We start from the raw sequence: 144179 nt of genomic DNA, 5'->3' as shown, positions 1-144179 counted from the left end.
GAATTTAAATATGTCTAGTTGTGAAAACCATTGGAGATATTTGAGGTAATGTAAGAGCTCAACTAAAAATATTCATAATAAAGGAGTTATTTTCAAATAAATGCAGATGTTTCAGGGTAAAACTTCTGCAGATTTTTAACTCCACTGAAGCTTTCCTCGTGGTGTGTTTTGCAGGCCAAATAAATAATTTAATTGTGAAGTAAGTGGCAGAGTTGCAGGTTTTATATCATTTGGAAACCAAAGTAGTCAAAAGTCATAGCAGGCATCTACATGAATTATAACCTGATGATCCAACATCCTGGGCGGTGTGTGTGTAGACAGTGATAGCTAACGCTAAGACTAAACATTAGCTAACCTTAGTATGGACAGTACTTTTTGATGAGTCATACTACAACATAACACTGTTTCAGTCTCTGGAATGAGAAACTTAAGCGAACTTCAGCTTTTGTTATTGTTTCGATTATCTTTCCCCCCTGGTGCCAGAACTTTTGCCTCTAATTTTGCTCATTTCCTGCAGGTGGACCGTCAGTCCCAGTACGTGCAGGGTTACCGTCTTTTCTACAGACCCAGCGGGGGTAACTGGCTCCTCCAGGACATCAACTCCCCCTCTGAACGCAGCTCCGTCCTCACCAACCTCCTGAAAGGGACCGAATACGAGATAAAGATCCGTCCCTATTTCGATGAATTCCAGGGAAAAGACAGCCGCACCTTAGTGGTTCGAACCCCAGAAGAAGGTATAAAGAAATCATCTTTGATTTTGATTTTGTCTTGGAAGAGTTCTCATCATTCCTGGGTTGATTTTACATCCTCTTTGACTTAGTACTCGTTTATATTGAGCCCTAGTTTTCATTAAATCCAGCCTCCACACACAGAGATCCCTGCACACCTCCCTGCCTGAGGTTCTCTGCAGGTTTATATCCCTTGGTCCAAACTCTAGATTAAAAACAAAGAGGTGTAGTTTTTTATTTTTGGCCATCAGCTCTTATAGACTCTGAATCGACCTGCCCGAGCAGCTAAGCCTGGCAAAAAGGTTATTAACTTTTTAAAGTGCTCAATAAATCCTCATTTCTCCGCCTGCTACAGCTCACTTTCATGCTCCTTCACTTGTGTTTCTCTGTAATAACTCAGAGACATTTTTATTTCTGCAGTTTCAGTTTTTTAAATGTTGATTAAATGACATGCTCTCTGCCTGTCACCCACAGTCCCGAGCGCCCCACCCAGAGGTGTCACGGTGGCAACAGCCAAGCTCAGCAACAGCTCCAGCATCACGGTCTCCTGGGAGCCTCCGCCGAGCGAGAAGCAGAACGGTGTCATCCAGGAGTACCGGGTAAACATACCTCATCATGTTTTACTCATGAGCAGAGGTCAGGGTGTTTGTTTTTTATACCTGAAGGTGAAATGCAGAAAACTAATGCCACTAAGCAGCTGCACCCAATGAGAGAAGATAATGCAGCACAAATGTCTACACTCACTTCATTAAAGTCTTGACAGCTGGTGGATTTTAAAGGCAGACAATTAATATGATCAAGCCTCATAGTATATAATACATAGACATATTTTCTTTTTGGGAGGGATTTTTATTCTGGTTGCTATTTTAGAAGAAAAATGGTGCAGCAGTTTTGTGGGAAACAACAATATAATACAGATGTCAGACAATTTATGTTCCAATTCTTCTCTTTATTTCACTTTTCTTTATAATTTTTTTCTTTTTCTTAAATTTACTTCATATTTGAACTAATTTAAATTGCTTATAGTGGTTCTTCCTATTAAATCGTAAAGTCCCGCCTACTTTGCTTACCATTACTAGCTAAAACAAAGATGAAGTCACTGGGCTCCTTCCCATTGGACACAATAGAAATACCCCATAATCTGACAAAACTTTAACAATATTTGATTTGATTCTGCTTGAAAGAAACCTTATAAAATTGTTTGAAATGTTACTTTTATATGATGATAATGATATAGGCTAAAGTTAGCTGTCCATCAACAAGGTGTTTGGTTTGCAAAAATAGATAAATGAGGTGTTATACACACTGATCTGCACCACTAGACCAGCACTCACATTAAGACAGAATTAGATGTTTGCAGAATAGTAACATCACATCACATTATTCTTGCGTTGCTAGCAAAATAAACGGCCTCACTGACCAGCTGTTCTCAAAGGTGCAGTGAAGTAAATTGTATTGGGGAATAATAGATAAACATCCAACAGTCAGATGGTGGATTTCAATTCTCATTTCTGATGGTAACTGTGGCATCCAGTGAAATATAGAAAATATAGGTCTGTTATTTAGTCCAGCTGAGGTTCATTTGGAAATAACTCACATTTTCCTTGCTACATCTCCTTTCACTCCTGTGTGCCTTCTGTGTCTGCACACTGCCCTGCAGTCCCATGCCCTTATATGGGCATTAAAGGGCTGTTTTTCTATGCTAAAAGGGGGACCATAGTTCCAGCTTTCAAGCACCTAGCATTCTTCAGCTTAAAGGCTGCATATTTTACCCCCTAAAGGCAAGTTTATTTTGGTCTCGGAGATCCCTGAAACATGCGTGTGAAGTTTGTTGCTGAAAAAACACTCCAGTATTGGACAAAAACTCCGTTGTTTGAGCCCTGCTCATAATGAGCTGTTTCTGTGTCTGTGGCTTTAAATGTTACTGAGCTGTCTGACTCCACCCCTGACTCCGCCCCTCTCAGATAATGTGCTTTAATAAATGTGGTGCTCCCGATCCCCCTCTAAACCTACCAGCTGAGGGGTGGATTGGGAGAGGAAGGCGGAGCTTTCATCCAACTGGGAGGGCCAACGAAACCTGGGGGCGGGGCTAACTCCCTACCCGAAATAATAAGGGGAAACATTGAGAATGGCTTGTTTCACCACATTTTTTCTGAAAGGTGGAGAAAGAGAGGGTTGGGATGGACTTTTCTAATTCATAGGGGGATCGTGGACAGGCCAGGGGCAAATATTTTTATTAGAAGAGCCTGAAAAAGTGTATTTTGCATAATATGTGGCCTTTAAGAACACTGGAGAGAACAGTTAAGCAGTTTAAGAGTGTGTCATGAATCCCTCATAGGTTTCTCTGAGAAACTTTAAGAACAAGTCAGTCCGTCTATATTGAAAATGTTTTCTCTGTCTTTTATCCACAGAGTCAAATCCAATGAAAGCATTTTCATAATTAACCTTTGGTTTAGGAAAGAGGATGATAAAATAATCCTAAGTTATGTCATGGATATCTTTAGTTGCTCTTGCAGACAGACTAAGCACATTTTCACCACATTAAAGTAATCGAGTTAAGGTCAGAAGTTCACTGTGAGGCACTGAAAAGACTTGATCCTTGAGAAAGAGTGTGTAACAGGAAGAAGCCCTGCAGTCCAATCAGAGAGCCAACAAAAGGTCACTTATAATTCACTTTTAAACATGTGATAGTTTCCAGAGACGATGTGTTCTCTGGCTGGTGACTTCTTCTGCCTAGAACAACAGAAAACTTCTCTAAATCAGCAGTTAGGTGTTGCAAAACAACAAATACATTAAGCTGCCACTCTGAGTCTCCTGTATTAGTGGAATAATGCATGTTCTAACAGAAGATGTGCCGGTTCTGGGAATACTTCTTTTCTGTGTCTTCCTACATCATGTAATGTCAGCCTTGAAGTTTATTTCATATCATTGACTGTAATGAAGATCCTGTTCATGTACTGACAGCTACATGGCTGTAAATTATGGAAAGAGAACAACATAGTAAAACCTAGTGGCTCTCCAGAGCAACGGATAGAGATAAATGAATATTTGTGGGGTGAAATTAACTGAAAATAGGTCAGTTATACTCCTCCTCCCCTGCTTTTCAAACAGAACTTGCATTCAGTGCCTAGAATGATAAGAATAATTTGATTTCTGTAATAAAATTTACACTTTTAACAAAAATATGCAGATAAGAGGAAGGCCAGGTTACTGAAGGACAGCTGGAAAAAAGGCTGCAGTGAAACTGCAGGAACATGACACTCATATTTTGTTCATTCACTCCTCATGCAAAAATAAATCCTCGACTGAAAAATAAATCTTCAGGCTGTGTTTCCAAGACTTCAAACGTGAAATTCAGCACTTTGGTTAGCAGCCAAGTTCAATGATGGCTGTACATTCAGCACAGGGAGTATCGGACTGAGCTTTGATGTCGTTTGAACCGATCTGATATTTCAGCCTATAGTTGAGAATTTCATCAGTGAATAAAAATGCAAATTCTCCCTCAGACAAGGAGTATGGACTGACAGTGTCTAAATGATCCCACCAGGGACCGAGTGAACTGAATTATAAAATCCTCTCTGTGTCTCTGACCAGGTTTGGTGTGTGGGCAGCGCCGGTGGAGACAACCAGACTCGATACTACATCAACAAGACGGTGGACGGGGTCACGCTGTCCACGGTGCTGAAAGGCCTGATGCCTGGCGTGCTCTATCAGGTGGAGGTGGCAGCGGTGACCAGCGCTGGAGTCGGCACACGCAGTCAGCCGGTGTCTGTCCTCTTCAGTGAGTCAGAACATTCAGAAAAAAGTTTGATAAAATAAATGAGCAAAGGTGGAAGATACTTTTATTAAAAGTTCCTAAGAGGGACTGAAAGATTCCTTTAGTTTAGTCAGGATCACCTGTTGAATGGCTCTTCCTTTGATTTGATTTTACTCGTGGACTCTGACATAAACCCCCAATCAAACATTTCAACAACCTTTCATCACTTATTAGCCTTAGCTCCATGTGTTTCAAAGTGATGGCTTAGTTAGGAAATTCAAGTTTTAAACTTGATGTTCAACAAAGAAACGATTCTGTTTGTAATACTTCCCTCCTCCCTGCGTTCTCCCCTTCCCCCAGAGTTACCAGCTGAGCAGCCCTCCGTCTCCGGCAGTGGAGACAGCGGCAGCGCCAGTGACAGCGGCGAGGAGAGCAGCGTGAGCCTGGCCGAACAGATCACCGACGTTGTCAAGCAGCCGGCGTTCATTGCGGGCATCGGCGGAGCCTGCTGGGTCATCCTGATGGGCTTCAGTGTCTGGATCTACTGCCGCAGGAAGAAGAGGAAGGAGCTGAGCCACTACACGGCCTCCTTCGCCTACACGCCAGCAGGTGAGGACGAGTGACGGAGATGTGAAGTGACGTGTTGTTACTGACCTCAGGCTCCGGGTGTCTGCTGTCTCGTGGTGTTTTACAGCTTAGTCATGAAAGCAAGCATTAGGATTGTAGCCAGAATCATCCCACCTTTAGATAAAACGTTTACTGATATGATTAACCTTAACATGCCCCATATCTGCTCTTACTTTGATTTGACCTGGAGAGCTCTGTGTTTTCATGTGAGACTCCAAAATTTAGATATGATTCCACTGTCATTTACATTGATATTTTTGCTGCAACTGTGCTTGTTTATATGGGCATGTTTCATGACTTAAGGACTCTTTGTTAAATAAATGAAGACACAGATTTGTTATTAATACTTCTTTGCTATATCTGATATTATCAGTACACTGAGGATACTATTATTCCAGTAAAAGGAACTGAAAACACATCTGAGGAATGAGCTGTATTAATTTAATGTAAGCATTGCCAGCAGATATGGAGCATTAAAATGTAACACCCCTGAGTCATGTGACTCATCACACTTTGTCTCTGTTTTTTCCTGCAGTTGGTTTCCCTCATGGAGAGGCATCAGGACTCAATGGAAGGTCAGTAAATGTCTCTCAGTATCATACTTCCACCTTATTTCTCTTATGTATTTGCATCATTAATTCAAAGTTGTGCAGCCAAGTTGACTTGTCTGTTGGATGGAATTTTTGACAGGAAAGGAAATGGTTTTTGAGGATTCAAACAGTCATGCATTTATTATAAAATCTAAGACTTCATGCAGCTTTTATCTCGGTAGCATCTGGACTTGAGTGTTTTTGAACTACTACTATCGAAGGCCCTATTTTGTAATCAAAGATCGAGGTGGTACTTGAGGGTTTTATAGCCAGGCCAGGGTAACATTTTTTTGTTAAAAAAGCCTGACAAAGGTAGTCAAAAGTCAAAAGTAATCTGTACCTTGTGATATTAAATATAAGCTTTTTTATTGTCACTTATTACCTTTACAATCCATAGCAAGTTCCTTTTCTGAGGTCAAATTCATGTCATCATCTTCAATCTAGCAGTTCTGTAGCCAAACAGAAACTAAGTCGCCTTTAATTCAAGACAACAGAAAAATCTATTATGATACAAAAACAGTTCTGAATGCAAAATAGTGGAATTTTAAAATGCAGGGAAAAGGATGTGATTTACCACAATTAACTAGAGAAATTCTGACATTAGTTAGGATTAGAAATGTTTTGACAACCCTTATTTGGATGTTATCTGAGCTAGTGCCAATGACTTTTGAATACTAGTTTTACTTTAAATAGACATCTAACATTATTTAATCCCCATGAAATCCCTGCATGGGCTCATTATTGGGATGCAATTAGTTGCAAATAACTACAGAAATACTGAGATTAATTGCAACAAGTAATTTTAATCTTGACAAACACTGACTTTTTAGAGGATTTTCAGCTCTACTGAAGAAATGTAACAGCAGCATAAATATTCAGATTTCTTCAAATTACTTGCAGCGATTTCAAAGAGTTATTGTCTTTGAAATGCACATTCCTAGAACTGGATTATTTTGGAAAGGTCTTTGCTTCAGACAAAAACAAACCTGAATGTCAAACACTGGAAAAACACAAAATGAAGTTGTGTTTCAGGGGGCTTTGAGCTGAGCTGCTGCTAGCTTATATCAGATTGTTTTCATATTAATATTCCTGCACTGTGGATAAAGTGATATTTTCCACTCCAAAAAGGAATGTACCAAGTGATTACAACCTGTAAACGTTCTATATTGTCTCTTTAGGCCTGGCGTGCTAGGAGGAAACATGGGTAACTACCCATGGCTGGCGGACTCTTGGCCCACCACCAACCTGGTCCACAGCGGCAAAGAGGCCGTCAACTGTTGCAGCACCAACCACAGCACAGCTGAGCGATACTACAATGGTAGGATGGAGTTTAACAAAAATATGGTGATGTTTAAGGGGATTCTGCTGCATGTTCAGACACTGCTAAATCACCAACTAACCAAGTGGTAACTATTCCTTTATCCCATGTAGAAGCTGGCATCTCCAACTACCTGAATCAGACGGAGAAGTACAGCATCAGCGGCTCCACCGAAGGTCCGATCTACAGCACCATCGACGCCACCAGTGAAGACTTGCACAGCTTCACCTACGCCCAGCACAACTCCACCACGCCCTACGCTTCCACCTCCATCATGCCTTACAACAGCCAAACACAGACATCAGCTCACAGCGCGGAGCAGCAGGACGATGGGCACTGGATCACCCAGCCGGGACCTTCAGGGGCCCAGTACGCCCAGCCGGACCGCTGCAATGGTTAGGGAGGGACTGGGGACTCTGCTGTGGTTGTTCAGTTGAAACAGAGCCAGATCTGCATGTTTTTAGCTATTGTTAATGCATTTTTAGTGTCCCTGGCCCTTTTTCTACCTCCAGATGCTACAGCTTCTCTTTATTATCGTGCTGTGAAGATACTTTAAACCTCTCCATGAATCAGCATATTTGGAGGTGTGAATCTGAGCTCTAACTTGCTCAGTATGTCATAGTGTTTTCTTCATGTGAATCATCTTTGGTTTGTTTTGCAGGTAAGCCAAAGCAGAAGCCGATGGGTAAGGCTGTGAAGACCCCGTCTCTGACCTGGATGGACTCGCTGCCCCCTCCTCCTCCCCTCGGAGAGCTGGAGCAGTGTGAACAGGACGAGCTGCCTCATGAGCACGAGGACATGGACATGGGGTGAGTCAGACATCTCTCTAAATTAATATAACCCCGCTGCAGGAACACCAAGTATTGAACCTGGGGCGCCTCCGGCTTTAGAAAATGAATTACCTCGACTGTGGTCAATTGCTTTAGTGATTTAGTTGTTTTTTCAAACCGTTGAACACAATTATCTATGTTCCTACTCAACAGTCATTCTCTGAAACCTTAAAGCAGACGATCAGTCAGGATTACAGCAGCGCTCCCACCCAAGTGGAAGCTTAGCCTCCTGCAGTTTTGCCAACGGCAAGGCCCTCTAACTCGAGCGCAGCCTGAAAGAGCAGCATTAATCTTTCAGTGGCCTCATAGTGAGCTGGAATTAAAGGCAGCAGAGAGACAACAGGCTGCTCCTCTTTAAAAACACACAAAGATACAGCTCCGTCTCTTACACTGTATCATCTAAGTCAGCTCTTTTACATACACAGTTAAGATGAGCTACAGTCAAAGCTGGATTCAGATATTAAGCTGGATATGGTCCCGGTTTATAAGCAACCAAAGACTTAAGTTACTGCAGGAAGTATGGCCAGCTGCACAGGACAAGGTGGTTATACCGTCCCAACCAGTTATTTACTATGGACTTTCTTATATGACATGCAGTCAGTTATCAGCTAACTAACTGCAAGTCAAATGGTAAAACATGAACAATTTTACAGCTCTATGCATTTCTTTAGTTCTCGATACTTTTTGCTACTGGAACAAATAAGATGCACGTTATCCCCCAAGATAATGATGACATCCAAGGCCATATAAAGCTGTAACGGATAGCATTTATCCTGTTTTACTTCTGGGTCAAAGCCCAAAAGGAAAACTGTGGAATGTATGCAGGATGCTTAGTCCAGTTCAGTCAGGACCACTTTATGAAGAAGCACACAATTTGCAGATATGAGTATTTTTCTTTTTTTAGTAGTTATTTAATTTGCACTTATTGCCATTATTTGTATTTTGTGGTGCAGCTGTTCTGGAGTCCCCCTACCCTTTTGCAAGACTATGTGGAAATTATCAAGCATGGACAGCAAATTTTCCTACCTCTCTTGTGCTTACAAGGAAAGCCTGAGGCAGGGGAAGAAGCAGCACAACCTGGCATCAGTGACAGCAGAATGACACTGATTCAGTCAGAAGCAGAATGAAGGAGAAGCTGGGGTGGAGGAGGGTTGCAAAAAGTAGCTTGCAGAGGGCATAGCCTGGCAGGAGTAGCTTAAATATGACAGAATGAGTGTGATCAGCCAATGGCATGCTTCGAATCAGCTGATGAGGACTTGCATGAGATCAGCTGATCCCAATTACATGGCAGCGCTATATGCTTGGTCAGATTGAGGTCTACACATTCAAGAGTAAATTAACCTCCAACATGGTGTTTTATTGCAACTTCAAGAACATTTACTCAGCTCAAGTTTAGTACCAGGTTGGACTTACACATTTGCATGAGTATAAAAAGTCCAGTTTTAGTTTGTTTAGCACAATAATGCCACTTTTCTCTAAATGCATCTAAATATACTGATTTTGATGACCATTTTAGAGCAGCATCAGTAGGGAATTGTTTCTGTCACAGTGGCTGCCATGACAAGATGAGTCCAGTTGCAGCTATAAAAAGTAAAAATGTATCTGTTTTTTAATATTGTTGGAAATATCTGAAGTAGAATTAACAGTCAGATAACTAAATATAGTATAGTATAATACAGTACATGCTAAATGTACTGACTGTAACATTTCTCTCTGTTGGTGCAGCTCCGAGGAGGAGTGGTGCCCCCCGCTGCCTGAGAGGACCTACCTGATGGAGGGCTGTGAGGACGGACCCCCTCCTCCTCAGAGGAACAACGCCTCCTCTCCAGCCACCTCCTACAGTCACCAGTCCACTGCCACACTCACCCCGTCGCCCCACGAGGAGACCCGTGCCCCCCATGACATCCCACGCCTCAACCAACTCGACAGCCAGCAGCTGTCACGGTATGTGAACAAACTCAAACATGCAAACAAACGTGCTGTGTGTGATGACTTCCAGCCAATAGGAATGAATGGGAATGGAAGAAAGTTAGTACTTCACAGCTCTAAATGGATGTGTACGCTGCAGTTTACCTGGCATGGAGGTGATCAATGTCATAAATTGCTCAATCCTGCAGACCTCCTGGTGTAATCTACCCAGATGAAGGGAGACAAGAGTCTAGAAGATTCTAGTACTAAACTAGGATCCTAGCTAAGCCCCTTTAACATATAAAGATTGCCTGTCATTCTAGATATTTCTTACAATCCTATGGTGATATTGTCAACCCCATTGTTAATACCTTGGCTCAATGATAAACATTTATTAACATATAAAGTAATTACTGTCAAAACCAGAGTAAAAATCACAAAGGACAAACCATAAGGGACCAAACAAGGAGAAACAAAACCCTTTTCTTAAATACTTTGCTTAACAATCTCCCTCCAAACCTTTTTAGGCTCTGATTCCTCTGGTTTGTCCTCTCCCAGTAACATGTTGTCCTCACTTCCCACAGCAGAAGGTTACCCTGCGGTCCCGTGCCAGTTCCCCAGGCGCCGAGCCCGCCGCTCACCCAGTCCAACCCCAACCTCTCAGGCCAACAGCATCACGGCTCATCAGAGGCTGGCACGCTGCAGTGCCAAAGTCCCGCTCACCGCTGCCTCAACGGCCCGGGGCCAGCTCTGAACGAAGATGGCGTCAGCAACAACACACCGGGTATGGAGAGAGCTGCAGTGTCAGTGTACACACACAAGCCTGCTCCAAACATGGTCACAATACATAAAAACACTTGGCTAACACAAGCTAACAAGAGCAGGAGAGCAGGAAAGCTGAACGGTCATGGCTTTAGTCACCCTGCAGCTTTGTAGACTCATCATTTGTGATTCAAAATATTTGTAAGCACTAAAGACATCAAATGATTTTAAGTTATGGAGTCAGTCTAAAACTAGACAGAAATAGAAGAGAAAGACTGATAAACAAAAGTTAATGTTACTAGCAGTTTAACAATTACAAATTTAAATCAATAATCTTTAAAAAAGAATAGATTATTTTTTGTTCTTTTTTTTTCTTCAATGGCGCAACAGATGAACTGATTTGCTTTCATACAAATTAGTTTTCAAGGGATGAGAGTCTCATTCTGATGTTTTTGTGTTTGTCTCTCCCCCTCACAGTCCACAGCCGCTCCCCGGCAGATTCCTGCACGCCTCCAAACCAGAAATCACGGGTGAAGAAAAAGGTGTCAAAGACTTCGGCTTACAGAAGAGATTTACAAGGAGGTGAGTGCAACTCAGTTTAATCATGTTTTTCTTTTTAAATTTGGTTTTATTTACGGTTCTTTAAAATGCAGGCATCACTTTGATAATGAAGCTGGCTTCACAGTAGATTATTTTCAAATCTTAATATTTTTTTAAATCAAGGGAGACCACAGACATCAGGTTCAGTTTGAGCTGGCTTTTAGCATTATAATCCTCCAGACCATGAGATCTGATTTTTCTCCGAACAATTAAGGCTTAGATTTATTAGACATGAGATCTCACAGAAACTTGCATCATCAAATGTGACTTTAAAAGACAAACAAGCATAGAGGATGATGGCATCAGCTGGTGGTCTCTTTGCGATGAAGTCTCTAAAGGGATAGTTGCAGAAAAATGTAGTTCCTGTTGTGCACACAAAACTTTATTGTGCTCATGAGATAGTTTCTTGTACCCATGAGCAAGTTTTGCATACATACGACTACGTTTCTCATGCACACAAGATAGTTTTCGTGTGCATCGGATAGTTTTTGCATGCACACAACATAGTTTTACATGTGCACCATTACGTATCTGGTGTACTCAAATAGTTTTGCATGCAGAGAATGGTGTTGCATGCGCACAGGGTAGTTTCACAAGAGTAAGACTAAGTGCTTGCGCACAAGATAGTTCTGCATGTTCACTGGTTAGTTTTGCATGTTCATGACTACATTTCTGGTGCCTACCAGATAGTTTCTTGCATACAAACAAGATAGTTTTGCACGTGCACTACATATTCGGTGTACACCAGATAGTTTTGCTTGCACATGACTACATATCTGGCATGCACCACTTAGTTTTGCATGCTTACAAGGTAGTTTCACATGCATAAGACTAAATTTCTGGTGCACACAAGATAGTTTTGCGTGAGCTTAATTTAGTTCTGCATACAGTTGAGATAGATTTGCATGTTAATGACTATGTTTCTGGTATGCACAAGATAGTTTTTTCCCCCAAAAAAACTTTCCCATGCCCACGAGAAATGATCTCTTGAACAGGGGAAAGTTCTGTGTGGGCTCTGTAAACTTATATTCTAATGTTTTTCAGCCTAGGTCCTTAAAGCTGTTCTTTACTTTGCTGATTTGCAGCACAAGAAAAGAAAACAGAGAAGAAGAATATGGATGAAATTCTGACTGAAAATCCTTGAGCTCAGTCTTGGTTTGAATATATCAAGGAAGTTTGATATGAAACAAAAGCTAGACATATTGGATATGAATGATTTTAAGTCAGGGAGGCTCAGACATGAACAGGAGCAGTAAAATGATCATGTTTTTGCACAGTAACTTGGACAATAACTGGTCACAGCAATCCTCTCATGGAGAATACCACCCTGGTTGATGGGGGCAAAGTGGGCCTGAAAACAGGCTTTAAATCCTTTATTATGGCCAGCATAAAGATGCAATTTTGTCCGTCTTTGACATGTCTGTAAGATGTCAGATGCACTTTGAGGCTTAAATTGCAGCCAGTGTGCAAAAGAGAAAATCATCTGCATAGTTATTTCATTATGTAACTGTGTATATGTTGTTAATCAGGAATGAAATACACTCTATAGTAATCATGTACCCACACATATTCTGCAACACATATTTGTGACTAAATATCTACTGCGGTGGTAAAAATGCAGCATATGAGCTTTATTCAAACCGTCATTTTAGCAGCTGAAATCAGAGTTAATTATATTCAGCATGTTTACTAAATCTGTAAGCAGCAACAGCGATTATGCATAAAAAAAGAAAGACAAACAAAAACAAAATGATCCCTTTTTTTAGAGCAATAAGAAGCCGTTATGTAACAGAACCCCAGCTCTAAAATGAGCTGAAAAGGCAGCAAAAATTGACCTAATTCTTCATGCATGCTTTCCTCTACCTCTATCTGTGCAGACCTGCCCCCACCTCCAGAGCCCCCCCCAGAGGAGGACAGGTTGCGGGGTCCTCCAGGGAGTGTGGAGGGCGGTAATGTGGTGAACGGAGCTGTGTCGTCTCTGGAGAGGAGCGAGTACAGCAGCAGCAGCCACCAGCAGAAAGGATCAGGACAGAGACACGCAGACAGTAAGAGCTGAACACAGCGCAGGTTTTCAGTCATAATTCAGTTTACAAAGACACCGGGCTCTTGCAGTAAAAGACAACACTTACGTTTTATACTGATGAAAAAATGAACTTTCCATGCTGTTTTTACTGTGATGTAATGTTTTATCACACTGTGCTGCTGCACTGCGGTGTTTTCAACCCTCAGTGTTACACATGATGATAAAGTCTGAGCAGAAAACAATCATCGTAATCAATTCATTCTTAAAACAGAACCATCCAGATGTTTTAATCTCAAATAAAATCATCAGACTTGATAAGATTTGCCCTTGTGTGGGATGTGTTGAAGGATAATGGGGAAAATTTTAAAGGCAGGCTGTCCTAAAACTTTCTCCAACTTGTCATGAGAGGGCATTTGAAAGAAGCTTTTGTGGCCCTTTTCCAGATCATTCCTCATGAATGGCCCTGATACAGATGCAGCTGTGGCAGAGAAAGCACATATGTTAGAATCTGGTGCCAAGGTGTTGTCTGAATATGCCCCAATTCCTGGGACTAGATGTGCTGCTGTGGCAAGAAGACACTGACTATGACTTTACCAAACACCAGAGGGAAATATGGACAAATATGTTTACCCAAAACACAAATTAGCTCAGAGAAGGCCAGGAAAAGCACCTTAAAAGGGTCATTTATCCAGCAGATGAATCATCGTCATACAGCATGTGCTTATAAAATATAAAAACAATGTATAATACCACCTTGTATAGGCTGTCCGCAATCACATGATCCTGAATGTCTATTGGGGGTCAGGAAGTCAAGGACAGCCATTAGGGATGGAAGAGAATTGAGGAAAGTTAGTACTTTACAGCTCTAAATGGATCTCTAAACTGCAATTATCATCACAAAATTTCTACTTACGTTGAATACAATCCCTGCACTTTTCAGAAAAGTGATTTTTATCACACTTTAACAGATCTGCCCAGCATGGAGGTGATCAATATCACTAATTACTCAGTTAACAAGAGGTTAACTGAGCCCCTTTAATAAAAATAAATCCTCACACTTTTAATTGAAACAGCGGTATCATAAACTAAATAAACCTTGTGGGTTAAGAGACCAGGTAAAGATATGCCATTCATGAATTAACCTGTTCTACAAAATGACTCATTAATGTTAGCCATAGTAGCTAGCTCCCATTTGAGTTCCTGTGTCCTTTCCTCCTTCCAGTTTAGTTAAATGAATATGTTGCAGTTTGGATAAAAACTGCTCAATTGTCAGAGCTCAACTGATCAAGACAGCAAAGATGAACAATAGACATCAGTTAGAAAATAGACATTGTTTATCTTTGCTGTCTTGATCAATTGAGCTCTGATGACATGATGAGAAGGTGGCTGCAGGTGAGAGGCCACCTCCTATTTAACATGTCCTGGCCTTTTGAACAAACTGTTTGCCTGATGAAGGTCTAGTACCGAAACGTTGCAAATAAATAAATCCTTTTTTTGCAAGTTGGACAGTGTGCGGGTGTTCACCTTTAAACTGTTTGTTGGATACCCTGCCCACCGACGCACCTGTGTTGAGAAATAGATGTGCGAAGTAACCTTTCCACAGTAAAGCAGGGTAAAATAAAAGGTATCAATACACGTCCAATAAGGACTTCAGGACTTTTGCCACCTTGTCGCGGCCCACTGAAAACTGCTCCACGACCCACTTTTGGGTCCCGACCCACCAGTTGAGAACCACTGATTTAATCCACTTGGTACTAGATGAAGAGTCATTTGGGAGCCAGACAATCAGCTCTACAGAGTTGAGCCAAATGATCTAGACCTCTAGAAAAGGCAGATTTCCCATCACAGTGAGTGAGACTGGACAGACATCAGCTGTGGAGACACAGACAAGATCAGGGCTTAATGTGCTAAATGGTGACAAAACTGTACTGAACCAAACCGGACCACTTTGTGGAAACGGACCGTACACAAAAAGTGTATGACTCCGCTCGTCCAGGCTCGAGACAGGTTGAAGGTTTTTCTTGCCTGAAAAATTTACTATTATCAGGGCACAAAAGTAGCCTAAGAATGTTTTTATTGCTTGTAAACAGCTCTAAACATGTCCTTTTGGTAGCATTTCTGTGTGCAGAAATCACTTGTTGCCCCCCAGCTCCAATGCTGCATGACGTCATCTGCATAGAACCTATAGTAAATAACTGACGTAGTCTGATTGAGTCGCTGATGTGTCTCATGCTGATAGGATAAATCAAAGCATCAAGGTTTTCTTTTATAAAAGTGTTTTTTTTAACTTGTTTCCTTTCATGCAAAGACCCCTGAAAATGTATCTCATGACCTTTCATGGACACTGAGCATGACCCCACCCTTTAAAAAGGCCAGATCTGTCTCATCTCATCACTAAACACAGGATCCACCTCTTAAAAGCTTTCCTCCTTCACATGCAGACAACAGCAGAGACGTTTTAAAGTGCTGAATTTAGCCAAACAACAGCAGCTGACACAGACAACAAGGTCAGCAGGGCCTGTAATTGGTTATTCATGATGAATTAATCCCCACAAGTCGAAGTGTTTGTTTTCTTCCAGAAAAAGGTCAAGGTAGGGGTGTGATGAAACAGGAGAGGGCATTTAGCAATGATATGACCCAGTCAGCGAGCTAATTGCTTTGAAAATGCCTTTATTTCTGTGCACACAGAGTTACCCCAGAGTTTTAAAAATAAAAAGGGTCAGCAGCGTTTCATTTCGCTTCTTTTTTAGTGACTTTAAAGAGTCGCAGTAGGATAAACTCCAGTGATAAATTTTAATTAAAGTTTGGCCATGGATTAACCTTATTTTCCACTTAGACACAGCTCTTCCCTTTAAACATCACACTTCTCTAAAACTCTGGCCTGTTTCTTTCCTCTTCAGATGAGGAGACGATGGCGTACGGCAGCAGTAAGGCGGGATACCTCTCCAGGAATCAGATGTCCAGTAACTGCTCCACCACAGGAAGCTCCTCCTCCCGAGGCTCGACGGGCTCACGAGGACTCAACTCAGCCAGAAAACACAATGAGGTACGGCACAGCAACACTAATGATTTCATAACTTCAGCAGAAATGTTCTCTTTTCACCTCAAACGCTTTGAATAATTGATGCTTTTAGATATTTATGAGGCATGGGAACAAAGAGAGCCACGGAGACGTTCATGTGCTTTAGTTTTATCTACATATCATTACTCTCGCTCCATAAAACACACACAATGTGATCCGTGTGGGTGCATGAAAAAGAGGCTCCACATTCCCCCGTCACACCGACATACAGATCTACCATTACCATCTACTCGGAGCAGGTTTTTACAGTAAAAACAATGTTAAGTGTGCACGCCCACCGTTCTCCCCTCTCTCTGCATGCACTTCAGAGTCGGCTCTTCACTGTGGGAGTCCTCCTTTAAACGCACCCCCCCGCAGGCTGCCTCACAACGAGCCGCTGTCTTTTACGGCAGAGCGAGACGAGCCGGTGAGCGGGACGCTCTGTGGGGGGAGTAGAGCGAGGCAGTACTTCTGAACGTCGTCCCTCAACGACAGAGCAGGTAGATGGAGGAGACAGCGGAGAGAGAGTTGTTCAAAGACAGTTTATGCAACCACAGCCCTCCGTGCAGAGCTTCTTTACCGCATACTTCAAATATACAACTCTGAGACGCTGCTGCAAAAATCTGGCTGCCAAAAACAAATCAAAGTTACTCAAGAATAAAAAATATTGCTGAAACTGATCGTTTGATCTGCTATGGGGCAAATATTTTTATTATCAGCTTCAGTAGACAATAGATGATGTGTAGATGCACTGTGGAGCTTCACCCACCTGGTTATTCTGGTCTCAGCGTGGCTTAGAAATGTCTACAGTGGTGCTACTCTCTTATAGGGGTCAACAGGGTTGGGGTGGCGTTAAACATTACAGGGGGAGCTGAGGCAACAAAGTGCACAGTGGAAGACAGAGAATAATCATGGTCCATCACAAGTACACAGCAAAAAAGGTGGGTTTAATAGAAGATAAAAACACTAAATCTGAGAAGAAAGGTACTCAAAACTAGTGAAATTATCTGTTCATGCAGCAAGATGGTGTGACTTAATAAGATAGCTTGAAATAAGATTGTTGAATCTAGAAATAAGTAAGTTGTTACAAGCTACACATTAAAAATAAGAAATTAACTTTTAAAGCAAGATAAATTATCCAACACTTCTTAATCTAAGTTTTTAAATCTTGGTGAGCACCTAATAATTTGCAGTGTAAGCAGCAAAAAACATGATTGAGGTACAGCAACAGAACAGCAGATTCCAGTAGCTAATGCTTCCTTATGCAGCAGCCTTTATGTAACATCCACAGTAGTGATAAACATGTTGTGACCTGTCAGGGTGTCTAACATGGCAGCCTTCATTATAAATGTATGAAAGGATTTCTCAGGTTTTGAAGATGATGGAATGTTTGATGTAATGTGAGACATTTTGGCACAAAAATTCTACAAACTGTACCTTTCAAGACACTCAACCAGTAAATAATTAATCAATCAAGCATTAGATATATGTTATTAGTGGAGGAGGTGGGGGAGAGGAGGACGACGGCCAAGCTGTCCTCCATGATGGACAATCATGGAGACAATCATGGACAATCATCCCTCCAACACACACTCACGGCACTAAGGAGCTCCATTAGTGACAGGATGCTCCACCCAAAGTGTGAGAAGGAGAGGCAGTGCTGGTCTTTCCTTTCTGCAGCTGTTAGTCTACACAACAGAAACTGCACCAAGTAATCTGTGCAGTAAACCCTATTCAAATGTATAATCTGTTCACATGTCTATATATATAATTATGTATGTTTATGTATGTACATTGGTGTACATAAAAGTGTCTCCCTATTTCCAATCCGTAATATATTCAACATGTACCGCTGTAAATAGTATTTATAGTTGTTTTGATTTGTAAGTCACATTTCTATATTTCCTATTTTGTTTATTCATTTATTCACTTATTCATGTTTACTCCACTCCAGCTGCTGTAAATTTGGAATTTCTCCTGGTGAGACTAATAAAGGAATATCTTATCTTATTTATACATTTTTAACCAGATCAGACCAAAACACTTGACTAGTTTAGCTTTTTGCCATGTGGAGTTCACATTTGCTGCGTCCCTTTGACTTTGCGTGGCATTTCTATCATCAGCGACCTTGCTTTAAACATTTGACCCCAGTATGTTTTACCATGCCTGCATAAAAACACAAAAAAAACTAATCTTTTTTATATAATTACTGATTGCAATTTCAAGGTAAAACAAGCAACCTCATTGCAGAAATACTCTACTGCAGGGGTCATATCAAGTACATTTGCACAAGGGGCCAGATTTAGCCTCAACAGAAACTCTGGGGGCCAGACTTTCAAATACACAAAAATTAAATAAATATTTAGGTCCAGTTGAAATATTATTGTAGTAGTAATTGTATTTTCTTTCATAACACAGGACAATTTTAGTCATTACCGGTGAGATCTATCCCCACTATCTATAATGCAGCAGGCCACAAGGAGACAGGCCTGACAACAGAATTGGCCAGATCCCTGAAAATCCAAGAGTATGGGCTATCCCCAATTTTCATTGGGGATAGATATTAACTGATTTTTGACACTTTTAACCCCTTTTTGCCCCTTTTTACCTCTTAACCCAATTTTGCAAGATTTTAACCCTTCTGAACTGCTTTTCCTGCATGTTTTATGCCCTTTGTGCCACTCAAATATCCATTTTTGCCTCTTTTCTTCCATTTTTGCCACTTTTTAACCCCTTTTCATTGTATTTTTTCAACATTTTTTGCTACTTCTAACCCATTTTTGATACTTTCTTCCCTTTTAACCCATTTTTGCCATACTTAACTCATTTAAACCACTTTTCCTGCATGTTTTATCCTCTCTGTGCAACTCCTATCAATGTTTGCCTCTTTCCTTCTATTTTTGCCACTTTTTTTAACCCCTTTTCATTCATTTTTGCACTATTTTTTGTAATTTGTAACCAATTTTTGATACCTTTTGTCCCTTTCTTCCATTTTTACCATTTTTGCCACATTTTAACTTCTTTTCACAACTTTTCCTGCCAATTTTGTCGCTTTGTGCCACTCCACCACCCATTTTGCCACTTATCACCCAGTTTTGCTACTCTCTAACCCTTTTCACCACTTGTCTGGTTGTTTTTGCAACACTTCAACCAACCTAAAAACAGATCAAATGTTAAGTCATTCTAAAACTATTTCAGTGTTAATAGTTTGTGGGAAGGACTTAACAGCTGCAGACATTAATGGCAAAGGATACTCTTAAAATCACAACATCTTCTTTTCCTCCTCTTCTGAATTTAATCATTTTTCTGGGGCCAGACAGGAAGCTTTGGGGGGCCTGATGTGGCCCCCGGGCCGCCAGTTGATGATCAGTGCTCTACTGCATATCAGAGCTTTTCACTGAAAATATTTTAATGAAAGATTTCAAGTTAAGGTAAAGAAAATATTTTAAGTGGAAAAGCTAAACAGACTTAAAAGATTAAGACTGAAAAAACAAAGAGTGAAGTTCTTTAAAATTTAAGTAGAACTATCGCTATTCTGCTCTCAAGTACATTAAGTTTCTGATGCTTTAAGTTGTCTTTGAAACAAAAGTTTCCGAGTTAAAAAGTCTGCAGAGAAGCAATCAGACAGACTGAAAGCATGCAATCAGACTTCACTTTGTGGAGTCGACATTGGCCTGAGTCATCGTCATGAGCCTGTTTTTATGAGAAACAGACAGTGTAGCAGCTTTGACGCTCCTTTTATCGCTGTAGCTGTTAAGTTTTATCGCTGTAACCTGAAGCGTCATCATAAAGCCTCCTCTGAGCAGATGGAGAGAGAGGATGTCTCTGTCACGGGTCGCTCCATACTGACCTCAACAAGCGTCCGACATGAGAATGTAGCAAAGAAACCAGTAAAAGTGACACTCGCATGCACAGTCACTCCTTTCTCTCTTTTCGTTTTATCTGATATCCCCTCAGGTCACCCCCCCGCTGAGCAGCCAGACTATCTGACCCCTCTTTAATGACCCAGAGTGACCCGTACCGGTCTTTTCACGCCTTCCCGAGAACATGAAAGCTTGACCTCCTGAGCTGTAAAGTTTGAGGTGTTTCCACAGGAAGTCCAGATCAGGTTTCTCTGACTTCCTGTGGTGTTACTGACTCATATCTCTCCATGTGACCCCGGGGGGCTGATGGGGGTGTTACGGGAGTTTCTGCTTCACCGCTGCCCTGACCAATCTGTTTGTTTGTGTTGTTTCGGATCTGAGCTTCCTCTTTCGTTTATGTAAGTCACACAGTATCAAAAATAAACTAATCAATCAGAGCAGCGGTGAATCACCAACTCCTGATAGCATTTCAAGAGCAATTAGGTTTCTTAATTGCTCTTTGGCTGATAAGCTCTGCTTTTTTTGAGCATTCAACCAGTGAACTGTGAAGTTTAAATCCTTAAATGCAGCCTTATTGGACTAAAGTAGATGACTAAGATTCTACATTTTTGTTCATATTTTTGCAGCTACATAGAGCTACATATTTTGCTCTATTAGGGTGTTTAACTTTGTCCCAGTGGACGAGAACCACAGAGAATAGATCTATTGATAGCAGTATGTCCAACTTCTCCATGCTAGGTGTCAGTTTACATTTTTTTCTGCCATAGTGCTGGACTATTTTCTGTTTGATCTTGCCAACAAGATAGCCAGTATCTTCTGGCTGAAGATGTGCTTTTGGGCATGTTTTTTTTTTTTAATATCTGCTGATTCATCTCCAAACCAGTGTCACATAATCTCACTACAATGCAGTTTAAGAGCTGTTGCTCTTCATCCAATGGTTGCTTGATTGTTTGAGCTCTTAATGAGGCAGTCGCTCCTTTCTTGTAGTTCTCAGCGTCGTTTATATGTATATCTACATTTACAACTCTTTCTTGTACATCAGGGCTGTCAAACTCAATCCCAGTGGGGGCCAGAATCTGGATTGAGATCTAACCTGAGGGCCAACCAGGGTCAACATTTAAACAAAAACTGTCAACCACATTTTCACCAGTGATGAATTATGGGGAGTGAAAAAAACAACTTAGCTCTGATGATAAAGGATTTTTGGATTTAAAAAGTCACAAATGACAAGTTTAAAGGCTCAAAATCTGAAGTAAAAAGGCAAACTTATTAGTTCAAAAGGTCAAAACACAAAATTATCAGAAAAATGGAATGGAATTAATAATATACAAGGCAGAAATATGATAAATCTAAAATAACAAAATATGAGACAAAATTCACAACTGTGAATTTAAAATGCGAAAAATTAGAATATGAAATAAAAAGTTGTGCGTTTCAAAGGTCAAAATATGAGGAAAATTCAAAATCATGAGTTTTAAAGAACAAATATGAGATAAAGTTAAAAAAATCATGAGCTTTTTAAGGGCAGAATGTGAGGTAAAATTTAAAATCATGACTTTAAGGGCTAAATATGAGATAAAATTGAAAATCACAAGTTTAAAAGGTCAAACTATATGAAAACACAAATTCATTTTATGTAATTGTTTTTACTCTTGACTCTAAATTTGATGGCTTAAGGATATTTTAATCATCAACGTTTAGTTTTATACTGGAGTACCGGGGGGCCAGTTATAGCTAAAATGTGGTATGATGTTGCAGGTTGGGTATAATTTTACCACGGGCCGGATCTGGCCCCCGGACCTTGAGTTTGACAGCCCTGTTGTACAGAGTATTCCCAGAAACACACCTTCAGCCTATACATATACTTGACTGGCCTCTGTTAAAAAGCACTGTGGAGGAATAGATTTACTGATAGAGGTATGTCCATCTCTGCTATGTTGGGTAATCAAATGCCCCCTTTCAGCTATTTGGAACTGGACTGTCTTCTTGTTGGTCTTGTTCTCAAGTTAGCAAGCAGTAAACTGGTTGTTTGTTGAACTGTGAAAACCTGAACAGATGCGTCAAGGCAGATGAAATCTGTGCTTAGCATTTATGCTGTTTGACCTCCAGGTCAAGGCATGACACAGAAACTATGGTTCAGTCAGGATCAGCATTTTATTGCAAATGGATCTACAGTTTTACCTGGCGGAGAAGGCTCTGCTCAAAAGATGCTCCCTGGATTAGTCCAGCAGCATCCTTTGACTTTCCAGGGTGTGCATGGCTAGAAACCATATGGATAGACCAGTCCTACTGAATATAGTAAAATTAGTTGAAGAGCAATTAATCCATAGTAGCATGAATCTGAATATGAGGGTGCAACAAGCTCTATGCTATAAAGGAGGAGGCTGGGGTGGAGGAGGTGAAGCTTTTCCAGCTCCAGCAGTGTGGTACATTAGCATTAATGCAAGACGAGATTAGTGAGAAGTGTTTCATATTTAAATACACCGCTGTGTTGAGAGGAAGAGCTGTGATTGGCTGTGGGAGCTGAGGGCAGAATTAGGATCAGCTGGCTGTCAGCTGATCATGGCTTGGCGCATGACTACTGTGTCCTGCATGAACTGCTAGGCTTCATAGCATGCCCACTATGCTCAGTCCAGTTTAGATCAGATTGAGTAAATCAACACTCATTACCACATTATTGTCACTGAATATTACCATCTTTATAGTTTACATCTCACAAATACTAAAGTTGCATACAGTCTGAGGAGGTAATTTGCAAGCATGTATTCACAAACACAAGGTGAAACAGCAGGTTTATCTCGAGCCTAAGTTTGGATTATATCTCCTGCATCTGTTGTCAGTGTGCATTTGCTTATTCACATCTGTAAATGAAGTAGTTTCCAGAGTTGGCAGCTGACGTTAAATGTTTGTTTCTCCACAGGAGCTGAGATAAGAACAGCGGTGACTCTGTGAGTGTACCCCGGCTGCCTCCACCACCCTCCACCCTCCCACTGTGGACACAATAAGCTCGACATGAGGAAGAGTTTGGACTCAATGCTGTGAAAGAAAGAACGGCAGACTTGACACCCTGTTTTTGGTATTACTCTGATTATTTATGAGCTCTCCTTGATTTGTAAATACCTGTGTCTGTACTGTTCTTTTGTGGATACAGGGAAAGAGACGTATATTGTATTTATGAGGATAAAAAGAAAAACCATGTTAAAAAAAAAACAAAAAAAAAAAACAAGGCTGTTGTTATAAAAACGCTCATGTCTTCTTGAATGTGCCAACCTCTTTTTTTGTCAAATGTATACTTTTTGGAAAAGCATTAACTACTGTTGCACTCTCTTGTTGTGATGGAAAAACAACAGAAAATATGAAGCACAAAGTGTGTTTGCTGGTCGGAAAAGCCAAAACGAGTGGGGTCTCCCCGCGCCCATGTAGTCCGCTAAGAATGTCAAACTTTTCTATGTTCCTCTGGATTTTCTGCAGCAAAAGGTTCCCGTATGCCAGCAGACTGACAGGCTTTATAAAAGTTTGATTGTAACCCCTCCCTTTCCGCTCTCCTTGTTTGTCTGAGGAACTTTTTGCTGCAGTTGTGAGATAAGATTTGCATATATTGTCCTTCAAAACAAACAAACAAAATGTCTGTGGACTGACCTTTTTGTACTCTTGTTGTTTTGTAAATGTAAAATAAAAGACATTTGCTGATCCAAACCTTTGCTTGTCTCTTTGTAGCAGCTTAAGACAGCGACATGCTGAACTTCTCAACATCCATTCAACCTTTTTTCAGTCCCAAATGAATGCAGCAGCTTTGTGACCAAATGCTTCAAATATGAAGCCCTAGAGGTTAGATGCTCTGTCAGAGACAGACGGGCCAAATACAGGGAAGTCAAAGACATCCTGTCAGAGATATCAGCATGACTATATTTTTATCCGTTTATTTTTAAAGTATACTTTAAGAATTATTTCTATATAATCTATCATCCAAGTGATACATTTGCTTAATATCCTGTCACTGTTTTATTTATCCCTTAGGCATCCCTTTAAACGACTCCACACATAAATCCCTAGGGGACATTTTCTGCTCCTACTTTAAATGCTTGTATTGATCATTTGTATTTATATTTTCAAATGTTTGTTTTTATGTTATCAAATCCACTTCTGATCATGACATAGCAAATCTTTGGGGGTTTTATGTGTTTTCAACCCTTTAAATACCAGTATATTTAATTTTCAATTCACCAAGATGAGATATTTTCCACATTAAAAATGCTAGGTGGATTTTTTTTTTTAAATTATTATCAAAGATGGTCAGAAGTCATCAGTTACCACCAACATCAAGTTTGTTGCATTTTTATTTTTTGTGCAGTGTCCAGAAATTAGTGAAAATTATGCAGAAGATGGACACCTAGAAGACATTGACCCTACTTTATATGGTTATATTTAAAATTAGTTTTTGTTTTTTAATTGATTGATTGATTTTTTTGTAATCACCTCCAGTTCTAATCAGGACATTGTTTTGAAATACCTGATACTCTAAACTTTTGACTTCCTGTTTGTAGATTTCTGATCAATGAGTTTGGCAGCGCCAGCACTGAACATAGACCTGCGGAGTATCCCCAATGACGAACATTAGAGTGGCACTTCAGAGATGCAATTTGTCATATCTAACATGCAAAACCCAAATTTACACCTACAGCCATTTTTTATTTTATTTCCTCATGCCTTTATTCCACAGAGCTATTAAAAATCCCACTGTAAGTGTGTCTTTTAAGTGCCCTATGGACACACGTTTGTCCCAAAAAGGGTAATGGCGCTAATGGTTAGTAGTAAAAATTGCAAGTCTAAGGTTCTCATTCAAAATTGCATCACAGATAATGGTGGTAACAGTCATACATGGTATTGCAAAGTTGCAATCAAAATAAGAAATTATAATGGCTTTGAATGGGCAGGTTTTGTCCCCAAAGGATATATACGTGAGTATTTAACATACATTTAACCTAAGGGTTAAATGTATGTCTCAGACATGAGGGAGAAAAGCTGCTAAAAAGCGTCCCCGCCGGCCTGCTCTACTCTGCAGCCTCACAATGAAACAGAGCAGTGGGAGACAGGTGAAGGAAAGAGAGTGCAGCGTGTAATGAGCTGGAGGGAAAACAAGCAAAAACTTCAACTGATTTTCAGCTCTAATGCACCTCAGTGTACCATTAAAAAGGGTGAAGAGCTGTGCAGACTGTAGTCTCTGTTAAAAGACTGATGTCTATAAAGCACCATGTGTTCAGTACAAAATAACATCTGTGCGTCTGCTCCTCATCCCCACTGATCCCCCACAGCCAACCTTTAAAAGTGTTTAAATCAGGACTGGACCCATAAATACAGTTTATGGGACAGAAAAGAACAGGCTCTTCGAAATTGTACATGTTCTTGGGTTGGGCCAGGCTGGACTTTTTTGGCCTGATCTAAGCTCTAATAGGATGATAGAGATCAAGAAAACCTGACCTCTACTTCCCAGAGCAGACTTACTCTCCTCTTTAAAAAAAGCTGAAACCAGAAAGCTAGTGCCTAAATTTGTTGTATTTTTACACAACAAACAGTAAAAGATACTGAGACAAAATGCATTTAGAGACACAAGATAACATTTCAGTGGCTAATATTCACCAAAATCGACCACATATGTAGTTAATCCAAACATCTGCAGCCAGAAGTCTGCCTCCAGCTCATTTAGCTGTCTCTTAAAAGCATCCATGAGAGCAGATCTTAAGTTTGAGTCTTTTTGTGGGTCATTCCAGGCAGAGGGAGCTTTGGGACAGGACTGCAAGAAAAGATCCTGAGAATGAAGACTACAGTATAAGCCGTCTGACTGATGAAGGTTAGAAGAAATAAAGGAAGAGGACCAAGAATGTGCCAGTAGATGAGAGTATGCCAGAGTTTTAGTCTATGTAAAGATCTATGTAGAGATCTTCTAACATGATCATCCGAAAAACAGAGATGATTGAGGGATTTAATGTTGGTGATGAACCTCAGAGCTCCATGATACACAGGGTGCAGAGCATTTAAGCTCACAGATGGAGCATGCATGAATAAAACATCACCATAGTCCAGAACTGGCGTAAAAGTGGCAGCAACCGCTCTCTTTTTAGATTCCAAAGAAAGGTGTCAGAGTATTTGCAGAAGAGACTGCTCCATTTACACCTGAGGGCATCCTTGGAGGAGGAGATGGGGGAAAAAATCTCAGAAGAATTTTGGGCTTAATCTCTTAAAAGCATTCACTCATGCTCAAGTAGATGAGAGATCAGATAATCCAGTATAAAGTGACACACAGACTCACACACTAAACTACACTTGTTTTATTAATCTGTATCATCAGGTGTAAGTTATCTGATGGAACACTTTTCCGTGTATTCTGGTTCTGCCCCAAACTCAGTTAGTTCTGGTCTGAGGTCGTTTTCTGCACTCTGAACATTTATGGACACGTATTTCTCCCAGATCCAGCCTTTCTGGGCTGGTAACATCAGCTAATGCAAAAAAGGAAACCTGTAGGGGAACAACAAAAAACATGCCAAAAGACATATTTAGTGTAATGAATGAAATACAAAATAAATCTTTAATAAATATGTTTTCTGTACTATTCCTGATGATTGGTTGAAAGTGAATCTGGCAGTATTAGCAGAGCTGCTCATGGGAGAAGAAAGGGTTGCACAGAAGGAAAGCTAGAACAACAAATAAGAGTGGAGCAGTCATCTTATTTAAGCTTACACTGATCTTAATGAAGAGTACATTATAATTTTTTTTTTTTTTTTTTCGTAAAACATGCCTGAAAATTTCTCCACCCAAGAAGTCTGAACCTTTGGTTCAAGTCCAATGCAAAATATAAATGTGTCGTAAAATATCTAAATGTACAGTCAAATATTGTTCTTTTAATATTGAAGACATAGTTTTGTGCTTAAAGCATCATTTACAGGCACTTAAATATGCTCTGATGCTCTTTAAAGACCTTCCAGGTTTTGTAGGCATGAAATCGACCAGATTATTTTAACAGGCGTGTCCTGAAAGGTCATCCACATCTCTGTGTCACATGAAAGTCACCGAGGTCTCCAGAGCCATCAAGGTCACGTGTCAGTCATATGAATCAGAGGTAAAGACTAACATGCATAATGCATCAAGAACAAACACCAAGCTTTCCTAGGGTGACCATGTTTTCAGACCTCCAAACAAGGGTACTGTAAATGTATGAAAGAATCCCACCACCAGGGGGCTCCCATCAAAACAATAACAGAAGATGAAGAGCAGAGATGCGATACTCTGCTCCACCCGACTCCAAAGAGTGAATCACACATGAAGCTGGCATCCAACTGAATATGTTTTTACTACGGCCTCGTCCACAGGCCTGCATTCATATGCCTCAGTGATTGCTTTCTCCAGTTAGACACTTCATTGTTTATTTGACTTTCTGTTTTCCCCAGTTACACTGAGGCATCAGGGAGGGATAAAGGGGAGAAAGCTTTCTGGGGTCCAATGGGGGGCCCAGTGATGCCAGCAAAATACATAACAAACAACTGATTTGTTAATACTGTAATATATAGCCTTCTTCAAAATGTAAACCCCGTTTCTGTGTAAAACAGAATAAAAATGGGGTTAAGTAGTAAAAATGAGCTTAAGATGTGCAGAAATGTGATTTTAAGCGCGGCAGGTATAGATTAAAAGAGGCAAAAATTGGTTAAAGTTACAAAAACAGGCAAAAAAAGTTGTGAAATGGGTCAGAGTGACAAAATTACCTTTAAAGTGACAAAAAATGGCTGTGGTTAAAATTGACAAAAAAAATGGCCATAAAAGTTATTTCAAATGGGCCAATAGTAGCAAAAATGAGACAAAAACAGGTGGAAAGTGGCCAAATTGGGTTAAAAGTGTTAATAACATGCAGAAAAATGAGACAGAATGGGTTAAAAATTGAATAGATGGGTTAACAAAGGCAAAAAACATGGTGGAAAGTTACAAAAATGCTTTCAAATTGTAAAAACGTGCAAAAAGGTGGTGTAAAGTCATAACAGGTGGCAAAAATGGGTTTTTTGGACGCAAATATGGACATATCAAAGAATGAAATGCAGTCAAAATTGACAAGAATTGGCATAAAAAAAGTCGTGAAAAGGTCTTAATAGTGACAAAAAATTTTAACTATGGCAAAAATTGGTTAAAATTTGCAAAAGCAGGCAAAAAAGATAGTGAAAGTGTGACACAAGAGGCAAAATTAGCTGTAAGGGGACAAAAATAGCATATTAAACAGTGAAATGTGGTTAAAATTGACAAAATGGCCATAAAATGTAGTTCAAAGGGATTAATAGCAGCAAAAATGGGTCAACAGAGGAAACAATGGGCGGAAAGTGACAACATTGGGTTAAAAGTGTCAAAAACATCCAGAAAAAAGACTGAAAAGGTTTCAAAGTGGAAGTAATGGGAGGAAAGGAGTATTGGCTTAAATGAGGCAGAATGGGTAAAAAGTGGCATAAATGGGTAAAGAAAGGCAAAAAAACTGGGTGGAAACTCACAAAAATGTCTTAAAATTGTAAAAACATGTAGAAAAAGTGGTGTAAAGTCGTTACAGGTGGCAAAATAGGTTTTTAAAGGCAACAATAGGAAAATCAGAGCGTGAAACAGTGAAAATTGGCAAGAAAAGGCATTATAAAGTGGTGATAAGGGATTAATAGTGACAAAAATAGGTGCAAAAATGGGCCAAAAGTTGCACAAATGAGTTTGAACGGCAAAATGGGCAGAACAGGTGGTGATATAGGATCAAAAGTGGCAAAATCAGACATAAAACTAATGAAAATGGGTTATAAAATGGCCAAACATGGGTTAGGAGAGCAAAAATAGGTCGACAAGATAATGAAATGGGATTCTTAAGAAGCAAGCATATGTTAAAGTGGTGTAAATACGTCTAAAATGTCTAAAATGGTTGGGAAAAGGTGATAAAATGGGTTAAAAATAGGCGGAAAATAGTAAAAAAGAGGCAAAGTGGGTTTAAAGTGCATAAAATTGATGAGAACTGACAATAAAAGTTGGAAGAAAATGTCAGAAAAGTGGTTAAAATAGGTTGATAGGTGGCAGGAATTAATAATTTCAACATTAGACCTAATATTAGCCCGACACACTTTTAGCTTCAAAATGAGGTAACTAATAGCCAGGATGCTAGCACCAATGCTAGTGAGCCAACACACAATCATCGATATCATCAGTAAACCCCATGTGTGGAGGCCCAGTCTCTGGGTCTATCATAGGACCAGACCAATCTGTGGACTCCACTAAGGTTTCTCTGCCTCATCACCCATACAGCCCTGGGATACCAGCGTCTTTGGTCAGACCTACAGTATATAAATAAATAAAAGTGCCTTGTTGCTGAAGTTGTGTTTGTTTCTTAATCCCCTCTCCTTCATTCTTCCCCAAACTTCACAGAGCATTTCAGCGGGCTGAGTGCTGCTGTGTGCACAGAGGAGCATGAAATTGCTGCTCTCTCTCCTCTGACAGGAACACTCTCTCTCTCTCCTCTCCGTCCACCTGAGACGAGGCGTTCATTACCCTCCGGTGCTCTGCAGATGCTCTCCGTGTCCCTGCATACACAGCCTGACTAACTCCCAGGCTCACACACAGATGCACGTATACATGAAGAGCCCGGGGTGTATTTCTTCTGTCAGTGCTCTGTGATCAGCAGGGAGCATGATGAGATGCTGCTGCACAGCTTTGTGTTGGTCCACAGACGCAGGCGATGGAGGTGGCAGCAGAGTGAAAACATCAAAACCAAATCTACAAAAGAGCATGGAGGATGGAAGGAGAAGTGATGAATATACAGAGAGGAGACCGACAGGCTTTTCAGGCTCTCACACTAAAGTTTCTGTGTGGCCACATCAGTACTGAGCAGGGCCTCAGATAGTTTTTAAAGAGTTTGTTCATTTGTTTTCAGGGACTCTTTATGTTTTCATTATCTATATTATACCTAAAGGGATAGTTTGTGATCCAAGGGCATTTTGTATTAGCTAAAGAATTGATCTTAATCAGTTTGTGTATGACAAAAGCTGCCAAATATTTACAGTGCATTCAGACAAAGAAGGGGACAAAGAACCCGATGGTCAATCTGACCATAGATCTGGGATTTATGGTCTCAGACTGTGAAAAACAAGACTCTGTCTGATTAAACCAAGATTGAACTGTTTGGCCTCAGTCACCTGCACAATACCATCCCAACAGTGTAGCATGGTGGTGGCAGCATCATGCTGTGGGGGCGTTTTTCAGCAGCAGGGACTGAGAGACTGGTCATGAGGGAAAGCTGAACGGAGCAAACTTCAGAGATGTCCTCGATGAAACCTTGTTCCACAGCGCTCAGGATCTCAGACTGGGCCAAAAGTTCACCGTCCATCATGACAATGACCCTAAGCACACAGCCAAGACAACACAGGAGGGGCTCAGGGACGACTCTGTGGAACGACCCAGCCAGAGCCCTGACTAGAACCCTATCCAACATCTCTGGAGAGACCTGAAAATATCCGTCCACTGACGTCCCTATCCAACCACAGCTTGAGAGGATTTGCAAAGAAGAATGGCAGAAAATCCCCACGTCCACTGGAAGGGATAATTCATCTAAAATGTTCCCCTGAAGGCACTAAGGCACTTTTGTCCCTTTTTGTCCACTGGAAGGGAACTTAAGATGGCATTTTGTCAAATGCTGATCACTAAAGAACATGATATAGAGCACATTGTCAGATGTTGTCCACTAAGAAGAAACTTAAAGCACTTTGTGAAGTATGTCTTTTTGAGGGCACTAAAAAGGGCTGTTTGTTTATTTTTGTCCACACAGAATGCACTAAAATGTGTACTTTGTCAGAGTGTATCCTTGTTGAGGTCACTTTAAAGGGCACTCTGTCAAACATCACCCACTTAAAGGGCTCTAAAGAAGACGCTCTGTAAACAATTGCCTGCAGGAAGGGCAGCATAGAGGTCAGTAAGGAGAGCAACAGACAAATTTCATCCACTGGACGGGAACTATGGAGGGTACTTAGTCAGTTTATAAAAAATGACCCACTGGCTGTTCTTCTCATGTACTCTGCCTGATTTTTTCATAAGCATTGCTGAGCCCAGTATTATGTGTGAGCAGCTTCTTTCAGAGTTGCGTTCTGATTGGTCAGAGAGCCCAGTGTGCTGCGTTAGCACACATGAGCTACAGCACTTTTCAGCATTCACTGCACATTAGCTTCAGTAAAAATGAAAATGAAGAAACAGACTTTGCGTTTGGATAAAAAATTGTTCACAATATACAAACTTTACTATTGCAGAATCAAACAACACCTTTGAGTCATCTCTCTCTCTCTCTCTCTCTCTAAATATATATATATATATATATATATATATATATATATATATATATATATATATATCTTACATGAACTCATTATTAAAACGTGATAAAAACATTTGATATGCGTCACGTTGCAGGAGATATAATAGATTTACTGTATAGTGTTAATGATCAAAAACGTCATAAAAACTCTGAGATCCTACCAGCTGACCACCAGAGCTGTGAGAATCAGAGTCAGTGAAAGACTTCAGCTGAAGAGAGTGAAGCTGTAAACTTCTCTGTTCTATTATCACATTAAAGAAACAGCTGTTCTGACCATCAGACCAGAAAAGAGGTGGGTCATCCTGTACTGGACTAAAAACCGGAACATTTAAACCCTGACACCTCTAACAGTAACGTCTTCTTCATGTGCTGTTTAATTTGTGCAGGTAGAAGTCCTTTAAGAAACCTGACTGTGACCAGGTTGATTAAAAAAGCATGAGAACAAAACTTTTTTTTCTCCCTAGATTTTTAGAATTTGTACATGACACTGCACAATTTGTCAGGCTGTGTTTTCTCCTGGTGGATGTGGACGAATGTTTGAATGTTGGAATTAAAGTTTTCTTCTCCACTTTATAGGACCATAGATCTAGTTCAGGTCAGTTTTACCATGCTATACATATATTAGGGCTGTCAAAATTGACGTTTTAATTCGGATTAATCCATCATCATGATTAATCTGATTAAAAATTTTAACACAATTAACCCATCTACAGTGCAGAATGACTCAAAATCCCTGAAACGTCTCTGGCAACGCATTTCGGGCATGTCGCCACGCATGCACAAATGGGCCGTTGATCCAGTAGTGACCGACCAACTCGATGTGGAAGATGCTAAACAGCACGTTGGCCCTCTCGATGGGAAATTTAAGTACAAAAAAAAAAAAAAACAAGACAGAACAGTCGACCGACATAAAGTATTATGCACATTCTGCATGAAGGAGTTTTCTTTTCACTGAAGTACTTCCACTTTAAAATACCACATTAACACGTAGCATACTTTCGTCTGGGATTCTGTTAGCACAAATACAGCTCTGTTGTTGTGTTTTTATGGACTTTTTGATGTGCTTTTGGCACATTGTCATATTTAAAAGGGAGACTATGAATAAAAGTGAATATTTTTCATCAAATTGATCTGTATTGTTTTGAAATTTGACATTACCAGCTGATTACTGGGTGCCAAACATGTCTGGCCCGGCCACATTTCTTCATTTAAAAATTTGGCCCAATTGAATTTGTAAATTGAATAGCCCTGGCATATATATTCCTTTCTTTCTTGAGTCTGTTTGCTTATGCAAAATGAAACACGATTAATATAGATTAAAAATGAATGATATTTAATCATGATTAATCGAAATTAATCCACAGCAACCCTGTGATTAATCTGATTAAAAATTTTAATCGTTTGACAGCACAAAAATATAGAGTCAACCTTATTTTACAGAATTTGTTTCCTGGACACAAAACCTGTGACTGGTTAAAACTGAGAATTCTTTGTAACTTTCAAAAACTACTGATCACTGAGGAATCAGCGGATTGATTTTTGATCTTAACTGTTACATTTGTCTTCCCAGTCAGGGTCTCCCTGTGCAGAGTTTGCATGCTCTCCCTGTGCATGCATGGGTTCTCTCCGGGTACTCTAGCTTCCACCCACCACTAAAGACATGCACGTGAGGTGAACTGGTGACTCTAAATTGGCCGTAGGTGTGAACGTGAGCGTACATGATTGTCAGTCTCTGTATGCCAGCCATGTGATTGACTGGTGACCAGTCCAGGGTGTACCCTGCCTCTCGCCCAATGTCAGCTGGGATAGGCTCTAGCCCACCCACGACCCCCTAAGGTATAAGCAGAGTAGAAATCCGAACATCTGAGATCTTCATGCAGAATTGGCACTAAGAGCCTGTGTAGAACCCCCAGGCTTCCAGGCCTCTGGTAGAGGACCCCAGCTTGAAATTTGTTGTCCCTAATCTGATGCAGCACGTTAAAATTCAAAACGTTATTTCTGTTCAAAGAATGGAGTAGATAAAGTTTGAACCAAGAGGAAATTAAGTTTAGAAGGTAGCAAAGCAGTAGAGAGTGCCAACAGTCTCTGTGCAGCTTTGGTTCAGAGTGGAGGATTTCCTCATCCTGGTCTGTTTTGATAGTCTTATATAGGCCAGATTTTTAATCTTTGCTCACACACATGCCCCTCCTTGGCACCCTGCAACCACAAAGCATCCTCTACACAATAAATCCAAATGTAACCCCTGAGAAGTACAAGTCAGAGTCCTGTAGTAATAATCCTGCTTAAGTTAAAGTACATACATTTTCAGATAACATCTCCTGAAGGATTAAGAATAAAAATGGCTGCAGAAAAAAAGTCTGCTCTGAGTGAAATCCAATTTATGATATATATAGTACAGTAAAAATGTATTTGTTTTCCTGATTTCTCATGTTTTTGCACATTTTTCACACTTAAAATTTTCAGATCATCAAACAAATTTTGATATTAGATAAGATTACTTGAGTAGATTCAACATACAGTTTTTAAATAAGGATTAATCAACCATAATCAATTGACACTGCCACCTACATGTGTGCTTGGTAGGGAGCAATGTCTCTCATGTGAAATCAGATTGGCGTCATGCTTCTTATGCTGATCTTAGCACCTACTGGTTGGGCTGTTTATGGCCAAAAACAAACTTTAGTGCAGAGTCCAGAAGGATTAAATGGTCTAATAGATCAGTTTTGATTCTTTCTGTCTGTAAATGTCACTCTTAGGCTGTCAGGGTTTAGTAAATGCTTGTTTTGCTGCTGTCCTCACCAGCTGTCACAAACTCTAACATGTTTTATAACACGGAAAGTTATGAGGCTGTTAAAAAAGCAAAGAAAGAAAAGAAAAGACAATGAGAAGATTAACGTTAGTGACCTTCTACAGTGTGACCTGACACCCCTTACCCTTTCTACACCCCCCTCCCCTCCATCCCTCCATCCCTCCTTTCTCTACCCTCTCCGTCCTCTATAAATCATCCCCCTCATTCATTAGGCCGGTGTCACGGCTCAAACGCCCACCGGCGCTGAGGGAAGAGGGCCGGCGGCCTGAGAGGAGAGGAAAAGAGACAGAGACAGAAAAGGAAAGATCAGAGGGAGGGGACGGTGTCGTTTAAAGCCCCCGTTCACTCGCTCCAAAATGTAACACACCAATTTCCATGTTAATTTGTCCTGTGACAGCCGAGATGGATGTTTGTGACTTTTTGGCTCATGTGATGCATACAGAGAGGAGCTCAGATGAAGCCATTATGTGGGCAGAGGGGTCACTGATGAGGAGGGGGGAAGATTTAGAGGTTTGTAGGGGGCATGTCACTGTCAGTGTTGTTGTCTTATTTTTGTGTTTTTTTAAAGGGATATTTTGGTATTTTTTTAAGTTAGGTTATACAACATGCAATGTAATGTCCCTTTGAGGATCTTATTGTTCCAATGGTAATGCACCAAATTCAATTTAGCCCAGGTAATGTACCTGAAAATTCACTTTTGTGGTCTGTGCTGTTTCACAAGCAAGGACCAAACCATCAACAGAATGTGATTTGACAATTATTTATCGATGATACTGGAAAGATTCTCTTGAGCAGAGATGTGGCATTGTGGCTGGCGATGGTTTGGAGCAGCTTAAGAGACACCTCTGGCACAACAAACCCCCTTTATGGCCCCACAGAAAAAGGGTGGAAGGGAGGGCTGCAGAATACAAGAACAAAAGGGGAGGAGAGGGTCAGGTTTGACTTTGTAGAAACACAAAGTGTGGTCCCGCTCCTTAAACTTTGCTGTGTAGCATCCTGATAATGTTGCTGCTGCTGTACAACACAAGATTCCTCATGATGTGACCCCTTTGGGTTGATCAGCAATTGAAAAGACAGTGGTTCATGAAACTTCAGCTCATTTTGCTGGATTTCTAGTTAAAATCACACATTTGGTAGCCCGATAGCATGTGCTGGACAATGGCCAACATAAGTTTTCAATCATTTCCTTGTTTACATCAGCCAATTAGTTTACATCACCTGGGATCAGCCCGCCCGTTGAACCCAACTGAGCTCAATAGGCAAAGACCTCAGCCACCAGATGCTCACCACCCAGTTACTCTCCCCAGGGTCTGGCTCTAGGGCGGTGCACGGGTGTCCCACTTATGGAGGAGGCTTCCTGTCTGCTGCACTCATGGGGGACTTTGAGTGCGGGGCAGTTAGGATAAGGGTTGCATCTCAGACTCCAAGGCCATGGTTCTCTGCCAAGATCTGGTGGGTTGCTCCTCCTGGGTGGGGAGTGAGTCTTTGCCTCGTGACAGAGATATGCCACCTCGAGGTCTTGTTGATCTGTGAGGACACGATGGAGTATGAAACTGTCACAAGAGTTGGGGCAGAGTCTGTAGTATTTCAAGTGCTGTGCTGGACTGATGTGTTGAAGTGGGAGTTGACAAGACCTTTTGTCAAAGACAGTTTTTGATTTACCAGTCAATCTACATCCCAATCCTCGACTGGTATCATGAACTTTGGGTAGTGATCTGAGGAAGGCACAACTTTATCAACTTCCAAGGTGCATGGTGGATGAATCAGGTCTTGAAAGAAACAGAAATCTCCAGCAACACTTACAGTTTAGAGATCAACTTTTTTAGACAAATGTGTTTTGATTAGGGGTGGGACAAAAAATCGATACACTGAAACATCGCAATACTTCCTGGCGTGATATTGTATCGATATTTTAAAATGCAGTATCGATATTTAATTAATTAGCTAATTATTCACTTTGTTGGTGTGGTAGTTTGTGGTGTAATTTCACCCCCTGTCCGCTAGTTGGAGGCAGGCATCGCTAGCTGGCAGTTGACTCTTGCCTCTTCTCTCTTGAGACAACCAGATCACGCGAGACTTCCGGTCTGCGTAAGCCGGTTGCTTGTACCTACCAAGCAGAGCGACTTCTGCTGCATTCATAGTGGATGTGTAGACTTATTTTAGCTTCCAAAACATTAAAGACAGCACAAACTTAGACAGGAGTTAGACAGTCGTTTGCAAGATATGCCACGCCAGAGTAAAACACTCAGACAACACGACGAATCTACGAGTTAGGCATCATCGCGTCAGCGCTACAGCAACGTCAACAAACAAGCCCTTTGAAGCTACCACTGGTCTCTACTCATGCAACCATAATCACAGTCGTATTATTTGTAAGGACCTGTCCCGTGAAGTGTCGTTAAGAATGATGACTTCGGTAACACAAGAAAGAAACACTGGCCTGTCACGTCATGCCCTCCGCAAAACACAGTCCATCAGTCTTAAAGCTGGACGTGACGATCAGCTCGTCTCCCATAATCTCCCTCCACAAACACATTATGTGATGACATTAAAAAAATGATAAAATATGAAATATAAAAAATTGGAGTACATTCACTCTAAAATAATTCATCCCCCCTTTCTTAAAAAAAAAAAAAAAAAATCACAGTAGCATTTTAATTCAGTGCAACAAATGGGGAAAATCCTCATCTTCAGATTGAACAAAGATAGGTAAAATGCGAGATGATGCAGGACTATATATTTTTTAAATAGCTTAATCCTACATTGTTAAATTCAATATTAACTTAAAATTACATAATAAGTTATACATATATATACTTCACACATATCTATAGACTTTATGCACTTCATATTCAGTATTAAGCTCAGTCTGTGTCAAATTCTGTGAAATTGATACTAAATTGTTGTGAATAAATGGAGAAATCCTGCACTTGACCATTTTATAACTATTTTGTATTCTCTAGTTAGACATATTTTGTGATGTATCGTTATACAATTTTCTTGCAATATATCGATTATCGCAGTATCGCTGTATCTTGATAATATCGGTATCGTGGACCATGTATCGCGTATCGTATCGTAAGGTACCCTGTGATTCCCACCCCTAGTTTTGATATGTGGCCTTGGAGACGTGGTGAGGAGCTCAGACATCAGGAGGAAGTTTGGAGAGGAGCTGCTGCTCCTTCATAACAAAGCGAGTCAGCTGAAGTTGATATCTAGGTATCTGATAAGGATGATTGTCTACTTCCTGTGGAGGTGTCTGACTGATAAGAGACCCCCGGGTTTACCCAGAGCATGGTGGAGGGATATTCCTTCTGGTCTGGGAACACCTTGCGACCCCACAAGAGGAGAGAGAAAGTGTTGCTGAAGGAAGGGACATCTGGACCATCTTAAATCAGCCAAACACAACCAGATAACTGAGCTGATGTTTGGCCTGATTCCTAACCTGACACGCCAGATAGGCGGTTTCATACCTCCATAGCATGGATACACTGTATTAAACATTCATCTGGGAAACCTTTCATAGAGAGTGTTTGGGAAGGGCAGGACTTCTAAAAAAACTCTGTCAATTTGTCAATTTCAGAACCATGTACGGTGTGGATTGAAGCATTTCAAGATGGACTTGCCAGACTAGCAAATCTATCTGTTCTTCAAGATTCCCCGATCTCCCGGCTCAGACCAAAGTCAGCAAAGGCCCGACAATCTGATGGTTGTTTTACCAGATCATCCTGTGGTTTGTGCAGTGTTAAGAATGACTTTTTTCCTCTTGGACCTGATCAGAGCACAACTGGAGGCACACTGACTGGAGTTCATAAATGTTAAACATGATTAACATTTACAATCAGAAGTCCTGTTGTTTAGTGGGAAGAGTTTTAAACGTTTACCTGATCTAAAGTAGCACAACTAGGTCAGACCAAAAAACCTTTGCTTAAGCTGGTAATATGCTCAGCATCCTCCAGACTTTACGCTTTTTAGTTGCTGGTTCACAGTAAAGTGTATTAAAATAGTTTGTTATGTTTATTTGATTCAAAACTGATAAATAATGAGCTTTCCAACTCATTTTGTTTGCAAGTCAAAGTTGACCTCATGATCTTTTGCTCTCAGTCCCCAGTTTCCCTCGGCATAATTTTCATTCTGAACATTTGTTCCTTTATTTATTTTTTGATATTCCAGAATTAATAAATGACATAAAAGATGTTTTTTTTTTTTTTTTTTTGCTTGAACAACTTTTGAGCACATGATATTCAGTAGCTAAGATAAAATGTGGCACAGTCAGTAACACAGGAACCATCTTTATGCCCACACCAAGAGGACATGTTGACCATCCGTCCCTCCTCTCATTAGAAGTGTATCACGCAGGATACTTGTGTGTTTAGTGTATGCATGTGTGTGTACATGTGCGTGTTGCTGCAGTGAACTGGTCCCTGGTGACTGACAGGGCGTTATTGAAACAGATCGCAGCTATGGCTGCCATTGATTTCCAGTTAATTGAATGATCACCGCTTTCACATGCAACACCACGGCTAACCATGGCTGTCAATCAGTGAGAGCCTCACCGCCACCTGAACTGCTGCCTGTGTGACTGAGCAACTATAATGCTGCTTCTGTGCACAATAATGAGTTTAAACCAAAGACACTGATCCTGTAAAATGAAAATAAACATATCTAAACCAGGAGAGACTTCAAACTAGACTATGATTTAATCTCAAAGTTTATTAGATCAGTGGTTTTCAACCTTTTACTGCTTAAGGTTTAATCAAAACCCCACCATAGTCATATCGAAAATAGACTAAAAATGTTACAGTCAAGGCCTTTTCACTGGTAATGTTAACAGTGTTGATGGAATCACCTAACCAAATGATTATAAAAGTAATATCACCTTTATAGCTAGGCCATAATGTTCACAAAATAAAGCAGAAGAAACTGAGACAACCTTAATTGAGAAGAACTGAATAATTGTGAAAAAAGACAATAAATGGCAAAATAGGGAAAAAAGTAAAAATTAGTTCAAAATATGTTTTTTTGACATGTGGCAAATTGGGGGAAAAATGACCAACTGATGGCAAAAATGGGTTAAAGTGAATTTTAAAAAATTTGTATCCCATGACTGGGCAAAAAGTGGCCGAACAACAGCAAAAGTAGTTTGAAAAGTTTAAACCTAAAAAGTGGCAAAAATGGGTAGGAAAAAAAAAACTGACAAAAGTGGGTAAAAAGTGTCAAAAATTGGGTAAAAGTGGAAAAAAGATGTCAAAATGGGTTAAAAAGTTGACAAATGTGGTCAAAAGTAGGTTTAAAGTGAAGTCACTACTTGCTGACGTCACGACTCCACCTCTTGCTCCTGATTGGTCCTGTCACTTTCTTACAGGTCCCAGGCTGTTCAGATGGGAGCTTTGCAAAATGGATTTGCCAGTGAGAAACACAGAAATGGCCGAATCCATCTGCGTTGCAAGGTTAAGTTTGAACTGGCCTTAAAAATCATGTCCTGCTTATCCCATCCTGGGACGCTGTCCTGCTTGGAGGTGCATGTGTGAACAAGCAGATCAGCAAGATTTCAGGGACAGTCTGTCTTTTTTGTTTCTTTTTTTTTTTTTTCTTGGACATTTTCAGGAGTGTGTGAGATTGAAGGAAGTATATGAACGATTGTTAAATTCTGACTCATCCCCAAAGTTTATGTGTGTTCTATTTGCTAACAGGAATGTCTTCATCTGATATTTGTTGTGACTTTAAACAAGCCAGCAATCTAACTTTGAAATCACATTAAGACAGGTTTATTTTTAGCACAATATTCTATTTTAGATCATTATTTTTCTCCTACACTGTGGAGGTAGACATGTTTGCTTCAGTTGTGCAACATTTCTTTCAAACTGATAAAAGTTCTCACCTCTTTTCTTTCAAACAGGCTGCTTTCTTTGTTTAAAGTCTGGACATTTTAGTTTCGACACAGATTTTAAAAACGTATACTTGTTTTGACAGTTAAATCCAGTTGGGGATTTAGATGAGGAAGAATAATGGATAAGTTGATAAATCGCCCTCTCAAGTATCCACTATGTGGAAAAAAGTTGATATATTTCCCTTTGTAATGTCCGTTGTATAGAATAAAGTTGATAAAGTGCCCTCTTCAGTGTCCTAAATGTTGAAAAAGTTGATAAACTGACCTCTAAAATGTCCGTTTTGTGGAGAAAACTTGATAAAGTGCCATCTTTAGTGTCCTAAATGTGGACAAAAGTTGATAAGGTGCCCTCATAAATGTTCTATATGTGGACAAAATCTGATAAAGTGCCCTTTTAAGATTCCTATATTGGGACAACAGTTGATAAAGTGCCATCTTCAGTTTCGTATATTGGGACAAAAGTGAAGTGCCATTTGAAGTGTCCTATTTGTGGACAAAAGTTATAAATTAAAAGCCGCTCTTATGTATCCTCTATGTGGACACTATATGATGAAGTGCCTCTAAGGCTACCTTTTACATGGACAATACATGATAAATTGCCCTCCATGCTGCCCATGGACAATAAATTGTCCTCCCAAATGCCTTTTTTTTAATGAAGAAAAGATAGAGTCCCCTCCTAAGTGTTGTATATGCAGACAGAAGTTAATGAGGTGCCCTCTTAAGTGTCCTATATGTGGAGAAAGTTGATAAATTGCACTCTTAAGTGTTCTTTATAAAGAAAAAAGATGATAAAGTGCCGTCCTAAATGTCATTTTTGTTAAAATAGGTTGACAAAGTTTCCTCTTTATTGTCCTAAATGTTAAAAAAAAATTGGTAAGGTGCCCTCTTAAGAATCCTATTTCTGGACAAAGGTTGATAAAGTGCCATCCTCAGTGTCTGTTATATGGAAAAAAGTAGATAAAGTGCCCTCTTAAGAATCTTATTTCTGGACAAAGGTTGATAAAGTGCCATCCTCAGTGTCTGTTACATGGGGAAAAAAAGTAAAGTGCCCTCTTAAGTGTCCTATTGGTGGACAAAAGTTGATTAAAGGCCCTCTATCGTATCCTCTATGTGGGCACTATGATGAAATGCCTTTAAGGCTACCTTTTACATGGACAATACATAATAAATTGCCTTCCATGCTACCCTTCCCATGGATTGAAGTGGTAAAGTTTCCTCCAGGGTTGTCTTCCTGTGGGCACAGGGTCCTGTCAGTAGACTAAGAGCTGAGAAAATACAACTAAGTTTTTTAAGCTCCTTGATATAAAGTTCATTTTCACTGACATCCTCCCTGGTCTATCTTTGTTAAATCAGTGGTTAAATGGTCTGTAATCCCTCTGCTGTTTTACATAAGAACCTGCGATCTTAACCAGGATTTTTCTATATTCCAGTTGATATGAAACTGTAAATTGCACTTTCTTAGCCGATGGTGCCCAACTGCACACAGCAAGTGTTTTTTATTATTACTTGGACTACTGGACTGCACATTTGGACTGAGGGAGTTAGAGGCCGTGTTGATGGATAGGAAGTTCTAGCATCTTCTCTTCCTGGAGCTTGCGTGGTCTGAGTTTGTTAATGGTGGTGCTGATGTTTGGGTGAGGCTTCAGCTAAGAGCCATGTGATAAATTATGAAGCTTATCAGCAGCAATAGCAGCGTAATTTGGATAAGAAAACCTCTTCACTTTGCTCTTATCCTTTCATTAAGGCACAAGTATCTCTAGGGTTGATTCCAGATGAAAAATGTTGGTGAATAATCCTGCTCTGTTGGCAGATAATTTTGCTTTTAAAGTGATTATATGTTACTGGTGTTTTCCCCATCTGAACTCCTTCTCCTCTCCTCTTACTTTTCAGACATTATTTTCTTTGGTCGAACTCACTCCCACACCAGTGACCACATCTTGATGTCTGCTCCTAAAACAGTAGTTTTCTATTTGGTAAAATAACAGTGAGCTGGGCAGACACAGGCAGTAAATCTACATGTGAGTCCATGTGTGTGCTGTGCGTGCATGCTTTCAGGCCGTGTCTAATATGGGTCAGTGGTTTGCTGACATGCTATATAAAGCTGGTACTTTGGCATAAACTGAAAAAAATGTGATGCAGAAGTCCCCGGGGCAGCCTGTGTTCATATTAAGTAATAAGACGAGCTGGAGCAGACGTACAGTAGCGCTTGATTCATTACCAGTTGAGCCTCAGAGTGTGTGGTCTGGTCTGTCTGTGTGTGTGTGCTGCTCACAGGAGCTGGGGGCTTCGTGTAGAAACATATGGCCTTTAGTGAAGGAGACAGATGAAGGATAATCCCTTTGGCAGTCTAGTAAACACACCACACACCATTCAGGCACACACACACACACCCCCACACCAATAATCCACTCCATGCTGCATACACATCATCTGTGACTGGAACAATTTAAAGCCATACAGCCCTGTCAGTCTTAATTATTCATGTTTTAAGTGTGATATGAATTGTACTCAGTGGAGTGCTTATTTTTCATTTTCATTTTAAATAAGAAAAACATTTACAAAATTTATAAAAGTAAGATTTTTTTCAAACTACTATACGAAAAACCCTGATGATACAGAGCTGAAGGACTGGGGATGCCAGGGTTCCCCCTCTGGAACCAGACCTTGGTGGGGGGGGTAGCAGCGGCTGGTGGCCGGGGTTCTCTCCATGGGGCCCGGTCTTGCCCAGCCTGAAACATTGTCATGGGAGAGGCGTGAGGGTCAGATGCGGTTGAGACCGGGTGGCAGGAAAGGGCGGAGGCCCAGAGGTACTGTACCCTGGCAGTGTAGACTGGTTCTCGGGGTGTGGAATGTCACCTCTCTGGACGGGAGGGAGCCAGAGCTGGGGCGGGAGGTGGAGCGTTACCGACTACATTTAGTTCGACTCTCCTCCACGCACAGCACCGGATCTGGAAACACACTCCTGTAGAGGAGCTGGACGCTCTTTTATTCCAGAGTTGCCCAGGGTGAGAGGCGCCGGGCAGGTGTGGGGATACTCACAAGCCCCCCGCTGACAGCCTCTGTGTCGGGGTTTCCCCCACTAGATGAGAGGGTCGCCTCCCTGTGGCTTCAGGTTGGGAGGAAAGCTTTGACTGTTGTGGGTGCATATGTGCCAAACAGCAGCTCGGAGTACTGGCCTTCTTTGAGTCTCAGGTGGTGTCCTGGAAGAGGTGCTGGAGACTCCATGGTCACACTGGGGGACTTCAACGCCCATGTGGGCAACGACGGAGACACCTGGAGGGGGGGTGAGGAGGTTCATAAGTGAACTTGTTACAAGAGCAACCTAGGCCAAAGATCTGCGACTGCATGTTTTGGACACTTTGATGAGGAGAGGAGCAGAGTTGTCAACTAATCACCACCTGATGGTGAGATGATCAGATGGCAGGGAAGGCTGCCAGACAGTAAATCTAAATGTGTGGGTGAGCTGGAAAAGGCTGGTGGACAACCCTTTCAATGAGGTCTTCAGCTCCCACCTCCAGAGGAACTTCTTGTGAATCCCGGAGGAGGCTGGGGAAATGGGTCTGAGTGGCCCATGTTCAAAGCCTCCATTGTGGGAGCAGCAGCTTGTGGTCAGAAGACCATCAGAGCCCGTTGCGGCGGCAACCCCAGAACACCAGTGGTGAGTGAAGCCATCAGGCTGAAGAAGGAGGCCTTTGGGCATGGTTAGTCCAGAGGTCTCTGGAACTGGGTGGCTCAGAAGGCTGTGGCGGCAGCTGTGGCTGAAGCAAAAACCGGGTGTGGGAGGAGTTCGGGGCGTCTGCTGCTGACCCAAACTGGGAACATTGTTGGGCGGTGGAAGGAACAATTTGCCCTGCTAACATGTTTTCAGAGAAGGAGACAGAGTCTAAGTATCCAGGGGAAAGCTCAGCTATATTCCTGGCAGACGTCACTGAGGTGTTCAAAAAGCTACCAAGTGGCAAGGCGCCAGTTTTAGATGAGATTCGACCTCAGATGCAAAAGGCTCTGGACGTTGTTTGACTGTCATGGCTGACACGCCTCTGCAACATTGCATGGAGGTCTGGAACAGGTGCCTTTGGAGTGGCAGACCAGGCTGGGTTCCCATTTTTAAAAAAGCGGATCGGAGGCTGTGCTTGAATTAACGGGGTATCACACTACTCAGCCTCCAGGGGAAAGTGCCCTAAGTGAAGGAGTTCAAGTATCTTGGGGTCTTCTTCACAAGTGAGGGTAGAATAGACCATGAGATTGACAGTCGGATTGGTGCAGAGTCAGCAGTTTTGCAGGTGCTGTACCATACTGTTGTGGTGAAAACTATAACTGTTCATGGTTTAGTGCAAAGCAGATATCATAGTATGAATTGGGTGTTGTTTGATAACTAAGTGAAATTCAAAAAACCAGACCAGTCTCTACAGCTTTGAGGGATGGTACAAATGAATCTAACTGAAAAAACAGCGCATGGACTTTTCTTTGTATATACACTATATTGCCAAAAGTATTTGCTCACCTGCCTTGACTGGCATATGAACTTAAGTGACATCCCATTCTTAATCCATAGGGTTTAATATGACGTCAGTCCACCCTTTGCAGCTATAACAGCTTCAGCTCTTTTGGGAAGTCTTTCCACAAGGTTTACGAGTGTGTTTATGGGAATTTTTCACCATTCTTCCAGAAGCACATTTGTGAGGTCACACACTGATGTTTGTCCCAAAGGTGTTCTATTGGGTTGCAGGCCAGTCAAGTTCATCCACACCACACTCTCTCATCCATGTCTTTATGGACCTTGCTTTGTGCACTGGTGCACAGTCATGTTGGAACAGGACGGGGCCATCCCCAAACTGTTCCCACAAAGTTGGGAGCATGGAATTGTCCAAAATCTCTTGGTATGCTGAAGCATTCAGAGTTGCTTTCACTGGAACTAAGGGGCCAAGCCCAGCTCCTGAAAAACAAGGCCACACCATAATCCCCCCTCCACCAAACTTTACACTTGACACAACGCAGTCAGACAAGTACCGTTCTCCTGGCAACCGCCAAACCCAGACTTGTCCATCAGATTGCCCGATGGAGAAGTGTGATTTGTCACTCCAGAGAACTCGTCTCTACTGCTCTACACTCCAGTGGCGGCGTGCTTTACACCACTCGATCCAACGTTTTGCATTGCGCTTGGTGATGTATGGCTTGGATGCAGCTGCTCGGCCATGGAAACCCATTCCATGAAGCTCTCTACCACTGTTCTTGAGCTAATCTGAAGGCCACATGAAGTTTGGAGGTCTGTAGCCATTGACTCCGCAGAAAGTTGGTGACCTCTGCACGCTATGCACCTCAGCATCCACTGACCCGTCATTTTACATGGCCTACCACTTGGTGGCTGAGTTGCTGAGGTTCCAAATAGCTTCCACTTGGAATTCACTGAGCTCCTGAGAGCAACCCATTCTTTCACAAATGTTTGTAGAAACAGTCTGCATGCCTAGGTGCTTGATTTTATACACCCGTGGTCATGGAAATGATTGGAACACCTCATTTCAATTATTTGGATGGGTGAGTGAATACTTTTGGAAATACAGTGTATGTAGATATTATGAGAACCATTTGTCACAAAATGTTTATTTTTTCATCGTTGTGTCCCTGAGTGATGGGAGAACAAGTCTGTGCAAAGAAAAGACTCAGTCACTAATGTTTTCTATGTGTTATCAATAAAAATCTCTGAGTTTAAAATTCTGTTTTTTTTTCTTTTGTCCTTAGAGTCCAATAACTTTTTTAAAATTCAAGTAACATTGCTGTAGTAGATATATTCTTAAAGCCCAGGTTGTCCTGTTGTTGATGTTTACAAGCTTTTTAAGACAAAAAGTCCAGACGAGGCATGATGGTGAAAAGAATAGCTGTGAGCTGTAAGGGTTTAACAGTGAACAGGATGTACTGTTGTTAGGGAAACATATCTGACTTTGTCAAGTTATTAATACCACAAACAAAGCAACAGGTACTGAGCATCACAGAAAATATTATTAAAAACCTTCAGCTCATTTAACTTTATTGCTTTAAAAATGAAGCGGTGTTTATTGCAGCAAATATTAAATTCAGAACAACCACTGTTGACCCTTCATCACTTTATTTAGCGTTTTGCTATTATTGTTACTGTATGGGAAGATCCACCCACATTTGTAGCTACAATAGACCCCCCAGAAATAAGGTGGTATCCACCTTATTTACTTATTTACAGCTTACAATACAAACAGTGTAAACATTACAAATTGGAGGTGAATTCCTGTCAAAACAACTGCTGTTCTTTGATAGCATCTATTATTAGCTGCTGTACTTTTGCCCACATTCAGATTTACAGTAGCAGCCCCAGGAATAAGGTGGATAAAATAATTCATATTTATGAATCTGTTGTTGTAACTCTTAATAGTACAGCCACCAAAGAAGGATTATTGCTGATAGATGGAGTAAATCTTCGCAACTTAACATTTTATCATTCCCTCCCTGATATGTTATCATGAAGAGGATGAGCTGTGCTTGCAGTCTTTCCTATCCTACCAGAGGTGTAACAGTCCCACCTAAACCATTTGGCAAGAACCACAGTGGAAACCAAATCTGACGTGCAGTTCATCAGGGAGGAGGATGTCCCTGCCATCATCACACCTCTCCAGTGTCTGAGGCTCCTCAGAGCATGGCGAACTGATGGTATGTTTTAGATGGAGAAAAAAAACACGGGGAGCTAGTTTGATCAAAGTTAAAGCCATCTGTTGTCATAGACTTCACATATTTTATATAACCCATTTTTGCCCTGTTTATGTAATGCATTGGTATTTTTCACCATTGTTGCAGCTTTTCCCGTGTTTTCCTAACCTGACACGCCCCCAAACGATCGTGGTACAAAAAAATTCACCCCCCGTACAGTGAGAGCACAATAAGACACTAGCTAATGAGACACGTTTGGTGTTTTGAACCAGGCTGTAAACCAGTTTACTTCTAGTGTCAAAACCAGCTGTTTAACGTGTGTGCAGATGGAACTTCTGGTGTTATTGCAGCCAGCCTCAAGTGGCCACTCGCAGTATAGCAATTTTTTGCACTTTCGCATTGGCTTCATTTTTTAGGACCAGAGGTTGCTGCTTGGTCAAGACTCTGCCGTGCCTGAAAGTACTGCCCCTCGTCACTGATTGGTCCTGACACTTTCTAAACAGGCCCAAATGGTTTGGATGGGAGCTTTTCAAGATGGATTGGCCAGTGAGAAACACGGAAATGGGCGTATCCATCTGCTTTGCAAGGTTAGTGTATATTTGCATATTTTAACCAATTTTACCACACTTTAACACCTCCTTTTCCATCAATTTTAATGGTTTTTAGCCAGTTTGTATCCCTTTTCACCCATTTTTGCAGTTATTGAATTGAAATAATGTTGTCTCAACTCCTTCTACTGTATCTGCCATCCATCCATTTTCTACACCGCTTATCCCATTCCAGGTCACGAGAGGCGGGGTACACCCTGGACTGGTCGCCAGTCAATCGCAGGGCTGACATATAGAGACAGACAACCAAGCACGCTCGCATTCACACCTACAGGCGATTTAAGAGTCACCAGTTAACCTAATGAGCATGTTTTTGGTGGGGGGAGGAAGCCAGAGTACCCGGAGGGAACCCACGCAAGCACAGGGAGAGCACGCAAACTCCACACAGACAGGCCCTGGCCCTGATCGGGAAGCGAACCAGCAACCTTCTTACTGTGAGGCATCCTTATGTTTGTGCACATCATAGCTGTGAAGTCCGACATTACTTTCCCAATAGTTTAGTTTATTTTTCCCATCCACAGTGTAATGACCTCAAAACGTAATTCTTTTTTAATAAAAGTAGTTTATATTTATTTCATAAAGGCAATATTTATGACAGCATAAAGGATTCCATTTTTTTTACTAGTGGTCAGGTTAAAGATAAAATATGGTTATCACAGATTAACTTTAAATAGGTGCAAAGTTTGGCTGGCCTCCATTTGTCTGGGCCCAAGAAAGCTGATCCCCTCTCATGGGTGGCCTCGACTATAGCACGGCTGCTCCTCTGCATCCTTTAAATGAAACAGATGAAAAGCTCTTCATAGCTCAACTCTCCCACTCTCATTTGACCCCAAAGACATCCTGATGAAACAGCGGATTAGTTTGAAATAAGAGCGTGATGTTTTGTGCATCTGCATGACAACAGGCATCCTGTGAATCCAGCGGGGAAATCATATTAGATTATCTACAAGAATATCAGCAGCTTTTCCTCCTTAATGCTCAGCACAAATGAGATCATGTTTGACTTAAATATGAAGTCAGATAATGTCAAATTAATTGTTTCAACATGAATAAACATGATGAAATATGGAGCATTAGCCACAGGGTTTGGTCAGCCTGAAGGGAAACGGTTAAACTATTTTTCCCTTGCAAAGGAAAATCATTCTGTTAAAGAATGGAACTACTTTGGAGTACCACAAGGTCCAATCTTAGCTCCTCTTTTATTCTCATTCAACTTTCTCCTTGACAATTATTTCAAAATTCAAAACATATCAGATAATAAACTGTGACATTCTACCATTTCATGAAAAATATTAGCACATTTTAATTTGACGGCAGCAATATTTCTCAATAAGTAGGGACAGGGCCATGTGCACCATTGACATCTTCTTTAAACAAAAGTCTGTGAACTTCTGGGAAGTGAGACCAGTTGCTAGACTTTTGGGAGAGGAATGTTGTCCCATTCTTGTCTGATGAACAATTCTAGCCTCTCAGCAGTCCTGGGTTGCTCCAAATGTTTTGTAATGGTGCAAAGAGAAGGACATAAAACACATCTTGACAAGACATGGGCCATCCTAAAAAAGTCAGAACACTACAACTGACAGGTAATCAAGACAGGTGAGACAAATCACAATCAAAGTGGAAGGAAACACAAGGTCAGGAAGAGAAGCACAGACCAGAACTACAAAATCAAACGGGAAGCAGAGAGGGACTCGAGAAAATGACAACACATCAACACACTGAGGGATTTAAAACCTACAGGAAGGAAATGTTGTTTCTATCACATGCAGTGAAAGTTTCTGACCCAGCAGTGAAGCATTGGGTCAGTTTCTAACAGTACTATAAACATGTCTGCCTCCACCTGGCCCACAGTTTAAACTCTCACACCTCCCGGATTCTGTATAAACACACACATAGATTACGGTGTAATTATTCTCTCCAGCGGTTTGTAATTAAAAGCCATTATCAGGAGAAGCAGCCATGTTACTCTTGGTTAATCGAGCCAAACAGATGAGCTGTAACGTCACCTTTCTGCTCCACAGAGCCATTAAACAGCAGGGGTCACTGAAATCCTGCCACAAAAATGGGTGAAGTTCCTCTAATTCACAGGTTCTCGACTGGTGGGTCAAGACCCAAAAGTGGGATTGAGGAGCTTTTTTCAGCAGGTCGAGAATGTTTGCCTGTAAAAATATAATAGCAATGGTGTTTGGAAGCTGCAAGCAGACTTACTGTACATCAGTTTATTCTGTTTTAATCCACTGGTCATTTTTGATCATGTTCTAAAGATCTTGACATATATCCAAATCTTGGGTTTATAGAGCCGGTTTTTACATGATGTATTAATTTATCTGGATCCCTGATGTCAATGTGGATGCCCACATCGACAGCAGACTTAACTGGAAGGCCAATACCGAGGCTGTGTACAAGAAGGAGATGAGCAGACTCTATTTCCTGAGGAAGCTGAGATCTTTCAACGTGTGCAGCAAGATGTTGGAGATCTTCTACCTGTCTGTTGTCACCAGTGCTTTGTACTTTGCAGTGGTCTGCTGGGGGAGCAGCATCAGAGCAGGGGAGACAACAGACTAGACAAGCTGATTAAGAGAGCCAGCTCAGTGACAGGCTGCAAACTTGGGGGCGGTGTCAGAGAGGAGAGCTTTAAACAAACTGTTATCCATCATGGATAACCCTGACCACCCTCTGCTGGACGGACAGCGGAGTACTTTCTCTAACAGACGGGTGCAGCTCCACTGCCACAAGGACCGATACAGGAAATCCTTCCTACCCCAAGCAATAACTCTCTATAGCAGTTCACCTCTGTTGAGCAGAGAGCTGCCACCCTGACTGTCCGCTTCCTTAAATGCCACCATCTTCTTGCCCTGTATTTATTGCACATTTTCATCTTGCACAGTCTATTCATTTACTAGCCAGTACTCTATTTTGGTTGTAATTTGCTCTGATTTTCACAACTGTACTCGAACTTTAAATGAGTAACTCCTTTCCGCACAGCTATGACAATCTTACTGTTTTTTGCACATTCTAAACTCTACCTCAAAGCAATACATGTTTACATTCTCATACCTGTTGCAGTAAACCCAGTGATCACAGATTTGCAGTGTTATTCTTAAATCTGTTATTCTTTATTCACCTATTTGACACTTATTTTATATACTGCTTGTAAATATGTTTATACCTCTCATCAACCTAATTTGTAATTTAAGGTCAAGTTTAAATGTTTATTTACTGTGTATATTTTCTTCTGCTGCTTACATGTTGATTTCGAGCTAGGGTTAAGGTTAGGGTGTAACATCAAAATTTCCCAATTTGGGATCAATAAAATCCATCTATCTGTCCGTCCGTCCGTCCGTCCGTCCGTCCGTCCGTCCATCCATCCATCCATCCATCCATCCATCCATCCATCTATCTATCTATCTATCTATCTATCTATCTATCTATCCCTATGCATGCAGTTCTCCCAGGGCTTCTGTAATGATGTAATTTTCAAGGTTTTATTTTTGGGCCAATAGTTCCTTCATTTAAGAGAAAGAACAGTGGATATAGTTGGAAATGGGTAGAGAGCATCGACTGTGGAAATACTGGACAAAGCCTGAGTGACTTCAGTAGGTGCCATATTGAAAACGCTGTCCCAAACAAACTTTAGATCAGTGGTTCTCAACTGGTGGGTCGGGACCCATGAAGTGGGTCACGGATGGGTGCCTAGGAAAAAAATTGTGCCAGATTGTCTATGAGACTCTATAAAACATGCATGTTTTGTCCTGCTTCAATGTTTTTGTGACAGCTTTGATACTGTCTTAGGCCCAAGCTCTACTATTTTTTATCAAATACATCTGAATGACCAGAAAATTCCCCAAAATTTGGGTTGCAATTCTCCTTGAGGAGTTGATAGTGGGTCCCATGCCTCAACCAGCTGAGAAGCACTGCTTTAGACAAACCTTGAAACAGGCAAAGAGCTGTAGCTGACGTCAGTCTATGCTGGGCCAAGGTGCTGGACACCGGGGCTGAGACGTCCCTTGGGGCTCGCCTCACCGGGTAAGTGGAAAACGATGGATGCAGTGCTATTTCACCAGCAGCCAAGGCCGTCTAGCTGTTCTGCACCTCAAACAAAAGATGGCTCTAACTTTCTTGTTCTTAATATGAAACAGAGCTGCTACTGCAACAGTACAGATGGACAAAACAGCTGTTTTCTCAGGGAAACACACTGCTAGCTGTGGCCAGCAGTGTCGGGACACTTCACTTATTTCCCAAGTGCAACCCTACCGATGTGGATTACTTCATGGAAAGTAATTGAAGCGATTGCTTTGACGTGCAATGCTACTAAACATAGCCATGAGTTCTACTGTTGTTTTTTTTATGATTTGATTTCACCAAAAAATTAAATGATAATGATTTTTTTCCTATCACATTTCTTCCTCGAAGATGATGGTTTCGCACTATCCTTCCAGTTCTTAATAATTTGGTTGGACAGTTCTTAACCCAGTTTTAGTAGTTTCAGCAATCTCCTCAGATGTTTTCTTTGCTTGATGCATGCCAATAATTTGACCTTTCCGACACAGATTAACATCTTTTCCACAACCACAAGATGTGTCTTCTGACATGGTTGTTTTAGAAATGAGAAGCTGCCCACTGCATCAGCTAGGGTTAAATCACTTGTTGCTAGCTGAAACATCATCATCCATGCAGTAATTATGCAATGGGAGGCTTTTACCTATTTGCTGAGTTCAATCCAGGTGGTGACTCTTTTTTTTTTTTTTGGTACAGGCAGTATATTTGAGTGGTTGAAAGTTTTTGAAAATTTAGGGTGGGACTTTTCATTGGTGGGTCATGAGAATGGACCCATTGAGACCAACTGGTTTAACAACTTAATGTCTCTTCTTTCACTTCAGCTAAAGTAAGACAGTCTAATGTTCAAACCTTTACGTCTAGCCCTCAGTTTTATATCCCTTGGGGCAAAGGTGGGCCTACAAATGGGAAGATCTCCTGAGAAGTCATTGGTTGTCATTGACAACAGTTAGGTAAAGAGACGCAACAAAAATACCAAGCACTTTTACTGAGATATTTAGGGCCACAATGATTTAAAACACCACTCAGTTCTGATGTAATTCTTAACCCTGAAAGTAATGATATTTGTACACTTCTTGAGCAGCCATCCAGCAGATCATTCTGTGAGATTTTCCATAAAACTTGGTTTGAGGGGAGCACAGATGGTCAAGTGGTTTAAGGTGCTACCCATGTACACAGGTGGCCCGGGTTCGAATCCGGCCTGTGGCCTTTACGCATGTCTCTCCCCACTCTCTTCCCTGTTTCCGAGTCAATCCACTGTCCTTCCCCTATCAAATAATGGCATGAAAAGGCCCAAAAATAAATCATTAAAAAACAAAAAAACAACTTGGTTTGAGTGTGCCTCTGGAAAACCTCCATTTAAGGGCTTTAAACCCCTCGCACTTCACCCTAGCAACTCCATCCCAGGAATTACAAGAATCAGGACAAAATAGCCTTAGATGTGAACGGCAAAACATCAGACAAGGTGAGAAACACTTGCTCAATGAACCTCCACACTTTGGCCAACAACTCGGCAGTTGAATTAAAGGAACAAAGGAAATACTCGGTTTTAGCATGTCAATCGAAGACTCCACTGTCCCCCTTTCATGGGAAGATGATGTGTCCTCTATGTAGAAGTTATTCTCATACTGGATTGGTAATGCTGACATAACGCTGTGTAGGTTGAGTGGCTGAAGTCAGAATCAGCTGGTATCTGAACTCTGGGATCATCTGAGGCATGTATGAAGGTGTTTAAAGTGGATAATTAAAAAACAAGTTCCTTTAACAAAATATTGTATGTTGTTTAAAATGTGTAAGGAGTTTGATTAAACAGGCTGTGCTGGTAAAATTGATATTGATTGATGGAAAGATTTATTTTAGAATATAAAACACGTGTAATTCAAAAGAAACAAAAAATGCTAAATAAAAAACATTAAACTTTAATTCTACAATGGTTAGCATATTTGCAGAAAAATAATCAGCCAAGCAAAACCTAAAGTTATGCAGCTTTTTTAAACTTTTATACTTCCTTGTGAATATTCACTAAAATTCAAGTCCTGTTAGTTCCATTAGCTTAAAATATCTGAAATATATTCTATTTTGTCTATTCTGATCTACATCATGTGTCATCTAACAAACACTATAAAACAAAAACAAAGTCAACTGAGACAAAAACGATCTCAAAATATAAAATACAACAAAGGATATGAAATAATTCACAGAAAAATCTGACAGTAAATGATTTGTAGTGTTTTTAAAACTCTTTAAATAACACTTGTTGAATGTGCTGAATATATCTACACATCATGGGTGGAAACTTCATATATTTCACTGTGCTCTGCTCAGTTTGGTAGGACATCAGCCATGATAAAATCCTGCCACAGATCTATGGTAATGAGAGACAAACGTGTGCCATGAAGAAATCTCCTGCAGCATTTCTGTTTCTGCCTAATGACTGCTTTCCTACCGTCTTGAATCCTGTCTTTGTGTCTGTCTGGCCTTTTCAAAACCACGCAGGGTGAGAACATCCCACGGGAAGTATCTCATTATCCTCTGCTCTAATGAGAGGAGAGGATACAGTTTTTGGACTGCTGTGAGGTAAACTGGAAAAACTCTACAGAGAGAAAATGACATGCAGGGGTGATGCACACATCAAAAGTTGACCCCAATTATTTTAAATCCAGATATTTATGTTTGAACAGAAATTCGACACATGCCAAACCCTTAATTATTAAGACTTCAAACTGTTTCCAAAAAGTAAATTTGTCCCTCCGCAGTTTGTCTTTCTCTTCGATTCGTTCTGTCCGGGCCTGGCTGAGCTGTTTCTGAAGTTCACTTTTCCTCACTCTTCTGGCGCTGCCCTCAAGCGTCAAAAGGTCTGCAGCTCTTTCCAGGATAGTGTGCTCTGTACTGGGCCTCCATCTCCTCCATCCAGGCCATACTCCAGTCCCACGCAGGAACGGGCTCCACCTCCCCGAACGAGTCACCATCTCCTCTGAACGACGGATACAAGGCGCTGAGTGGGGAGGCTGGTGGAGAGAAATCTGCAGAGAGGAGAGGACAACATGTTGACATGGGTTTCAACACAAGACAAAGGATTAAATTAAAACAGCATTTTTTTGCCTTCAGACAAGAATAAGTAAACATTTCTAACCCTCTGAGGAGAAAAGCTTCCACGCTGGATCTCTGGGGAAAAGCAAATTTAGAAACTCCTTTGAAGCAGCTGTCTGTCACAGAGAATAAAACTAATATGTTCTCCTTTAATACGTTTGAGGCAAAGAAACAAGCACTGCCAATTCACATCAGCCACATTCTACTGTCTGAGGGTGCTGCTACATTTCAAAGACCTCAGGAAGAGAGGCTGTCCACGATTAATAATCATTTTTCTAAGATGTAGGTTCAAGCTATAGAAGCTCTGACGAAGAGTGTGGGAGTGTGACAGTGTGTATTACACGGTGTCCCGGTCTGGAAAAGCCTGTTCCTGCTGATCCTCTGTTTTCAATGATTACACTCACTGATTTATTCCTGGAGCTAGGACTTTATATAAGCACACTTAATGTGACCTCTGAGTGATGGTTAGTCGAAAATTGCAGGAATTCATCCTTTCGTCATATTAGGCCAGAGAAACACAGAGCATTCAGAAAGTATTCACTTTTCAGTTTTGTGATGCTGCGGTCTAATGCTACAGGCAAAAAAACAAACCTTTTTTTCTCATTAATCTACACTCAGTTCCCCATAATGACAAAGTGAAAACAGAATTTTAGGATTTCTTCCAAATTCAATAAAAGAGACAACTGCAATATCACACTGACGTAAGTTTTCAGACACTTGGCAAAACACTATAAATTTAGCTCAGGTTCTCTTGATCTTTTCTAAGATGTTTCCACATGAATTAGTGTCCATCTGTAAATTGATTGGACACAAAAGGCACATGTGAGACAATGTATATCAGCACAAAAACCAAGACTTGAGGTCATGACTGGCCTCCATATTTCTCAAACCACAACCAGGACTCTTCCAAGAGCAAGTTGCCCAGCCAAACTTTGCAATTGGGAGAGAATGGCCTTAGTAAGAGAGGTGACCAAGAACCTGATGGTCACTCTGACTCCAGAGATCCTGTGTGGAGATGGGACAAAGTTCCAGAAGGGAAACATCACAGATCATGGCTTTTTGGTAGAATGGCTAGACACCTGAAGAAAGCACCTGAAGCACTCTCAGACTGAGAGAAACAAGATGCCCAATACCATCCTGACAGTGAAGCATGGTGGTGGCAGCATCATGTTGCGGGGGTGTTTTCAGGTTCAGGGAGAGCTAAATGGATCAATCGACAGAAATAACCTCAGTGAAAACCAGTTCCACAGTGCTCAGGATCTCAGACTGGACCAAAGGCCCAGGCAGAACCCTGACTTGAACCCTATACCAACATATCTGTAGAGACCTGAATGTGGCCGTCTACCGACGGTCCCCGTTAAGTCATTCTGTAGAGCTTAGTGGCTGAGTTGCTTTTTCCGACATGCTTCCACTTTCTAATATCTCTTACAGCTGACTGTGGAATATCCAGCATCTCATTGCAAAGGTGGCATCCATCACAGTACCACACTTGAAGTCACTGAGCTCTTTAGAATGACCCATTTACTATCACAAATGTTTGCAAATGGAGACTGCATGACTGATGTTATACACCTGTGGCAACAGGTCTGATTGAATCACCTGAATTCAATAATTAACCTGTGTTTCCAAATACTTTTGTCAATATAGTGTTTATTTCGGGCCAATGTACATTTTAGCTGATAATTATATCCTGAGATAATTTGGGAGCAATACAAGTGAAGAACAGTATCATTACAGAACTATCCTACTTAACTTAAATGTCAGTGTCTCTGTCAAACGAGCCAAGTCAGCTAAAGGACGCTCAAAAACAGAGACACTGGTGAAGATCAGACTGAAAGAGGTGTTTCTCTGTACAGATGCAGTGATCTTAAAGCAACCAAAAGCCTTGATGACAACCTCGCTGTCCATACAACACCTCTTTGTTTATGAAAAAAAGCCTGTCAGACTACACAAAGAAGCACAAACTTAAATTGGCTGCATCCGTCCAAGTCCGTCATTACTGCCCTTTCATTTCTGTCAGCTAATGCAATCTAGAAACTTAAGCCAATTTTTATAAAGTGTCTTAAAATAGAGCTGTGATGTATTAAAGATGAGAAATAAACACAGCTCTGGATTAGCATGGTGCTGTTACTGTGTAACAAGTTTAATCTAATGTGAAGCTTCAGATTCATTATTAAACTTTAACATCCACCAGTGTCAGTCTGCATTATCAGCTACACAGAAAACACCTTTGGGATTTTTCTCACAGGTCTTTGGTTTATGTGTGAAAAACAGCTGAGGCAAAAAAGTCCAAAGACTGCAGATGGAATAAAGGTGAGTGCCGCCTGCAAAGAGGGAGCTTAGTGACTGATGAGGTGACACCAGAGGAGAGGATGACTCAGCTGGACCTTCAATCTGCTGAAAGGTCTAAAGTAATTGCCTGAGGCCACCTCAGATATTAGACTTAATATCTCAGTCTGTTACAGTGACAGACACACACAGGTTACCTGCTCAGACTAGTAGGTGTAGAAAGTCTGATCTGACCATAATGAACCCAACAAAAGTTTTTTTATCTCCTTAAAAATGTAAAATATTTAACATTAATTTGAGGAGGAAACAGAATAATCTTGCTTTACTTGAGTTAAATTGCTCTGTTTGATAGGTGTTATAAATCTGAGAGGGCTGCATGAAGGTAAGATGGCTCTGAGACATACTGAGGGCTCCATCTAGTGGATAAATGCCACAAACACAACAAGCCTGAGGGCCTTGAAAACCTGGTCCCAGGGGTGTGCAGCACTGTTGGATGATCATGTGAAAGAGATCGGGATTTTTTTTAAATTGGGCAATATTTTATTAATACTTTGTGGTCTAAACAAATAAGTAAAACATTTTGAATAGCTGCAGGACATAGTTTCAGCTGGAAGCTCCTCTTATGGGGGCATTTTATTCTCTACCAGCTAATGAATATATTAAAAAAAAAAATTAAACTTTAACTAAATGGCTTTAGAATAACTAGAAAAGCACACGGAGAGCACAGACCTCCACCATTAGCCCTATCTCCCAATAGTAAAGAATCCTTTAAAAAATTCCCAGATCTAGACGGTGATCCGGATCACTCCCAAAATCTAATCAGTTCTTCCTTATGACATTTCTGACATTTCCTGAAAATTTTATCAAAATCCATCCATAGGTTTTTGAGTTATGTTGCTAACAAACAAACTAACAAACCCTGCTGATCACATAACCTCCTTGGCAGAGGTAATACTGGAAAATGAAACAGACAAAGACTGAAAGAAGAAGGGAGAGGGAATTAATGACAAAAATAAAAATAGAAACGCAGAAAAAAAGAGACAGCAAGAGAAAAACTGAATTACAGAATTACAAGAAGATAGAAAGACAAAAATGATGGGAAAGAGAAAGAAAGACATAAAGATGGGCAGGCTAGGAGATAATAAATGAAAGTTATAAGACAAGGTTAGAGATTCACAGAAGGATCCAAAAGAGGAAAAGAAAGAAAGTCAGTTGAAAGACAACAGAAAGTAAACAAGAATGAATAATACAACTCGCTATAAGTACAGTCATGGACTAAAGTATTGGCATCCCTGGAATTTTTCCAGAAAATACACCATTTCTACAAGAAATTGTTGCAATCACAAATGTTTTTAGTATCCACATGTTTATTTTTTTATATGCATTGGAACAAAACAATAAAGCAGAAGAAAAAAGACAAAACTGACATAATTTTACACAAAATTAAAAAAAAATGTGCTGGACAAAACTACTGGCACCCTCAACTTAATATCTGGTTACACACCCTGGGAAAAAATAACTAAAACCAATCACTTCCTACAACCATCAACAAGCTTCTTACACCTCTCAACTGAATTTCTGGACCACTCTTCTTCTGCAAACTGCTCCAGGTCTCTCAGATTTGAAGGGTGCCTTCTTAGTTTTAAGATCTCTCCATAGGTGTTCAATGGAGTTTAGAGCCGGACTCATTGCTGGCTACTTCAGAACTCTCCAGCTTTGTCTACAACCATGTCTTGGTGCTTTTTGAGGTATGTTTGGGGTCATTGTCCTGCTGGAACACCCATGACCTCTGACACAGACCCAGCTTTCTGAGACTAGGCCCTACATTTCAGCCCAAAATCTTTTGATAGTCTCCAGATTTCATCATTCCTTGCACACAGTCAAGGCACCCAGTGCCAGAGGCAGCAAAACAAGCCCAAAACATCACTGAAGCTTCACCCTGTTTGACTGTAGGTACTGTGTTCTTTTCTTTGTAGGCCTCATTCTGTTTTCTGTAAACAGTAGAATGACGTGCTTTTCCAAAGAGCTCTACCTTAGTCTCATCTGTCCACAAAATGTTCTCCCAGAAGGATTGAGGCTTACTCAGGTACATTTGCACACTCCAGTCTGGCTTTTTTTAATGTCTCTTTGTCAGCAGTGGGGTTCTCCTTGGTCTCCTGCCATAGCGCTTCATCTCATTCAGATTATGACGTATGGTCCCAGCTGACACTTTTGCCCCCTGAGTCGGCAGGACAGCCTGAATTGGTGTGGAAGTTGACTGAGGATGTTTATCCACCATTCTTACTATCCTGCATTACATTCTTTTGTCAGTTGTTCTCTTCTGTCCATGTCCAGGGAGATTAGCCACAGTTCCATGGGTTATAAACTTCTTGATTATATTACTCACAGTGGACAAAGGAATTTCAAGATCTCTGTAGATTGTCTTGTAACCTTGGGATTGTTCATATTTTTCCACAATTTTGCTTCTTAAGTCCTCAGACAATTCTGGGCTCTTCTGTCTCTTCTCCACGCTTATGGGTCTAAACAGAATCCAGAAGCTCCATACAAAAGAGGGGGTTTATTTTTATTATTTTCTGAATGACGTCCACGGAAACACTTGGTCCACACGTGCCTTCCTGGACAGGTTTCAACTGTTCTAACTAATGTCTACTTTGTTGATGAGCTAATACTGAACAAATTAGTTCCTCATGTATTTAAATCTTAAACTCCCAGTCGGAGCCAACAGATAGGTGCTGGGGTGGAGGTGGGTTGAAACAAGAGCAAAGTGCCAAACCAGGGCAGCAGGCGATGGAGCAGAGGAAGAGACCGGAAATCTTGCAGCTTAAATAGGCCACTGAATTGGGAGGTTGTGAGTCATGTGATTTGATTAGATAGCTGTCAGGTGTGAATCAGACAACTATCTGAATAGAACAGACCACTTGATAGTAATGACAGGTGGCAAGCATTACATTGGAATGTCGGTGTTTCTTACCACAGCCTTAAGAATCACTTTGCTTTGTACGCTGAATGTAAAGGTGGATATTAATCAAATGGGCGACTTTAGAAGACAGTATTCAGTATTAGCCACAGCTGGTCAGTGTGGCCCCTTTAAGGAGAGATAAGGGGGCGTTCCAGCATGGAAGCTAGCCTTTACAGTTGTGCAGACTAGGATGTCTGTTCTATGTAATTTTGCTAATTTGAAGAAAAACTGAACTAAAGAAAACAATGTAGGAAAAAATGTGCACTGTACTGAAAAAAGTTACAGTTCAAGCACCTTTGTTAAAAATTACAACAAGTAGAACAAAATGTAAAAATAAGAGATTTTTAAAACAAATAAAAACTGTGCCAGTGTGCCAGCCAGTCTCTCTTTAAACAGTCACACAGACCAACATCTCCTGTGGCTAATACTATATTATATACTGTAAACTACCTTAAACACAGTCACTTCAAAAATAACTTATTATCACTTCAAGTATTGCGGTAAGTCTAATAAGATGTGTCAAGAAGGATCACTGAGCTGTAACTTTAGAAGATTCATGCCTTGTTGTGTTTTATAGGAAGCAATGAAGTTGCCTACCTGACAGAGAGGCTCCACTCATGGTCTCAGCTGCCACAGCCAACAGGTGAGCAAAGTTGGCGCTGTCGTTGGTGTAGCAGCTGTCCACAGAGCTGATGAGGCTGGTGCGAGCGCTCGCCATGTTTCCGTCCATGACAGAGCTCCAGGTGTTCCACAGTGAGCTGTCCCACTCACTGTAGCAGGAAGACGGTGTACTCTGGAGGCGGGCACGTCGCAGGCCAATGGGTGGGGCTTCAGGTTCACTGACAGCCGTGTCGTCTTCCAGCTGAGTGGAGCGGACCGGCCCACAGAAGAAGCCCAGGGTGGAGGAGAAAGGCTGGGACAGGGAGGGACGTGGCTCAGGCAGGATGCTGCTGACAGGGAGAGAGATGCTCAGGATATGACAAATAACAAAGAGGCAGATGAAAAATTACTGATCATAGGAAGTCTGCCAGGACTGATTTTTCCTGTAAAAAAGTATTTTTCTAAAACTTTAATCCCTTTCACATATAGGAATACATTTGTATATATTTACACCATTTAAATTGAGAGCTTTAACTCTAGAAAACAACAGGCTGAAATATCATAGAACGACAAAAAGGAGATAGTTAGTAGAAGCTTGAATGAACACCAACAGCAGTCACATCTGTTTTTACCTGCATCTCTCAGGTTTGGGGCTGAGCTCCAGATACTGAGTGGCCTCCTCTGCTGTCAGTGTGCCTCCATGATCATCATCCATTGGTCTGGAGTATGAAGTAGTGGACAGGTGGCTGTAAGAGGGATGGCTGTTGTTGTTGTTGTTGTTTGTTTGTCCTGGTGGCCCTCGGTGGCCTGATGCAGCACATACTGACTGTAGAGAGCCCATGTCCACTGTTAGCTTTGTAGAACGACTGGAGCTGAGGGAAATTAAAGAGAAAGAGACTAAGACCTCTTTCTATGGCCTGCAACTTATAGAGATCAAAATCTGGAAGTTGAATCATATTTTGGTGACCGGAGTGATTTTCTGTTTCCATGGTGATAAAACAGGTATATACTGTGTACATACATAAAAAATATTAATATAGTTTAGTAGGCAGTCAAGGAACAATTTTAGTCATACCTTTAGTGGCCTAAATCAAACACTATTTCTAGAGAAACTCTTTTTATTTGCTGCTTTAAAGAAATTATGGGCAACCAAACTAGAATGTCTTAGTTGTCAGTTTTTACTTTATAAACTTGAAAAATTTAAGTTTCCAAAGTTACATATTTCCAACATTATCTAGTCCTGGTAAAAGTTTATCACAATTTTTTCAACTCAATTTGTCATTTTTTCCATCATTATTGCAAATGTATGAGTTTGTAAACTCAATTATTTCAAGTAAAAAAAAACACCATCTGTTTGTTTTTAAGTGGCACTAACAAGTCATCATAAAATGAACGGTTAAGCATAATCACTGCTTAAACCCGATAGGCCATCATGAATTTTTCCTTTTGACCACATTTTATTGGACCTTCATGAAAACACCTGGACACAGAAATGAGTATTTATTAGACCTATGTTTTACCCTTTACCATCCATTCTGAGCTGTGTGTGTCTTACCCTTCGTCTGAGATGAGGCTGTGAGAGTCGATGATGTCTTCTATGGGTAAAGGTGGAGGTGGAGGCAGCATGTCCACCAGGTGTAAAGATGCAGAGTAATGCAGCAGGCGAGGACAGCAAGGAGCTTTATTACATTCTGGATGTAAATAAAAATAAAACAAACCATACCAACTTAACAATGATTAAATCAATTATTTTCTAAATCGTATTACATCTCTTTCATGTTTCTTCACTATAAAAAAAATGATTCTATGGTTTAAATAAAAGTTTGTGTATGATGACATGGATGAATCCTACGGCTGATTTGGGAGTGCTGCAAAATCGGGTGGCCACCATAACTCCAGTGTCTCTGCTACTGTCTGATAGCGTGAGAGCAGCAGAGACTGGTAAGAAATGTCAGAGAGCTGCTGATAGAGGTACCCTGATCAGATAATCCCACTTACATTAAATTTTACATATTAGATCTTGTTTGCTTATATCCAATGAGTCTAATGACATTTATTTCAGAAATAGAGAAAAAACATTTACCACTTCTTTGTGATGAAGAGCTGTGTCATATAATATGATCCTACTCACTAGTAAGCACAACAGTCTGATAGCTGTATTTAATCATCAAAAAATAGTTAAGTTAGGTCAGGCATGGGAGAAAATGCCAGTCCAGCACTCCAATGAGTCAACCTTGGTCCTGTACTGCTGTGGCCTCCTGATTGCCATCATCCAGGCCTGTACCAGACCCCTCTATGATGTACATGGTAGGTCCAACCGGTCCAGCGGTGAGCTGGATCAGCGTTGGGAGAGTGCAGCAAGTGCCGATAGAAGCACAGCTGCCTTTCCTTTATCACGCAGCTGACCCTTCCCGTCCCTTTTCTCCAGAGCACATCACAATTAGACAGTCTTGCCAATGATGCACCAAAGAGAAGTTGCCACAAAGGAGTCCAGCCAGTGTCTCTGGCCATTAGTAGATGCTAAGGCCTTACAAGAGTCTAGTATGACTGGGAGGACACTGGACTTAAAGACTCTGATTTTGTTCACATGCTCAGATACTGTGAGCGTCACACCACCCTGCCCAGTGTACCCTTCCCCCTGCATGTGTCCCAGTCTGAGGTGGATGTCAGTTTGCATTTTGAGGATCATTTTTAGCACTGCCAAGACAGATAAACTGCTTCACAACTTCACAACAAATGGCAGCATCAAAGGCACCATAGACTAGAGATGTAGCCAAACACATTTTCTCTAATGTTCCCAATGTATATATTCTATTTTTGTAATATACCCAGTTTATAATGATAACATGTGGTTCTTACTTTATTATGCTTGCTAATATGAATAAGATTATTTTATGAATCCACTGGAGATGAACAATAAAAAAACATCTACATATCACTCAAGAGAGGCAAAACATTGATACAATTCTTGATCCACTATCCAAGTCCTCCGTGTGGTGAATTTGAGTAAAATGTCTGCTCTCACAGGAGAGGACTTTTCCTGAACTCAAATCAACTGTATTTTACACTCCCTGTTTATTTCCCTGAGTAAAAATTGGTCACGACTGAGCAGCTGAGAACACCACAGGTTCTTCACTGTGTGCTTTATATTTTCTTAAAGATTTTTTTGGCTTCTTTGCCTTTAATTAGATTAAATTAAGCATAAGAAAGACAAGAAATGTGGAAAGAGAGAGTAAGGGGATAACATGCACCAAAAAGTGCTGAGACCAGGAATCAATCCTGCAACCAGTGCGTTCCAGACTGGGGCCTCCTTATATGGATGCCTGCTCTACCTACTAAGCTAAACCGGCACCCAGTCCTTTATATTTTTGTAAAAACTAAAGTTAAAACAGAAAGTTTAAAGAAGAAGAAGCTTTTATGTCTTCTGTCAGCTTTCATTTACTGTTTAAGTCTAACAGTTAGATACTACAGCAGTAAAGTTATTTGTTTATAGATTAGGTCTTACCTTGTCTTCCTGATGGTACATGACTGAGTCTCTGTTTGTAGACACTGGACGGACAAGCCTGGTTCCTGGTTGGCACAATGGGGACACTGTTCACTGCATGCAACTCTGTGGAGCAATAATTCAAACATGAACTTATATGAATTTATATTTACAGCCGATTCACTGCCAAATCTTCGTAAAAAAACATCTGTATTACTGCCTGTGCCTGCTAAATCTTGCTACACATTGAAATTAGGTAGCAGAACTCTTATCCGAGAGAGAGGGTCTGCCAGTGCTTTAAGTCTTATTGTTGTTTACTTTGGTATTTTTCAGGGGTACTAGGCATTTGAGTCAAATCTAAAATTTAGGTGGTGAATAAGAATGAAAAAGGTATTAAAACAGTGTATCATACATAGAAAATACTTATGTTTCAGGTTTTTTCATTGAATGTTGCTAAATTTATAAATCATCTATTGATCCAAAACAATTCTGCATGTGTAACTACAAAAATATAGTTACCATTGCTCATAAGGTTTTTGACTGGAGTCTTTTTAAAATGAGTAAAGATCAAATAGGTTTTTTAAGCTTGATTATCACAAACATATTCACTCGCTACTGCTCACCTTGCTTACAGTGGATCTTCTCTCTGGACTCTCTCAGTACCCCCATCTTTGGCTGGGGGCGTATGGCGTGTTTCCATGCCAACGCCTCCTGGCTACCTAAGGATGAGCTCTTTGCCACAGGCTGAGAGAATATCTGGATGGTCTCCACTCCCTGCTGATGGGGCAGACCATGAGGCATTTTAGGGCAGCGTTTTGGACTGTTGAAGGTCTTCAGGCCGTTTCCCATGAGGTCCACGTAAAAAGTGCCGTAGACCCCACAACTGTCGGTCACAATGGGGACGGCTGAGTCCAGGCAGCCTGGGTCCTTCTTTAAAGAAACTGGGAGACCTAATGAAACACAGAAGAAGTACATATAGAGATGCTAAAGAATTATCTACGCCAAAGAAGTTTTACTTTCTTTTTTTTTGTCTTTTTGAAAGGATAAGAAGCTGATAAGTCAAAGGATGTAAGGCTTCAACATCAGCTTAAACATCACCAACAAGAAACCAAACACATCTTTAAAACACAACCAAGTAAATTTTGGAACCAAACATGTATTTCTACATGAAACACTGGTAAAACTGTGGTTCTGAAGGACTGTGGTTCCAAAGTGAACACTAGGTGGAGTTTTGATTTATGCTGAGCATAAAGCTGAAGCTGCAGGTGATGAAGTCAGACTTGTGTTTAGGTAAACAGATTTTCACAAGGTGTAACTGTCAAAGCGATTTTATCTGGGTTTTTTCAGCTTTATGTTTTATGTATGCGGCTGCCAAACATTTAATTTTTAAACTGCTATTAATAAGTCAATTTGATGAAAACAAAACAAACCTTTCTTGCATTTCTAAAATAAATGTTTAAGTAAATAAATGTTTAATGGCACTATGAGTCATTTGTTCCCAGCGTGTTCATCAGTTAATTGGCTGAATTACTGAGTCAGTTACATGTATGAGTTTGGAATAGGAGATTGATGGCTCAAATTCCTGTCAGTGCGTGATCAGCACCAGTTTGGGCCATTGTGCTAGGTAATTAACTCTTGGAACGCTGGTCAGATGTAAGTAGCTTTGGATCAAAGCATCTGCTAAATGACATTGTATCGTAACCTGAATCAAATAAAGTTTAAGGGATGTATTTCTATATGGATTATTTAAAAGAGTGCTTCACTGCTACACCATTGTGGTCTGAAACCATGACTAAGAGACAGCTTAAGTGTGCTTATTTTATCAAATACATGGTTTAAAACTCAAATACAACAATAAATATGCTGGAATGCATGTACAAAATGACTCAATGATATCAATGATCCTTGGTTAATGTGACTGCATTTAAACTTTACATGTTTAGCTGCTTTCTCTGTATAAGCAACACAGTCAAAGTTAACTATTAACATAAGAGGTTTTCTCAACAAAATTCTCTTTATTTTGCTTGTATTTTGTAATTTGTACTAACTTAATATAAGGCAGTATACTTCCTGTTTGTCTGACACAAACTTTTATTTTGAAAGTAAATAGGAAACCTTTGGTTTATTGGAAGCTACAACATAAGCTAAAGAAAAAAAGCAAATGAAAATACTCACGGTGAACTGTGAAAAGGCAGACACCAAAAGGAGCAACACAACCTTTCATTTAAAGGGGACATATTTCACCCTTTTAAGACAATTTTAAATTGGTCTCCAAAGCATGCCTGTAAAGTTTATAATAAGTTTATAAACACACTCCAGTGCAGGATTTTTGTATGTCTAAAAAACCCTCTCAGCTCAGAACGAGCTGTTTCTGTGTCTGTGGCTAAAAGTTAATGAGCTGTCTGACTCTGCCCCTAATCACGCCCCTCTCAGGAAATAGATATGGCTTAATGGATGTGGCTCTCCTGATCTTCCTCCCAGCTGGCAAAAGACGGGGCAGAACTTTCTTCCAAATGGAAAGGGCCAACTGAACATGGGGACAGTGCTAACACCCCATATGACATCATGAGGGGAAAGTCTGAGAACGGCTTGTTTCAGCACACATTTTCTGAAAGGTGAAGAAATGGGGGGGGGGTTCTGTTACCTGAGGGGATTGTAGACAGGCCAGGGGCAGATATTATTGTTAGAGAAGCCTGAAAAAGTTATTTTTGCTGAGTTGCACCCAGCCAAAGCCTCGCTAACCTTGCTAAGACCTTGATCACATCATGATAAATGTGTTAACAGTAAATAGACTTGAGCTTGTAGAGTTCTTTTCTAGTCGTCTGACTACTCAAAGCGCTTTTACACCACAGGTCACACCTACCCATTCACACGTGTTCACTTCACATTCACACACTGATAACAGACTGCTATGGTGAATTTGCCATCCGTATTAGCTAATCTCATTCATATGGATCTAGCATGGGGATCTAACCCACAACCACAACTTCTGACTGCAAGGCGACTGACTCACCCGTTCACCCCTTGATACTGACACCCTATCGTAAGGCAATATTAATATATTTCAAGATCATATTCCCCACATGTAAAAACATCAGGTACCACTGACATTCATTTTGTTGACTTTCTAATGCACACAACCGTTCCACCTTTTACATCTTCGGGACATTTTGGACATTATCAGGGTTTGCTAGAAAAAAGCCAAAATAAGAAGCAAAACAAACAGTTTATGCATCAAAGCACTAAAGAAAATATTTAACCACAGTCAAACTCTGATGTTGATTTTATCCTTTATTCTTCTTAAATTAGTATCTAACTCTGCAAATACCCTGATAATTCTGCTAGGCCACATGTTAGCTCTTCAAATGAATCATTTTAACACTCCTCTTCAGTGCCGGTAGTGATCAGTACTTACTGGTGCTTTTGATGCCTGGATGTTTTTGACCCTGAGCCCACAGATCCTGATACTTCTGGTTAAAAGCAGGTCTCCATCCTCCAGAGATCCAGGGGGAGTCTGGAGCCGCCATCCTACAGAGTGGAGGCAGGAGATCATTGTGGATCAACTTATGTGTTGACATCATAGAAAGACAAAAATAATGTTAACAACTTTAAATTACTTTGAGTAAAATGATTAGACAAGGATTAACTTCAGGGGCTGTGATTTACTCTTATCAGCTCCTTTTATTTAACATTACAGCACATTTTAAATTTCCAAGACCTGCCAACACTCTCCACTTTACCTGTGTTTGATGATGAGATCCTCACTGGCTAATCTCTGCAGTCCTGAAAGGACAGACACAAAGAAAATCCAGATCTATGAAAAACAGTTTTAAAATCAGAGTATATTCAGGTTTGTCAGCTCACCTTTAGATCGGTGATGTCCTGGTATTAGGCTGCCTGTCCTACTGTGACGTCTGAAAAGGCAAACAGCTGCAACCATCAAACCACACCACATGAGGGCGCCAATGCTCCCAATCACCACAGGGTCCTGAAGCAGGGCCAGGACCTGATCCCTGCTTTTACCATCTGAATCAGATGGGCTGTTTTGTGGATCTGAGAAGCAAATAAAAGTAGATCAGTTATGTCTAATGATTAACTGGATGAATAAGAAGACGAAATACAAACTGAATACCTCAATTAGAGGAAAGAGAGAGGGAGAGACAGAAAGCTATCTGGTTGATCAAATATCTGAAGAATAAGAATATAACTCCACTAGGATGAAAGCTTGGACAAGGATCAGTTTGTTTAAAAGCTGACACAAATTAAATCAAGCAGGTACTGTAAGGGGGGCAGAATAGAGAGGGGAACATATAAACAGGAACATTCATGTTTAGTAGTGAGAATTAAAGGACATACAAAAAAAATAATGATAAAACAAAATTAAAACATTTTAAGTAAAACTGTTAAGATAAACAACTTATAAACATAAAACTTGGAATAGTCTTAGTGGTACCAATGTGACAAATCTACTCAATTCTTCATGAATTTCTTAGTTGCGTGAGTGAGTTTGGTTGCTATCCATGTTTAAACAAGAGCTGGGAAATAAGAGGGGGGGTTTATCTAAAAAAATAGACTAAGAAATTAAGATTAAAAAGGTTTAAAAAAACAACTAAAATGATTGGATATTAAGTCACAGCACTTTCCTAAAACAATAACTTCACACTCACTGATGACAAATCCATGAGGGTCACTCAGAGCTCCAACTCCAGCTCCGTTCACAGCTGCTAAAGTGATCCAGTATTGTTTTCCTGGTGTCAGAGTAGATATATCCAGAGTGTGCTGGCCACTATTCACGGTCCAGTTCTGGTACAGCTTCTCATCAGACTCTACGCACCATACCTGGAGAAACAGAAAACAAGTGTTTGAGTTCAGCAATCAGTGAGAGAGAGAGAGAGAGTCAAACATAAATACATAATTATTTCTAGGGCTGACATCTTCCAACCAGTTTGTGGTCGGTTGATTGGTCAATATGCTCTCATCTGACCATGATTTTGCTTATCAGTTGGTGTGATGAGCAGAATCTGTCTGTGTGTAGCTGACTGACTGAGAGATGTGCAAGAGTAGACAGAGGGGAGCAGTGCAGCACTGGGCAGAGAGGCATAAAAAGAACGTGTTATATTGTGATTGATTCACAGTAGTTACGCTGTGAATAACTTGGAAACAACAGATCTTTAACTCAACATGAAGATGTAGGATTTTTGTACTGAAGTGGCTCTGCTGAGTGTCTCTGCTGTCCTCTATCAAAGCATCAACTTCAGCAACCCTTTTAATTCAACCGCTGGAAAATACAAGTATGAAGTCCATTTATCATCTCATTAAAAAACTCACCTTAGTGTTATTGCCTGTTACAGACAGAGAGCAGAGGACCAAAAAGATGATGTACTCTGGTCATTAAGTTCTGACCAGCTGACTTTTTTCACTTCAACTTTGTAAGTAAACAGCAGCAGCCTGATATATGCTTGTAAATTACACAGTGTGGGCTGAAACAGGTGTTCCTCTTAATAGTTACCATTGTGAATCACTTGAGGATGTTTTGTAGGCTATATGAGGCTAAATAGTGACCGTACTGTGATAGCGGAAATTACAGTATATGATCAAAGGCAGGTACAAGCTTATGGTTTCTGAGCCTGCGGTTATTTTATACATGATGAGGTTCACATAATAAATAATGCTTTATCCACCTTAGTCTTGGGGGATCTACTATAGCTTAGAATGTGGGTGGAACTTCCTTTACAGTAACAATAACAGCAAAAATGCAATTCTTCCAAGGGCTTACTAAAGTGATTGAGCGGTTGTTCTGAAAGGAAGAAATATTTGCTGTTGTAAATACTACTTTATTGTATTAAATCAAACATCGTGATAAAGTTATTAGAAGCTGAAAGTTATAAATTATATTTTCTGTAATTCTCAGTACATGTTGCTCTGTTCATGTTAAAAATAACATGACAAAGATAAATATATGTCATCAATAACAGTGTGTTAAGCATGCTGTTGACTGTGTAAATGCATCACGGATGTGATTCTTCCAATATTCATTTATTATCAATTCTTAATACAAAATTTAAGATTTACCAAACAGAAGAGTTGACAGCTTGATTCATTGATAGAAATATCAATATAATTCCCACATTTTAAAAAAGGATTAGTTGGGGAAATAAGAATTTCAGCAACCATACTAAGTAGAGAAATGTTTTTGAAGACAGTGTCCAAAGTCCATTAAAAAAATTGATGCGTCTATTAATATGCTGATACGGAGCTAATAAAATTAGCGAAACATTCTTGTCTAGGTTATCTGAGGTAATTTCTTCACTTTGTACTAAGTATCAAGTATCATCAGTGTAAGTATCATGGGGGCTGGGAATAAGGCGGATAAAGCCCGTTATGTAGATCATTAAGACTACCAGAAGGATGCATAAGGAACCTGTCATGGATAAATCAAGGCCTCCCCCCTTGTTTAAATTCTAAACGACCAGTCAATTGATCATGTGGATACATTTTTGATTACGAAGAGCATTAGAAGGAGTACCTAATATCTGCAGTGTAAATCACAACAGACCAGCTGCAATGCCTGTTCAATTCTCAGGGAACTGAGAGCTGACGCTTGGATTGGCTTGATACATGTTACTCCTGAAGCACATCAATGTATAATCAAGCCACTCTGTCCATCCTCTTTGCACTATGTGTCTGGGTTCATGTCCAGATTGTGCATTATCAAAATAGTGATATGTAGACAAACATCCACCATGTACTTCAGCTAACAACCCTTTAAATAGGATCCTATGGGTTTAAAGTACATTTCAGACATACTGTCAGACCGTGAAGTACTTATTTCAGTCAAAGTCACAGGGACAAAGGGTTGAGCTGCAGTCAGTGAAAGGCATCTAACTCACTGGTTGTTCAAGAATATAACATCTGCTTGTCCCAACTTCATTGAAACAGGATGTTGATGTTGTCCCTCTTGTCTAGATCTTTGCTTGTGTTGTTTTTACTCTCAGATGTGCATCGCTTTGGACAAAAATGTCTGCTAAATGACACTGTAACAAAACCATTTTGCTAAAAAGCAGTCTGGAAAATAAACATAAAGTGAGGTTTAACAGATTCAATTCTTATGCTCATGTACCCCTTTCAAACAATGTTAGGAGCTTTGGATGTGAAATAGGTAGGGCTGGGTATTGTTAAGAACCTCACGATTCAATTCGATTTCAATTCTTTAGGTTGTGATTCGATTCGATGTTGATACGATTCAATATTAGCTTAAATGCTTCAATGTCGATTCAGTAAGAAGTATAAATACACAAATAACCTGTTGACAATTTTTTAATAATTATTTTCATGCCCATGTGAACATATTTGGTAAGTCACCTCACATTTTTGAGCAATAAAACACCTGAAAATAAAAATTTGCACAATAATAACTTATTTGTGCATATGGAGTACAAAAGTAAAAAAACATAACAGTTCTGTATAAACACTGAAAAAGTAAAGTGCATGTAAACTTAAATAATATTTCTGTCCTCTTGGAAAGTGCGGCCTCCGTCCATACAACGCGAATCACACACACTGGCCAGGAGGTGAATCAATTCAGAGGATTTGCTGAATCGATATTGAATTGGGGGAGGAAATATTGCGATGCATCGATTAATCGATATTTTTACCCACCCCAAGAAATAGGCTTTAGTAGCTGAGGATGTCAAAAAAGGGTTGTTGCAGCCACCCCCAGTCTCCCCTACCCCTTCCACGATGAGAGCATTTAGGTGATAAATTAATGAAAATGTTTTCTAGGTTTGTAGAAACATTCAATAAAGGTTGATACAAGAGTGTTCCTTCATGCGTACCTGGTATCCCTGAATGATCCCATTGTGGGTGTCATGAGGAGGAGGCTCCCAGCTCAGGTGGATGGTGTTGTTCTGATCATGGCTCACTGTGATGGAAACTGCCTGTGGAGAGGCACTGGGTACTGAAGACAGAAGATTAAATTTACTATGTATCTTAACAATAATAGTAGGTGGTGCAACAAACCATAGAGAAGGAAATACAGAATCTTACCTGTTTCAGGCACTCTGAGGTGCCGAGTGTTGCTCTCTCTACCATACAGGTTGCTGCCATAAGGACGTACTTTGAACTCGTACTTAAAGCCTTGCTTCAAGGGGCCAACCTGAGCCTGGTAGCTGGGTAGAGTCACTTTCTTTGCTGCCCAGTCTGAGCTGGCGGGCAGCAGAGAGCGATACAGAACCTCAAAGCCATCAAGGTAATGAGTTTGGCCTGGGAGGGACTGCAGCTGGTCAGAGTAGAAACACCACACAAATAAAATACCTGAAGTGTTTGTTCATTTTTTAGTAAACTTTCTAAATTTGCTTTCCCATACCTTCCATTGCACCAGGGCTACATTAGACCCAGGGGCCACGATGGTGACATTTTCTAGAGCAACTCGCAGGGCTGACAGCTCTTTGTGGAGGTCTTTCTGAACAGTGCTGGCAGCCTCTGGAAATACAGGTTTATTCAATTATCTTTTCAGCTCACTTCAGCTGAAGTCTTTGTCCTCCTTAATCATCACATCTTACACTTTAAAGTGTGTAGTAAAGACTGAGGTTTGACAATTTATTCATCCTAAAACTTCAAATTATGTTTTAAGGACTGAAGTTTTAGGACTGAACTACATTTTAATACCGGTATGGATACCTATAGTTCTAATAGATCAATCAATGTCCACTTAATGAATTGGCAAATCACAGTACTTTAAGTTTTAGTGCAAGGGAGAGAGAGAGAGAGAGAGAGAAGGGAAGGGGGTGAGCGAGCAAGAGGGGAGCAGCACATGCTGTACTAAATAATCAGTCACACATTTAGAGAGCTTGGACTGAAGTGAGAAAATGCAATAAGTTGAACCTGTTCCAAAAAGAATAATGAAATAAGTTTCAGTGTCAGAGTGCAACAAACAGCAAACCGCTACAAATAAATTAGGCCCGCCACAAATAGATTCTGGCGCTACCTGTTCGCCCTCGCTCTTTGAATGTAGCGTGTCATTAAAATGACTATATCTCAAATATCCAAGTATAAATTATGTGGAAGAGTTGAGCCACCAGGTTGGATTTCTCACTGGAGAGTTTCGCTTCTCCCATTGTCCCTGAATGCATCTCTCACAGCAGAGAGCTGTCTTTTTCTCCTCCGCCCATCCAGAAAACTCATGCACATGCCGCCAGGTTTTTTTTTATCAGTGGCGAGAGAAGCAAGGGAGTTAGTTAGATGCCTTTTAATACGGACAACGATGAACAGCGCTGGATCTGCAGCGATGAACAGTCATTCAAATTTGAAAAGGAGGAGATCAAACTCACGCGGTATTCGTTAAAATATGCCACAAGATGACTCCGAGATAACGGCGGCAGTAACACAACACATCACTAAAGTCATGAGCCCAGTGTTGTTGAAAAGCCAGGATTTAATAATCTCATGAAGACATTTAACCCAGAATACAAGATTTGCCTGGGTGCGAACATTTTGCTGAAAACTTCCTGCCAGAGTCGTACACGTCAGAGAGAAGATGGCCCAGTAACGGACAAATGTGATCCACTTCTCCACAACAATGGAGACTTATCTCAGCCTTACAGTTCAAAACACCAACAACAAGTAGTTAAAATGTTCCCACCTCCAGACAAGCTTTTCCCCCAGTGATCACACAGGAGAGTTTATTGAATAAGGTCTAAAGACGCTCTCATGTCACAAACTTGTCAGAAACTGGTCCGGCGTTCATCAGCACAGATAACGGACTAATGTAATCACAGCTGTGAGCCTGAATAGTGGACTAGACTACAGGGTTTTGGCCTTCATGCAGGATTGGTAAGTTTTGAGTCGGTTTGCTTCACCCTTAATGAGGAAAATAATCATTTTATAATCACCAATAGTAAACATAACACAGAAATATTTCAGGACTTTCCACACACTGTATAAGACCAAGTATTTCAGGATTTATGTATTTTTGATTTATTAGTAAAAGATTCATTAAAGTCCTTTTCAAAGTAAAACTGCTAAATTTGACTTTGTATTGGCTTTTACTTTATACATACAATACAATTTAATTAAAAATCCAATAGAACAGTCTATTTTTATCACCAAACTAGTGTCATTTGGGGCTGAATTAAATACAGCTGCTGAGAGGCCATTTCAAAATATCGTGATATATTATTATTTTTTAGGAAGTCCTGTAAAATAAAATGCCTCGAGAAAGGGTGCAAAGGAAAAAACAAAACAAAACAAAATTGTTACTCCTTTGATTTAAGTTACCTACCTTATTTATGCAACCTAATTTCTTATTTATTTATTTTTCTTTCTTTCTTTAAATAAGCTATTGTATTTTTTATTTAAATATATTTATGTTAAGTTAAGTTTATTTGGTGTTTGTTTACATTTGACATTAAATGAAAGTTTTATATTTAAATCCAAATCAACCTCTATGTTTTGTTTTTTTTGCGCACGCAGCCCCCCCCCGCCCCCCGGGAACCCACCACCACAAATACATTCTGGTCCCGTGGGAAACACTGCTGGTGAAGCTGCTGTCAACAAAAAGTTTGTGATGCATCAGAGTATTGAAATATCCATTGTCACTTTACCTTCAACTATCAGTTGTGCACTGGCAGTGACCATGCCCACATCATTGGCAGCTGTGCAGGTGTATTTCCCAGCATCCTGAGCGGTGACATAATGGATCTGCAGAGTCTGGTCGGGGTTTACAAGATACCTGTGGACACACACATGGCATTTAGTTTCCAATTAAAGTCCTTGTGGTCTTATCGTTTTACTAAGACTGATATTCTAAATATAACCAAGGATCTCAGGACTGACTGGATTTTGAAAACTCTCTCTCTGTCACATAGTTAAGTAAAAACCTTAAAAATACACACAAATACACATTAACATGGAAACAGATAATTGTTGAGAATATTTTGAAGCTATTATTTAACCTCATGCAGTGCATTCAGAAAGTATTTAGGCCACCTTCTTTTTCAGTTTTGTGATGTTGCAGTCTGATACCAGTCACTTAAATTATTTTTTATCTCATTTATCTACACTCAGTACCCCATTATGAGAAAGGTGAAAACAGAATCTTAGAAAATTTTGCAAATTTTGAAAAGTAACAACTGAAACATCACATTGACATAAGTATTCACATTCTTTTCAAAACACTTGAAATTTAGCTCAGGTTCTTCACTATGCTCTTGATCATTGCTGAGACATCTTTACAACTTGATTGGAGTCCACCTGTGGGAAATTAAATAGATTGGACATGATTTAGAGAAGCACACACCTCTCTTTAGAAGGCCTCACAGCAGACGATACATAGAGCAAAAACAGAGTCCTTCTGGAACTTTGTCTCATCTCTGCACAGGATCTCTGGAGCTCAGTCAGAATGACCATCAGGTTCTTGGTCACTATGCTCTTGGGATCCTTCAGTGAAGCAGAATTGTTTGTAGCCTTCCTCAGATCTTGCACCAATCCTATCTCAGAGTAGTGTGCCTCCAATAATTTTAATTTACCATATTTGGACTCCAATCAAGGTGTAGAAACAGCTCAGCAACGATCAAGAGAAATGAAGGAACCTGAGCAAGAATTCAAGTGTTGTCACAAAGGGTCTGAATACTTCCATCAGTGTGATATTTTATAATAAATTTTTCATAAACTGCAAAAGTGTCTTAAATTTTGTTTTCTTTGTCTCCAGTCACTGGAGACTTATGTTAATGCCAGGTGTGACATACCCACTTTGGAGTAGGTGTATTACTCAAAACACATCCTAATACCAACTCTAAACATGTCATGCCAGTCTTTTTAAATGTCTTACCATGTAAAGTAGTGTGCAAAGTAGGAGGCTTTGGTTCAGGTAGAACAGGTATTCCATGTAAAAACATTATATTCAGCATTATATGAGTCAAAATCCAACTCCTACACCTGTTGCTATTTGGTGCTTATCATCCTCACCTCTCTGTTTTCATATGTCAGTCAGTCCTATCTAATAAATGCATAGAAGTCCATGAATAATCTTAAAAAAGATAAAGAAAACTACAACTACTGTCTGGCAATTCTTTGATAACACAGGGTAACGGGATAATTTGATAAGATAATGCTAGCGTTATTTCATCGTTAGAAATTAGATATTAAGTTTAATTCTGACCTTACTACTATAGGTCAGGTTTTCTGGATCACCTGGAACTGGAGAGTAACCACTGGATTCGGTTGGATGTTGATGGCGAGCTACAAAACCGATGGAGACGAACTAAATCCAATCCAATTGCATGCAGAAGATTGAGAGACTATGTCAGCCGTGCGGTAGGACTGTGTGGTGCTTACATGTATCCTGGAAGGCATTAAAGTTAAAAGACTAACATAGAGCGGAAGGCCTTTTTTTGGTTTATTTTTCTTTTCAATTACCTGGTTAATAAGGTTAGAAATCTATTGTGACTGATTTTGTGTTATAATGATTTTGCATTATTGTTTCTTTGAGAAAAAAATTCACTAAACACAAGGAGAAATCCTTTAAAATCAGTTATTGTACGAGTGTGTTTCTTGTGGTATTGTTTGGTGCACCTTATAGGCTCCACAGTCGGTCCTAGAAGCTTCTTTTCTTGTTCTAGCCCTTGCATATTAAAGTCACTTACCTTTACTTTATTTAACACTTAACTTAAAGCTAACCTCAGCATAAGGGTTACAATAGCTCTGTGAGGTATGCAATAACCTCAAAGTGAAGGCTCAGTGGTGGGTCAAGGAGAAGGGCTACAATGGTTTGATTGATCTTAACCTTATGTCTTTAGTGGTACAGATGCATGTTTTATAATGATCTTTGGATTACAAAGCTAGATAAAGACACTGTTGTTTTTGGTCTCTTCTGAGGTCCTGTAAAAACGTGGTGGTGCAAGATCGGGGAATCGTGGAGGGGTCCCTCCTTATGTATGAATAAGTCTTATTCTAAGTGAATTAAATAAAAGGATTTTTGCATTCAGGTGTCAAGACACTAATTTTAAAAAATATACACTACCGCTCAAAACTTTGGGATCATTGACAAATTTCTTTGTTTTCCAAAGAAAAACATTTTCATGCAGTTAACAAACAGTCAGCAACTGTCATTCCTCTGCATCAATCTCATAGTATGGCTGCTAATCCAAGTTAATCATGTTGCACAGCTTAAAACCATTTTACTAATAAGGGAGAAAAAAGACTGGAGACTGGAAAACAGGAAGAAGGTGTTGTGCACGGATGAAGTTTGAGGTTTTGGGATAAACAGAAGAACATTTGTGAGATGCAGAACAAATGAAAAGATGCATGAACAGTGCTGAAAACCATCAGTCAGAGAAGTGGAGGGAGCGTGGTGGTCTAGGGTGCTTTGGAGGTGATAGAATAGGAGATTTATACAGAGTGGAAGGGACCTTGGGGAAGAAAGCTATCACAAGATTTTGCAACCCCATGCCATACCCTGTGGACAACACCATTTTTACCATATTCGTTCCACTAAATGCAAATGAATATTACAAACTTTACCTTTAAGTGTTTGGGGGTCTGACTAATGCTTAAAATAAGTCCTTGAAAAGCTAATCAGTTCACCTGGAGGTCCACATGCAAGTCTGTGCAAAATTTAGCACAAGTGTCCTTCAAATACATTTAGGAGCAAATGATGAACCTGGGGCCCTGGCATTGACCTTTGATCCTTGACCTCCAAAATCTCTGGCCCTTGCTTTAACAGATGTATAAAAAGAAGAGTGAGACTTTGATATTATCATTTTGGACAGCAAGATAAAGAGATCAGGTTAAAATACAGTTACAAAATATTTCGTATTTCTTGTATATTTCTCTAGCTGCAAAAAAAGTGAGCATATCAAAACATCAACACTGAGCTCACACTGGAGCCTGTTTCATTATGTGGAATAATAAAGTACCTGCCATTGGGCAGAGGCCCCTGCTCTCTGCTCCAGACCACAGCAGGTGGAGGGTCACCTTTAGCCTGGCAGTAGAAGTGGGCAGACTCTCCCATCCTAACAGACACATTTTCTGGCTTCAGCACCAACACAGGCATGGCTGTAGCAGGAGAGAGGAGGTACTTGAATGTAAGTTTGTTGGGGTAAACAAAAACATTAAGAAGAATTGGACATTTTCACACATTCATACATTTATTTCCAAACAGCACAAGCTGTCAGAGGAGTGTTGTCTCACCCAGGACAGTCAGTCGAGCCGCCCTGCTCTCTCTCACTCCTGCGATGTTGCTGGCCACACAAACGTACATACCAGAGTGGTACTTCTGTGCAGGAGCGATGATTAGCTTCCCACTCAGCTCCTGCAGCACCAACACAGTGCAGACACATAAATGGTACACTCATCAGTGGCTAGTATTGTATATGCCAGTGTTCTGCTGAAAATTTCCATTGTTTTTACCTGTAGCTTCTTGCTCCTGCTATGAGTGTTTTATCTGAAATGAGGATGTTAAGTCCACACTAAGCCTTATATATAACCTAGTTTGGTTCTAACATGTTATTGGTTAGTTGCTCCACAGAGTCATAAGGTTTATCTTATGGGGCAAAACATCAAAACTAACTAAAATATTTGCAGTTTCACTTCATTTGATCAAACAGTAAAACACATTTTTCTAAATGCAGCTTTTGTTATAGTGCAGCCTTTTCTGTATAATTACCTCTGAAGAGGTGAATGGCCAATAATAAATCATATTGTTAATCCAAAAAAAGCCATTAAATGTTTGCAAGATATGACACAACATTAGGTCATAATTAAACCTACAGCCGTAGTCTACAATAGTGTATAGAAGCAACAGTCATGGGGGGGTGAAATCCTCAACAACATACATAATTAGCTATTGCTAATTATATATCGTTAACCGATTATCTTTGCTCATGAAAAATGAAAGGATGAGGATCATACATTTAAATGATGTAAGCTGTCATGACGACCAAAGTCGACAACAAACAGCTGGTAAAACTCTCAGCACCTTCTCATCTTCCAATTAAATCAAGCTTTCCTAAGGGTTTCCATGACAACTGTTTTTATGACTTTCTAGAAGGTAGCTGCAAGATTTAAGTAGGAACCATCTCAGATGCTGCAAACAAACCAACTCAAAAAGATGGATCATCCCTGTTTGCTACAGACAGGCTCCCTCCTCAGGGTCTGGGGGCTGTTAGTCTGGGGACTAGGTTCAGCCTTTGTATTCAGGGTCCACAAGTTCTTGAGCAACACTCAAGACAAATATTTAATAAGTGAAATAAATAAACACATGTTGACCCTGCTTATATGATGTATTGTTTTGTCTTGCAATAATAATAATAACAATATACGTATTTTTAAAAGTAGAAACCATCTCAGCTGTCAAAGCACCTTAAACCCCATCTCAATTAGGAATATGCTCAGTCAGGCTATGTTTGAACTTTTGTCTAGCTGGTACATATTTAGAAGTCACCTAGCTATGAACACAAACATCACATCCAATAAAGCTATAACTGAGAATACATATAAACCCACTTATGGTAAAATACATGTAAATATTTTTAAATCTACAACAAAATATCCAACAGTAGCATGATTAATGCACCAAGAGGGACACAAGCTTAATTATTAATGTTTGTATTTGCCAACTGCAAATTCCCGGTTGATCTACTAGTGTTGTACTCAAGACCACACTATCCGAGACCAAGACTTGCCCGAGACCAGAGTGAACTGAGATCAAGTCAAGACCAAGACCGAGACAAGACCAAGACCATAAAAATCCATTTTAAAAAGCCACGACAAGTTTAGACAGTTAAAGGGCATTCTCTTTTTAATTTTAGTTTTCTTTTTAATAAATCTGACAGATAAAAACAAGGTTTCTACAACTCTTTCAAAGCGCAACATGCAAAAATCTCAAATCTTGACAAAATTGATGAACTAAATTCTTGTGAAAATTAAATCCTTGTATGTATTTAAAAGCCACTGACAGGTCAGAAATGATTTTAAATATCTGAAAATGAGATGTTTATCTAGATTTGTCTGAGGTGACTGAGGCCAGGCAAGTGTTCAGAGGTATTTCTGACTAGAAATAAGATGGACTGATGTCCGAGTTTTTGCAGGTGTAGCTATTTGTTGTTTTAGCAAGTGTGTCTCCCTCACATTAATGAAGTTGAAGAATAGCAGATCAGTACTGGTCTCGACCGATTTTGATGGAAAATCCCAAGTCTAGCCAGTCTGAGACCAAGACAAGACCAAGACATTCAAAATGTGGTCTTGAGACCTGTCTTAAGACCAAGACCATTCTCAAATACTGAATGAATGAATGAATGGATGAAACTTTTATTGCCCCGGAGGGAATTTGTCTTGCACAGAGAGCTTATAAAACACAAACTACAAAAGACATCAGCAACCACACAGGACAACATATAATAACTTGAACAGCAAGTTCACCACATTTTTCTCCTTCTTCTTTGACAGAATAATGCCTCGCTCAATTTTATGTTGACTTGATAGAAGTAGTAAGATTGGTGTCTATTCAAAAGCAGCTTCCATCACACTGATAATAAGACTGAAGGCTTACTGTATAATCTTGATCCATGCTGTCGATGGGCAAACCATTCTTCTTCCAGATTACATTTGGTTCAGGACGTCCTGTTGGAGGCCCACATTTTAAGACAGCCACCTCCCCCTCTGACACCTCTACATCACTGGGCTGCACTGTGAACTCGTCCTGCAACGCTGCAACAAACAACAGTCTGGATTAAATTCTGTTAATAATCACAAACATGATTTATGAGAACTAGAACTACAAGTCATGTAAATAACAGTTGGAAAAAGTTTTAAAAGAAAGAAAGTAAAAAGAACTAGATATAGGGTCGAGGGGCTCTGCCGGAAACAATAACACTAAAGTCAGACGTCTGAGAATCACCTGGGATCACAGACTACCTTCAGTCTTGAACTGGTGTAATTGAGATAAATGAGGAAGCAAGGTCTTGCTGTTCTAATTCAAATACACTGCCTAGCCAAAAAAAAGTCACCACCTGGATTTAACTAAGGAAATTGGATATCCTATTGGATAATTACTACATGGGCGATTATCTTTCAGCTGGCAACAAGTTATTTAACCCCAGCTAATGCAGTGAGTAACTTCTCATTTCTTAAACATTGGATTTTTTTCTTCCCTAATGGCATGGACATATTCCAAGATGACAACACAAGGATTCATCGGGCTCAAATTGTGAAAGAGTGGTTCAGGGAGCATGAGACATCATTTTCACACATGGATTGGCCACCACAGAGTCCAGACCTTAACCCCACTGAGAATCTTTGGGATGTGCTGGAGAAGGCTTTGCGCAGTGGTCAGACTCCCCCATCATCAATATTAAAATTAATGCAACACTGGATGGAAAAAAATCTTGTGAAATTGCAGAAGCTTACCAAAACAATGCCACAGCGAATGCGTGCTGTAATCAAAGCCAAAGGTGGTCCAACAAAATAATAGTGTGTGACCTTTTTTTGGTGGCGACTTTTTTTTTTGGCCAGGCAGTGTACTATGCTCATTATTGCTGAGATAGCTGGCCTACTTTAACAGCTCCAAAAGTCCTTAACCTTCCTCTGACTTGCATCATTAAAAACAAACACTCTTGACCCAAAAATAAACCTCTGCATGAAACAGCCATCATAGAAAAATCTAAATCCAGTAAGTTTTTTCAAAACAATACCTATTATAGTTCTGTTTTTGTCTCGAAAGTAAAAGAAACTGACAGAGAATCTTATTATTATTATTTTTGTATGCTAGTCTGTGATACTTATGGTACTTATATTAGTGAAAAGGTTGCCAAGACACAATCTCAACAAATAGTTTCCTATGTGAAAAAGAAAGAAAAAGAAAAGAAAGGAAATGTGATCATAAGATAAACCTAATCTTGTCCTACTGAAACTGACTTATCCTTTAGTTTTTTTGTTCTGTGATTCAGTGGCCTCCTACATTATTTTTTCTAGGAGCCCCTTAACTTGTATCTTAGAAAAGCTGAGCCCCTCTTAGACCCACGTAAATATAAAGTGGTAAATTGTCGTCAAAATTCAACATTGATTATAAATATTTTCAGTGTTTCCCCTACCATTCTATTAGGGGGGGCGCCCTGCCCCCCCAACTGCACCCCCGCCCCCCTTGAACGTCAAGTAAATTTTATTAAATTGTATTTTCTTTATAGCCAGATCACAACAGAAGTCATTTAAGGATACCTTTTCTATATAGCAGGTCTATACCTTGTCCATTTAATCTAAACAGTCTTATGTTATTTATCTTTTTTACATGAATGTATTTAGCTTCTGAGTCCTGGTTTTCTGCTCGTTCCCTCTGACTTCATGACCAAAGCTGAGCAAACCCACAAGCTCACTGACCAGAAAGCCCCGCCCACTCCTCCCCGTGTCAGAGCTGAGGTCTAATGTTTGCTGGGATGCTTTGACTTAGTATCATGACAGAGAGATCTCCAGTGCAACTGATTTATCCTGTAAAGTTGTGTATAAACCGATGCCCAACTTGTTTTACATCTGATAGTTAAACGAGCACTGGATTTCAGAGACTGCAGCAATTGCGCACACTTGATTAAATTCTCTCTATAAGTCTGACACTTGTAATTCTGGAAAATCTTGCATTGCCCCAAATATCACGCTGCAAACTGACAAACCGGTGAGAAACATGGTTAGAATCAGTGATAGTTGGGCTCATGTACGCACCAGCTCCCTCACCTCAGCAGGCAGAAATATGCACGGCCCCTAACTGGTGTGTGGGGGCAGGTGTTCCATGAATATTGGAGGGGATCAGTTCCAATATAGACTTACCGGTCACCTGATGATCATTTTATCATTGTAACATTCATTCATCTGGGACCAATAAACTGGAGTGCGATACCTGTTGTCTTTTTATTCCTCGCGTGCATGTTTCTCACAGCGCCTGACACTATTGGCGATATTTTTGATCGTTATTTACGCTAGTAAATAAACCCCATCCACGTGCAGATGACGACAGAACCTCAATCAATCATCATAAAGAACATTTACAAAAATACATAATCTTCCATCCATCCATCCATCCATCCATCCATCTTCTTCCGCTTATCCGAGATCGGGTCGCGGGGGCAGCAGCCTAAGCAGGGAAGCCCAGGCTTCCCTCTCTCTGGCCACTTCATCCAGCTCTTCCCAGGGGATCCCGAGGCGTACCCAGGCCAGCTGAGTGACATAGTCTCTCCAGCGTGTCCTGGGTCTTCCCTGGGGCCTCCTCCCAGTGGGACTTGCCCGGAACACCTCACCAGGGAGGCGTCCAGGAGGCATCTGGACCAGATGCCCAAGCCACCTCATCTGGCTCCTCTCAACGCGGAGGAGCAACGGCTTTACTTCGAGTCTCTCCCGGATGGCCGAGCTTCTGTGAGGGTTCTCACTCTCACTGCTCACAGAGGCAGGTGAGGGAATCAACTCAGTGCAGAGTCAGGTGTGTGTGGCTGATTGGCCTTGATTGTGACCAGGTGTGGGAAGCTTACTTATACTCTTCAGCTCCTCTGCTCTGTGCTGACTCATTATCTCACATCAGAGGTAGTGAGAGCATCTCTCCGAATTTCCTCTGTTTCCATGAATGTTAGTGAACCAAAGCACTTCCTGAGCCTTCTTGTGTTTTCCCTGATTCAAATATTTCAAGGTTGTTGCTGGATTTCTTTGTCCAGTCTTTTAGTTTTCTCATAAACATCAGTTGGGTGGCTTTTGTACATTAATGTCCCTAAGACTGTTTCTTAGACTGCCCAGGAAGTTTAGTTTCTTATCAGCTGCTAGGCAGCCGTGGTTTAGTTCCTCATTTTTTTCTCAGTGTGATTCAAAACGGGCACTTTTGGTTTGGGATTCTCCCATTTTGTTTCAGTTCGTTTCCCACTTCCAATAATCGTTCACAATTCTAGTGGTTATCCCTTTGGTGTTAACTTTAAGAAACCCGGGTCTGCATTTGCGTCCCACCTTTACCCACCCTGACAGAATGAGTCAGCCATTAGTGGACACAGCAGACCACACTGTTGCTGATCCCTAAACTTCTGACCTCAGTGAGAAACTAGCCTTACATGGGCAGGCTATAACTGCACAGGGGGCTCTTTTGGGCTCCCATGAGCAAATGCTTTGAGCCATTGCAGACCAACAGGCTTCTCATAACAATTTGCTAAAAGAAATTCTTGCTCGTTTACAAGCACCTGACTCCATCCCTACTGAAGTCCAAGCACCTCACATAGCCCATCAGGTGCCCCCAATTCAGCCTCATAACCTCTCTGTAGTTCAAGAGCCTATATTGGCTAGTCCTCCTCGCTATGATGGGCATCCAGGGAAATGTAAGGGGTTTATTACCCAGTGCAGTCTGGTTTTTGAAGTCCAGCCTTCTATGTTTACCACAGAGTGGGCCAGAGTTGCCTATATAATTTCCCTGCTCTCAGATAAAGCCCTTTCATGGGCTACAGCCTTGTGGGAGAGGCAGACACCTGTGTGTTCTGATTCTGCCCTCTTCATGGCTGAAATGAGGAGGGTGTTTGACCATGATGTTAGTGGTCAGGAAGCAGCAAAACGCCTTATTAATTTACACCAGGGGTCTACTAGTGTAGCTGAATTTTCTATAATCTTTTGCACATTAGCTACATAATCAGGATGGAGCAGGGAAGCACTAACAACTACTTTTATCAGTGCCTTGTCAGAGAAAGTAAAAGATGAGCTAGCTTCCCGTGATATTCCTGATTCACTTGAAGAATTAATCCCTTTAGCAATACGGATCGATAATCGAATCTGTGAGCGTAACGGAGAGAGAAGACAGGCTAACACTAGTCCAAGGTTAAAGGACAGGTCTAACATTCCTCCTGAAAAGCCAGATCTATCCTGGGAGTCTTCTGACATTGATGAACCCATGCAAATTGGGCACACATGTCTCACAAAGGCAGAAAGAGAGAGGCGTATAAGCAGTAGGGCCTGTCTTTACTGTGGAAAGGCTGGTCACTACATTCGAAAGTGCCCCTTATTGCAGAGCAAATATTCTCAGGGAAACGAAGTGACTCATCAGAATGTGGGGAGGTCCTGATGAGTCTGAATAAATTCCCCCAGGTAGCCAACAACCACACCTTCTTGTCCCTTGAATTATCCTGGGGTAACTGTAGTAAATGTAACCTCTCAGCTTTTGTAGATTCGGGGGCAGCTGTTAGTTTTATGGACCAAACCCTGGCCCTCAATCTTAAACTGCCCATGTCTACTCTTCCCTATTCACTCGCCATTACTGCTGTAGATGGGCAAGCTTTGGGTACTGGGAGGGTTGAAATGATCACGGGCCAGATTTTTGTTCGTATAGGCAAACACATAGAAAGGATGCAGTTTTTTTCTTATTGACACCCCCAAATTACCACTTATTCTGGGTCATCCATGGCTTAAGGAACATAACCCACACATCAGTTGGAAATCTGGGGAAGTACTGAGTTGGAGCCCAGAATGTGAAGCTCACTTAGTTGAATCAAATGCTCTGCAACTCAGTCCTTTGGGACTAGAGACCCCAGTTGTCACATGCACTTCTGCCTCTGAGTCTCCCACTTTGACAGTCAAAACTCCTTTTGGTTCTTTGCCTGCGGGAAGCCACAGTTTATCTAAACCATGTGATCAGTTGACTGTTGAGGCTACCAAGGCTGTCACTCCTTCTTGTTCTGGAGCGGTGTCTTCTTACCTTCCTGAAGGGGTCCCTGAAGAATATACAGAACTAAGTGAGGTGTTCAGTAAACAGAAGGCCTCGGTCCTGCCACCCCACAGGCCCTATGATTGTGCCATCGATCTCCTCCCTGGCACTACATCCCCTAGAGGACGTTTGTATTCATTATCAAGACCAGAAACAGTAGCTATGAACAACTATATTGATGAGGCCTTAGCAGCAGGATTTATTCGCCCCTCTACATCACCAGCTGGGGCTAATTTTTTCTTTGTCAGGAAGAAAGATGGGGGGCTAAGGCCCTGCATTGATTACAGGGGTCTTAACAAGATCACTGTAAAAAATTGTTACCCACTCCCTCTCATGTCCACTTCATTCGAGGAGCTGCAGGGCGCATTCTACTTCACTCAGCTAGATCTGCAAAATGCGTACAATTTGGTACGCGTACGAGCAGGAGATGAATGGAAAACTGCATTCAACACTCCACAGGGGCATTTTGAATATTTGGTCATGCCTTTTGGACTGTCAAATGCACCGGGTGTCTTCCAGGCATTCGTGAATGATGTCCTCAGAGACATGCTAGAAATCTTTTTGTATGTGTATTTGGATGACATCTTGATTTTTTTCAAAGTCATATCAAGAGCATGTGATCCACATGAAAATGGTTCTTCAGAGGTTGCTTGAGAACCGACTCTTTGTAAAGGCAGAGAAATGCCTCTTTTATTCCCCCACAGTCAAGTTTCTAGGTTACGTTGTGTCAGAGGGTAGCCTCAGCATTCTCACCCTATCTCTAAGGGAGAGCCCAGACACCCTGCGGAGGAAACTCATTTCAACTGCCTGTATCCGCGATCTTGTTCTTTCGGTCACTACCCACCGCTCATGACCACAAGTGAGGGTGGGAACGTAGATCGACCAGTAAATCAAGAGCTTCGCCTTTCGACTCAGCTCTTTCTTCACCATGACAGATCGATGCAGAGACTGCATCACTGCTGACGCCGCACCGATCCGCCTATCAATCTCCCGCTCCATTCTTCCCTCACTCGTGAAAAAGACCCCGAGATACTTGAACTCCTCCACTTGGGGCAGGATCTCATTCCCAACCTGGAGAAGGCATTCCACCCTTTTCCGACTGAGGACCATGGTCTCAGATTTGGAGTTGCTGATTCTCATCCCAGCTTCACACTCGGTTGCAAACCGTTCCAGAGAGAGCTGAAGGTCCTGGTCTGATGAAGCCAACAGGACCACATCATCTGCAAAAAGCAGAGACCTAATCCTGAGGCCACCAAACTGGACGCCCTCAACGCCCTGACTGCGCCTAGAAATTCTGTCCAGAACCGGTGACAAAGAGCAGCCCTGGTGGAGTCCAACACACACCAGGAACGAGTCCAACTTACTTCCAGCAATGTGGACCAAGCTCTGGTACCGGTCATACAGGGACCAAACTGCCCTTATCAGGAGGTCTGGCACCCCATACTCCCAGAGCACCCTCCACAGGATTCCTCGTGGGACATGGTCGAATGCCTTCTCCCGATCCACAAAACACAAGTAGACTGATTGGGCAACTCCCATGCACCCTCTAGGACCCTACCAAGAGTGTAGAGTTGGTCCACTGTTCCACGGCCACGACGAAAACCACATTGCTCCTCCTGAATCTGAGGATCAACTATCCGACAGACCCTCCTCTCTAGGACCCCCAAATAGACCTTACCGGGGAGGCTGAGGAGTGTGATCCCTCTATAATTGGAACGCACCCTCCGGTCCCCCTTCTTAAAGAGGGGAACCACCATCCCAGTCTGCCAGTCCAGGGGCACTGTCCCTGATGTCCACGCAATGTCGCAAAGGTGTGTCAGCCAAGACAGCCGTACAACATCCAGAGTCTTGAGGAACTCAGGGCGGATCTCATCCACCCCGGGGCCCTGCAACCAAGGAGCTTTTTGACCACCTCGACAACCTCAGCCTCAAAGATAGAAGAGCCCACATCTGCGTCCCCAGACTCTGCTTCCTCATCGGAAGGCGTGTCGATGGGATTTAGGAGGTCTTCGAAGTATTCCTTCCACCGACCCACAACGTCCCGAGTCAAGGTCAATAGCGCGCCATCTCCACCATACAAGGTGTTGACAACGCACTGCTTCCCCCTACTGAGATGCCGGATGGTGGTCCAGAATCTTCTTGACGCTGTACAGAAGTCATTCTCCATGGCCTTTCAGAACTCCTCCCACGTACGAGTTTTTGCCTTTGCAACCTCTGAAGCTGCAAACTGCTTGGCCTGCCAGTACCTGTCAGCTACCTCCGGAGTCCCACAGGCCAAAAAGGCCTGATAAGACTCCTTCTTCAGTTTGACGGCGTCCCTTACCGCCGGTGTCCACCAGTGGGTTCGGGGGTTGCCGCCACGACAGGCACCGACCACCTTACGGCCGCAGCTCCTATCAGCCGCTTCGACAATAGATGCATGGAACACAGCCCGCTCAGACTCAATGTCCCCCACCTCCCCCGGAACATGGTTGAAGCTCTGTCGGAGGTGAGAGTTGAAGCGCCTTCTGACAGGGGACTCTGCCAGATGTTCCCAGCAGACCCTCACCATACGTTTGGGCCTGCCAGGTCTGACCAGCTTCCTCCCCCACCAGCGGAGCCAACTCACAACCAGGTGGTGATCAGTTGACAGCTCCGCCCCACTCTTTACCCGAGTGTTCAGGACATGTGGCCGCAAGTCCGATGATACGACTACAAAGTCGATTATCAAACTGCGACGTAGGGTGTCCTGGTGCCAAGTGCACATATGGACATCCTTATGACTGAACATGGTGTTCGTTATAGACATCCCATGATGAGCACAGAAGTCCAGCAACAGAACACCACTTGGGTTCAGATCAGGGGGGGCGTTCCTCCCAATCACCCCCTTCCAGGTCTCACTGTCATTGCCCACATGAGCATTGAGGTCTCCCAGCAGGACGATGGAGTCCCCAGAAGGAGCACTCTCCAGCACCCCCTCCATCGACTCCAAAAAGGGTGGGTACTCTGAGCTGCTGTTCGGTGCATACACACAAACAACAGTCAGGACCCGTCCCCCCACCCTCTCACTACCCACTTGTCCACCGGGGTAAACCTCAATGTACAGGCTGCCAGCCCGGGGGCAATCAGTATGCCAACACCTGCTCGGCACCTCTAACCAGGTGCAACTCCAGAGTGGAAAAGAGTCCAACCCCTCTAAAGAGGACTGGTTCCAGAGGCCAAGCTGTGTGTCGAGGTGAGACCAACTATATTTAGCCGGTACCACTCAACCTCACGCACAAGCTCAGGCTCCTACCCCACCAGAGAGGTGACATTCCATGTCCCCAGAGCCACCCTCTGAAGCCGAGGATTGGACTGCCAAGGTCCCCGCCTTCGGCCGCCACCCAGCTCACACCACACCCGACCTCTATGGCCTCTCCTACCGGTGGTGAGTCCATGGGAGGGGGGACCCACGTTGCCTCTTTGGGCTGTGCCCGGCTGGGCCCCATGGGTGCAGGCCCAGCCACCAGGCGCTCGCCATCGAGCCCCACTCCCAGGCTTGGCTCCAGGCGGGGGCCCCGGTGACCCATGTCCGGGCAAGGGAGATCTGAGTCCTTCCTGCTGTTCTGCCATATACGGTCTATGAGCTGCACTTTGTCTGGTCCCTCACCCAGGACCTGTTTGCCTTGGGAGACCCTACCAGGGGCATGAAGCCCCTGACAACATAATCTTACCTATTATAAACATGTTATATGTTACAATAAACAGTTTCCTAAATAATTTTTGGTTATTTATTTGTTACATCTTTCAGATGTCAGACTCATTTACATGTGGGGAGGCCTTTTTGACAGCACAGGTAAACTTTACATTTACTATTGGTCTGATACAGTTCTAAAGTTCTAAAGTTACTCGTAATGTGGCAGGAAGGCAAAAAAAAAAAAAAAGTTCAATTCCAACCCTGTCATTCATACATACATAAATAAATAATGATAGATAGATAGATAGATAGATAGATAGATAGATAGATAGATAGTTGGAACACTGATTTCAGTGATAAAAACTTGAGAAAAAAGATCTACATGTTTTTTAAGCAAAATACCTTTGTATCAACTGTTTAAAAAGTTTAGTTTACATAGTTTACATGTGCATAATTCAAATTAACAACCTCCTAGTCTCATGCCCCCCCCAAGACTTTTGGTGACCCCCCCAAAGGGGCCCCCCCCCCAGGCTGGGGACAGCTTTAATCAATCTATGATTGGACAGAGCTGATGCAGCACTAACTTTTTAAAACACAGTCTTTCAGCTTCATCCAAGACAAGCAGCTGCTGCATGTCGCCTTACTGAGGCCCCAATAAGTAAACAGTGAGGGTCTGAGGTTAATTAGCGCCACTGTTTGACCCCCACCATCCAGCAAACATTGACAATGGACCCCTGTGCCCCCCTCTGTCTGTTACAACAAACATCTTTATCAGCATCTGGCATGTGCGGAGGCCATGTTTTCATCTCTACATCCCGTCCCCCAAGGCTTATGTGTAGCCTACGTGTAGTAAACGCTGTAAAGCCAAGCAAGTTTTAAATACCCCAAATTTGTGTTAAAATTGATAACGTCAATGTTTTAAGTAGGGGAAATACTTTTCTTGTAAATTTATCTTAGTTTGATTGCTCTTTTTTAAGTGAACCTAGACTGTGAAAACGTTCCTACACTTAAAGACTCTGCTAAATCAAACAAAAAAAAAACTTAAGTACTTTTCATAAAGCTACAAGTTCTTCTTCCACTGCAACTTGTCCTTATTTCCATCACACACTTTAATCTTGAACATTTGTGCTACTCAAGGTAAGCCAACTTTAGTGACTACACGTGACAATAACTGAAAGGTGAACACTGGACCAGGAAGTCCTCGACCGCCATTATCAGAATACCATTCATTGTGTGTTGTGTTTACTCCCCCACAGGTGGGACTTCTCTGACTGGGTCAGTAATTTCACTCATGGTGTCAAAATCCCCAAAGGCCTTCTAAGAAATCTCTGCAGATTAAGGGATGATTGTCTAGTACAATGACCAAAAATACTTGACTGGGTACTGTTAACTTAAAACTAACGAAACAAAAAAAAAAACAGTGCTGAAATAGCTATTTTGGATTCTTAAATTAACAAAATCAAACAACCTTCAACTTTTTTGTTTTACAGTGTGGTAAGTTAAGTTTTAAGCTAAGTTAAAAGAGAGTAAATTTAATGTACATGTTTCAAAGTAAAATGCTTTTGGTGCTCAGTAACTGTATACTGGTTGGAAACCTTTATATGCTCACTAGCTAAATAATAAAGCATTTTAATATTAAAATGACATTTTCAGCTTTGTAAGAAGTAAATATTAACTGTCCCAACAGAAAAATGAGAGTTATCAGACTTAAAGCCAGACTTACCCCCTTTGACAATCAGAAGGTCGTGTCCTCTGAGTCAAGCCTGTCGTAAATTATCATTTGTTCAAATAATGCTTAAGTATGTGGTGTCCACACAATTATTTTACTACTCCCAATCACCTTGGAGCCCCCCCTACCTTGACTTATAAATATCAAACAGGTTTGATACTATTCAAGATCTGACTGCCTCCCACATACCCAAAAAAACTAACAAGGAGCAGACTGAGTAGAGTCAGCAACCTGATGTTAAGCACTTTTAACAACTCACAAATGTTAACACAACTCTACCGAAATACAGTCAGAATTTTACCCAAAGTCTTTTCCTTGAATTTTGCTACAACTGTAACCCATTCTAAGACAGCCTATTGTGAAAGGACATCCAGACAGGAATTCTGATTGTCCTCCATGTTTGTTTTTTCTGAAGTCACATTTTATCAGGAAATATTCTGTTAGATCTTGAGTGTGGGGAATCCTCACTTTGAGGACTCCTGGTTTATATATGCTCAGATAATTATGTGACAAAGAATCATCAGTCTTATAGGTTATCTGAGCTGCTTTTGTCAAAGTCTCCTTTGTATGATACTAGAATTTAATGTTTGATAAGATTTTAGCCAAAATTGAACAATATCGATGCCTGTTTTGGTACCAAAAAAACAGAAAAGATTGTCTGGGCTCCCAGCTGTTGTAAGTCTCTTTGTTCAGTAAAATTCTCTACATTAAAAAATGTAGAGAATTTATTATTCAGAGTATTAATTATTCCGTTATAGCCCCTAGTCTTACCTGCAATATACAGCGTTGCATTACGGCTGGTGGCTGTGCCTGCACTATTCCTGGCCACACACGTGTAGATGCCTTCCTGACCCCACTTTCCTCTTCCTACACTCAGAAAGAAAAGACTCCCCTCTGACAGAATGATGGTCTGCATATGTCCTTCTGTCAGTTTCTCAATAGGCTGTCCATTTTTCAGCCACTCGATGGTCAGTGACGGGCCGCCCTCTGCTCGGCAGGACAGCTTGGCAGGGTTCCCCACTTTCACCACCACATCAGACGGATGGTGGACGATACGGGGAGGTGCCTCCTCTGCACAAATTCTGGAGCCTGAAGAGGAGACAGAGAGATGAAAAAAGTGAACAACATTTGTGCATAATTACACAATTATGACTTTTTTATCATTAGGTAACTGTCTGTGCAAATCCATCACTGCAAACAGGACACATTACAGACAGATATGAATAAAGAGTACACAGATGCAGCTTAAAATCATTTGAAATGCCACCAGTAACAGTAGTTGTACCACAAATGTCTCCAGATAATGAACAGAGTCAAGCACACAAGAATTAATGATTTCAGAAATAGCTCCACAGCTTCATTTGGTACACTTAGCCCTGGATGGGAGTGATCTGTATCTATAGCTGAAGATGAGTAGCTGCCTTTAAGTAGGAGTGTGTTTCTCCTCAGTGAGCTGAAGTTAGTGTGATATATTTTATTTGTGCATATTAGAGATTGTTGTGGTGCTTGAAAACAAATATGTGAGTAAAACATTGTCATTTCTACAGAATGAAAAGTCCTTAGGGTGATTCAAAATAGGTGTTGTCAGTGACATTACTAACTCCATTGACCTCTTGCTGACACATGACTACTATGACATTGCTAGTGCAGGTCACGATGGAAGTACCAGAGTTGGCATTACGCTTCCAATGGAAAATTTTTATCCAAAGTGCATTTTGAAATCATAGAAGTAATGCAGTAACTTAACAGAGCTACTCGATACAAATGTCACCAATTCTGTCAGGTGAGCTGGGTCACCCTAAAGCCAGGTACACACTGTGCGATTACAAGCTGACCATACGACAGTCATGGCAGAACGTCATCTCATACCGTGCGACTGAATCGCTTACGACGCACGACCATTGGACACGAGTTGTGGGCTCGCACTGTACGAGTGAAGTTGGGACGTACGGTGACAGAAACCCGCAGTTTCCATTGTAAAAAGTCTCACACACCGGGTGAGGGTGAAGTGTTTCCATTCATATTCTCTCTCTCTCCCCCCCCGTCTCGCCCGCTTTCTCTCTATCTCTCCCACACACAAACATCATCACCTCCGTGTCAGCTGCAGGTCCAGGGGTAGGAATATTTCCTGCTGCTCGTTTATATCCTTTATCAAAGCAGGGGTGTATCAGAAAGTCATTCTAGCCATTGTCATAGTAATTTAGTACATTCTCTGACGTTTACAAAGGAAAACAATCCCCCAAAGTTGTTTATCCTGCTTGCGTTTCGGCTCTCACTGTAAAGTGTCTGGAGTCGTACAACCAAAATAACAACTATGCCAGAAATCCTTCTGACCAGCAGGGAGCAGGTCGTCAGGTCCTAGTCGGGCTGTGGTCGGCTGTCGTAACCCCCTGTACACAGCACAATAAACAATGCCTGATCTGACTCACAATTCGTGACTGAATCAGAGGAAAATCACACAGCGTACCCCCGGCGTAAGGGTGTTCACAAAGAAACTCGAAAGACTTGCAAAGATTGATGGCTATATTAGCTTCGCTTGTTTCCTCCCACTGTACAAAGGTAGTAACATAGCTGCACCAGCTATGTTATGGTGTAAAGTCCACACTAAATCCTTCCTTGAAACTACTAAGATTGTAACTTAAGTTACATAACTGTTTGGTTGCACCATAGAGACGTAAGGTTGATCTTAGCTGGTAGAGCTTCCAAATTTACTTAAGTATGATCGCAGATATGATGTTTTCACTTGGATATTTTTTTCACTTTCACTGTGGATATTGATATCTGACCACAATCAAGTTTCCTAATGTTTATCTGGACCTGATTTTAAGAACACAAAGCAGAGCCTGAAGGCTCACATCAGCCTGGTCTATCCACGATGGATGTGAAACTAAATTAATGCTGAAGTTTTGTGAATATGAAGGCTTAGAACAGTTGATTCTCTGCACTGTAACTATCTACTTTAGGTAACCTGTGAAAACATCACTCTGTGCTTGTTGGACGTGTTTGTAAAACTTAAGGCTGCAGCTCAGAAAACCCAGGATTTCTGACTTAATCTAGTTTGATTTTAACACCAGCTGAACTTTACTCTTTTTTAATGTGGTAAATTCTCACAATACAGCTCTAAACTTTGATATTTTATAAACTGTTATAGACTAGATAGCCTTTATTTACATATTAACATACAGTTATGACTTAAAGCGTTTCTGTGCATGTATTCCATCAGCTGTGGATCTGTACTGACAGTGGTTATCATAATTAATATTCAGGGTTTTTTTAAAGCATTTTCAGCTGAAATAAAGCTGTTTAATGCTATTCCGTAGTAATTTCTGTCACTCATCCTTTCTATAGCCAACTCTGTGGCTGGACCAGCTGACTCGCGCTACATATGACTTCATATTCATCACCTTTACAGCCCGCCCGCCAAATGAGGGCACAGGTGTCTGTGGGAACGCAAACTATTTTTGGGTTTAGCGTACCGAACCATACCAAACTGTACTGAATCAAACCGGACCCCCTGATAAAAACATGGTTAAAGTAGAGAATAAACTAGGCTACATTTAAACTATTGCACAGCTGGTGCAACCTATGGCTTGAGTAACCATGGCAGAATATGCACAGCACAGATTATCATTGGATATTTGAGAGCAAGAGTATTTATTTACCACTGGCATTCAGTAAGTAACATATCCTTTTGGATGTCCACTATCTGTCAAGCCCCAGCCAGCCTATCTGATAGGCCTATTTATCAGAACTGGCCCCTTATCAACACAGCACTCATGTCTTCTATTTTACTTAAGAGAGGTTATAAACTGTATGAGTGAGGGATCATTCTTCTGTGGATGGTACTCTTTAAGTTTAAGTGTTTCTCTAAAGTAGAGCCACACCCAAACATCAACTCCTCACACTGAGACCTGCTCAATATTGAGTTCACTGAAACAGCAACACAACACCCACTGCAAACAGCCTTGCTACCAACAAACAATGTGTATTTGCATCCAGCAGCAGAGGAATGCCATTGTTTGAACTTCCCGTGGAGGTGGATGACCACACTGAAGGAAACGGTTGGACTGAGCTTCCTGACAGCAGAGGAAGCTCGAGGGTCTCAGAATCATCAGCTGTAACAAAGGCTGACTGGAGCTCTCCCATCAACAGCACATCCGCAGAAGAACAAAAGACATTGAAGTTTTTTTTTGATTGGTTTGCAATAACAAGATAGTTCTTAAAGTAAAATTGCAATCATACCTCTGAAAAGGGCCATAACAGGTCAAAGGGGCATGTGATAAGAGTTTGAACCTTCACAGATTCAGCTTCCTGTCTCTACACACAAAAACATGAAGAAAAGCTATAAAAGGTTGTATGCTTAGTGAGCAAAAAGGAACCTGGCACCATTTCATCATCTAAGAGATTATCATCAGCTGGAATCCTCATCTGAGTATATTCTTAACCTGGCTAAAACGTTCAGCCCCTGAAATGAGCAGGGATATCAACAAACAGTTCTAGAGCTGTTTAGTCATTCTCTAAAGCCGGAAATACTTTAGAATTTCAGCCCACAATAGCCTGTTACACATCATTGTCACTGAAAAGAGATTAAACAGAGGAAGCAGACAAAACAACAGAGTATCATGGTCAAAATATGTGTAGGGCTGAATTCTCATTCTCCAGAACAAGATTAAGATGCTTCATTGTTACTGAAATAGCTTTAAACAATTTAGAAAAACCGAGGCAAACTTCAAAAGGACAGCCAGTAAACCCAGGTGAGCTGAGACCCACACGATGCTCAAGTGTCCATGGGCTTGGAAAACTAAGAGCTTATGCCATGACTGGTTCTTTTGTTTTCTTTTATCTGATCAATCCATCTGAGAATCCTCACAGCAGTAAAACAACAATCACACCTTTCTATAAGAATGTACAAGGAAAGTTAGATACCTGTATTTGCACATATGAAAGATTGATAGACCGCACAAATTGGCAAAACATACAAATCCAAAATAAGGCTTTCCTTAATTAATTGAAGGGTTACCTTTTTGGTGTTTCAGTCAGAACCAACAGTTCTTATCTGAAGGGTTTTTTTCATCCTAATTTAAATCGAAAGTGTGTTTTAAGGACTACAGTTTTAGGCCTGAGCTACAGCTAGTTTAAGGCCTTGCTGTGTCAGGACCGTCTCACGGAATCACCCTGCAAAGGGTGCAAGAATTAAATTCAGGGGTGATGCACAATATGGGATATTCGGCTATATACACTATGTTGACATTTCTGAATTCCTTTTAGCCCATACCAACACTGATACAATAATGTAATTCAGACCTACAACTTCAGTCCATAAAACACACTTTAAAGCTAAAGGGTGAAAAAAGAAACAAATTTCAGTCCTTAAAAACACTTTAAATTTAAGGAATGAGGACGGACAAAGAAATAGACTTCTGCAGATGTGGGTCTGTTGTTCCTGGTGCAGCAATCTTAATCGATTACTCTAATCAAAGTCATGATGTCAGGCTGTGCAAGAGCATAATCACTGAAAAGGCTGTGGTTATTGTTGTATTAAGTGGTACTAAAGGCCTTCAAGTTTACAATGTCACGATTGCACTTTTCTCAGAAAAGGAAAAACTATCATTTTTTGGAAAGTATTTTTATTGAAAGCAGTACTGGTAAAACTTTAAGTTTTGTATTTACATAATTGACTTAAGCTTAACATTTGTATGTTTTGAGAACAGACTACAAACCAATCATTGTTCTCTGCATTTTACTTCATAAACTAAACATATGATACTATTTATGGATTATATCATAATTGCAACCACAAATTGTAATACTGTCCACTTTAATAAAATTTGAACATTATTACCTAATCATGCAGCACGAGTTGCTCCTCCCTGAAACTCAACAAACTTGTACATAAGTACTGTACTTACAGCCGATATATGGGTAGTAAATACAGATAGAAATGTTCACATCTTCTGATATAGAAACTTTTAAAGCTCATTTGTGCCCGTACTGACATCATGCAGATATTACTGTGCATTCCTAAACTTAAACTGTATAAAAGGTTAGGTTGTCACAAGTCTGGCCTGCAGTCCTTTCTGCATATCTATCTCAAAGTCTCACATCCCTGTTTCTGACTCTATCCACTGTCCTCTGCTCTAAATAAAAGCATTACAAGCCAAAAAAGATTTCTTGAAAAAAAAAAAAAACATTTTGTCGTCTATAGAAATTCTTGTCTTTCATAACTGAATGTCTGTAGCTATAAACACAACACATCTCTCTTTTTCTGTGGTGTCAAATAATGTTGGCCTTGTATCAATACTGTTTCTAAAAGAAATGCAGTGGTTCTCAACTGGTCAGGCCTCAGGACCCTCCAGTCTGTCTTACGACAGGTCGCATTAGTTATTGAATATGTTGCCGTTTAGAGCATGATTGGACCAAAACACCTGATATAAAAAAGAAAAGAGACAAAACTGACCAATTCTATACCCTCTTTCCCCATCTTTATGTGTCAATTTTTGCTAATTTTCCAGAGAACTTGTGAAATGACTTCATTATCATGGGAAAAGCAGCCATTTTTTGCAAGAAGAGGAGATAAATTAGTTGAAATTGATCAAGCATTTAAACTTACCCAATTTCACAGTAAAACTAGCTAAAAGAAAAGCTATAGATGCATGTCACTTAAGAACCTCAGGACTTTTGCCACCATTTTACAGACACCTAGAGTGACCCACCGAAAACTGTTCCGCGACCCACTTTTTGGTCCTGACCCACCTGTTGAGAACCAATGGTCTAATGGGTAAATTCCAGTTGAGAGAAAAGTGGTGTTCTTCACAATAAAAAGGTGTGCAGCCTGCAGTGTCTTTATCAGATAAAATGAGTTTGGAAATATGACATTATGGATCTCAGCAAAAACCCAATCATGTGCATTAAATTAGGCCTAGTGATTTTATTAAACTAGACTTAAAGAGACATAGTTATGGTGGGAATTCTGCTCTTCATCTAAACTCATGGGGCTCAAATGTGGAATTTCTGGTGTTGAATCTTGAAGTTTTTTGATTTATGAATTATATATGTTATTATTATTATTTATGTATTATAAATACAACAGTATAATGTTTAGGGTCAACTCCACTGTCTGGGCAATGTGTAGTATGGCTGTCTGACAGATTTTACATGAGAGGACTAACCAAATATACTGGGTAAATCCACTAAGACTTTTATTCGAAGACCTAAAACAGTGTTGGTGTCATCAGTAATAAGACTGTGAAGTGTCGCAGGATTACAGTAAATACGCCATGTTTGATTTATTTCAGTGTCTAAAAACATAGCATGGTTTTCCAATGAACGAGTATCTGTATTTATAATAGTTTGTTAGTCGTATTAACAGGTTTTAGAGAAGTTTCAGTCTGTACATGAATGAACATGAATTTCAAATGTACTCACCTGACAGAAAAAATCCTAAAAGTGTTACTACGGTGAAGAAAAAACTCCCAGACATCATTAACGGCTGAGTAACGGTCAGGATTTGACGTTAGTTTCCCGAAGAAGCGAAAGATTCTCCTTAAGACAGCATAACTAACAGCCCAAGAGTCTGACGCATGATGAAATGAACGTACAACTCCTATCAACCCTATTTCGATTCACACACGTCAAATAAAAGACAACATTTTCTATTTCAGTGCCATTTTTACTATCACGAAATTCAACGCAAACTTCTCCCCGCTCTCTCTCCTCTGTAACCAAGTAACCGCTCTAACGTCAAGGTAACGTAGTGACATCATACTTCCTGTTATTAACGCTTTCACAATAAAACCAGCTAAAGCACCCTTACGTTCCAAACAATTAAACCTAGTTGCGTGTTTGTTTTATTTTGAAAACAACACTTTCAATACTGGGTGATATTTTAGTTTTCAGTGTCAGACTTAACACAAGCATCGACATGATGCTCTGCGTAAAATACAGATAGGAAATTCAGCTCCTTTCAGTGATCTGGATCATTTTACTCAGCTCAGCAGTAAGAGTCGACTCTTTCAGCTTCTAAACGGCACTTTATAACAATTTTGGCTTTCGGTTATTATTTCCCCAAATGGCCCATTTCTTTTAGATGTCTTGCCAGCTGAATAAAACATGCCATAGATGAGAGTAGTCCTGCTCTCCAGGGTTACCATGCCCCAGTCTGGATCAAATAAGCCCCTAAACTAAATAGAAAACAGCAGTGGCAACATAATTAAATGCAATTGCGTGGCAATTTGTGCTTTGAAAATAATTTTAGAAACAGGATATAATATACATCTTTGATCGTCAACTGACAAAGTAAAAAATGAGCCCTGTGGCTTTGGGCTGAGTGTAGGCATAAAGTTAAGGCATTAATTGCTCTGCCTGTAAACAGATTCTTCACACATCCACTGTTTTATTAATGGCATTTTAAAGTAAAATCCAACCCACGTAACATGTACCTACATGTAAAGAATGTGATGTCAGTTTGAGCCCCTTATCTGTAAGATAAATCACTGTAGACCCCAGCAGTAAAATTGCAGAATAACAGCTAAACTTGAAATCTTACTCTTTAAAAAAAAACACACTGGGCGTAAAGATCTGTCATTCAGAACTAGATGAAGATCTGTGCTGTCTAGACGCTCATGCCCCATCTCTGTTTTGAGTTTGTTTTTAATGGTTTGTTGTAGCAACTCAGTCAACAGTAATAGGAGGCAGGAAGTTCAGTCTCCCATGTTTCCAAACAATAGAAGGAAATTATGTATCTCTCACTCATGCTCTGAGCCCACCAAGCAATTTAACTGTAAGAAAGCAACGTGGTAGATAAGTACATTATGAAGGTCGTCTCCTGTTTTTGTTTATATGATGTGGTTACTTTTTTTTTTTTTTTACATAACTTATGCTATAAAAATGGTCAAGACTTCACTACAATTTCAGCATTTTTAATGAAAGCTTTAAACAGCAGTAAAACATGAAACAGTAAGCAAACATTTGGCTGGTGCTGGATCCTTTTCCCACAATGAAATTTACAAAAGCCCTTCATCATAACATCCCAACAAGATGTCATGAAACTGAATCAAAGCAGTACTGGCCCTGCAGGCAAACATTTGTCTATGTCTATCATTTTCCTTATTGTAAGATGAAGCATGCTGATAAATGCAAAAGTGACATTAAATGAAATACAGCAAAAGAAAGTGACGGGGTCTAAGAAAAGACTGCGAAAGTTGTGGAAAGCTAAAAAACACCTGGAACATTCCAGAGGTAACTAGTTAACAGGTGACAGTGCCATGACTGCGTATAGGAGCGCTCCTGAGAGGTTTAATCAATCAGTGCTAGAGCTTCTCCGCTTTGTGAAAGACTATTGTGCAGACAGTCCAACAGTTCATGAACAATCTCACTCAACATGCAACAGCAACAAATGGAGATATTTTTACCATCTACAGTTCATGATGTAATGAAAAGATTCAGAGAATCTGAAGAAATCTCTGCCTGTATTAACCTGTCACGCCCCATAGACAGTGTTTGGGAAAGGGCAGAGCCTTTGAAAAAAACCTGGAGGTAATTGGATGAATGTTCAGTCTGCCAAATCTTTATGAGCCAATCAGAGCAATAAAACACGTGACACCGTAGCTGCTCCCAAGGTGTGCCTCTACTGAGGAGTAGACTCCATGGAAAGCTGCATAACGCCAACCATGGTGACTGTAGACATGTCAGTACACGACTTTTGTCGTTTCTGAAAAGAAAACAACTCACTGCTGTTCTTTGTTCTTCTTTTCACGAAGAAATGTTGTCAAGTTCTGATAAAACTGGCGCTTTAGCAGGATCCATGCTAATCTCTTCCACCATAATTGCATCAGCCTCTTGTTGCTTGTTTACATCACGACTTTGCCGTCCCAGAAAGTACTGCCCCTCGATGCTGATTGGTCCTGTCACTTTCTAACCGGGCCCAAACTGTTCAGATGGGAGCTTTTCAAGATGGATTTGCCAGTGAGAAACACAGAAACGGGCGTATCTATCTGCTTTGCAAGATTAACATGTAACTGCAAAAAATGTAGAGATTTCACCATCTTCAGTTCATGATGTTATGAAAAGATTCAGAGAATCTGGAGAAATCTCTGCCTGTATGGGGCCAGGCTGAAGATGGATAACGAATGGCTGTGACCTTTGACCCCTCAGACTTTACTGCACAAAAAAACATCATTCTTTTGTTATGAATATTACAACGAGGGCTGCAGGAACACTGGAGAGGTGGGTGCTTTTTGACACACACTCTGCACCAAATGAGTTATCTGTGATTTTCACTGAACAGACAAGTGAACATACCAGTCATATCTAATGATGCTTTCAGGGACAGCAGAGTAAAATAATAAGATCAGCTCCTGCTCCAAAGACTCAGTCTGTGTAAAAAGTACATACACTGTTGCAATCTCAAACATGAACCTTCAACATCGGTCTTCCAGATGAGCTGTACATGTTCAGACTCTACCATGCAAAGTGAAAGCCATCTGTCAACAACATCCAGAAGCCCTGATCGCTTCTCTGGGCCTGAGCTCATCTGAGATGGACTGAACTAATGTGAAAAGTGTGCTGTGGCCTGGCAAGTCCACATTTCAATCTGTCTTTTGGAAATAAATGGGTTAAAGAAGAATAGGGCCACCCTGTATGTTATCAACGCAAAGTTGAAAAGCAGCATCTGTGATGGTGTGGGGGTGTGTTAGTGCACATGGTATGGATCACTTGCACATCTGTAATGGTCCCATTAAAACTGAGAGGTACGTACAGGTTTTGGAGCAATATATGCATCCATTGCCATCTTTTTCAGGGACGTCCCTGCTTATTCAGTAAATCTATGCTAAGGCCCAATCTGATCAAGTTACAACAGCATGGCGTCATCAAACTGGCCTACATGCAGTCCAGATCTGTCAACAATTGCAAAAGTATGGTGCATGATGAAGCATGAAACCCAACATTTTTGAGCAACTTAAGATTTACATCAAGCATGAATGGGAAAGAATTACATTTTCGATACTTCAACAATGAGTGCCTTCAGTCCTGAGATGCTTACAGAGTGTTGAAAAAAGGTGATGAACCGAGTGGTAGACATGCTCCTGTCCCAACTTTTTTGGAATTTGTTGCAGGCATTGAATTCAGGGTGTGTGTATAACCCCAAAACAACTAAGTTTATCAGCGAGAACTCTCCAAACCATATTTTTGTGCTGTATTCAGTTAAGAATCAGCTGGAAAGAATGTGCGTATCATTGTGTACCAACTTTTTTGGAACTGTGTTTGTAATTCTAACTTTTATTTTATCACCCTTTATTCTTATTGATAGCTTTTTTGTTGTCAAATTGTCAATGACTTCATTTAGAAATCCTACTTGTGGACCGTGGTCTGAAATGTTTTGGAGCTGATGGCCTTGACATGAAAGCTCTACTTTATAAAAAATGAAATTAAAAAAAAACCCTCCAAAGCAGCAAAAATCTCACCCTGAGAGGGTTAAAATCACCTTCCTGAGTTACTTCTGAATTCCATCACAGAGTGAAGAGAGCGACCCACAAATAAGTGGACTAGCAGTAGTTCATTCCCTGCAATGGCTCACATAAATAACACATTGTTTAGTGAGCTGCTCTTTGTGCTCCTCAGAAAGGCCCGGGGCTAAGTGATGGATGTTTTTATTGATCCAACAACTTGGGCTTGATGGCCCCGGCATCGGCCAGCTTTCAGGCTTCAACAAAAGCTTTAGAGAGGATGAAGGATGAGTCCAGGCTAAACACAACCCATGGGAATGCTGCGGCTCTGAGACGTGCCGAGCAGGGGGACCTCTTTCAGACCGGGGAGCAAAGGTCGGGGGAAGTTTTTGGAACGAGGCATAGAGGGCGGGATGGAGTAAGAAAAAAGAAAGAATGTGTCAGTTAGAGTGAAGAACGCGATAAAAAGTGACTTCAGAGTAAATTCGGAGTGTTTCTCAAGTGTTTTTGTGAAGAAATAGACAATTAGGGTCAACATGAAAGCCTCAATGACTGACTTATTGCTGTTTCAGCAAAAATGTATTCTCTAATTTTGTGGTGATCAAGTCTAATCAAAATCGAAGAATGGATTTGACAGAAATGATCTGTAAAGACACACATTAACTTTTTCTTTGTGTTCCATCACAATCACAACATCCTCACTGAAGTCAGTGGACTGATCAGGAAAACTTAAAGCAGGGCAACACGGAAAAACCTGGAAACTTCAGCTGTCTTTACAATGGAGTTCCCAAACTCTGCCATGCCAACGTCCTCTGCACCTATCAGCCTCTTTAGTAACAGGAAACATTTTATAAATTCCTTGCAAATAACATTGATAAATTTCAGAAATTAAATGTTTCCTTTATTCTTGTTAGTCATGTCATTCAGTTTTTTGCATGACTTCTGTCTCAGCAATAGTCAAGAAGTTCGTTATTTATTTATTCATTCATTCCAGTCAAGAGTCCTCATTCTGGAAAAATGTTCTTAAATTTGTTAAGAAGAAAGTAAATTAGGTTTAGGGTGTGTTATTGAATTAATGAATGTTGTGTCCTCTTAGGCGTCAAGCGTGTGTATATTTTTTCCTGATTAGTTCAGAGAGATGTCCTTTTTATGCCCATATAAGGGCATGAGACTGCAGGGCTCTGTGCAAACACAGAAGGCACACAGGATTGCAAAAAGAAGTAATGAGACGCCAGTAATCTCCAAGTTACATAAACCATAAAAACAACCGTATACAGTGGCTGTAGAATGTTAAATCAGATTCTATCTGATTTATGATGCATTCAGACGAATGTGAAAATGAAAATTAAATCTGTTTAACGATGGTATGTCATTTAAACACAATTAAAAACCTATGTGTGAAGGTAAGTTTAATTCTTATACAGTTAAAATCAAACATTGCATGATTGAATATAAAGTTGATTATATTTTAGTCGTGTGTGTGCATTTTAATTATCGATATGACAGGGATAAATTGCTAAAAGTGCAGAAAATATAAAATTCTATTACTCTGTGCCTTTGATGATGTTGAATTAATCATTCTTTTCTGTCATATCATCACTCAGCTCAGCATGAGAAAGCTTTCCTACTCTTAGATTTAGTTTTTAGCTAAGAAAAAAATAATAGACATGAAAACTTTCATGAATGTCAAAGTCCTCTCAAAAACTATTGAAGTGGGTTTTATGATCACTTTTCCTCTCTAGAATAGTTGGAGAATGAGGCTCGGTGCCGTTTGGCGTGCTCCAAAAGCACAAATGTTACACAGATTATTATTGACTGTTTTATGTTTTTGTTTAATTTTCCCTCCAACTTTCTGTGACCCCCTTGGCCCCCACTTTGAAAAACACTGGTCCAACAGGCATACATCTTTTATTTTTCAATCAACCCTTAGAGAAATGAGCAAACATAAGTTTACCAAAAATGTTATTGGACTGATCAATTATTGCTTTCACTAAAGCAGTAATTCAGTGTTCAACATTAATAGCTACTAAAATGAACTTATTCAGGTTGTTAATTACAGCAGGAGTGCTTTAAAATTCCTTTTTAATGGTGATTGGTTTCAGGTCTGCCACAGGTAAATTACATTAACACTTTCATTAGCTGATTTAGAGTCACATGTGGGTTCATAGAGTAATATTAAAACACAGTTATACACAGGATGTTTAACCCCTGTACATCTTAAAAGCTCTAAACATCTCCAACTCACGATGCAGATTAACTTACTGCACTTTTCCCACCTAATGCAAAATACAAAAATAATGCATACGTTTGCAAACATAAACTTTAACAATGTTTTAATTTTGTCACTTTTAACTCGGCTGGTTTTTGCGATACTTCAGTTCTGGCTTGCACTCCTTGATGAACTTTTCAACCATGTGGACACCATGCTTACACAGCTTCACAGCTTTAATAGCTGATTTTTCTACAGACATCATCTTAGCATGAGATATTGGAGGCTTCATGTCAATTAAAGAGAATTATTCCACGTTAAACACATTGACTGCATCTATAGTCACTGTTTTACCAACAACTAGTTAAGGTACTCACTGATTCTTTGCATTGTAACAAAGATAAAAACATAATAAGCATCACATAAAAGGCCCTACTTTAATCTGTATTTGGTCACATTCCTCTCTGACACTCTGTTAGGCTAACGGTTGCTTCTTTAATGATATTAAAGACATGAAAAACTGACAAAGAAGTGCTTAAGATGAGGAGGGAACGTTTTCATGCACTATTTATAATCACTTTTTCTAGATTTTAAAATAAGAGATGCTCCGATTGTAAAAATCTGGGCCAGTATCAATGGTTAAAAATTTAAAAAGATATTTTATCATTGCTTCTCCACATGGCACGACTGCTTTGCCAACATTTTCTGTTGTGTTTGGCCATGAAAACAATTCATAGTAGTAGCAGGTGTCTTATTCTGCCCAATGAAATGTCTTTCATTTGATTCAGCAGTTTGGTTTGTCAACATTTAGCATTGTTTGCTGATATTGTGACAGATTTTGCACTGATTGCCAATAGTACACCAGTGTTAAACTGATGCATTGTTGCATCCTTTTGAAAACAGGTTCTTCTATGATAAATGACTTGAGTTCAGCAGCTAATTGCTGGATGTAAGTCTGTTCTTGCAAACTGGCCCAGCTTTCCGCCTAAGTGCATTAGTATTTAAAGAAACTCCTGCAGCAGGTTGCAGGTGGTCAGCCTGAAAAGTTTCATGAGTGTCATGCTCACCTTTCCTGCGGTGCGACCCCCTCCTGTGAGGCGTGTGCTGCTGTCCCACTCTGTGACGCTCATGCTCCTTGACCCTGCTCTTTGACCTCTTGTCCAATCCCGGCACTGACGCGCAAATGTCCGAGCAGGTGCACCTGTGCGAGTACTCAGCCCAGGTGAGGAACCAGGACACCCAGAGGACACATGCAGAGACCCTCATCTTCAGTCTGCTCTCTCTGGCAGCAAAACCAGAGACCCCGGGACCCCTACGCCTGCAGAGCTGCTGTCTAGTTCATCCCTCACTGTGTGATCAGTCCTACGCAGCTTCTTAACAGTAAACAGTTAAACATGGAGTCCTCATGTTTCTCAGACATGGCCGTGTGCTCCCGCTCCCTTCCTCTTTGATTTGGCTGCTCCTGCTCTCCTCGTCTCCCTCCTCTGTGGGTCCCTCTCTCCCCCCAGAGGAGGGCGAAGTAGGGGGGAAACAATGATGAAAAAAAACAAGTTGGAGACCTCATGCTGAGCGAGTAGTGAGGGAGAGGGGACCATGGGGTACTGTCTTGTCCAACAACATCTGTGCCATTCATTCAGGGGGGGAGCAACGGGGGGAGGTAACAGAGAGGGGTCTGTTCCCCAAGTCAGATCAGTTTCATTAATCACCATCCAACAAGTCACCGACCCAAGGTAGAGTAAATATACTGCTGATTATTATCATTTTTCTTTAACCCTTAAGTAGTCCTTTTAGTCTGTGTATTAATGTCCTATAGGGTCAAAAATAACCCACCTTCACTCGCATTTATCTGAATTTTAAGCCCATATGAAATGAAATGAGACATTAAGGAGCAGAGGTGGACTTGTGGCTCTAGGGAGAAACTGACGTGGTTTAACAAATGTGTGCTGAAAGGGACAAAAAAGCATACAATTTATCATGATTTTGAAAAAATGAATGCACTTATTGTTAGTTAATAGCTAATATTGCAATTCATCTTGACAGACCTAGTGTACACATATTGAAACAATGAGATGATGTAACGACATGCAATAAATGAAGCTTAGTGTAAGTGCAACCCTCTGCATCACTGCAACCCTCCTCCACCCCAGCCACCTCAATTACATCTCATCTGAACCCATTCCAGGCCCTTAGAGGTCCACTCCGTATCCCTTCATCATCACCTCCAAGTAAAGTCCGCTCCTAATCTCAGTCTCCATCCATCCCAAGCTGTCTGGTTTGTGGCAGAAGAATCGATATTGCAGCGATGGTGAGCATCTATGTTCCAACTGACCAAGAGACATGTTCAAATATTGTGGCATACCAAGTTTTTATGATGACCTGAGGTCCTCTGGCTTAGGAACCTTTAAAGAGACACTTCAAAACATTTTTTTCTTCACTTGCTTTGATTGCTTTTAGCTAAATGCTACTGAGCCTCATGTTGGTCTTTGTCTGGGGCGTTCTCATTACTAAAACTGTACCTGTGTGTCTATTGGGACTTGAGGCTGTTTGCTGGCACATTCTGATGTTGTTTCCTCCTTTACAGATCCTTGATTGTGTTTTTACCATCAGACGTAAAAAGCTGCTGTAGGATTGTATAAATCAGACATGAGTTGACTGGATGAGAGGGAAAATATCCCAGATCTTTAGCTGCTGAAGGACTTTAGTAGATGTTGGACCTACTGAAACAGCATGCATATTTTTATATCTGTTTGCACACCTTCTCTTAATGCACTAACAGTGGTGGCATTGGTGGCATAACTCACAGTCAAACGCTAGCATACTAGCTGCACAATATTAAAACGCTGATCATCTCTCCACATCACCCGGTCGCAGTGATCACTAGATCGGGAGACGTAATATTGATATAGTTATCAATATTACGTCTCATTCTGCAGTGAGAGCAAAGGGTCACCGAGAGGTCAGTGGGTCACAGAGCTACAACGGCGCCATTGACAAGGAAAAGTTAACTATTGAGGACATTTAGCCAAAGAATTTTACATTAAACCACAGATCCTTTAAGCACACATTAACCTTTTAACTTCCTAATGTACTCATCTAATTGTGGAAGCAATAATATCATGGACTTATACCGGAAAGGATGATAAATTAAGCCCCAAAGGTAAAATACTGACATATTATTCCTGCGTGAACTCGCAGTTCTTCCGTGATCTCTGCCCGCTGATCAGGGTGGTGTGCTACGGCTGCATGGTGCAGCGCTCTTGACACACTTCAAGTGGGCAGGGTCGCTCCTTCGGTCGGAGCAAACCCGTGGCATTGAGAGGTGAGATATCACCTTCATAGACTGACCCCTACAGACATACGAGAGACAACCTGAAAACATCAAATCTCTGGTCTCTAGAGGATTTTAGAGTTTCCTTGTTAATGTCATTATTGCTTAAATAGCTGCACCATTTTCAGCATTTTTTTTTGTGGGATATCTGCATAGCCTGCAGAGACTGCAAACATGTCTTCTTCTATTTTTTAACTATTGCTTCCACTCATACTTTATATAAAACACAACATTAACGGAAAAATTTAAACAGATCTAAAACAAAATCACATAGAAAGTTTAATTTTGGATGAAGTGCGTCAGCATTTCCCTGCAGCCACAGTGATGTAAAACAAGTCCAGCACTGCTCCCTAAAGTCTCATTTCACTTAAAAACTCACAGATAGCTCAGTGATCTAGTTTAAAATGCAAAACAGTGGAATTCAAAATGTGATACAAAAGGTACGATTTATTTAAATTTAAATAAAGAAATTCTGTGATCAATCATGACTAAAAATTGCAATCTTTTGATGGCCCAAGATAAAAATAAAACAAGTATTTGTCAAATGTATCACAAATGACTCCGCTTTTTCAGTTTAGCAAAGGGAAGAACTTTTATGGCTCCACAATACAATTTCCATTTAGAGTAGTTGAGATGTAAATGATCAGACCAGAAGAATGTTTTTTTTTTTCCTCCACAAACAACAGCTTCAAAAAGACCAAATGGGCTCAAAGCCCTCTCCTCCTGTCTTTCTTTTTTAACCCCCCCCACCCCCCACCCATGCACCCAACCTCCCACCAGTCAACTGGCCAAGCAAATTTGTAGCTTGCTTTCTGCACAGTATGAGTCTCATACATCATCTCAGAGGAGAACAAAAAGCCGAGTCAGGCTTGTCAGGAAAAAGTTCTGCTTTAATTTCAAAGACAGTCGATTAGTCTGGTTTGAGTGGACTCCTTTATGCACGCTTATCACTGATGATAATTTTGCTAAAATGGCTAAATCACTAAAATGGCCCCAACAATCAGAAAGGACACTGGACAGACTGTCAGTGTACAGTCTTATTACACTGGTGAATTACACAGGGGTTAAAGAATACAGCCAGGAGTCCATCAGTGACAACTTTATTCAATGCTGAGCTCACATACAAAGTACACAGTAGTACAGCCTTTCAGACTAACCTGGGGTTCCTTCAAAACGCTTAAAAATGAACTAATAGATATCATTATTATGCAGCTCCTTTGCTATGCTGGCAGAAATAATCAAAAAGATCTCTGGCACGTCCAACTAGAAGGACACCCAGGGTAGACCCAGAACTCACTGGAGGGATTATATATCTCACCTGGGAATGCCTCAGAATCTCCCAGCAGGAGCTGGAAAATGTTGCTTGAGAGTGATGTCTGGGTTGACTTGCTTCGCCTGCAGCCACCGTGACCTGATCCCAGATAAGCAGAAGAAAACGGATGGATGGATGGATGATTAATGAATGGATGGATGGATGAATGAATGGATGGATGGATGGATGGATGGATGGATGAATGAATGGATGGATGGATGAATGAATGGATGAATGAATGGATGGATGGATGGATGGATGGATGGATGGATGGATGGATGGATGGATGGATGGATGAATGAATGGATGGATGGATGGATGGATGGATGGATGGATGGATGGATGAATGAATGGATGGACGGATGGATGGATGGATGGACGGATGGACGAATGAATGGATGGATGGACGGATGGATGGACGGATGAATGAATGGATGAATGAATGGATGGATGGATGGATGGATGGATGGATGGATGGATGGATGAATGAATGAATGGATGGATGGATGGATGGATGGATGGATGGATGGATGGATGAATAGATGGATGGATGGACGGACGGACGGAGGGACGGACGGACGGACGGACGGATGGATGGATGGACGGATGGATGAATGAATGGATGGATGAATGAATGGATGGACGGATGGACAGACGGACGGACAGATGGATTATTCCTACTACACCTCTTTAAAAACCAGTTGTTAGGAACCATTTAATGATTGCTTTAACAAAGATAGACCAGGGTTGAAGTCAGTGAAAATGATCATTTCCAACACTGCTGAATATGCAGTTCCATCCATCTTGAAGACACTCTGTCCACTAGAAGACAGCAGCAATTTATTACTTATCCATTGGAAGTGTGGCATGGAGGGGAATATATCATATATTGTCCATTTGAAAGGCAACCACTTAGCCATAAATAAAAAGGGTCAGTTTGTCAAATTATGTCCAGTGTAAGGGCACTTAAGAGGTGATTTGTCAAATTTTGTCCAGTGAAAGGGCACCAAATTGGGCACTACTACACTATCTTGTCTACTGGGATGGCACAAAGGGGCCCTTTATGGTGTTTATGTACCACAGGGGCTTACAAGGGGGCACTTTTGCTGTGATTTCCGAAACTTAAGGGGTCCAAGGGGGGTGATGCCACCCCTCTGAGTCCATTAGTGGTGGTAGCTATGAGTGGGGTTTAGCTGCAGCAACTTCAAGCCAGTGAACTGTTGACAAGTGAGGAGATTAGCTTGGGTGCAGCTATGGCAGCAGTTTTATATCAGAACTAGGCTACATTTCTTTATCAAAAGAAAAGGAGAAGGAACCACACTTTTGCTCTTTTTTCTCTTCTCTCGACCAACTTTGGCAAGTTTTACTGACCATCTGGCACCACTAATGATGAACAACAATAACGGCTGCCTGTCAAGTTCACATTATGTAGTTTATTCCTAAATGAATATGGAATATAGCCTATGTCATGGAAATGAATGGTCTGTCTAGCATGTGAGCTGGGCACAATGGTGGTAGAGAGATTTAAATAGTCACCTAGAGTTCAGTCCTTAACAATCAAGTCTAATATTTGCTGTTTAAGTACCATGAAGCCAGCCAGCATGTGTGCCTGGATCTTAAAGAGAATCAAAGTTGACATTTTGATTACTTTGATTGATGTCACACCCAAAACCTGTGTGCAGTGCACCCATGAGTTTGCACCTAGTTTATGCACCTTCAGGAGAGCATAAAGAAGAGGCGTATTCCTTGTTTACTGCCTATTGGAGGAGTTTTATAGTATCTGAGCATGCTCTGAGGACCACTGTGACCACCCATGTGACTATTGTGACCATCATCTTTGATCAGAGCAGCCACTGCCTTTCTAAGCCTGGCCAGTACTCAATCATGTCCCCTACACTGTCAAAATGGACCCCCCCCCCCCCCATCAGGCAAACTCTGGCCCTCGACGGGACGCCGTGTTCAAGCAGCGGAGGGCCTTTGGTGTGTGACCTGACCTCTAATCTGGGCCTTCATCGTCCCTGCGAGAGGTAAATCCCTCCTGAGAGAGAGGTAAAAGGCCCAGGGGACGGCGAGATCTAAGTCTGAGGATTCTGCCCCCCCTCGGTGTTGTAATGATAGTTCCCCTGGTAAATACAAAAGTGCATAATAGAGCACAACAAGCAGCGCAGGGAAAAAACTCCTCTTGGTTGTAAAGCTGCATAGTTTGTTACTCTGGTGACTGGGACTCGGTTCAAATCCACGTTCCTTCTCCAACCTTTTCACAGCTTTGACAAACACCCAGCCTGTGAACTCTGCTGTCCTCAGGTTCACCAAACACCCATTTTTTACCAGTAAACCTTAATTTAAAATCAACTTGTTCATTTTTACATTTACCCCATGGTGCACTCGTCAAGTTTATTTACCAAACTCTGTGAAAGGGCAGCAAACATTTCCATCTGCTCGACTTAACATGAAGTGAAAAACATTCTCTGGGATAAGTGCACCAAAATCCTTCCTGAAATCCTTAATGGATGCTTGTTGTTGTGTTGTGAGAGCTGGGTGGGGCGGTGGCGGTATCACAAACAGGGGGCGAGGTGGTCGCGGATGTGAACGGCAAGTCAGGAGTTCTGCTTGAGTGCATCTGAATGAAGGATCAACCAGAGAGCAGCAAACCCCCTGAGCCCTCCACCGTCTAAAACCAAGCACCCAAGCACCCTGAGCTTTCTGCTCACACCTCTTTGCCCTCGCACTGCTCCCCCTTTTCTCTCTGCCGCCCGCCCCCGTCTCTTTATATGTCCAGCTGGCTGCTCCACAAAGACTGTCTCCCAGTTTCCAAATGATCCTCAAACCCCCACATGCTTTGTTCTGCTCATTTTCCCACTCCCCAGAGACAGAGTTTCGGCTCAAAAATTAAAATGAGGAGAGGAAAGAGAGAGAAAGATTGAAAAGGTGAGAGTGTAAGAGGATGGGAGAGGAGGACTGTCAGATCTGAGACTCTTCAGTGACTGCAGAACTCCAGGATTTTCTTAACAAACTGTTCTCTCCTGGTCCAACGAGTCTGAAATAACCTGCTGCATGCATCATATTGCATTTGATTATGGGATGCCCCCATGTTTTATGACAACACAGTGATCATTTATGTTTTTTTATTGTGATCATACAGTTTATGGTATTGCTTCATTATAAACATGTTTCTATTTTCTAAAGGTTTGAGTATAGCCGTAAAAAGTTGCAGAAATTGGCTTGGAATGAATTTTATAGATCAAGCACCAGGCTTCTCCCATTTTTAACCATCACTCTCACACTGTCTACAGACAACAGCGTTAAAATTTCATGTGAATTATATATATCATATATTAATTGTTGAAAAAAAATAAGATAAGATGCAAAATGAAATCATGAAGACAATTAAGACTGGAGCACGCCAGGATGACATAAATAAATGGCTTGAGAAAGCAAGTAATTCAGAGTAGAGAATCCCACGGAGCAGTTCTTCCAAAAGTGTGGGCCAGGGTCCGCTGGTGGGATGCATAAAGTCATTTACAATGAATGAAGACCAAAAGCATAATTTCAAAATGAAAAATCATATTTCAAATGATGATTTAATACTGGTTTACGGGCTAAGAATTGTTTAAAAAATTCCGATCAAAGCATGAGGATTTAACCTTTAGAGCTCCAGCGGCATGGATTCGTGCTGCAGGCACACCCCTTTGTAAACTGCTTGGTAACTTTTGAATCCTAAGTCGTAGACCCTAACTTGTTTTTTCCTGTGAAAGCTCTGTGTTGTGCCTTTTTAAATATGTTCTTCATGTTTTATAGCTCTTACAGAACATTTGCTAGTGAGCCTGGAATTTGGCTGACTTCCCGGGGTCTCTGAGGACAGAGTTGTCGTAAATAACAAGAAGTGACACAGTTTATAAAAACGTTGATAACTTTTGACTTACTCTTTTTTTCCTCTGAGAACTGACCCTTTTGCTGTTCATTTGCTACCCTTGATTTATCCGTAGCCTTTAAGGACGCCATTTTAGCGAGCCTGTGACTTCGGTGACTTTTCGGGGTCTTTAAAGATTAAATCCACAGCGTTAGATCTGATAATAAGCTTTTTTGTCCATTTTTAACCCATTTTCGAACATGTATGTTGACTTCCTTCAGTGGGTAGTACCATATTTGTTAAAGGGCAATGTTTACATGCAATGCATTGTGGGAGGGGCTGTCCTTCATGTTCTGTCTGTACTGCTTAAAGGAATGGCACAAATGAATCTAACTGCAAAAAAGTGCATGGACTTTTTTGTACATATGTAGATATTTTGAAAACCGTTAGTCACAGAAAATTTATTTTTTTAACTGTTTTGTCCACAAGAGATGGGAGAACACGTCTGTGCAAAGAAAATGCTTAGTCACTATTCTGTACTGTGTGTTATCAGTATTAAACTTTGAGTTTCAAGTTCCGATATGTTTTTTCTTTTGTCTTTAGAGTCCTATAACTTTTCAAAATTCAAGTGACATTACCGTATTAGATATATTCTTAAAGCTCAGGTTGTCCTCAAAAAAAAAAAAAAACTATGCATAGAGCTTGACTGTGCATCACAGGGCTGATGTTTTACAAGCTTTTGAAGAAAAAATGTCCAGATGAGACATGATGGTGAAAAAACAGCTGTGAGCTCTAAGGGTTAATTTATATGTCACATTTTTGTCACAAAATTAGTGATACGGTTTAATTGGTGGTGGATTAATTAGTGACACTGTATCAAACATTCGACTTGTCCACACATTCCTGATTCTAAGGATGTATTAGGGCTTTTGGGAACAAATATGCAACCAATGGTGGCTGAAACTGAAATAATGGATCCTCATGTTATGGATGTATGAGGGTTTTGGTGGCTGACTTTAAAAGGAACCCTGCATGCACAGACAAGTTCATCTTGTTGGATAGCTATTTGTATCTCTCAAATGTATATTGAATTAAAAAAACTCACTAAAGATCTGCATTCTGAGTAAATTTGAGCTTATAAACCCACCAGAAGGCAGCCATGTTTTGGTTCACGCTGGTAGAGTGACGTCACAGTGCTGCAGCTCTCCTCGACGTTTCTAAGCAGTTACCGCTGTGTCAGACGTTTTTCTGCTTGCAGCTGTTGCTGCCATAACAGCTTTTATACCAGACACCAGTTTGCTGCGTGTTGGTTTTGTCTCCCTGCTGTCGAAGCTCTGTCATTCCTCCTACATTTTACCTCAATAAAAAACCCGACAAGTGACTGGATTCAGTGTATAGAGGAAGTGTGTCAGGGGCTTTTCAAAATAAAAGCATAATGTACAAATGAAGAGAGTTTCTCCAATGAAATGATAAAATAGGCATTTACTTTGAAAAGCATAAACCGGAAGTGATTTTGTACTGTGTTTACCTGAACCGTGTGGAAACAGAAACCTTCATGAAGAGTAGACGTTTGGTGAACAACTTTATTGTTTATAGAAACAGATTTCAAACATATCCTGCAGATGTGAACATAAACTTTTGCTACAAGAAGTTAAATATGGCTCTGTATTGATTGTTTTCCTGTCTAGATGGACAGATAACAGCTCACGGTGCAAATAAAAAAATAGAAGAGACCTCAAATTTTAAAATTATCTGTACGTGAGACATGCTGCGTTTCTGAGATGCAGCCCTAACAATGCCAGTCTGAAACAGTGGTCACTGCATAGAAACGGCGAGGAGCACTACGGAACTGTGACATCACAGTGCACGCGCGGACCAAAACATGGCGGCCACGGTGAGTTTATAAACTCAAATTTACTCAAAATGCAGTTCAATATGCATACAAGAGATACACGAATCTATCCAACAAGATGAACTTGTCTGATCATGCAGGGTTTGCATTGGGCTGCAGCATACTGAAGGCACACCATGCACAGGACTCATACATCATGGTATAACATTTATGTTTTATTTTAGATGCAGAGCCGTTTTTAGCCATATGTGGACTATGCAAATGCATAGCCCCCCACTAGGAGGCCCCAAAGCTGAATGTTTAGCCACATCTGAAGAAAATTAAAAACACCTGTCTTCATCCCTCATTTACTTGAAAATAAATGTAGGATATACAAATAAAATAAGCTGCAATGATAAGCTGTGGCTCGTGTTCTTGAGGCATAATTAAGTCAAAACTGTTGAACTCCACTGTCATGCAGGGAGCGATGTCCACCAACAGGTAGGATGGGAATAAGTGGCAGGTACCCATCGTTACTGTTAGTGAGAATATGGATAGAAAACAGTGTTTATGGCATCAAAAGAGGTTACCCTAGTGGGACAGAGAAATGTAAGGAGAATGGATTAATTATGATTAATTTCTTGAGTTTAGTGTATTTTTAGGCCTCCAAAAAGAAATGTTCTACTGCTTTATAAATAACACTAGTTATTTATTAAGTGATTAGTATAAATTAGACCTATTGTTGATTATTTTGGACAACAATAATGGATTATTTCTGTGGGTGGATTATTTCTAACTCAACTAACCATAATACCACAAACTGAAGTAAATGTAATAAACTATGCTATATATGGCTGTTAGCTCTACCCACAGAGAAAAAACATCCAGGTTTAGACCATAAATAATTTGATATGAGAGGTTATCATGACTGTAACCTGTTTCGCTTGGAAGTGGAATAGACTGGCATGTTCATGGACCATCTAATGGTTTAGGAATCTTTCCATCGTACTTTGGCAGACTAGGGCCCCCAAAAAGCTAGAAATGGCCCTGTTTAGGTGTGTCATACAGCCCAGCCAGTGAGTGGATTTCATCTGACCTGTAAGGTGTTTTGGGGAGATAACACATTTTCAAAAATAATTACATGACATTTTCATCAATTTCAAAAATCAAGGATAGTTGCAGTAAAATACCTGCCCAAAATCAATCACTGTTAAGTGAAGAAGTCCCAGTTAAATGCTCACTATTTACCTCCACAAGTCAACCATGCAGGCTGTAGAAACCAACACTTCACCGGGGTTGTCAAGTGAATTACCCCTTCTCTGGGATCGTTCAGTTAGTCCCACGACACTTCCAATGGGATAAACAGTGATCTCCAGCGTCTCAGAGCTACCTCCATCCATGTCAGCTCTCTGGTGGCTTTGCAGTGTCCGGTGCAAATCTGTAATCTTCAACAGAATGTGCAGAAATATGGAGGATGAATTTCAGATGTAGAGAATAAAAGAACAGTTACATTTAACCCTTTTACTCCTAGTGCGTCGTCGACGCGCTGTTGAAGCACACTTTACATGACCATAATTGCATGACCATTTGTGCCATCGGAAAAATTCTAACAGTTTCTGAAAGCTAAGAAACTGTGCTTTACAGCCAGCATGCAGTTATTTCTGTAATTTTCCTTTTTCCCACTAAGATTCTAGCATAAAGTTCCCCTGTTTTTTGTGTTTCTTCATTTTAAACTGTTAAAACACTTAACATGCAGTGATATGTAAATAACTGCCATATATTAAAAGTTCTAAGTATTGTGGAAAAATGGACAGAAGCACATACTCACAGGACATTTCCTGGGCCTTTTATGATTAAAATAAGAAAAGAGCCCAGAAACTCAATTTTAATTTAAACAGTTAAAAAAAAAACACTTTTTAAACATGTGGTACATTTTACACAACTTCCAGATATTAAAGTACTCTAGAAAAATGGGCAAAAGCACTTACAAGACATCTTCTGTGCCATTTATATTTGAAATAATGTGTCCAGAGGCTCAGGAGTTAAAGGGTTAAACCCTCATGTCTAGCATGCAGAGATGCTGCTCATCCTCACCTGCCCCTCCATGTCTTCACCATCGGCTGGCTCAGCACTCACTACCTGAGTTCAAACTGATCACAGCTCTAGACCACCATGGTGATGGTCTACAGGAGACTCCGGAGAACAAAAGTCCTCTACTTCAAATCACCGAAGTATCATTGCTGCCTCGCTAATAAGAACAAGCTAAACTTGTTAATTATTGGTCTTAAGGATTTCTTTTGAAATGTCATTGCACTGAAAATTTTGGGTTTAGCTACTCTTTGATAGCCTTTGCATTGAGACCCTCCTAAAGGAAGTGCATCCAAATGTTCTGTAAATAGATAATTTTGCAGTTTTGTTACATACTTGTCACTTACAGAGCTTCTGTTGAAGGTAGAGAGTATTTCTCATTCAGCTGAGCCCTCTCTGTAACCTCGCTTGCTCTTTAGCTGGCTTGTTTCTCGGTGCCACTTTCTGCGAGGGTGAAAGATCATGTTTTGCGGTAATCACGCGGTCAATTACAGGCAACAAGTCCCTTCAGGTTGAAAGGTTTCAGATCTGCTATCCCAGCCTGCTGAAACCCCCCGGTCCCCCAGCTTGTGTGAAATCATACGCTGGATTGTTGTGCAGAAAAGGACCAGAGTTTGGAGATGTGGGCTGGAACTAATAGGATTGGTTTTGATTCATTAGATTCTCTTTCATCGTCCTGGTTGGAATTCCACTCCACGTCTCCTCGGGCTTCACACTTTTAAAACGGAGGTGGGAGGGGGCAAGTGTTTATAATTGAGCCTCTAGACTGCAAAAGCTCATTACTCACTGAGGAATCATCTGCTTTTACTACTGCGTGGAATCAGCATCAGAACCATATGAATGCTGCAACACAGACAACACAGCACAGGAAATGACTCAATGATTGGTGAAATGTAGAACAAATAATGAAAAATTGCAATGTGCAGGTTTCATATGGAAGCCCAAAGAGGACATGCATCCTTATGTAGCGGTTTTATTCTCTCATTTACATCATGCAGTGAACTAGGAATGAACTTCTGCTCTTGGCAGCCGCATGCTGTTTATCCTGATAACAACAGAAGCATAGAGGTTTCTTACAGCCACTCCTGTAGTAAAAAGTTTCAAACATACTAAAAAATAGCTGTTGGTTAAAAGACAACACAACAAAGATTATTAATGAAGCTACAGTTTTAGAGAGAAAAACATTACAACTTTCTGAGCCCCACCAAAAATCAAAATCATCACAGAAATGTTGGATCATGATTTCAGAAATTCTCACAAACAAAGTTTGGGCGCTGGTTTACCATTGTACAGCATCCCCTCTTCTTTTAACAACAGTCTGGGGAGTGAGGAGACCAGTTACTTTAGTTTTGGGAGAGGAATGTTGTCCCATTCTTATCTGATGTAGGATTCTAGCTGTTCAACAGTTCTGGGTTGTCTTTGCTGGATATTTTGTTTTGTGATGCTCCAAAGGTCTGGACTGCAGGTAGGCCTGTTCGGCACCAGGACTCTTCAGCCATGTTTCCATCAGGGGGTCCGGTTTGATTCAGTTCGGTTTGATATGGTTTGGTACGCTAAATGCTAAATTGTTTGCGTTTCCACAGACACCCGCGCCCTCACTTGGTGGGCGGGGCTGTAAAATCATGCATGTGAAGTCACAGTCAGTACGAGTCTGCTGGTCCAGCTGCAGAGTTATAGAAAGGATGAGTGACAGAAATCAGTAGGTAATAAGCAGTAAACAGCTTTATTTCAGCTGAAAGTGCTTTTTTAAAAAAATAAAAACATTTTAATGATGTTTACCGCTGTCAGTACAGATCAACAGCTGATGGCTGTTACGTGTACATATGTGTACAGAGACTGTAACATTGCTGTGTGAGTAGCTCCACCTTTTTGGTACGTATAGGTAAGATTGGCACTCCTACGCAAAAAATGCATGCTGTTCCGCACCGGACTGAGCCAGACCGCGTGGTGGAAACAACCTATTCTACTGTGAAGCCATGCTGTTGCGATGGATGTGGTGTGGTTTAGCACTGTCTTAATAAAATATTCAAGCCTTCCCTGAAAGAGACGTCTGGATGGGAGCATATGTTGCTCTAAAACCTCTCTCTACTTTTCAGCATTGATAGTTCCTTTCCAGATGTGTAAGCTGCCCACACCATAGGCACTAATGCAACCCCATACCATCAGAGATGCAGGCTTTAGAACTGTGTGCTGATAACAAGCTTGATGGAGCCTCTCCTTTTTGGTCCAACACAACATCTGTGGTTTCCAAAAAGAATTTAAAATTTAGATTCATATGACCCCAGAACAGTTTTCCATTCTGCCTCAGTTTTAAAAGAGCCCTGGCCCAGAGAAGACAGCTGCTTCTTTGTATGATCCTGCTTTAGCTTGCATTTGCGGATGTCATGGTCAACTGTGGTGACAGACAATGATTTCTGGTGTCCCTGAGTCCATGTAGTGACTTCCAACACAGACTCACACCTGTTTTCAATGCAGTGGCCTCTGAGGGCCCCATGAACACAAGCATCCAATTTTGACCTTCAGCCTTGTTCCTTCTGAACAAAGATTTCTACAAAATCTCTGAATCTTCATGATATTATGGACTGTAGATGGTGAGATTTTCATATGTAGATGAACATTTTTCTGGAATTGTTTCACAACTCTTAGACATAATTTTTCACTGATTTTGGAACCTCTGACCCTCTTTTCTTCTGAGACTCTGCCACTCTAAAATGCTCCTTTTATACCCAGCCATGTTACTGACCTGTTGCCAATTAATCTGAGAAGTTGTAAGATGCTCCTCTAGTTGTTTTTCATTAAAATCACTTACTTTTCCAGCCTTTTGTTGCCCTTTCCCTACTGCTTTGAGGTGTGTTGCTGCCCTCAAATCCAAAATGAGCTCATACTTTTTCATGAAATGGTAAAATATTTTAGTTTCAACATCTGATATGTTATTTCTGTTCTTCTGTGAATAAAATATGGGTTTATGAGCTTTGCACATTACTGTGTTCTGTTTTTAATTACATTTTATAAAGTGTCCCAACTTTTTTGGAATTAGGGTTGTGGCAAAACAAAAATATTTGGGTGTGTTTGAAGTTGTGTTGTATAAGGTACTCAGTAGTTGTAGCATTAGCCTCTGGAGATTTTAGTGTGCATTGCTCCTTTAATGAGAGCGTGCTGGGGGCGGTAATAAGGAAGCTAGGTTACACAGTGTATTAGACAGGTTCAGTTTCTCCACACAATCTAATGACTTTTAGGTAAAAATGGGCCAAAAAACAAAGTTGGCTCCAAAGAACGCTATGCTGAAAAATTTCAGTGTTTTTTACCCAAGAAAACCGTGTTTGATGCTATTTTATGATATTTAAAAAAAACAACAACAAAAAAGGAACATCCAGATCAGAAAAAGGTGCTGGATTCTCAAAAAGGAAGGCAGCAAGAAAACAAAGTGGTCCACACCAGGAAGCTCCTGATTTTTTCAAGTACATCCTAAAAGTTAACATTCAATAACATGGGCTGGGAAGATACCCACTTTATATTTTGGTAAATAAAATAATTATTGGCTATTGGGGAGACTGACAGGAGGAAAAGAAACTAAACTCAGTATGATAATGTAGAAGCATCTGCTCAGCCTTCATGGCACAGATGTTTATGTATCACCATGGATCCTGCAGGTGAAGCAGATATTAAATGACTGTGATTTTCACTCTGGATCACTCAACAGTGTCACAACGTTAACAGGTTTAAACTAACTAGACAAGCTACCTGTGACATTGGACTGAACAACACCAGGGTCCCTAAGGAGATAAGAAGAAACTAAAGGATCTATGACCTCTGTGAAGATAATCGTCCAGGTGATGAGAACCATCTTTTGTTTGAGTGCGAGAATGTGTTATAGAGAAAGGTATGTACCAGAGTATTATCTAAACCAGCGGGTCTCACCAGGACCCACCATCGACTCTTCATCAGTGTTAGTTTTGGCAGCTATTCTTAATTCTAGTCTTAGTTTTAGTCTTTAAATGAAATGTTTTTTAGTTTTAGTCACATTTTAGTCATTTCTATCCTTTTTAGTTTTAGTCTATTAAAGTCCTCACATTTAGTCTTTACTTTTAGTCCAAGTATTGATTTTCTTGCCTAAATCTGGCACTAAGTCACGGTAATGTGTTCTCTGCCCTCTGCATAACCTGGGTTCCTGCTTTCTACAGCTGAGAGGCAGCAGAGCTACAGATGAATTGTTTTTTGACAGATTTACCTACAGTGGATAATTATTACAGATTTTGAATGTCCGATGAAAACTACACCTGTCACCTGCTTTAGTTTTAGTCAGTTTTAGTCATTGAAGATCTATTTTTGTTTGTCTTAGTCTAGCTTTTGCCATGAAAAAAAAAAAAGGCTGTCGACGAACATTTTTGGTCATAGTTTTAGTTCATGAAATTAACACTGCACTTCATTGAGAAATTGCACCCATATTTCAGATATTCTTTGGCCAATTGGGTTTATTTGATGAAAAATACACAGTTGGGACCTGGTACGATACAACACACATGACAAATCAAAGATACAGAAAAAAAGCAAGTTTTAAATGAGTTTTATAGACTTTTTGGTGCAACTTTTGCTTCCAGGACACATTCCCGACCTACTGACAAGGGCTCTGTGACCTACTTTTGGGTCACGACCCACTGGTTGAGAACCACTGATCTAAACCGTCCTTCTATGTTTGAATTAGTTTTTCTGTTGCAATCAAAAAAACCACAAGTTATGTGCAAACTTGGTGCTTTTTTGATGAACTCTTCCATTTTTTATATTTATTGTGACATGTACATGCCGTGTGATATCTTTTTATTCGTATTGTGTGTTCTTTAATCATGTTCTGAGTCACATAAAAAATTACATAAAATTGAATATAATGAAAAAACGAGGGACAGGGTCAAAGTTGGAAAGACTTAACATCTGTGAATTTCTCTTTAAAACAGCAGACCTCTACATTATTGCTGCCATGTGCAAACTTACATTTAAGGCTTTCTTTGTGAACACATTACCTTAATTTCAGAATAAATCTCACCAAATGGTTTGATTTGAAATTGAACCCATTATATGAGTATAATTTTACATTACAGGTAAAATATAATATTTGAAATTATTCAACTTTTTCTCAGTTTTCTTGCAGCCCCTTTTTAGTGTCTTCCAACCCCCAGAAGTCCTGACCCCCACTTCAGGAACCACTAATTTAAAGAGAACTTTCCCTGAGTGCACCGGGTCATTCTGGTTTTAAATGAGTCCATTTGCTGTCATTGGCCTCCTTACTTGTCACCTCAGCTTCCTAGTACTTTACAACTCAACAAATCAGGTTTATAATGCTGTAAACTTTGATTTAAACTTGATTTAGTGTCTCTGGCAGTGCTGGCAGACTATGAATGAAACAGGCTGTGCATGTAGAAAAAGAAACAGTTTATTCATCTCATGTTTGGAATGATATGTAACAGCAAAAAAAACAAACTGTTGATTATCTCTTTTGTGTTTGCAGTTTAAAAACAGCCAAGACCCTCCAAACATCCAGTCTTTAACATCCACAGTCCCTCCTGCTGTTCGTGTTTGGCCTGAATTGTGCATTTTGTTCCCGTGTGAAGGGGCCCCTCTCTTCAGCGCTGTTTGTCTTTAAGTTCTGTACATTAAAGACGTGGTCCCGGTGCCAGCTCTGAACCTGGCAGCTTCAGTGTGTCCTCAAGGCCTTGGCATGGACCGGCTCCAGGAGATGAAAAGGAAGTAGCATGAAGAACGCCACCAGAAAGACAAGACTCGCCACCACCAGGAGGATGTAACGCCCGATAAACAACGTGTCCACAATCTGTAGAAACATAGAGAAACATACTTAATATTTTAAATTATAAATTAAAACACAAGCATTTTTAGATGTAGTAATTTCATAATAAAGGCAAAAATCTGACTGGTTATTTATTTCTTCTATCAGCCACCAGGTGTCAGCAGAGAGCTGTCAGAGACTTTCTAAGCCAGCAGAGTGAAGTCAGAAAATTCACCTCCACAGTCATAAACCTCATAGATTCACATCTGCTGCTGTTGCCATTGCTACTGTATTCATATTTTTAATTCCTACTTTAAGGGATAAATGCATTCATACTATTCCCTGCATGTTAATTCTGTTTTTTTAATTTTGTGATAATTTAACTGTTTAATTGGAGGCTTCAGATATGCTGAGAGTTTTCTGCCTTATCTCTCTTTGTTATTTGTGTTATTCTGTTTTGTGCCAAAAAAGTAAACTAAATTAAAACTAGACTAAACTAAACCTAACCAAGCCCAAAAGACTTCTGTACACATTCACACAAACATGCATGCACTTGAATCTTTTTTAAAACTTGGTGCATTAAAATTGTTACTGAATAACTAAACACATTCTTAAATTCCAACATTACTTCTCACATAAAACAAAATGGGTTCATGAGGTAGATTTCCTGGGAATTTAGAGGAGACATCAAGTGTAACCTGAAAACCTAACCTTTGACACTCAGCTGTAGCATCTGAAATTGAATTTGAATTACAGTTGAGGACAAAATTATTAGCCCACCTATGAAAATGTCATTGATTTAATTGTATTTCTCACGTTCTCTCTCATTTATTTGCCTTTTAAAAACATTATTTTGGCCTTAAACTTCCTGCTTTGACCTTTTGAACTAACAAGTTTGACTTTTATCTCAGACTTTGATCCTTTAAACTTATCATTTTTACTTTTTTTAATCTCAGAATGATTTATTATCAGGGTTATTTACATGTTTTCATATTCTACCAATGGTGAAAATGAGGTTGACAGTTTACGTTTAAATGTTGACCTTGTTAGGCTCTTAGGTAAGGTTCAGAATCTGCAATTGACTTTCACAGTCATGGCCTAAATAGTCTGGCCCTCAGGACTTCTCATTGGAGCATGTTTTTATTGAACAAAACATGTAAACATTCACAGTGCAGGGTGGAAAAAGCATGTGAACCCCTAGGCTAATGACTTCTCCAAGAGCTAATTGGAGCCAGGAGTCAACAAACCTGGAGTCCAATCAATGTGATGAGATTGGATGTGTTGGTTAAAGCTGCCCTGCCCTATAAAAAACACACACCAGTTTTGAGTTTGCTGTTCTCAAGAAGCACTGCATGATGTGAACAATGCCTGGCACTAAAGAGCTCTCAGAAGACCTACCATCAAGAATTGTTGCCTTGCATGAAGCTGTAAAGGGTTACAAAAGTATCTCTAAAAGCCTTGATGTTCATGTGTCCATGGTAAGACAGACGGTCTACAAATGGAGAAGGTTCAGCACTGTTGCTACTCTCCCTAGGCGTGATCGTCCTGTAAAGATGACTGCAAGAACACAGCACAGAATGCTCAGTGAGGTGAAGAAGAATCCTAGAGTGTCAGCTAAAGATTTACAGAAGTCTCTGGCACATACCAACATTTGTGTTGACAAATCTACAATAAGTAAAACATTAAAGAAGAATGGAGGTCATGGGAGGACACCACAGACGAAGCCACTGCTGTCCAAAAAAAACAGTGCTGTACGTTTGAAGTTTGCAAGAGAGCACCTGGATGTTCCACAGCACTATTGGCAAAATATTCTGTGGACAGATGAAACCAAAACTGAGTTGTTTGGAAGGAACACACACCAAAAAAGGCACAGCACACCAACATCAAAACCTCATCCCAACTGTGAAATATGGTGGAGGGGCCATCATGGTTTGGGGCTGCTTTGCTGCCTCAGGGCCTGGACGGATTGCTGTCATTGACAGAAAAATGAATTCCCAAGTTTATCCAGACATTTTGCAGGAAAACTTAAGACCATCTGTCCACCAACTGAAGCTCAACAGAGGATGGGTGATGCAACAGGACAACGACCCAAAGCATAGAAGTGAATCAACAACAGAATGGCTTCAACAGAAGAAAATACGCCTTCTGGAGTGGCCCAGTCAGAGTCCTGACCTCAACCTGATTGAGATGCTGTGGCATGACCTAAAGAGAGCGATTCACACCAGACATCCCAAGAATATTGCTGAACTGAAACAGTTTTGTAAAGAGGAATGGTCCAAAATTCCTCCTGACTGTTGTGCAGGTCTGATCTACAACTACAGGAAACATTTGGTTGAGGTTATTGCTGCCAAAGGAGGGTCAACCAGTCATTAGCCTAGGGGTTCACATACTTTTTCCACCCTGCACTGTGAATGTTTACATGTTTTGATCAATAAAAACATGAAAACATATCATTTTTGTGTGGTATTAGTTTAAGCAGACTGTGTTTGTCTATTGTTGTGACTTAGATGAAGATCAGAACACATTTTATGACTAATTTATGCAGAAATCCAAAAATTCCCAAAGAGTTCACATACTTTTTCTTGCAACTGTAAAAATATTGTGAACTTCGAAACCACCTACTTCATATTGACTGATAAATAAATATATTTCAGTCAGAAACACATTTTACCATTTTACTGCGAAGTGGATGTACAGTTTTGGCAGAGTAGGTTTTGCTCCCTGGGTTAGTCAAGCAGCTGCTCTGACTTTCCAGATAGAGCATAACTAGAAACCCCCATGGATAGGAATTTATGACAATTCATATTGAACACAATACAATGAGCTCAAAAGCAATTAATCCATAGTGGCACGAAACTGAATATGAGGGTGCAACAAGCTTTATGCTATAAAGGAGGAGGCTGGGGTGGAGGAGGTGAATCAGCATTAATGCAAGCAGGGATTAGTGAGAAGAAAGTCATATTTAAATACACCACTCTGCTTAGCAAAAGAGCTGCAATTGGCTATAGGAGCTGGGAGGAGATAATTGGCATCAGCTGACTGTTAGCTGATCAAGGCTAGGCGAATGACTTTCATATCCTGCATGAACTAATGCATAATTCTATGTTCAAAATATTTTTGAGGTCTTACATTATCTAAATCAGGGGTTCTCAACCTTTTTGGGGCTAGGGAGTCCTTACAGGGCAAACAATTTTCCAAGGACCCCCACATAACCCTCACGATGATTAAACACAACCTAAATACAAGCTCTTGTCTATTTGAGTGTGGCTTCTTACTTTTTGTGATCCTCTGTGCTTTTTCTGTGGTTGTGGTCAGATTCACCATTTGTATTTTCTGGCAGATGTATTCCTCACCCTTTTGTTGCAAAAAAAATGTTGTTTTGTCCTTAAACTCTGCATGCTTTGTCATCAGATGATGCTTTAGCTTGGCAGGCTTCATGGCTTCACATGAAGACACACCACACATTTTAGTCTTCCTTCACTGTTCTCAATAAAACCAAACTCCAGATAGCTTCATCATATTTTCTCAGTTTAGCTGGTTTGGGCCTAGCATCACTCGATGAAGTGGACACGCTTAAATATTCATCCATTGTTGCTAGTTGGACCTGCACACCAAATGTGTCGTGAGCAAAGTGACTGATTCTTGACGAGTGATAGATTTACGTGATATGTCACCATATCTGAGTTTTTTTTGGCCCAAAGCTGACTTATGTGGGAGTCATTGGTTTAGTATGGTTGTTTTATGGCGCTGTGGCCCCTTCATGTATTCATTTGCATTTTAATGACATGGCATTACTTTAATTTATTTTAAATTATATCATGGACCCCCAAGCTGTGGCTCTCAGACCCCCAGGGGTACCCGGACCCCAGTCTGAGAACCACTGATCAAAATCATTTCTGAAGTTTTCAAAAAAAAGGTTAAATTCTTTATTTGTAGGAGGTGTCTTGTCGTGGAGGCTACCATAGGTTGCAAGCTCAATCACCAAAACGGACCTCTGTAACATGGAAACCCTCCACACTCTGCATTTCCAGAGAAAACAAAAACAAAAAAGCTACTCAGTTACAGTAATAAGAGTCAAAGTAATTCGTTTCCTATAGCTCTTATTTAAAAGGATTAACATTCCTTATTATTACTATTTCTCCATTAACCATTACCCCTAACTGGGGCGGGGGTTGATTAGTTTTTCCTAGTAGAAAAAAAAGATGATGTCTGCACAGTGGATGGCAGATAAGAACTGTGACCCTTAAGGAGCACAGACAAACATGAATGAGATACAGCAACAGAACAGCAGCTTCCAGCAGCAGTTAACACTTCCTTATGCACCAATCCCATACATAACATCCAGTTTGTCCACTGCAACAATTAACATGCAGGACCTATCATGGTAGACACAACATGGATTGTGACAACTCTAAAAACAGAGGATTTCTCTGGCTATGAAAATGGTTGGAAATATTTGTGATGTGAGTGCTCCACCAGAAATAAACTATAAATCATTGCTTTGGCCTCTTTTAAATTGGTTTATAAATACTACATACTGTGCATGTAAAGACAGAGGGATGATAAAGTTTATTTTATGAAAAATAAAAATGCAGATCACAGCAGCAAAGTGCACAAATGCAGAGACCAGAAGTCTGGTGTGCCTGCAGAGAGAAATGCCGAGTGTGTAAGAAAAGTCAAACCTCATGCTGTTCAACAAAAGTAAAATATCACAGTGCCAATTAGGCCGGTCCCAGACGAGGGCTGGGGGTGGTTTTATACCCCCTCCCTCTGCCTGCTCCCACCCATGCGCTCAATAGCACATTAATAAAACATGGCCCACACTTTGGGTTCCTGCGTGCTGTGTAATTGGCAAATTAAAAAGTGAGATGTGTTAAATGCAACCATAAGAGACGGTATACATCATCCCCACCAGCAGGTTCATACACACTCATATACACACCGTCACACACACACATACATGCTGTCTCCTTCCAAAGAAAGGCTGTGAAATCTCTCCTCAGTCAGCAGTATGTCTGATGCTCCTCTGCTTTTATCTGGCTTGAGGGCGTTTCCTCAGTGTGTATTCTCATGATCATGGGTGGTTCATGATTCTAATATTAACACACACCCAAAGCCACCAGAGAAGAGTTGATTAAATCTAACAGTGGGAACTTGAACAACTAGAAACTTCTCCTGACTCTGACAGAAGCATGTCAGCTCTCCTCTTCATTCTTAGAACAAGCCAGAGATAAACAAAGACAATTTAATATTTAGGGTTAGAAGGGAAGATTAGCACTTGAGTCAACACGAGTATTTTATTACCAGGCTGAAGTTTCTGTTACAAGTTCATGTAAAAAAATGTAGTAATTTCCTAAACTCCTAGCTGGATTTTATCTGACAAAATATTGCTCCATTTCTCCTTTCACATTTGTCTACTTGCAATGTCCTAAAATGAGCTGCCGGTGGTTTAACAAACTCCATCAGCAAGCTTGATTCAAAGTGCTACAGCCCAGCTCACGCAGCTGCAACCATCCTCTGCACCATACTAAAAAAGTTTCACTGTCATGAATCTCTGGTCTGAGCTGGGCTTTAAAGGCAGTATGTTAGTTTGCAGGTCTAACAGCCATACATTACTCAGGCTGAGAGCTGGCTCTTGTTAGCAGCACAGCTGACAGACTCACCTCCTGCTGCAGTGATGTACAGAGAAAGGTGGAGAAAATACAAGAAGGAAAGCGTCAGCAGCAGGTTTGTTCTGCTCAGACTGGCTGCTGGTAAAACTAGACGTAGGACAAAAATCAATTTTGGATGCTTTGAATCGATACAGAATCTTAGCCATTAATAACTGATATTCTGGCATGTATTGATTTTGTCTCACACCCCTGGTTTTAGGGATGTACCTTATTATCGACACGATATCAGCAGACATAAGGTCAAAAAGTTCATTATTGGTATCGACAATTCAGCCCATCAGTGTTAATTTCATTGACTAAAACTGGGACTAAAATGTTAGTCGACTACCATTTTACCATTAAAAAACAAGACTGGTTGAAAATATATCTTTGGGAATAAAAACTCTGTTTAAAAGTAGGTTTAGGGTAACCATAACCATTAAGCCCAGGCACCATTTAAGCCCATTTGCAACTTTGAAGTCAATTTTTTAAAAAAGAGGGGCCTGTCTAATGCTGTACATTATTTTGTCCAAACACACAATTTCTTAATTATATTTCAGTTTTTGTTTGACACCAATCACATTTGTAGATATTGAAAAAGGCCCGCCTACATTTGTGCAGTCTCACGGAGGCTCAGATAAAGTCGCCTCAAAACTTTGGTGTTTTGGGACCCCTCAGAAAAAACCTCTTTTCAACATTTTCTGCCACTGACTTGGTAAGTACATTCATATTATGTAATCTGAGAGATTACTGATTTGTTTTTTGTGTACAAACAGGTAGTTTTTTGTCATTTCTTACTATTTAGTGTTATGTGAAAAGATGAGTCATGCTAGCTAGCGTAGCGAGCGAATCACTAGTCAATACATGTAGCCCTACTGATAGAGACACTGCTTAATGATTAAAAATGATAAGTACACAAACTAAGTGTTTTCTGATTCATTTTACATAAATCTCCAAATTAAGACACAAAAAAGGGTTTGGGTGGGTGAAATATTTTCAAAAAATGTCTTTTTTCCAAGGTGGGCTTAAATGGTGCAGTGACCCAAAAACAGCTAGTGTAAGCTAACTTTGAACAAGAACTCCTTGATAATTCAGAAAGTTTGGCAAAAGAGGGATGGCAAGTTTTACAGCATATTTAGGCTACGGGCATTTCTTTGTACATTTGCTTCATTTTGGTGAGAAAATATTATCTTTATTTCCCCGGTAGTCACTGTAGAACCATTTAAGCCCATCTTATGTGTTTCAATAGGAAATAAAGAAATTTTGAGGTTTGATAGCTTTTCACTGCAATCCTGTGTTGGATGTTGTTAACTATCTTCATTAAAATGAGTACATTACAGATCACACACTGCCTAGAAGAATTGTTATGTCAGTTAATTTTGCATAATAAGTTGTTTACAGTGAGAAAAATGCCAACAAAAAAGAGGAATTACAGCAACTGTCCTAAAATCATCATTGTTACAAGCCAAACATTAAATCCAAGTTCAATAAGATATTGTTGATGCTCTGTAATGTCATTTAATACTTTAAAAAACAAATATTTTTTTTTATTTTGTCAATATTGAATCAAATTTTGTAAATAATTAATAAAATGTTCAATGAAATACTAAATACTGAAGCCAATGAACATTATTTTTAGGTCTACTTAGTCATGTTTGTGGTGGTCAAAAAATAAATTGTGTTTAACATGTATAACATGTTATTGAATTATTATGTGCCTACTCTGAAAAATATAATACATTTTTAAATTTCTGTCAATAAATGTGGTTGTGGGCTTATTTGGAACACTCGTGGGCTTAAATGGTACCGCGGTACCAATTAAGCCCATGCCAGACTTTTGACTTTATTCATAAAATTTCTTTAATTTGTTCTTTAAAATATGCAGATGTAAATAAATATATTTTCAAATGAGAGATTAATCCTTCATTTTAACAAATGATCGTGTTTATAAACCATCTTAGTATCTATGAAAAATATGTGAACTTAGATTTTGGTGGCTTAATGGGTACACTTACCCTAATTTTTGTAAAGGAGACTAAAATGGGACTAAAACAATGGTGCTAGACTGGACGTTCAAAATCTGTATTTCGTCACTGTAGGGATGGGTACCTTTCACATTTGAACCGGTACGGTACCGATTCAAGGTACCTGTGAACCAATACCGGTACACAACGGTACCCATTTTTGGTACTATTGAGTGTGAATAATGTGCAATAATAAATGTTATATAACCTTAAAACTTCTGAATTTTCAATATCAAAACGCTATTAAATATCACTTGTTTAAAACAAAGTGTTTTAAAAAATTACTCCAACATGAAAAACCTAAACTACTATAACAACCCAGTGTTTTTCTTTTATATTTCACAAATTAAAACCCAGCCCACTACCCCCTATTCCTCCAATTTCCCCTCTTGGAAAAATGTGTGTTTGGGTCCATGAAGGGCGAATATGTTTAAAACAAATGAACAATAGAGTATGGAGTCAAAATAATTCAAGAAATAAATAAGAGGTCTAAAATTTTACCAATTAAATATTACAAATGGAAGTAAACAAACTACTTCCTCTACCATGAACTACTGCACATCTTCTTTCCTCATGCAGTTCTTTTTCCAACAGAACTAAGAAGTCATCTTTCCCTGGTAGCAGAGTCTGCTCCTCACTCATCAATCAATCATGTGACCGTCCACGCAGAAGCATAAACGTCACACACTGGGTCTGTTACGTTATATTTGTATTTACTGCAAATGTTAACAGAAAGTGCCAAATTGTTTGATTCTGCGATGAAAATAAGCAGTGAGGACGAGCCTGTGGCTCGGTCACTCCTTCAAAATCACTCCGGATCCATCGATCCTGACAGAGCGCTTCATACGGCACCAGCTGTGTGGAGTTAAAGAGATGGAGATCAACTTTTAGGACACAGTCACACTAGACAGTCCGCATCGTGCCTTAATTCAGCCTCTGTGAGGTGACTGAGCGAACAAACATGTCCCTGTATCTACTATATTTCCATGGTTGGTATCCAAATCACGGTGTTTAAAGTGAGGATTAAGTACGGGGGGGCGCGCAGGATACAGCAGGAGCCGATCAGTCATGATTGTTTTGCTGATTCAGTTAGCTGCTACCGACGTCATTACTCTTGTGTGTGCAATGCTGCTTTCGTGTCCAGCATGGAAAATTGACTATTCTTCCACTCTCTTGCAGTCACAAGGATGCGTTTAGGTACCAAAACATGGTGCTATTTAATTTTACGTGAATCGGTACTCGCTAGTACTGACGGGATTCGGTCAGTGCCTATGAAAGTACCGATTTCGGTACCCATCCCTACTTCACTGTACTAGGGCTAACAGCTTTCATTTAATTGGTCAAGTGTTCAAAAAGCTTTCTCCGACCAAGATCACCCTGGTTGGCGAGTCGCCCCTCTGCCTCCAACGTGCTGACCAGGGGGCAGAGGCGGTCATGCACAGCTGACTGATATAGAGACGTGCTGCTGGGGACAGAGGAGCAATGCAGCTCTGAGAATTACAGGTAGAGAAGCACACAAAGCTACGCAGAGTGGAATATTTTCTGATATTTTTACAGCAGTAATGCTCAGAAACAACGCATCTTCAACTTGTCACAAAGTTGCAGGCTGTTTGTATTGAAGTGGCGCTGCTGAGTCTCTCTACTCTGCCCTCCCTGACAGCATCAACTCCTGCAGTCAGTTTAATTCACTTGTGGGTAAATAGGCTGCGTGGTATCATCTCCTTTTATAAGCTCCTTAAAGTGTTCACATTAGCGTTAGCTTCTATATAGCCAGACAGAAAGCAGAAGAGATAAAAGACAAAAACTGTACATCACCACAAACACACCATCCCCACTGTGAAGTATAGTGGTGGCAGCATCATGCTGTGGAGATGCTTCTCAGGAGCTGGCCCTTATTTCTTATGAGGCCATTTCTTATTTGACTAAAACTAGAGTGACAGTCATTTTGCTTTAAAGACCAAGACTGTATTTCAAATATCTGCTAAAATGAACACTGTTGTAGATATTTACATAATGAATAAATAGGTTTGTGTAGTTTAAAGCAAAATCAATAGACTAACCTCAGCTGAGGTTTGTTGTCATTCCATAAACTTTTAAAGTGTGCTCTCAGGACTGAAGATTTAAGTCTGAACTACAACTAGTTTAAGTTTTTTATTTTAAGCACTTTGCCTCAGTGAACTACCACCAAACCTGCAGTTTAAATGGGAGAATTAATTTCAATAACACGCCAAATTCTAGTATAGAACAGACTTTGTGTTTTTTATGATAAAAAAGTTCAGCATCTCAGAATATCAGTGTCTCAGATATCTACAAAAGTCCAATGTTGTGTGATCCTTGTTTTTGTCTACCAACTATTTTTCACTCAATATGTGTTTGCAAACTCTTTCTCTTGAATCAAACATAGATCTCTTTTTAAAATTTAATTTTTACCTAATGATCTAAGGTTAGCTCTTAGTTAGCTTGAGCTTCATATATAGATATCAACATGTTATGAAAGCACGACAAATGAACCCAAGCCTCCATCCAATAGGTAAAATGTCCACATACTGAGTGATAAAGCAATGCTTGTTTACACCTTATTAATTGGGATGAATACAAAAAATTCAATCTACACAGAAGTGCTTACTGATGGTGCTCAAGTTAAGAATAGTGGTTGGGTTAATGAAAACTTGATGCTCCAAGAGAACTCAAAGCATTTTACTTTTACATGAAACCTTCTTTTTGACCTCTCTAGAATGCACTAATTAATCTCCCATTGGTTTATTTCATGTCTAACCTTGTAGAGAAATGCAGAGAGTAACATTTCCTGCCTCTCTGTGCTGTTGCTCCGCATCATTCTTTGCACAAAAGCTATAAAACGAGCGAGCTGGCCGGGACGGGCTCTGCTCTGCTATTTCTCTGGGATGGCAGCTTGCTTGGCAGATCTGGCCGGCTTATTGGCACGACCCCGAGGCAACATGGGGGAGTGTTTGTTCTGTGTTGCTGTTGGACCGAGATAAAGCAGAACGGGCCTTTTACAACAAGCACATACACAGAAGTGTACACACACGGGGACATATGCTATTTACAGGTATACTGTGCTGTGGAGTCTGGCTTAAAGCAGAGATAAGCTTTATGTATTCACCTACCTCTCACCTAAAATGAGCCGATTTCCTTTGTAATAATAAAGAAAGTCAAACGGCTTCAAGCATAGATGATCTGAGCTTGGCCCAAACATATACAGGAGAGTCAAAAAACACTCCAAATATGAGTAGCTTTGTAAGACAACACTGATAAAGAAACATGTTTGACTGCAATGACTGATAAAAATGACATGCTACTTTTCTTTTTTATTTCTATTTTCAACCAAAATGCATCAAAAATAGATACTAAAGTATGTTTAAATATACTTTTAGGAATATGTAAGTGTGAGCATTCAGCTAAAGTAAGCAGTTTGGTTGTGGGCTCCAAATCAGTGATCTCAGTACCCCAAACATTTGGTGGTGAATGAAGCCAAATGGCCTCAAAACAAAACTGAAAATGATCCCAGGCCTGCTTTTAATTCCAGCTCATGTACATAAAGCTCTCATTATGCATGAGTAACAATAACAGACGACAATAACACAAGTGTCTGTGTCTTCTGAAACAATAAATGCTCTGGTATGAATGCTTTTTTGTCATGATTTGGGCAGCAGTATAGATTCACTTCTTAGTTACATGCAACATTATGTGAACTGTTTTCATGCCAAATTGGTCACTATTTAAAATCTCAACAAAGCTTTTGTATATTAATGATGAACAATATTTTCATTCATTCTCTTGGCAAGATTTTGACTGAGAAGATGAGTTTACTTTGAATTAAAACAAATAGCTCATAGATCAGATGAATGAGTTCTCTGAGAAATGGAAAAAAAACAACAGGCAGGAACGCCGCATGAAAAATAAAGTTTTGCCTGGGAATTAAAGATTCACACACATCCTCAGAGGCATATATTTATCACACAATTATAAATTATGATTTCCAGAGGTCCAAAGATTCCCTCACCAGTCTAGTTACTACTCAGACTCCACTTAGATTGACTCACCTTTTGTGTAATCACAGCTGGGATTAAAATAAAAATAAATCCTTCCATGTTACTTCATCAGTTGCCAATTCAACCTTGTATTTACTACATAAAAAGTCTAAACCAGTGATGCTCAACCCTGCTCAAGTTAAGAGCCAAATTGTTGAAAGATACCTTTGCAAGAGCGAAAATCTGAGTGGTGCAAAGCGGCAAAGATGGGTGAGAAGGGAAAAAAATACGCAAAATATGGCAAAAACTGGTTGAAAAGCGGCAAAAATGGGCGAGAAGTGACAAAAATATGGCAAAAAACTAGGTAAAAAGTGACTACAATGGGATGAAAACAGCAAAGAGTGGCAAAAATTGGAAAAAAATGGGAGAAGTGGCAACTAATGGCAAAAGGTAGCTTAAATTGGTGGAAAGTGGCAATAAATGGCAAAAAGGAGAAAAATGGCAAATAGCAAAAAGCAGATCAAAAGTGGCAAAAACTGGTGAAACGGCCAAAAACAAGATAAAAGAATCAGAAATGGACTGAAAGTGGCCAAAAAAGAAACGTACTGCAAAAAATTGCAAATAAGGGCAATGGAAATATACAGACAAAAAATAAAGGTTGACAATTAAATTTGACAATTACAGCCTACTGTATGGGAAACAAATTGATTAATGAGGGAATAATATTTTAAATCAAGACATAAAAGAGCCACTAATCATCACAAAAGAGCCACATGTTGAGTATCATTGCTCTAAACTAACCTGTAGTCATCTAATATCAATTCTGTCAGTTCTATCTAATATCAGTGAAGCTTGGCGTCAATTCACGGAAGTCATGCACCCAGCCTACATCAGCTCCCACAGCCAATCACAGCTCTTTCTCTCAACACAGCGGTCCATTTAAATATGACACACTTCTCACTAACCCCTACTTGCATTAATGCTGATGCACCACACTACTGCTGCTGGCAAAGCTTAACCTCCTCCACCCCAGCCTCCTCCTTTGTAGCTTAAAGCTTGTTGCTCCCTCATATTCAGAGTCATGCTACTACTATGGATTGCTCCTGAAATAATTTCATTGTTTTCACTATACGTTGCCATAAATGTATCTACATACAGGGGTTTCCAGAGATGCACTCCCTTAAAAGTCAACGCATGCTGCTTGACTAACCCAGGGAGCAAAGCCTACTCCATCAAGTATAACTGTAGATCCATTTTGCAATAAAATGGTTAAATGTATGAAGAGAATGTTGCTGAGTGAATGTAGGTTACAGCATAGAATGATTTATTGCTTGAATTGTTGAAAAATACATAAGATGAGCAACCTAAAAATAATCAAATATCAACTCGCATTCGCAATATTGAGGAAAAAAACACAGATTACTTTTGCAAATAGTTCAGCCCTAATAGCCACACTCACGTCTACATACAATTTAAGGTCATCAATTAACCTAACAAGCATCTCTTCAGTCTGTGGTCAGCTGGAGTACTTGGAAAGAACCCATGCATGAACAGGGAGAGCATGCAAACCCCTGCATCACAGGGGCATAACCAGTTCATATGAAAAAAAACCCACTATTCCATACTTTGCTTAGTGCGGTACATCAGATGTGCACATGGCACACAGAAGGCACAACATAAACAACATTAAATCAATGAGTAAACAAAGCAGAGTTTAAATGAATATAGATTATAGATCGACACTCCAGAGAGCCAGAGTGAAGAATAAAAACATAACAGAGTTTGATACATTTAGCTATCAATCTTGCGAAACAATCATAAACCAATGAGTCAGTAAATTAAATCAGGTCACATTATGCTTTAAATCAAATATGTCATGATGTGAGTAGATTTAATTTTAAACTTGTCCCCTTTGCTAGTCAGTTCCTAAGTTACTAGACAGTTAAACCAGTTACTAATATTTTATTACTTTAGGCCCACAAACAAACGTCTATTCTCTCACACAACAACCTGCCACCAGCTGAGGCTGTAGTCTCGGTTAAGGGAAGGGGCCTGAGTGTCAAATACCCAATTAGTCTTTAATTTGTAGAAAAAAAATCTAAGATTTCATATGGCTCATATCTCTCCAAAAACAGTGTTTATAAATGACTTTTAATGAAGGATGTTCCTAAACGTCTATTTCCCTATTCGGCTAAATGCTCATTACATTTTCAGTTAACCAACTAGTCTAAAGAGGAAAAAAATCCCTGAAAAACAGTCAATTTCCTCGCAGGTCATTGTGTCAGCAGGTGTGATGTGAGCCTGATATACTCTCTACAGCATGGCTAACATTAGAAGCTAGCTGCACCAGCCTTCGATCATCTTTGTAGATTAATATCGAGCTTTGATATGTGGCCTCCTTTTACTTCAGTTGAGTAGTTATGCATTGGTTCAATTTACAACTAAAAAACACTTTCATACCATGGGAAAACTCAGACAGGAAGGCAGCGGCCATTAACTGAAGCTACAGCGGCCTCTAGTGGTGGGAGGTTCATTACAGTTTAAAAGAGCATCATAGACTGGGATTTAAGGACCGTGTTAAAAAAAAAAAAAAGATTGGTAATTAGTTAACCACACCCGTAAATGTTGAACTGCAGGGCTATTCAATTACAAATTCATCCAGGCCAAATTTTAAAATCAAGAAATGTAGCTGGGCCAGACATGTTCATGCCCAGTAAGCAGCTGGCAATGTAAAAATTTCGGACCAATACAGATCAATTGATGAAAAATATGTACTTTTTTTTAATTTCCCTTTTAAATTGGTCAACATGACAAGCACATCAAAAAGTGCATAAAAAACCAACAGAGCTGTATTTGAACATAACCTGAGGAAGTAGTATTTATTTTTCACTTAAATAAAAATGAAATTAATAGAATGAAAAAAAATGTAAATAATAATTTTGCTCATATCTTACCCAGGCATATCTTAAAGTGCATAAAAACTATATTTGCACAGTTGAAAAGAAAATGTTTTATAGTTGGTATCTGGGGGCATCGTATCGCTAGCCACGCTTAAAAACAACGCCGTGCATTGTGGGTAGATGGTTGCTAAGCTATGTGGAGTGTTGCATTCACGGTCCAAAATACTGTTGGAATTTATGAAAACTTGCAAAACAGGTTACCCTCTGCATCTCTGGCATGACCACAGGCTGGGCCAATTGGGGGTTGGTTCTGGGCCGTATGTGGCCCCCGGACCGCTTATTGAATAGGCCTGTATTACTGGCTAATTTGACAAATGAATTTAACCATTTAACTGCACATATCCCTACTTTTAACAATGACTGTTTTTAATGTGGTACTACCACCAGATAGTGACGGTGACACATTAAAATGCGATTTGCTAACAGTATTTAAATGACAAAAGAAGTTTCTTCATTTAAAATTGCATTGCAACCAAAATGCTATCTGTTAGCCCCTTATTGGCAATGTCCATTCTTTGAATGTGGAAGCATAAAGCTAACACACAGTTTGGATACACAGTTTATAACACGCGTCATTTTTTAATCTGTTATTTTTCCCATTACTTCATGCTGTTGTCATCACTACTCTGTTAGATATTAGTGCCTTTCTCCAACTATCTGTGTTGTAACCATAGACTGTTAAAAGAACTAAACAAAGGCTGTGTGACGTCAGCCGTTTGATTACAGTAGGCAGACTCAAACAGCTTCTGAAGCCAATCCATGGGGGCCTCCGTATTGAAATCGCAACTTTGGATCAACCTAACAGCAGACAAGAGACCAGCCACTAACTCAACTTCCTGTCAGGTAGCTAGCTAGCATTCTGGTTGACAGATAGGTAGCGTGTGCCTGTCAAGCTATCTGTCAATCAAATGTGATTCGCCAATCAGTGCACAGGAAAGTTTTTCCTAATTATGATCAAAACGACTGTGGTACACAAATATTCACCCCCCCCTTGAAATGATCATACCTAGCCAGTTTGGGCTCTACTGAGGTGTACAAATGCAAAGTAAATGGATCTGACTGTAATATCTAGGTGTGTCAGTTTAACTGCGATCCAATATGATTCCTGTCATAGTAACATGTTTACATATTAGCATTTTAAAACTCCAGTTTTAACATATTTCTTTGACTTTTCATTCCTGCATGTAACAAACCGACTGTGCTTAAACTGGGCTATTTTCCAATGGTTTACATTTAAATTTGCATTTAATCAACTCTGACATCAGCTACCTTGAAAAATCATTAAAATACATTAATCTAAAAAGAGGTTTTTACCCACACATAGTGTTGTTGCCAATATGAGGCACTCATATTTGTGTTGCTGCTGCTGTAATGTCACCAGTGCACCTGTGCATATACAGTGATTGCAGCCACACACAGGAGGAAAAGAGAGTCACAGGTAAATGGTTTCAGGGAATGTCTGTTTAGGAATCCTTTCATTTTTATGTTATTCCTATTTTGATAACAAGGTCATATCTCCGTTTTTAGCCGCTTTGGATTGGAGATAACTTCAGGTTCCCTTTCATCCTTTTTTCACTCAGTAGACTGCCAGTACATGTACAGTAGCTTAAGTAGGTCATGTTGGACAGAAAGCTGCAGAAAGTATTCGACACAGTCCAGTCTATCATAGCGAACACCTTTTTCTGTAAAGACTGTTCAGGTGTGTTAGATCAGTTCATAGAGCTCACCTCGATCTCTTTGAAAGGGGTCGGTGTCTCCGGACTCCGAGGGAAAAATATAAGGGCCAAAGTGATTGTTACAGCCAGGAGGAACAGGGGGATAACACCCAATCTGAAAACACACAAGATTACACACATAAAAACACAAACATGATACAGAGGGGATACATGAGGACTCCCAGTGCTGATTTGCTGAGACGAGCAGTAAAAGCAGAGTTATCTAAGGCTAATGCTAGACTGTACAGGACTCATGTACTTTAATTGATAAAGCAGTCATTACTAGCAGCTTTAATGAGCTTGTTGTGTCTTCACATCTTTTTTTTTGTATCCTAACATCTCGAGCCAAAACAGCCTCATAAACACAGGGTTCACTTTACACAGACCTCCATTAATTCTTTGGTTCAACAATTCAATCTGACTCCATTTGATGTGATAGAGCTGTAAAGTAACTTTATCCTCAAGTCCTGACAAGACTGAGCCTAACTTTCTGAAGTCAGCGTTAAAATGTAGTTAATCACTACTGTGGGAACCAAACACAGCTTTAAAAGAGAGAAAAGTACCTTGGCTAATGTGATGGCTTCTAAACTTTTTTCCAACACTGTAGCAGGAAATGCAGCATAAATGGATATCTGTCTGTAACGCTCTATCTCCTGCTAAATGGGCTAAAGGATCAGTAAGTTATTGTTTTATACAGCTATATTATTTCCCTTCTATTATTGCTATTTATTATATTATTATTTATCATTACAATTATTTATTTATTATATATTTCTATTTCTATTGTACTATTTCCCTACCTAATTTCCCTTCATAGATTAATAAAGTATGACCTTACTTTATCATGGTTTTACTTTCTGCATTTATGTCAGATTTAAGTCTGGCTAAACTCACTTTCTATGATTAAATAATACAAAATACCCTTAAGAAGTACCAATATGAACAGCAACCTTGCTGATTGCTTCTTTATAGAATCTGAACAACTTTGAATCCAAAAAAGTTGGGGCGCTATGTAGCTGGACCACTTAGAGGAAACGACCTATTAATATGTAGATAAAAACAAGGAAAGCATCTATATTACATCCATAATAGAACAGGAAAAAACATATCAGATGTTAAAACTGAGACATTTTACCATTTCAAGAAAAAGATTAGCTCATTGCGATTTTGATGGCAGCAGCACATCTCAAAAGAGTAGGGACAGGGTCATGTTTACCATGGTGTAGCATCCTCTCTTCTTCTAACAACAGTCTGTAAATGCCTGACGTAGGATTCTAGCTGCTCAACAGTCCTTGTCCGTTGTTTTATGATGCCACAAATGTTTCTATTGGTTAAATGTCTGGACTGCAGGCAGGACAGTTCAGTGTCCGGACTGTGAAGCCAAGCTATTGTGATGGATGTGGTATGTTTGTTTTAGCACTGTCTTGCTGAAATAGTCAAGGCCTTTTCAGGAAGCGATGTTTTCTGGAAGGGAGCATACCCTCCCTCTACTTTTCAGCACAGATAGTTCCTTTCCAGATGTGTAAGCTGCCCACGCCATAGACACTAAAGCAGCCCCATCCCATCAGAGATGCAGGCTTTAGAGCTGTGGGCTGAGAACAAATCTGATGGTCTCCTCTTCAGTCTGCAAAACACAGCATCCATGGTTAACAAAATCAGTTTCAAATTTCGATTCATCTGGCCACAGAACAGTTTTCCATTCTGTCTCAGTTCATTTAAAATGATATCTGACCCAGAGAAGATGGCAGAATGATGCCTGTTTTTAAAGCAGTTCTTCCTGAGGGCCTGAAGATCACGAGCATCCAGAAGCAGAACTAGAAACCATGAACATCAGGGGCTTCTACCAAGCACACAGGGGTCAGGTGAAGGTAAATGTAAATATTATCCCCAGAATGCAGTTCAATGCACAGTTTTCTAGTTATTTTAAATACAAATTAAAGTGTTTGATGCCTAGAAATCTTTACATTATTTGAGCAGAAAAAGATAGCTACAGTTACATCAAACCTTCTGTCATGCCAACATTTTTTAAAATACTGAAATGTATTCAAGCCATCTTTATTAGTCTAAAACCTTTATAAAACATGTTAAATATCAAAGACCCCCCTGCCAACTGCCAATTTATTTTCCTTTGGTTGTTCTGAATTAGACAGATATGTTTAGGATTAAGTAGAAGAATTGTAGTTGTTAATTTTAATGAAAATTTGGCTACAAAAGTAAATCAAAAAGGTCCATTGAACTATCATCATTTACTGTTCTACTGTTCTTATTACTAGCCTGAAAGATCCTGGGCTATTGAGAAAACCTAAGGGGCTTTGGTCCTGTAAGCCCCCTCCTAGCTTATATGTTGTTTATGGTTTACTGTGAAAAAACACGAGTTTATGAGATTTACAAAACCTGCATTGAGTTTTAGTGACGCTTTAACCCGCGTCCCAACTTTTTTTGGAATCGGGGATGTAAAATACAAGCCCCGTTAGTTAGGAACAGGCTGGGACAACCCTCGTCTTCAAATGTACTATGGACGTCACCAGTTAACATGGTCACTCTTTTAACCGTTACACCGGCTTTGTAAATGACTGTTTTTTGTACTTACTTTGCTGATCCAGAAGCTCTCAGCAGCATCAACCCGAACACAGAAGCTGCTATCCACACCAAGGCGATGATGAAGATGCCCGTACCGACCTCTAACACCGTGTTCGTCATGTTTGTTTAACTTATTTTATAAATTAATAGGACAACTGACCACCTAACCCCGCAGGTGTTGGCTAACGGTCAGTCCCCTCGGTGTGAGAGCTGGTTAGTTGTTACTGCTAAGCTGTGCTTTCATTTGGTGACTTACTGAACAGTTCACCGTCATTTCTAGAGGTTCAGCGCCCAGTTTTACTGTTAAATTAGCTGTTTGTTGGCCATTAACGCGCCAATTCTCGTGCCGTACCTCATCAATCGAACGGATGTACTTGAGCGTCTCGCACTTCCTGGTAACAGCAAACCGGAGTTCGATTGGACGAGAACTCAACACGGACCAATCAGATGCGTTTTTACTTAAAAACCCCCAACAACCGACGGACTGCAGACCGTGGCGGAGATCTTTTCAGTGAGAATGTGTTCCTGGAAGCAAAAACTGTGCCAAAAAGTCAGTGGACATCGTCCTAAACAGGCTTGTTTTGTCTGGTCTCTTTTATCCGTCAAGTTTCTTGTTCTGTAGGAGGTCAAAACGGTAGTATTTTTCATTAAATAGGTCCTAATGATGAAAAAATATCAGGATTTTAGAAGGCAAATGCCACGGCTTTATTTCTTCTTTCCCTTTCATGTTTTGTATAATTGGTCCCATTTTGTTTTATTAAGCTGCATCATACTGTATTGTGCTTAATCTCCAAATAAAAAATGCAAACAAATGGACACAATCAGTGATAGCAGCCTAATATTTAGATGGAGGTCTTTCTGTTATTTCCCCTTGTGTTTGAACAAAGCAGTTGGTTTACATGGACTTAATTCATTATAACTAAATAGATTTATTTAACAGTAAGTATCCACAGTTAACACTTTCAGTGTTTACATTTAGATGAATTAGCTAAAATGGTTGGTTCACAGCATTTGACAAAGTATGAGGCTATTAACTGCATCTCAACATTGAGAACTGTCCGGCTAGTACAAAACACACAGCATCTTAGTTGTAAATGCACGTTTTACTACAAAACAAAACACACTTTCCAGTGTTAAGTCTTTTCTTGGTTGATGAAATAAGGTGTGGGCATAGAAAATAAAAGATTTACCTCAAACATTTTTCAACAAACATGACAAAAACAGAAAGATAAACAATCACAAAGACATCAACAGGGACACTTCTCGCATGTTCACTCATTAAAAAAAGCATTCAAAAGATATAATGACAAGGTTGTTTATTTTCTCACCACATAAATCATATTTAAATAAATTTACAGGGGAAAGAAAATAGAAATAAAAATGTGTGTCACTGATTGTTTAATGACTCTTTTAATGTCTATTGTTTTTCAGTTTATCCTCAAGCTTTGGTCAATAACAATACATTATGTCCCATATACAGCGACTGACTCAGAATATTTGAGGGGTAGGGGCAAAAGTGATTAAGGCCACCTGGTGAGGCATCAGAGCACAACAAATGGCCATACATTTATAGTTAAATAGTTAGAAACCCTGGTGAAGATCAAACGTTTATTTCCCGATGATTAAACCTACTACATCTCTGAAAAAAAAAAGACCAGGAATCAAAATATTTCATGTTTTATTTCAAAAAATTACACAAGTAAGAACGTCAGTGAAAATAAACTTCAGGACACTTAACTGCATTTTCTCTACTACTGAACATTTTCCTTTTAGGGCGGTGTTCCTTGTCAGCCTTTTTCCCATGAGAAAGACTGGACTACGATTGGCCAAAAATAGATCTTTTATGACTAAAACTGACAAAAAGTAAGTTTTGTTTTCGTCAAGATGACTAAAACTGGACTAAAATGTAATTTAGTTTTCACTGAACACTCAAAATCTGTGCTATTTCTCCTCTGTGGGTACATCTGTCAACATAAGATGCACCTTTATCTATTCTGCCTTTGTCAAATTTTGCATGCTTAGATGACATCCAAAAGGGTGCCTTGTCCAATTTTGCCCACTTACAGGCCACCCTGGCAATTTGTTGAATTGTGTCCTCTATAAGGGGCACTTTTATAAAGTTTGCCCACTTGGGTGATACCCTAAAAGGAACTTTTTCAAATTAGCATGCTTAGATGACATCCAAAAGGGCAGGTTGTCCAATTTTGTCTACATACAGGACATCCTGGAGGGTACTTTGTCCCATTTTGGTCACATAGATTCCTCAAACACTTTGGTCACTTGCGGCGCATCCTAGAGCAGTGGTTCTCAATGGGTCCAGCCTCAGGACTCAGCAGTCTGTATAACAAAAGATCGCAACCCAGGTTTTCAAAAAATCTTCAATAATGCATGTTTAGTTAACTGACTATGCTGCAGTCTGGGGCATGTTTGGACAAAAAAACCTGAT

The 144179-nt window shown here is 40.4% G+C and overlaps 3 protein-coding genes across 5 annotated transcripts in view; 1 reads left to right on the top strand and 2 right to left on the bottom strand.

Moving 5' to 3' along the window:
• Positions 1 to 23696, top strand: part of robo3 (roundabout, axon guidance receptor, homolog 3 (Drosophila)) — a 161345-nt gene extending 137649 nt beyond the window's left edge. For 2 of the 3 annotated variants that reach the window (XM_041802131.1, XM_041802129.1), the window contains 14 exons: positions 518 to 734; positions 1203 to 1327; positions 4323 to 4509; positions 4846 to 5094; positions 5648 to 5687; positions 6881 to 7020; positions 7134 to 7415; positions 7682 to 7829; positions 9576 to 9794; positions 10343 to 10542; positions 10998 to 11102; positions 12998 to 13165; positions 16044 to 16189; positions 22988 to 23696. In XM_041802131.1, coding sequence (XP_041658065.1) covers positions 518 to 734; positions 1203 to 1327; positions 4323 to 4509; positions 4846 to 5094; positions 5648 to 5687; positions 6881 to 7020; positions 7134 to 7415; positions 7682 to 7829; positions 9576 to 9794; positions 10343 to 10542; positions 10998 to 11102; positions 12998 to 13165; positions 16044 to 16189; positions 22988 to 22999 — 2238 coding nt within the window. In that variant the 3' untranslated portion in view covers positions 23000 to 23696. The remainder of the gene's footprint in view (positions 1 to 517; positions 735 to 1202; positions 1328 to 4322; positions 4510 to 4845; positions 5095 to 5647; positions 5688 to 6880; positions 7021 to 7133; positions 7416 to 7681; positions 7830 to 9575; positions 9795 to 10342; positions 10543 to 10997; positions 11103 to 12997; positions 13166 to 16043; positions 16190 to 22987) is intronic. The other variant, XM_041802130.1, reaches the window with a different exon arrangement.
• A 29585-nt stretch (positions 23697 to 53281) lies between these two features.
• Positions 53282 to 98674, bottom strand: robo4 (roundabout, axon guidance receptor, homolog 4 (Drosophila)). Its single transcript, XM_041800578.1, has 19 exons — positions 98399 to 98674; positions 91745 to 92062; positions 80433 to 80590; positions 78074 to 78194; positions 77800 to 77938; positions 74488 to 74615; positions 72252 to 72367; positions 71933 to 72164; positions 71722 to 71843; positions 68554 to 68725; positions 67751 to 67939; positions 67627 to 67669; positions 67302 to 67414; positions 64510 to 64836; positions 63908 to 64012; positions 61958 to 62093; positions 61035 to 61274; positions 60400 to 60749; positions 53282 to 54487 (listed from the first exon to the last, which is right to left on the bottom strand). Exons 1-19 carry the CDS (start codon positions 98454 to 98456, stop codon positions 54306 to 54308), a joined length of 3249 nt encoding a protein of 1082 aa, XP_041656512.1. The 5' UTR covers positions 98457 to 98674; the 3' UTR covers positions 53282 to 54305.
• Positions 98675 to 122444: 23770 nt separating this feature from the next.
• Positions 122445 to 142119, bottom strand: tmem218 (transmembrane protein 218). The gene is made up of 3 exons (XM_041801877.1): positions 141744 to 142119; positions 139166 to 139268; positions 122445 to 122856 (listed from the first exon to the last, which is right to left on the bottom strand). The coding sequence occupies exons 1-3, from the start codon at positions 141851 to 141853 to the stop codon at positions 122722 to 122724; spliced, it is 348 nt and encodes a 115-aa protein (XP_041657811.1). The 5' UTR covers positions 141854 to 142119; the 3' UTR covers positions 122445 to 122721.
• Positions 142120 to 144179: the final 2060 nt, after the last annotated feature.

Source organism: Cheilinus undulatus, linkage group 12, assembly GCF_018320785.1.
Source record: "Cheilinus undulatus linkage group 12, ASM1832078v1, whole genome shotgun sequence".
NCBI classification, from domain to species: Eukaryota; Metazoa; Chordata; class Actinopteri; order Labriformes; family Labridae; genus Cheilinus; species Cheilinus undulatus.
Note: the sequence above shows the minus strand (reverse complement) of the source record. Positions and strands in the feature narration are given on the sequence as shown.

Bases quoted from the DNA above. Each gene is read 5' to 3' on its own strand.
- robo4 (XM_041800578.1), bottom strand. From the start codon at position 98,456: ATGATGTCTGGGAGTTTTTTCTTCACCGTAGTAACACTTTTAGGATTT. The intron at 74,616-77,799 runs GTACTTTATTAT...GTGTGTCCACAG, and splicing joins GGGCCTCTGCCCAATGGCAG to GTATCTTGTAAACCCCGACC. The intron at 64,013-64,509 runs GTGAGCAGTAGC...ATTGCTCCACAG, and splicing joins GAAGATCCACTGTAAGCAAG to AGTTGCATGCAGTGAACAGT.
- tmem218 (XM_041801877.1), bottom strand. From the start codon at position 141,853: ATGACGAACACGGTGTTAGAGGTCGGTACGGGCATCTTCATCATCGCC. The intron at 139,269-141,743 runs GTAAGTACAAAA...GTGTGTTTTCAG, and splicing joins AGAGCTTCTGGATCAGCAAA to ATTGGGTGTTATCCCCCTGT. The intron at 122,857-139,165 runs GTGAGCTCTATG...ATGTTTCTACAG, and splicing joins CCCCTTTCAAAGAGATCGAG to ATTGTGGACACGTTGTTTAT.